At 41.3% G+C, this 144179-nt stretch overlaps 4 protein-coding genes and 1 long non-coding RNA gene across 11 annotated transcripts; 4 read left to right on the top strand and 1 right to left on the bottom strand.

The window, feature by feature from the left end:
- Positions 1–34558: 34558 nt before the first annotated feature.
- LOC311057624 lies at positions 34559–41788 on the bottom strand. Of its 2 annotated transcripts, XR_014601976.1 has the most exons (5): positions 41735–41788; positions 39605–39682; positions 38631–38729; positions 38252–38348; positions 34559–35754 (listed from the first exon to the last, which is right to left on the bottom strand). It is a non-coding gene; the product is annotated as an uncharacterized lncRNA (long non-coding RNA). The 2 variants fall into 2 exon arrangements; XR_014601977.1 differs by lacking the exon at positions 38252–38348.
- Positions 41789–47110: 5322 nt separating this feature from the next.
- On the top strand, positions 47111–48907 carry LOC311062839 (interleukin-8-like). Its single transcript, XM_084082058.1, has 4 exons — positions 47111–47348; positions 47635–47764; positions 48018–48104; positions 48263–48907. Exons 1-4 carry the CDS (start codon positions 47282–47284, stop codon positions 48273–48275), a joined length of 297 nt encoding a protein of 98 aa, XP_083938184.1. The 5' UTR covers positions 47111–47281; the 3' UTR covers positions 48276–48907.
- Positions 48908–53381: 4474 nt separating this feature from the next.
- On the top strand, positions 53382–55235 carry LOC311062850 (interleukin-8-like). The gene is made up of 4 exons (XM_084082069.1): positions 53382–53618; positions 53903–54032; positions 54278–54364; positions 54523–55235. The coding sequence occupies exons 1-4, from the start codon at positions 53552–53554 to the stop codon at positions 54533–54535; spliced, it is 297 nt and encodes a 98-aa protein (XP_083938195.1). The 5' UTR covers positions 53382–53551; the 3' UTR covers positions 54536–55235.
- A 2161-nt stretch (positions 55236–57396) lies between these two features.
- On the top strand, positions 57397–99287 carry camk2d2 (calcium/calmodulin-dependent protein kinase (CaM kinase) II delta 2). 3 transcript variants are annotated; one of them, XM_084074063.1, is made up of 22 exons: positions 57397–57853; positions 60908–61002; positions 74105–74164; positions 76543–76597; positions 77597–77662; positions 78485–78557; positions 80220–80322; positions 80786–80869; positions 81088–81182; positions 81811–81933; positions 82125–82208; positions 83037–83079; positions 85666–85721; positions 87627–87686; positions 89918–89962; positions 91632–91680; positions 92194–92292; positions 93058–93078; positions 93486–93561; positions 95526–95620; positions 97230–97458; positions 97579–99287. In XM_084074063.1, the coding sequence occupies exons 1-22, from the start codon at positions 57792–57794 to the stop codon at positions 97580–97582; spliced, it is 1677 nt and encodes a 558-aa protein (XP_083930189.1). In that variant the 5' UTR covers positions 57397–57791; the 3' UTR covers positions 97583–99287. The 3 variants fall into 3 exon arrangements, with proteins under 3 accessions (XP_083930189.1, XP_083930187.1, XP_083930188.1); XM_084074061.1 differs by lacking the exons at positions 92194–92292; positions 93058–93078; XM_084074062.1 differs by lacking the exons at positions 87627–87686; positions 92194–92292; positions 93058–93078.
- Positions 99288–100685: 1398 nt separating this feature from the next.
- LOC311037119 (uncharacterized protein) lies at positions 100686–114508 on the top strand. Of its 4 annotated transcripts, XM_084046205.1 has the most exons (12): positions 100686–100864; positions 100904–100972; positions 102575–103030; positions 103240–103674; positions 104247–104678; positions 105015–105449; positions 106247–106681; positions 107477–107911; positions 110498–110932; positions 112029–112298; positions 113717–113800; positions 113967–114508. In XM_084046205.1, exons 1-12 carry the CDS (start codon positions 100839–100841, stop codon positions 114100–114102), a joined length of 3648 nt encoding a protein of 1215 aa, XP_083902331.1. In that variant the 5' UTR covers positions 100686–100838; the 3' UTR covers positions 114103–114508. The 4 variants fall into 4 exon arrangements, with proteins under 4 accessions (XP_083902331.1, XP_083902330.1, XP_083902333.1 ...); XM_084046204.1 differs by having other exon boundaries at positions 100686–100972; XM_084046207.1 differs by lacking the exon at positions 110498–110932 and having other exon boundaries at positions 100686–100972.
- Positions 114509–144179: the final 29671 nt, after the last annotated feature.

The following is a 144179-nucleotide window of genomic DNA, read 5'->3' as shown; positions in this document are numbered from 1 at the left end:
CCTGGATAAGGTCCAATTTGTTCTGCAGTTGCCTATTCTCCTTAGACAAAACCTCCTTTTCTCCAGATAGACCCTGTCTCTCCTTCTCCTGTTTTTCCTCCTCAATTAACCAAAGCCCACCTTTGGTTCTCAGTTCTTCCTGGATGAGGTCCAGTTGTTTCTGGAGTTGGGCGTTCTTCTTAGCCGAAACCTCCTTTTCTCCAGTTAGTCCCTGTCTCTCCTCCATCCATTTTGCCTCCTCAGTTAACCAAAGGCTGTCTTTGGTTCTAAGTTCCTCTTTGGTGAGGTTCAGTTGGTTCTGGAGTTGCCCAATCTTCTTAGATAAAATGTCCTTTTCTCCAGATAGACCCTGTCTCTCCTTCCCCCATTTCTCCTCTTCCATTAAACAAAGAGCATCTTTGGTTCTCAATTCTTCCTGGCTGAGTTCCAGTTGGTTCTGGAGTTGCCTATTCTTCTTAGTCAAAGCCTCCTTTTCTCCAGCTAATCCATGTCTCTCCTTCCACCATTTCTCCTCCTCGAACAATGAATGAGCATCTTTGGTTCTCAGTTCTTCCTGGGTGAGGTTCAGTTCATTCTGGATTTGCCCAATCTTCTTAGCCAAAGCTTCCTTTTCTCCACATAGACCCTGTCTCTCCTTTTCCTGTTTCTCTTCCTCCATTAACCAAAGAGTATGTTTGGTTCTCAGGTCCTCCTGGAGGATGTCCAGTTGGTTCTGGAGTTGTGTATTCTTCTTAGCCAAAGCCTCCTTTTCTCTAGCTAGACCCTGTCTCTCCTTCCCCCATTTCTCCTCCTCCAATAAGCAAAGAGCATCTTTTGTTCTCAGTTCTTCCTGGTTGAGGTTCAGTTGGTTCTGGAGTTGCCCAATCTTCTTAGCGAAAACTTCTTTTTCTCCAGCAAGTCCTTGTCTCTCCTTCCCCCATTTATCTTCTTCCATTAACCAAAGGCCACCTGTGGTTCTCAGTTCTTCCTGGATGAGGTCCAGTTGGTTCTGGAGTTGTGTATTCCTCTTAGCCAAAGCCTCCTTTTCTCCAGCTAGTCCCTGTCTTTCCTTCCCCCATTTGGTCTCCTCCATTATCCAAAGAGCATCTTTGGTTGTCAGTTCCTCCTGGATGAGTACTAATTGGTTTTGTAGTTGCCCATTCTTCTTGGCCAAAGCCTCCTTTTCTCTTGCTAGTCCTTGTCTCTCCTTCCCAAATTTCTCCTCCTCCATTAACCAAAGATTATCTTTGGTTCTCAGTTCTTCCTGGGTGAGGTCCAATTGGTTCTGCAGTTGCCCATTCCTCTTAGCGAAAGCCTCCTTTTCACCAGCTAGTTCCTGTCTCTCCTTCCCCCATTTCTTCTCCTCCATTAAGCAAAGAGCGTCTTTGTTTCTCAGTACTTCCTGGGTGAGGTCCAGTTGGTTCTGGAGTTGACCAATCTTCTTTGCCAAAACTTCCTTTTCCCCAGCTAGTCCCTGTCTCTCTTTCCCCCATTTATTCTCCTCCATTAACCACAAACTATCTTTGGTTTTCAGTTCGTTCTGGGTTAAGTCCAGTTGGTTCTGAAGTTGCAGAATCTTCTTAGCCAAAGCTTCCTTTTCTCCGGCTAGTCTCTGTCTCTCCTTCTCCCATTTCTCCTCCTCCATTAACCAAAGAGCATCTTTCGTTCTCAGTTCGTCCTGGGTGAGATCCAGTTCGATCTGGAGTTGGCCATTCTTTTTAGCCCAAGTCTCTTTTTCTCCAGCCAATCCTTGTCTCTCCTTCCGCCATTTCCGTAGTCGTTTATTGTCATTGATCATCTCTGCAAGCTCCTTCTGACACATTTGATCCCTAGTTTTCCACTCGCCTTCCAACAGCTCTATTTCCTTTTTCCAGACATTGTCTTTCTCAGACAAACTCTCTTTAAGGGTGGTGATCTCTTTCTCCTTCTCGTTCAACAGTTTTTGGGTTTGTATGAGTGTCTTGTCCATTGCGTGGAACTCATACTCTCTGAGGGTCTTGTCCATTGCGTTGAACTTGTATTTTTTCATTGTGCTCTCTTCCTTCATGGCTTTAATCATTTGCTCTGCAGACAATAACTTTTCATTCAATGCCTGTCTCTCTTCAACAAGTTTAGTTTTCTCCTCATTCCAGTTCTGAATATTTTCCTTGAGGAACAAGATGCCATTTGACATCTTCAATAGCTGCTCGTCTCTCTCGTTGCCTGGCATGTTGACATCTGCTGTCTCTCATCACCTGAATGCCATGTCACTTCTTTGGCACCACCACTTTCCAACTGAAGTATTTTCAGTTATACAAATAATAAAATTGTATGTGTATCTCAAATATATAAAAACTGTCCAAATACCTATTGTTAATTAACAAATATATCCAAATCTGAGAATGTGATAATAACTGTGGTTCAATGCTGATATTCTGTCTGGAGTGATGTAACACATATGTAGTAAAATGATTCCCCAAATATGGACTTCCTTGCAGCCTATGGTGGTGAAGCTTTGCTTTTAACTCTGAGCAATGGCTTCCAGAGATCTAAACTCTTAAACGTGATGCTCGTTTGAATGATTTCTTGCATACTGTATTTTGGTAATTTTTTTGTATTGTAAAAATAAAGGCTGTGCCTTTTTTTTAAAGGCAGCTTTTTTGAACATAGCCTAAGATGTCAAGAAAATATAAAGAAAACAATTGAATGCTACAAAGTACAGTCATAGGACACCAGATAAACATCAAACCTAGCATCAAAACAAAAGAACAAACTTAGCATAAATAGACCAGCAAACAGCATACATATCTAAACAACATACATGACTATGAATTATCTACTGATTAGAGGTAGGTACGGTATATACCGTGCATTTATTGTGATTAATAACCAGATTCTTCTATTTTGGATTATGATCCAAAATAGAAGCCCATAGAGTACAGAAGTCCTGACGTCACTCGTTCATCCCCTGGGTCGTGTAAGTAATTTATCTATGGAGAATAACATTGGGTCATCTTAGAATTGGCTGATTTCTTTGTTTGTGCTGCATAATGAGACAATGAGCAGAGCCACAGTAGAGCATGTTTTCTTCATTGATCACTTTTAATGGATAGGTGTTAGATGAAGACACGATTATTTGAACGCAATGGATTGTCACCTCAACTGACTCGCCTGTTTAGACCTGTTTAAGAATAAAACAAGTTGACTGCAGTTCCTCTGGGCATTGTTTGACTGTACTGGGAAAATAAAGACGTTGGCATCCTATAATACAATCCGAGATAAGGCGCATGCGCAAGTAATTTGTTTGTCAAAAAAAAAACTGCGCACTGCGCATACGTATGCGTGGACGCACTGTCTCTGTGCCGTTCAGGACCATTTACGAGGGATCATCTTTCACCGTGCGGGAGCACCTTCGTTGCCACATCCGTGAAACGGGCAAGAAACAAGTGCTGCCGTCGTCTATGCAAACTAGCCCCAAAAGCGCGCCCGAATAAGCCCAAAATCACTTATACAAAAGGCAGACCTGGCAATGCAGCGCAGGCTACGCCAATCATGTTTGAGAGATCTACAGACTATGGGGCAGAGACGCTATGTGCCTTGTGCCACACACCGTATCTTAGCAACAACGAAAGCGCGACCTCTCATTGGTCGTGTCATGCTGAGGGCAGTTTCCAGATAGCAGCAGCATCCAAAACTCGCTCAGACACACAGCTCCCTGTCATTCCTATTGTCAAGACTTTTAGGTCACTGCAGCCTGCTACTAATGTAACGAATGTTTATGTCCACTACTGTGATAGCGTTCGTTGTATTTGAATGATTAGTGGCCAGGGGTGCTTAACATGAGCCGTTAGCATGCGGCTAATGCTAACGCACTTTTACCGTAGCATGTAGCTAACGCTAACGTGGTTGTCGTGGCTGACGCAGCTGTGAAATCATGTTGTCAACAATCCCACTTAGTGTGGTGAATGTTACTATTCCTGCTCAGTTAGTCCATTGTAGATGGTGCGCCCACATAAGCCCAAAATCGCTTATACGACAAACAGACCTGCCAACCCTCATCGTACACACACAGCATTAGCTGATAACGTGGCCTGCAACTTGGATTCTGTTGCTGCTGGTTGTTAATGCAGCCTGCTAATAGTGTCTAAAGCATGTATGTGAATGTTTATGTCCATTACTGTGTTGCCGTTAGTTGGGTTCATGTAACCCAACTAACGGCAACACAGTAATGGACATAAACATTCACATACATGCTTTAGGGGTGCAGTACGTTAGTCCGACAGCGCATTCCTCCGACAGCGCAGCGCTCCGACGTTTCAATACTAAACCCGAACCAAACCCGCACCCTAACCCTAACCGCACGCGGATGCCACATAGTCGGAGAAAAGGTCTGTCGGATTAACGCATGCCATGCGGCTAATGCTAACGCTGTTGTCGTGACTGAAACGGGTGCAGTACGTTAGTCCGACAGCGCATTCCTCCGACAGCGCAGCGCTCCGACGTTTCAATACTAAACCCGAACCAAACCCGCACCCTAACCCTAACCGCACGCGGATGCCACATAGTCGGAGAAAAGGTCTGTCGGATTATCGCATGCCTCCCGACTGAAACGGCTGGGTGCATGCTGCCTTTCCGACATGTCGCCTTTCCGACGTTAACGAACCCTATACCTAACCCTCACCCATGTCGGAATGGAAGGAGCACCCCGAAACGGCTATGTTACACATCGTACCAACAACCTGTATGAATGTTAGTCTGGTAAATGTAATCAATGCTACCTAATTAGCCCGTTAAAGAGTTTCATTTTAGTGTATTTTGTGGGTTTTTGGGACACAATGTAACGGCAGCGATGTAAGGCTTTGTGAGCCCTCCAGACAGCTTTAAGTTGCTCAATTCAGTATTCAGGTGTCAACAATGAACGTTAGTATTCTTTTCCATTGAATGGGGTGATTCATAGTAGATCGGGTGGGTGAATGTTGTGTGTGGTGCTGATGTTTGTTGTGTGAAGCTTAATGTCAGAGTGTTTGTGTTGGAGCGCGCTTTGTACTGTCTGTCATATCATCATAAATATGTCAATGAAAATAAATGAATTGGCTTGTTTGTGCTGCATAAGACAATGCCCAGAGCCATGCACAGTAGATCATGTTCTCTTCATTGACCACTTTTAATGGATAGGTGTAGGCCTACTGTTGTTAGATGAAGACACGATTATTTGAACGCAGTGGATCGTCACCTCAACTGACTCGCCTGTTTACACCTGTTTGAAGAATAAAATAAGTTGACCGCAGTTCCTCGGCCATTGTTTGACTGTACTGGGAAAATAAAGACGTTGGCATATTTTAACATTTGCCAATTTTAATTAACTAGAAATTCTAGAGTCACACCTTCGTGCCACTCCCGATGTGACAGATATGGGCATATATGGAGATGTGTGTGTCTGTCAGTCCTTGTCCCTTTTAAGGCCATTATGGAGATCTCTGTATTTGGCAGTAGGCTACTTACAACAACAGGGCTGCTACTGTGAAAGTGGAGTATGTAACTGACCACTTGTGTTAATGTGGACATGGAAGTGCATGTGTTATTATATGAGCCTGCAAGTGGAGTTGCGCATCATATGCTCATACAATAATAAATTAATAAGTACCGTGAGGTTGGAAATCTCACGTTCTAAACGTTCTTCATTGTAAGAGCATAAGTGGTTAATAATGTAAAGTGCAGTTGCTTATCGCGAGGCGTTGTGAGGTTGTAGATCGGCTGTTTTCAAATAAAAATATTTTATTAGGCAACATTTTTTAAAACATCACAATGACATCTGAAAATACTTTGTCAAAAAGTGTTGTGAGCTTGTAGAGCGGCTATTTTGAAATATGAATATGAAGGTTTGCAGGAGTGCTCCGTTTTGAACAAAATACCTCAAATCATGAATTATTATGAGCTTATTATTACATTATGAGCTTTTATTACATTTAGTTTATTACATTATGAACCGTTATTACATTATGAACCGTTATTACATTATGAGCCGTTATTACAGTATTAGTTGCTACATGCCCATATATAGAGATCCCTGATGTCATAGTACTGACGTCATGGACTATGATAATGGGTACAACGAGTACTCCAACAATGGGCACAACAACAACATATGTTCACAACGGGCATCGTTTCTAACAGGACATCTGCTTATTATTCTAATTAGCAGCAAATAATAATAAGACGTAAAAGTAGGCCTAATGGTGGTTTTCATCATCTAACACTGACTCCAACCTTGAAAAATGGATGCAGTGATTATGTGCCTAAAAAGCTTGTCCACCTCTTTTGTTGTTTCACCAACATGGTTGTGGTGATGTGCTGTTGGTTTCATTGATCAAGTTTATATCGCTAGGTCTGTCTCTTCCACACAGCGCAGTGCACCTACAGTATGACATGGGTCAGGGTTAACGCGCATACTCAATGCACACAGACAGAGAGGGAGACACACAGTTATCTGGCGATAAAGAAAGGTTTCTCTTATCTTATTTGCAATTATTTACTGGTTTATAATGATAGGTATTCATGAATGGTTTATTGCATTGACTGGAGTGGATAGTGGAGTCGGATAGCCTGTGCGATAATTTGGTTTTCAAACAGTAGATACACATTGTAAAATGAATAAATAAAATATATAAATTAAAAAAGGAAATAAATACATACTATAACAATTGTGTGTGAAATAGCAATTAGGCCTACAGCTTTTTAACCACTGAAACCCTTTCGTTGACAGGTGTCCCCCAGGGGTCCATCCTTTATTCCCTCTACACCATCTCTTTGCCAAAAATAGCTGATTTACAACGCACAACTTGTACTGAGCTATTTTCAACGATCCGCTATCTTCACAAAATGTTAACCTGTTATCACATGCCCAGAATTGGGACGCTAGGGTTTAAGAGGTTAAAAACTCAACAGCGGAGGCAGCAAAACTATCCCAGGTTTCTGTTAGATTAGGGAAAGTGGAACTCCTTCTTCTTGCCAGGAGTCAAAACTCTGCATGTAGAGGGCATTGAAGCCAGGTCCACCAGAATGGCCTTTTTCATGTGAGTGGCTCTAATCTAACTTGATAAACATGGTCAACATCATTCAAGTTAATGCCAATGGTCTTTTGGCAAAGTTTAATCACCTTTCCCAGCCTATTTCTGTTTACCATGCTGAGGTTGCCAAAGCAACAAATCATTGCAAAAGTTAAAATCGACTAAATAAAAAGTGAATAAAACATTTTCAAAAGTGATGTGTCAACTTTAAAAAAAAAAAAAAAAAAAAACTGTCTCTGATTGGCCTTTTTGCAGTCAGTGTTGGCATCCAAAGTAATTTTGTCATCCAGTATAGTGCCTAAGTACCAACAGTATATTGGTTTACTGTCTCCACATTGATAAGATTTAGTGCCTTGACGGGAGGGTTTCAGAAGAAGTTGATAAGCATTTATTTTGTCTGACATGGAGTTGGAAGTGAGTCATCAGATCATGACACACACACACACACACGCACACGCACGCACGCACGCACGCACGCACGCACGCACGCACGCACGCACGCACGCACGCACGCACACACACACACACACACACACACACACACACACACACACACACACAGATTCCACAGAATTTTGCAAGCCGTTTAGCTGCTCTTTAATGACTTTGGTCATAGAAGCTTCCTCTAATCTAGATTCAAAGGTGCAGGCCATTTCAAGAATGGAAACTGATCTGGAGCCTTCACTGACAACAACAACATCTGCTGTATTAGCAGAGAGATGTGCAAAGATTTCATGATTTTCAGTACAGAGTTGAAAAATGGAAGGTTTGACACAGGAATGTTTGCACATTCTCACTGACGGTGTAAAATGTTTAGATATGTCCTTAGTTATGAGATCAACTATTCTGTCGTGGCGTGCTATGTAAAGCCCTTTACAGGCATAGCAGCCATTCAGAACCAGAGGGAAAGGTTGAGTCTGGTGGGAAGGATCTGTAACCTGGCTTTTACTGTAAAGGTGATAATGTCCTCGTTGAGAGCAGTGAATGGGAAACAGAGTGATCAGCAGAGGGAAGACAAGCAAGTTTTCCCTGAAGTTTGAAAAAGATCCAGCAGGGTCCGTTGAGCACCTGCAGATGTCAACAGGTGAGTGTGTCCACCGTAGGTCACTGTAGCTCTCACAGAGGTGAGGGGGTCAGTTATTATGTCCTCAGAGACCCTCACAGTCTCGGAATCAGACTGGACCCACTCCAGGGACACTCCGGTTTGGACACAGAGGTCGTTCAAGTCCGGCCAGTCTGATGAAACGCCAAAGCCCGGGGAGCGAGTGTCCAGTTTCCCATTGGGTTTCCTTTTGAACCAGGAATTAGGGCTCTGACTCCCTGGATAACGGGACCTTGCGTCTCCTTAGATCAAGGAACAGGGAAGATCTGGCCAGTTCCCTTACATCCCTGTCATCATTATTCAACATGCTCAGTAGATGGGATACAGTATGCGCATGCTGGTATAAGTCCACGACACATTGGGTACACAGCCCTCCCCCCACTGAGGGTGGAAAATGATATCACGGGTGCTGTGTGTGTTCAGGGCAAACCACTTACGTACTAAGCTCACTGTTTTATTGTTCATTTCACTTAGTACGTTCTGCTGGATATAACATTGGAGAAGAAGTGTTGTACTTTAAACAGTGCTACCGGTCTAATGACCTCTAACTTCGTAGTTAAAGGTAGAGCATCTGTCAATAAAGTCTAACCGAGCTGTAAACTCGGACAAGATGATGTTAACTTGTTCCTTCCATTCTCCTGCAATGTTAAATTTATGCCCGAGATAGGTGTATGTCTCATGAAGGGAGAACACACGTATGGGTTTTGTGGCTATTCTGAAATCAGGGCATGTATCTGTTTTTGAGTGGTACCATCGATTTCCACCGCTCCTTCTCTCATGCAGAACAGCACATTTTATGTCCTTTACTTCCAGGCCTGACCACTCTAGAAATAAATCTGTCCTGGTGAGCATGTTTTTAATTACTCTCTCTTCCCTGGAAGCTAACTGGACATCATCTGCGTAGCCCTGTACTGGGTTAGGGGAAATCTCACCGTGGGGGGCGCACAGACATAAACACTTTAACCACTGGTTGATGGCAATTATGAAGTTAACTGCACTCCATGGGCAGCCAGTAATGCCTGTCTTAATGCCTGACGCGCACACACACACACACACACACACACACACACACACACACACACACACACACACACACACACACACACACACACACACACACACACACACACACACACACACACACACACACACACACACACAGTATAATAAATATATATACATATTTATAATAAATGTAGAATTATTAAGAACATGCAAACTTGATCTGATTTTCCCCTACACCAGTCGAATTTTTATCCCCATGACCTTACTTAGCACTCAGAAAACAACATAAAAAACATGCCCAGCCATGTCAATAAGTATGAAACAGTTAGACTTGAAGACACACTAAATCAGGCGGAATGTTTACGCATGCGCATGCACACGCACACGCACACGCACACGCACACGCACACGCACACGCACACGCACACGCACACGCACACACACACACACACACACACACACACACACACACACACAGGTGTGGTGGAGGAAACCATGCAGACTGCGTCTATTCATTCATAGATTAATCAGACTGCCCATGCTTTCATTCAATGATTGTATTGATTTATTTCACTGCACATTGTTGTTAAATGAAATCCTTTTTTGTGAGTGATCAGTTGTAGATGTAGAATTGTTCAATAAAGTGACAGAAATGATGTTGCTGTTCTAATGACTGAGTCCAACGCTGACTCTAAATAAATCTATTTCAGTATGATGGTACCATCTGCGATCATACTACACTAATGGAATATGAAATTAGGGTCATGCCAATGTACAGCATCTTAATCTCTTAAGAAGAGAATAATGGCAGAAAACCATGGATTGATGACTTGTCAAAACATCACAGCATTGTGACCTGTGATGATTTGCTAAGAAATCAACAATGGTTATAGAAGCAGTGCTTCAAACTATTCAGCATGTATAGACAATATTTGCTGAAACTGGCAAAACAATATATGGAGGGGCAGCTAGCACTTGACTGGCTGCATAGTTACATAAGTAATAGACAACTATAAAGAATACATCACATGGATGCACCTGGGATGTATCATCAGTGTTGTAGCCTGGGGTCATAGGGTGTTTCGGGTCTCGCGACATACACCCTCGCCCAGGTGATCCAGCCGGGGTTGATCATAAGTCACTGAGCTTAAACATTACCTGCGGTGTCCAGTCCAAGGACCCAATTTGTTCATGTTATATCTAAATGATATTTTTAAGTTATCACATTTTTGAATTAGTTGTTTTTGCAGACACCACACATATGTTTTCATTTTTGGCCCCTGGTGACCCAAAATACATGGAAGTCAATGGAGTGACATTATAGGAGACGGAAGTCCCCTCAAAATATGGTGCTCCGTGCTCCATAGACTTTAAGAGGTGTTTCACTTCAAAACACTACATGATTACATGAATACATGATTTAAGTCTATGGAGCGTCATTTAGGGAAATTCCGCCTCAAATAACTTGGCACAGGAACCACCACCTTGGTTCTCATATAACTGATTAAATTAATATCAAATATCTAAATATTGGATCAAGCAACTTATATTACTGTCTGAGGTGCACACAAAAGTCAGTGAACCTGAAAATGACCCCAGAAGTGTTTTAAAGTAAAATACCCATTTAAGTGTAGCGTCATATTTTTTAGGGGACCACTGTCTCTTCTTGTCTTCGTGCGTATTGCCTGCAATCATAGAAACTAGAACCAGTTCATCTGTTCAGGTATATTTCACATATGAGGTTTAGGACCGTGGGTTTATAAAGGTAACGTTGCATAGAAGGACACTTACTCGCCCGCCAGACCGTACGTCTGGCTTTGAGGGTGTGAAGCGCGCAACGTTATCGCCACTGGACCTCTCCTCCGTTCCTTGGTTCGTCTGTCTGTCCTCCCCGTCTCTGCTGCTACTGCGCCGTCTGCTGCTGGTGGCTTGGTACGTGCCGCGATCACTGTATTCCCCACCTCTGCTCCGTGGTATGTCTGCTCCTCCTGTGCACAACCGTCCCTTCTGGCTGTCACTTCCACACTGCCCTGTATGCCTGTCTCTCTCCTGTCCAAGTGGCTCGCGCTCACTTTTGAATAAGGTGGGCCACACCCTACTCCGCCCTCATTCGCTCTGCCACCAGCGTGACCTGGGGACATTGGTCGTCCGCTGTCACAAGGCCAATGTCACACAGCCTATAGGGGAGTCCAATGTCAAGTGGCTCGGGGACCGGGGGGAAATACATTGTCAACCATAAAACATGCAGTGCAGAAATATAGTTAAGAGAATGATGTTTTTAAGTGCGTAATACAGGTTTTTCATCATCAATAAAAAATGTTACAATTTGGTTTCACCCCCCTGCTTTGACCCTGTCACATCCCCCCCCACTTTTCCGTTGCCAGTCCCTGCAACTGTCCCTAATCATGTCCATACCTCTGGGGTGGCTGGCCTATATTTGCTCTTCCCGAGCGCCGTGGCTCATCTGGTGCTCTCGGGACGGAGAGAAACCCATAATACTGCGGCGTTGTTGCTTCTACCTGCTCGGGCTGCACTACAGCTGGGGGGTCCTCGTGGGGCGACCTGGGGGCTACACACACTTTCAACGCATTTCTATGTATGGTCTTTTCTCGCCCCCCCTTCTCGGGTCTGACTCGGTACACCAACCCCGTAGCTCCCACCTGTTCCATCACTGCGTAAGGCTCGGGGTCCCACCACGTACTCAATTTCCCCTGGCCATCTCTCTTCCTATTTCGAATCCACACTCTCTCTCCTGGTAATAGGGGTGTAATACCGGCCCTACGGTCATAAACCTGCTTTCTCCTCTTGGCCGTTTCTCCCATCCTCTCCCCTGCGGTCCTATAAGCTGTCGCCATTCTCTGTTGGTGGTCCTGTACCCAGCCACCCACTCCCATGCGCTCTTGCGCTGACTGCACTCCTAACTGGACATCTATAGGGCGCCTCAAATGTCGGCCAAACATTAAGTAGGCGGGGGCATAACCCGTAGCACTATGGATCGTGTTGTTATAAGCATGAACTAACTCGGGTAAGTGCTCATTCCATCTTCCTTGTTTATCAGTGTCTAGTGATCGCAACATGTTCAGTAATGTCTGATTAAATCGTTCCACTCCACCGTTCCCAGCCGGGTGGTACGGAGTGGTGCGACTTTTTGCAATACCATAAGTCTGACATAAATGGTGCATTAACTCGGACTCGAAGTTGGGGCCTCGATCTGAGTGGAACCGGGCCGGACAGCCGAACGGCTGGATAATATGCGTCCATAACGCACGGACAGTGGTGTGCGCAGTCTGGTCTCGGGTGGCAATAGCCCAACTATAACGGGTGAATAAGTCAGTAGCTACCAGAATGTTTTGCCACGCATCAGCAGGCCTACCTAATGTGAGGAAATCAATGGCTATTACTTCTAGTGGATATGAGACTTCAAAGGGTTGTAAGGGGGCCCGAGGCTCTGACCTGTTCCTCTGCAGGCTGCAGGCGACACAACCCTGTTGTAACTGACGCACCGCTCCCTCCATGCCTGGCCAATAGAACCGACGTCGCAGCTGGGCCAAGGTCCTCTCCAACCCAGCATGCGCCGCGGCCGTGTGGATTCCTCTCCATACCTCCTCTCTGCGTGAACCTGGACAAATGATCTGTGAGTATTGTTCTTTGGTATAAGGATCGGTCACCTCCCTATATAACACATGATTTCGTATAATCAGTTTGTTCCACTGGCGTAACAGTTGCCGCGCTCCCCGAGTCCAATTCTTCCTCTCCACCATATTAGGGGCTCTCCCCCGTTCCACGCACCTCTTCACCACCTGCACATCTGGATCCCGATCCTGCGTCTCTCTCCACTCATCCTCCCGGGCTGCTGGCGTCGATTGTACAGCCGCCACATCTACAGGCTGCACTGGGAACCGCGATAGGGCATCAGCGTTGGCGTTGTTTTTGCCCGGTCGATACTTGATGTCGAAAGTAAACGACGCAAGTTGAGCAGCCCACCGTTGTTCCACAGCTCCCAATCTAGCCGTTTGGAGATGCGCAACAGGGTTATTGTCCGTGAATATTGTGAATCGAGCGCCAGTGAGATAATCTTTAAACTTCTCGGTCACGGCCCATTTAAGGGCCAAAAGCTCCAATTTGAACGAGCTATAATTTGCGTCATTCTGCTCGGTCGGGTGGAGACTGCGGCTTGCATAAGCTATTACACGTTCGTGACCGTCTTGGACCTGGGCTAGAACCGCTCCCAACCCACGGCCACTCGCATCAGTGTAAACCACAAAAGGCTGTGTATAATCCGCATACGCTAACACCGGGGCTTGTGTGAGGGCACTCTTTAACGCATCAAACGCCCGCTGGCACTCCGAAGTCCACTCGACTTTACACTGGTGGGATTTTACGTCATTTGGGATTCCTATCAATAAGTTGTTTAAGGGTCGTGCTATAGCAGCAAAAGAGGACACGAAACGCCTATAGTAACCCGCTAGACCTAGAAACGCGCGGACCTCGCGGACCGTTGAGGGTGGTGTCCAGTCCCGCACTGCCACCACTTTCTCCGGATCGGGCCGCACTCCCTCTTTGTCCACGACATGGCCCAGAAATTGCACTTCCCTCCGCAGAAGTTTGCATTTGTCTAACCGCAGCTTCAGTCCATGTCTCCACAGGCGTTGGAAGACGAGCTCGAGGTGCTGTAGATGAGAGGAGAAGTCAGGTGAATATACTGTAATGTCATCAAGATATACCAGCAAGGATTCTGTCACCTGACCACTCAGACACTGCTGCATCAGCCTCTGGAACGTCGCGGGCGCATTACAAAGCCCGAACGGCATGCGTTGAAACTCGAACAGGCCCAGCGGGGTCGTAAAGGCGGTCTTCTCCCGGTCCCGGGGATCCATTCCTACTTGCCAATACCCGCTGGCCAGGTCTAACGTGGAGAACCATTGCGCCTTCGTCAGGCTGGTGAGCGTCTCTTCTATCCTGGGTAGGGGGAAGGCGTCCTTGTGCGTCACGGCGTTAAGTTTCCTGTAGTCGACGCAGAACCTCCAGCTGCCATCTTTCTTCTTGACCAGTACGATAGGTGCCGCCCACGGACTGCAACTCTCCTTGATGACTCCCTTCTCCAGCATCTCATTCAGGAGGGTCTTCATCTCCCGGTACATGGAGGGCGGCAACGGCCGGTGTCGCTCTCGTATGGGTGCCGCGTCTCCGGTCGGTATCTGGTGTTGCACGACGTCCGTCCGTCCGAAATCCTCGTCATGGATGGCGAACACCTTCTTCCACCGACACAACATCTCGTGTAACTCTCTCTTCTGCGCCTCCGGCAGGTCATCACGCTCCGTCAACACTTCCATCTCTTCGGGCAGGGTCTTCAGTGGTCCATCATCTTCCACACTGATTACAGCCACTTCCACCTCTCCGTCGGTCCCCAGGGACAGGCTCAGGTCCCTGCCGCCTCGGACATCCGCTTCTTCCACCGGGTACAGCCTCCCCAGCTTCTGGTGGCGGTCCAGGACCAGACTATATGCGTGTGGGTTGCACACTCGTATGGGAACACGTCCGTGGCGCACCGTGACGAGGGCACGGGCCACTCCCAAATCTTTTCCATCCGGCAAGGCTTCCATCAAGGCCTCGTAGTCCGCTCCATTTGGTCCTCTCCAAGCGCGGCCCCAGATCATCACTTCACTCTGCGCGGGGATTCGAATCTTCCGCCGGCCGACCGGCCACACATAACCGATGGACCCATCTTCGTTCGTCACTGCCTCCACCCTCCTACAGGTGGCGAATGCGTCCTTCCACAGCGTCCTTCCCTGCTGACATGGAAACACAGGCCTCCCAGGCCATTTAAAGAGGGCATGCCATACAGCGTTCACGACATTCATCCCAATAATCAGCGGTTGAGTACAATGTTCATCTTTCACGATTACAACTCCTCTCCCTGGGATCTTCATTCCCTCCAGCTCTAGGTCCAATATGGCATAGCCAGTGTACGGTAAGTCAAGACCATTAGCGGCGCGTAATTTAAAAACAAGGGGCCCATTTCCCAACGTTAGGTGTGAGAATTTTTCCTCAAATAAGCTTTGCTGCATTAATGTGACTTGTGACCCAGTATCCAGTAACCCCCTTAAGTGGACTCCTCCCATAGTGATCCCAATAGTCGGACAGTCCCCAATAAACACTTCATTAGCCCTTGATCTGGCGAGTGCGCGCTGCACCCCTGTCTCCCGGACCTCGGCGACAGGGCGTACTAGTTTAAATGATTGGGGTCAGATTTACAAAAGCGAGCAATGTGCCCAGACTGCCTACAGCTCCTACAGATCGGCCTACCTCCCTCATCCCACTCGTTGCGTTGGTACGGCTCCCGGCGTCGTTCAGATGGAGGCGAACCGCGAGGTCGTGTATCGGTGGTGTTGGGTCGAAGGAGCGGTCTGATCTCTTTCATGAGCTCCTGCGTAAACCCCTGCATTTGCGATTTGACGTCTTCCATAATCTCCTGTTTCAGTTTCTCTCTCCATTCAGATTCCTGTGAGGGTGTTGGGATAGAGACAGGTTTAACAGCATGGCACAAGATTTCAGCAGTCCCTTCTCTTCTATGTTCAGTGTCTAGTAGGAAGGCCTCATTTTTTAGGGCGGCGAAGTCTTCTGTGGGGTTTCGACGGGCATATATTCTTAAGGCTTGACCCAGAGGGCCTTCAGACAGTCCTACAAGTAACTGCTCTCGCAGAATGGCATCGGAGGGAGCGGTGTCTGGGTCGAGCCGCCGCAGCCCGCAGAACAACTCTCTAAGCCTCAAAATATAAGCCTGCACACTTTCGCCTGCGCGTTGCGCACAGCCATAGAACAAGGCACGAGCTTGGGAAGCAGAAACAGATGTTTTATACAACGTGTCTAAACATTTAAAGACTTTGGCCACTGTATTGCGATCTTCCTTGTCAATTACACTAATTTGTCGCTTAGCTTCCTCAGTAAGGGTCTGTACTACAAAAGCAACTTTTTTCTCCTCTGTTAAATCCTGAGTGCCCAATAATCCTTTAATCTGTTCTCTCCATTCCCTGTATTTCTCCTCACCTTCTATGCCCGAAAACTTAGGTAGCCACGGTGCCCCTGGATACACTGGCATCATCATCATTACTTTCTTGATTCAACCAAACAAAACAAAACAAAAAGCAGCAAAACAGCAAAATTTCAATACAGTTTCTCTTAGGGATTTTGTGTTGTTCTCTACCCAGTCCTGCCGCGCTACGCCAAATATGTGACGGTGGCCAGGTTGTCACATGTAACTTGCCACTTCTTTTTAGAATGCTGACACTCTTTACTTTGTCTCAACAATAAATAAATAACAATACACATTAAACTCACAACAATAAAATATCAGTTGCACGGTAAAGTGCGGGGTGCGTAATTACTGTGAGAATAATACTGTTTGTTAGGTACTGCAAGACTACGCCACCTTTTTATTTAAGAGGTAGGGTCCTCTGTAACACTCTTTCTTAGGCTATTCACAGGTTCGAGTTTACCCAGGTAAGTACAATACTTTTAAATGAGAACAACACTTCAACACATATCCCTTGGAGAAAGCTGGACGGAAACAGGTTTGTATAAAAAGGTAATCTATTTTATTAAGCTAATACAGTGGCGTCTATAAGCCATAAAATATTGAAAAGCATAAACAAAATATAACACTAATTCTAAAACCTCAACCTCCTAATGCGCCCACTAACTAACTAAAATACAGGAATACAGACAATCACCAAACACTAAAAACAGACAGGGCTTGTGCAAACTATAGCAAATAAATAATGAATTTAGCGTTAAAGTGCCAACTATTACTGAAGCAGTAAAGTGCCAAGTGCCAATTCAATTGCTATATGTCATATACTCATCACGGTTCAATGCAAAAGGTGGGAATGTCCTTATATGGGGTTTAACTGGAGCGGGGGTTTAGGCCAGGAATCACTGTCTCTTCTTGTCTTCGTGCGTATTGCCTGCAATCATAGAAACTAGAACCAGTTCATCTGTTCAGGTATATTTCACATATGAGGTTTAGGACCGTGGGTTTATAAAGGTAACGTTGCATAGAAGGACACTTACTCGCCCGCCAGACCGTACGTCTGGCTTTGAGGGTGTGAAGCGCGCAACGTTATCGCCACTGGACCTCTCCTCCGTTCCTTGGTTCGTCTGTCTGTCCTCCCCGTCTCTGCTGCTACTGCGCCGTCTGCTGCTGGTGGCTTGGTACGTGCCGCGATCACTGTATTCCCCACCTCTGCTCCGTGGTATGTCTGCTCCTCCTGTGCACAACCGTCCCTTCTGGCTGTCACTTCCACACTGCCCTGTATGCCTGTCTCTCTCCTGTCCAAGTGGCTCGCGCTCACTTTTGAATAAGGTGGGCCACACCCTACTCCGCCCTCATTCGCTCTGCCACCAGCGTGACCTGGGGACATTGGCCGTCCGCTGTCACAAGGCCAATGTCACACAGCCTATAGGGGAGTCCAATGTCAAGTGGCTCGGGGACCGGGGGGAAATACATTGTCAACCATAAAACATGCAGTGCAGAAATATAGTTAAGAGAATGATGTTTTTAAGTGCGTAATACAGGTTTTTCATCATCAATAAAAAATGTTACAATTTGGTTTCACCCCCCTGCTTTGACCCTGTCACATTCGCCTCCTATAACCCGGCCCAGGAACCACTCATCGTCTTGGTTCTCATATCCCTGTGTTCAAGTGTCACAGTCTCAGACTGTGCCTGTCTAGGTGTTGTGTTTCTATGTTGTGTTCTAGTTGTTCTGGTTCTATGTTGTCTTCTCCAGCTGTATCTCATGTGTAATCAGCCCTCATGTGTATATTAGTCTTGTTCCCCAGTCAGTGCTTGTCGGATCATTGTTTGTGTCACAACCCCTGTCTGTATGTTTGACTGTAATAAAATCCCAATCTTGGGTTTTGAACACTACTCTGCCTGGCTGTCTGTATTTGGGTCCTCACCACACCACCAGATCGTGACATCAAGAGCACCAGACCCAGGTGTCAGTACCAGTTCTGTGGCTCTAACTCATTATGGGGTTGAGTTATACAAGGCAGAAATCCCCATGATAGTCCATTTATGGAATGTCACTCCATTGACTTAAATATATTTTTGGTCATCAGCGATCATATGTATAGGCCTACTTTTCCCAGGATTTTTACATGGGATCATCTAAATCTGTATTTTAGAAATCCTAAGGATGGCAAAAATACAGATAAGTAGAAAAGAAAATATGCGTATAGACTTTAGTACTAAATCGTTTTCTGTAATGTTGGCCTCCAACTCGCGTATTTAGGAGTAAGCTTACCACTAATTACATTAAAAATACCTTACACGCATTGTCTGACCCTCAGAACATAGATATATACACTTTATTTGTCAGTTTTGCTTGCTTTGTTATGAAATAAATCAGTAAAATAAATCAGTCCTTACCCGGTGAAGTGCGCAGGGAAAATAATTACTGGTCTACCTTAAGTCAGTCCACCTTAAGGCCAGGCGCTGATTTCATTAACTTGTTTGTTCCGTGTGCGTTCGGAAATACAGCACTGAGCGCACTGGCTAATACAAACTAATAGGCGAGTGTGCTCCGGTGCGCAATTTCCGAACGCAGATTGCGCACCGGAGCACACTCGCCTATTAGTTTGTAAATTAGACACTGCATTCATGATTTGAGGCATTTTGTTCCAAAAATGTGTTTTGCTAAATTAGACCTGCTGGTGGCGCTATAACAGGCCAATGTGAAAAAGGGTGGCATTTCTTCCTTGGCCTAGTGGGAATGTATTTGTGAAATTTCACGGAAATCGCAAGCTGCGTTCATGATTTGAGGCATTTTGTTCAAAACGGACCAATCCTGCAAATTTTGGAAGCAAACCTTAGCCAATGAGGATGGAATATGGAAAATCGGACAGATCCGTGTTGATCACATGACTATAGAGATACTGTGTACCGATTTGCATGACATAAAATCTGGATAAAATCTGTAGGAGTAATGTAAAAAAATGGGTTTTGCACAAATTGGCCTCCAGGTGGCGCTATAACAGGCCCATGTGAAAAATTTGAGGCAGAGGTTCTGAATTGGCATCCAGGGAGTGTGTGTGCACAGTTTAGCAGCGACCGGGCCAACGGTGCCAGAGATTACCAGCTAACACACAGACAGGACACACACACGGACGGACACACACACACACGGACACACACACACGGACGGAGGCAGTGGTGTGTTCTACCGTCATACGCTGTATACGGCGTACACAGTCCAGATTATTTTGGGAAGCGCATCGTATCGTAGCGTATACCCTCCGAAAAAAACTAGAACACAACACTGGACGGAGGGTAAAACATACTCTCTCGCCATGCCTTCGGCCTGGCGGAGACAACAACTACAAGACACCACAGATACTAGTACGCAATACCCAATGAAACGAATACACATACCATCCAATTACTAATTGAACAAAAATGCAAGGACATTTTAGTACAATACATTGGCATGAAAAGCGGTATTAATATCACAAAATTAAAGTCAATACGAGAAAAGAAAAAAGAGAATAATAAACAAATAAATACAAAATAAAAGGGAAGAATGGAACAGAATCTTTTAGAAGTGAAGTGTAATGAAATCAAATGCAAAGTCAAAGATCTGTAAAACACATAAATCAACTATCACCGGGAGGAAGAGGGAAAGGGAAGGGGGGGAAAGAATGGCAAATGGCTATATTGTAACAGTAGAAAACACCTCCTCAAAGTATGACAGAAACGGTTGCCAGACTGTAGTATACTTCTGAGTGGAGCCCCCTATGACAGGCTGATCTGAAAAATGCGGGGCAGAGGTTCTACTGTGAGATTAGCTGGTCGCAGACAGAAGGACGGACGGACGGACTGACGGACGGACAGGAGGCAAAACATACTCTCTCGCCATGCCTTTCGACCTGGCGGAGACAATTACAGATTAGATTCAGATTATATTCTCATCTATTTCTTCATTTCTTCATCCTGTTTGCCACTGAGTGACCAGTCCTGTCGACATCTCCTGTGTCATACGAGGCCCTATCATTACCAATAGACGTCAGTAACCAGTAACCTTTCGTGTGTATGTATTGCAGCAACATCCTGTCCCCAAATGTTTGGGGAGCTTTACACAGTACACACACAGCATTATGCAGTAAAGTGATTTGATTCATTCTTCATTATTGTAAGCTTAGAAGCAAGGTTTATGAGCCCAGCTGTGCTATACTCGTTCCTATTAATTCTTCTCTTCTTTGACCATCATTTAGTAGGCCTAATAGGCAGACATGGAGACCATTGTCACCTGCCCTGGGCTGGGATTTGCCATAAGGGGTCCAAGGTTAAGGGAAGCAGGGTTGAAAGACTGATCTGAAAGCAATGTCTCTCTACACATAATGTGGGATTTCTGAAAAATGGGATTGTTAGAAGCATTTTGGGGTAAACTCGTTTTTAACCTTCTATTTTTCATAACAAAATGGCTGCCAATTTTTAACTATCCTCCTATAATTTGACAAACCTCTGTCTCATGGTGTCATGGTGAGGCCAACCGGTTCTCCTCAGTGGCTGGAGCAATTGATCTGAATTCGCACACAGCCATTGACCATTACCATCTGAACGCAACTGCGAAGCCCGTTTTTCGATGTCACCAAATCTCAGCTGTTTATTAGTTTTTGTGTCAAACAATGTCGCCATGGTTACGGCTGTGGGATGGCCCGCCCCAAGCTATGGGAGGAATGATCCATACGATACGTGTGCGCGGGTGTGTGTGTGTGTGTGTGTGTGTGTGTGTGTGTGTGTATGTGTTGGGGGGGGGGGGGGGGTTTGCGACGTGACGGGACGCGTGCGGTGTGTGAGGGGGGGTCGCCGTAATAATAATAACAACGCTGATCTATTGGCTCGCCACCATTAGACTGGAGCGAGCCAGAGAAGATTAATTCTTCTCTTCTTTGACCATCGTTTGGCAGCCCTGGGTATTAGTCAGGTTCACTATGTAAAACAATATACTTTCGTTCAAAATTTGTGGAGATTAGCAAAACTATACATTTTTTTTATCTTCAGAACATGGGGAATCCAAAAATCTATGTTTGCATTTGCACAGACACCTGCATGTCCGCCATATTGGACGTTCAAAATGGCCGCCATAAAATATATAATTTGTGCTACCTTGGCTTCTAGACGACATAGACAGTTAATTAAATATGCTAATCCTATGTTTTCTGGGCCAAGGAATCCAATAGAGACCTAAAGGATAGTGCACAGGGACTTGCAGCAGCGCCCCCTAGGGGATGGCCATGGAAATGCAGGTTGACTATGTTAGAAAATATATTTTTGTTACAAATTTTTGATTAGCAAAACTGTAACACTTTTGGAATCTTCAGAGCATGGGGAATCCAAAAATCCTTGTTTGCATTTGCACAGATACCTGCATGGCCGCCATATTGCATGTTCAATATGGACCACATAAAATATATAGTCTAATTTGTGCTACGTTGGATTCTAGACAACCAACCTTCATTAAATATGTTTTCCAGGTCAAGGAGTCCAATACAGACCTCAATGTAGTTCTCAGGATTATAGAAAAGCAAGAAAACAAATGTAAATGTAAAACATAGTGTTTATAGTTGTGTAGTATCAACACATCATTGACTTTACAGGTTTACAGGTGTAAAGAAATGGGTGGAAAAACCCTTTGTTTCTGTTGTTTTCAAAGAGAAGAAAAGAAAAGAAGAGGGGGGGGGGTCAGGGAGAGCAAGGAGATCTAACAGTAATAGAACACATGTCATGGATATACAAGTGGCGTAAACCAACAGATACAGTATGTACATGAGGTTAGACATAAGGCGAAAGGGCCTACTCTGTGTGGAGTTTGCATGTTCTCCCGTGTCTCCTAGGGTAGTTAATAGAATACCCTCACAAAAACATGTAGTAATCCTGGTCACTATACTTCCTCCCCCTGGTCAGCCGGGGCGCCTGATGGAGGGGAAGGGAACTGGTTGGAATAACGTGTTCCTTCCACACGCTACGTCCAACCAGGGAAACTCCCCCCTGTCAGGTGACAAGAAGGTCAGTTGGCTCTCATGCTTTGAAGGAGGCATGTGCTTGGCCTTGGCCTCCCTAGGCTGGTGGGGGGAGTGTAGTGCCCAGTTATCACTTAGCTAATTGGCACCGGGTGAAAAAGGGGTTACAGAATCGAGCGATAAAAATTAGGGGAAAAAAAGCCGCAAGGTGGTGACACTTATACACTTATATGATGCTCCCAGTGAGCCGAGATTTTCATTGGAAAAGTCTCCATGATATTCTGGGGAAGTACATATGTTGGCAGCCCTGGTATGATGCTCCCAGTGAGCCGAGATTTTCATTGGAAAAGTCTCCATGATATTCTGGGGAAGTATATATGTTGGCAGCCCTGGTATGATGCTCCCAGTGAGCCGAGATTTTCATTGGAGAAGTCTGCATGGTATTCTGGGGGAAGTAGAATACCATGGAAGTAGACCGCCCATGTCCAGCTGTTGTCCAGCTTTTTCCAAGTCCAGCTGTTTAAACATGTGATGTGTAGGGGAAACACGTTAGACAGTGGATGTGACACTTATATTGACCTAGAAGATGAACAAATTGTACCCATTATTTTCCAATGCTAGTAAAGCAAGCCTGATAAAAATCACAAATTCTCACAGTCCATGTTGGCAGCCTTGGGTATGATGCTCCCAGTGAGCCGAGATTTTCATTGGAGAAGCCTCCATGATATTCTGGGGAAGTAGACCCCCCCCCCCCCCCCCCCCCCCATCAGGATTTTAGCCATCCTGATTGGCTAAAATTGGCTTCCAAAGTTTGCAGGAGTACTCCGTTTTGAACAACATTTTTCATATTCCATGATGATTGGTAAATTTTGTGCATGTTGGGACTAGAAAAAGTGCTCCTCGGAGCACTTTTTCTAGTTTGTTATGTGTTTGTAATACATTATGATATTTGGTAGCTTGTAAGAGCCTACATGTCTCCATTAGGCCTGACAGCTATTGTTTTGATACAGCCTATCTTGTTATGGTTCAGCTTGTCATTGAAGCAGCTATACAGTATAACTATGATCTGAGCCCTGTGCCTCTTGGTAGAACTACGGTACCACCAACCTGAGCATTGTTGTATTTCTCCCCATCATGTGCATTAAAGCATAACCATCACCCCCTAGAATATTGTCTCAACTCCTATTGCCTCATCAATTCCTGAATGATCCAGAATATCACACCACCTTGTTAGTCAATGATAAATGACCAGTCTCTACTACTTTGATACCATAACTAGGAAAGGACTTTGCCATAGGAACTAGGAAAGTATTTGAAAATACTATAATAATATTGCATGTACAGTAATGTTCAGCCACTTAATCTCTTAAATAATGACTAGTAGTTGTCTACAAAGATGTGAATGGAAAATGCCATTCTATCTACACACCTCAACCATGCTGTTATCAGACTTTGACTACCTTGACTTTAAATGGCCTTTTCATGTTATGGAAACGGTGGGCGGTTATCGCAACCCAGCGATAGCATCACTGGATGCAAGTTGGGGTATGGTGGTAACTTTCAATGGGTTAGAATTTCTGAATCGTCATCGGGCCCTCACACCTTTGTGCATGTTGGGACATTCAAAAGCATTCTGTTACCTGGGGAGTAGTTTAAGGGCATAGGCCAGGGAGTATAACTTCCCGTCACCAGTAGGTGGCACTATGATTATGATTCATAATTGGCCTGTAGATGTCTTCATTATTTGTACCAACAATAATAATTATTTGCATTACAATAGGGCCTTTACACTGCCTTCCCTGCCTGTAATTCCCAAAAGCAAATTACAATGGGAAGAGGAAAAGGGTGTAGGCTACCCCTCTCTAGCTCAATGGGAATCATTTATTTAAAACACAAGTAACATGTAACCACTTAAACCCCTTAAACCCTAAGCCCCCTACTACACTGAATAGGTGAAAATAGCCAATCTGCAACTTCACAAGGCATTGTAATGAGCTTGTAGATCTGCTAGTTTCGCCGAATGTTAGCCGCGGAACAGGGATGCTAGGGTTTGAGTGGTTAATTGTGTCAGATATAAACTATTCAGATGAAGATTATATAGGGCTACTACCACTACAACCTGCATATTAAAGGCAATGGACCATGAATTATCAAATGTGGCTTTGTATACGAATCGGCTGCACTTGGACAGCATTTAAAGGTAGTGTGGTGATATGAAGGTCTGACAATATTAATATAAAAATGTGGACTTGCCCTGCTGTAAAAAGAAATATATATATTCTGTTTTGATGTCATTGAAAATGCATTTTACTGTACAGGTGTGATTGATGGGCACAACAACTGACAAACTGTTTCAAGGACTGGATTTAAGATTTTATTTAATGTTCTTGATCTTTATAGAATGGGAAATATCAGCCCTTCAAGATTATGATGGATCCCTGGAACTTAAAACAGACTAAATACATCATTTTAGAAATATTATTCTGCAATGGTATGGTTTCGCGAACAATCTTGCAGAGTTCATAGAAAATGCAAAGAGCTGTGCACAGAAATGGGAATCTCTCATAAAACCATCATGCTTCAAATAAGCAAAAAGAAGTTCAAAATTTGTATTGTCATATCATGTGCACTACAGCTGTGGCAACATTGCAGCCATTGACATGCTTGTGTGACAAAAATACAAATGCAATACAAAGGTCAATTATCATAATAAAACTAAAATATCAAAAACAAAAATGTTGCAAAATAGAATCACACACACACACACACACACACACACACACACACACACACACACACACACACACACACACACACACACACACACACACACACACACACACACACACACACACACACACACACACACACACACACACACACACACACACACAAAACTTGGCAATCAGAAAACAACATGAAAAAGATGCCCTGACATGTCTATTTGTGTGAAACAATTAGACTTGAAGACACACAAAATCTGGTGGAATGTTGAGGTGATATAGAGCACGCACGCACGCACGCACGCACGCACGCACGCATGCACAGGATAGAAACTGTGATGTAAAAATTTGCTTCATGGGCATAATGGAAAAAATGTATATATCAATGATGTCGCTGAAGGTACAGTACAAAAGAATACAGAAAAAGAAATCCATGACATTGCCAGGGAAAACCCCCTGCTGACGAGAGAGTTTGTGTTATTAATAATAGCCCTTCCTTCGTCATGACATGACATAGGCATTGTGTTTACTGTACATATCAGGTTACACTTTAATGTTAGCTTTTTGATCACAAAGAGTGTCACTTCTATTGAGACACACACACACACACACACACACACACACACACACACACACACACACACACACACACACACACACACACACACACACACACACACACACACACACACACACACACACACACACACATACACATACACATACACATACACACACACAGGATAGAAACTGTGATGTGTAAATCAACGATGTCGCTGAAGGTACAGTACAAAAGAATACAGAAAAAGAAATCCATGACATTGCCAGGGAAAAACCCCTGCTGACGAGAGAGTTTGTGTTTCCTTTAATAGCCCTTCCTTCGTCATGACATGTGGTATGCATTGTGTATACTGTACATATCATGTTACACTTAGATTTTTATCTTTTTGATCACAAAAAGTGTCACTTCTATTGGTACACACACACACGTACGCACGCACGTACTGTACATATATATATATGTGTGTGTGTGTGTGTGTGTGTGTGTGTGTGTGTGTGTGTGTGTGTGTGTGTGTGTGTGTGTGTGTGTGTGTGTGTGTGTGTGTGTGTGTGTGTGTGTGTGTGTGTGTGTGCACACGCGCGTGTGTGTGTGTACCAATAGAAGTCACACTTTTTGTGATCAAAAAGATAACCTGTAGGGACAGTGTGATTAATCAACATCACAGTAAATGTGGCAGTGTTAGTTTAACTATCAAAATTCCAGTTAAAATGTTCATTTAAAATGTTCAGGTCCTCTAGTGCTGGCCTACTTGATGTGCCTGAAATGTCTTATAAAAAATATGGTGAAGCAGCATTCTGCTTCTATGGGCTAACAGTGTGGAATAAGCTCCCATTGCTTCTAAGACAGGCACCCTCTGTAGACATTTTTAAAGCACAGCTCAAGACTCATTTTTTCACACTTGCTTTTAGTTGATTTTGTTACTTCTAATTGTCTGTGTTGTTATTTATGCCTGTACTGTTTGCTCGACTCACTGCCTCCTAGTTTTAGCCATGGCTTTTCTGCCACTGTTCTCTGCCATTGTTTTATATTCTTTATTTTTTGATTTTTGCTCTGGTTACCACTGTTCCTTGCTATTACTGTTCTATACTTTTTGTGTGTTTTTGCTCTATTTTTTACTTCTGTGTTTTATACGTTTTGTTTTTCTTGCTCTGTAAAGCACTTTGAGCTGCATTCGTGTCATGAAAGGTGCTATATAAATAAAGTTTATTATTATTATTATTATTATTTGTTTGGAAGGAGATTAAGCTGGTTCTTATTTAATAATCAACAAAGCACAATATTGTACAGTATCAGGCACCTTCTATTAAGGCGTGGGTTTGCTTACTGTGACCTGGAGTAGGGCAGGTACTCAAGTTGATGACTCATTCAGACTCACTCCCTTATTATATACTGTAGGCACACACTCATAAACCGCTCACTAATTTTCTTCCCTGTTCCTTGTTCCATTGTAATTGTTGAATAGCTTTCGCAGTATCAGGTGCCTGTCTGTGGGTGGGAGGGGAAGAACATGTTGGTATTTGTGTTAGCTACTGAATAGGCACAATAGAGCGTCTTATCAGATCAGAATAAATGGCATGAACCTTTTGCGCTTCAAATAAGCTAAGATATCAGGTATCTGATATGGTGTGATTCTGACATGGTCTGCAAGACTGTGCAACAGCAGCAATACAATATACAGCAAGACAAGGATAATAATAAGAATAACAGTGGACTATAATGAAATAAAATAAAACTAGAAAAAGTGCACCTCGGAGCACAGTTCACTTGACTATAGATAATGTGTATCGATTTGCATGATGTTTGGACACAATTTGTAGGGGTAATATAAAAAGAAAAGTGTTGCAAAAATTGGCCTCCCGGTGGTGTGATTATAGGGCAATGTTAAAAGGGTGGCATTTATTCCTCACAGTAGTGCGAATGTACGTGCAAAGGGTCTGTCTACTTCCCCAAAATATCATGGAGACTTCTCCAATGAAAATCTGGGCTCACTGGGAGCATCACCCAGGGCTGCCAACATGGACTGTGAGCCCCCAGACCCCCCCCCCAAGCGGGGGTTCCGGGGGCCCCCACACCAATTTGATGTGATTTCCTGTGTTCTGGTGAATTTTGTGATTTTCATCAGGCTTGCTTTTCTAGCAATGGAAAATAATGGGTACAATTTCATCCATTAATAAGCTGTGAATTTAGTTGAAAACCAAGATGTGAAGATGGTCATATGTTCATCTTCTATGTCAATATAAGTGTCACATGCACTGTCTAACGTGTTTCCCCTACACATCACTTGTTTAAACAGCTGGAAACTACCAGAATTGTCAAACTGCATTAGCTCATATATTTATTTTCAGAAAAAGCCTCAGTTCCAGTTTTTGGTCAACTAGCAGAAAACTTCCTTATTTCACACTCATCCACTCACACTTTCATCATGACCATGATTATATTTCTCACTGCTGTGAGTTTGACTTTGTCTGTCTATGAGCAGCTAATTTCGGGCACAGCTGTACCGATCGGCGTGAGAATTTGCACTCACAGTCCCAGTAGGCCAAAGAAGAACCTCCACCCCAAATTGTTCAAATCAGCCAAATTGTGCTATAACAGGCCACTTCATGTTCACGGATGTTGCGTTCATTATTTTTGGCATTTTGTGCAGAACAGCCACACCCGCAACCTTCGGATGCCAATTGTAGCAAATATGAAAAATCCAATTAGAAATATCTGGGGCAGAGGTTCTGTCTTGGCCTCCAGGGAGTCTGCGTGCAAAGTTTCACGCCGATTGGTCCAGCGGTGCCCAAGATTAGCTGTTAAGGTACCTGACGGCAGCACCCCACGACTGACACAGTCACACAGCCCTGGGTATGCAATCAGGCTTGGTGGAGTTCTGCGCTCCGAAGAGCGCACTTTTCGTAGACCTTCTGGAAAAGTACAACGCAGTGACACATTTCCCCTTTGTCACCTACAGAAGGTACCAATTACCAAGACAAGCTTGAATGCATATGAGGGTAGTGCTTTTCCAGCCCTTGACTTTGGTCTTTCATTTAGCTATTCATCTACCTGTTGTTTATTGGAATTTGTGGGAACCAGTGGCAGAAAAATGTTACTCCACAATTCTTACTGCTACTGTGACAAACGTCATGTTGGGGCAAACATGTTTAATCTTGTTGCAGTTGCATCATTGCCTGAATTTCACGAAAAGCACTCACATTCTAACATCAAACCTATGACCTAGGTACGTAGACCGAAGCAGTAGTCATTAATCATTCCTGTCATCGAACTGCAGTAGATCATCTGGATCACTGATCCACTGGGTCACCTGGAGTTAAGAGTTGCTGAGGCATGAGTTGGAGTTGACGAAATCCCTCTAGCCAGATTTCAAAAGCCAGGCTCTGAGGTGACGACATTGCAGTCGCAATCACGCTTGAATGAACCTGGGATATATAATATTTCACCTGTCTCATTTTTGTGACAGGTGTGTTGGTAGAGTAGGCTACACATAACAATGTTGCAATAAAACTTTTTCTTTGTTGAGCAAATGAGACAGTGTTGGCAGTTTATATAAACTGTGATTTTGCACTTGTACTATCATGTATGTACTGTAACAACAATTGGTTTGATGTCTAAATGCCAAAGCAGCAGTTACAAATGTGTATGGTTTCATTGGAAAGGTTGTATAATTATTCATCATAATTATTTATTACAATCTAACGTCATTCTGGCTAGTGACCACCCAGTCAGTACAGTGCAATAATTAAATGTGATAATAAAGATAAATAAAAGAAATGTGATGCCCATATGCAAATCAACTATACACACATGTTTTTATAACTACAGCCTGAGTTATACTTAGTTGCACATGGTTTTCGTGCACCGAAAAGTGTAAATCAGCTATTTGGTGCACGATACCGGCGCACAACCAAGTACAAATTAGGCATAACCTTTGTATATCTGAATCTCATGCAGCCTTTATTTGCCCTGAAAGAGGGGAGTGATATTTCAGGGCAGTGATATGATATCTTACGATAAATGCACAAAATCTCTGTACGTATGTACACATGTACTTATGTCCGTCCGTCTCTAGTATATATCATAAGCATATATGGGACAGACCGACTTCAAAATCAACGTGCGTATTGGTAAGGACTTGAGGGAGTGCGGTGCCAAGCATTGGGTCGATCGGAATCGGATAGACGGTTGTAAAGAACCACCAATCCAACCAATATATATGGGCATATACTGACGAGTACAGGCAGACAGACAGACAGACAGATACAAAGATCTCCATATTGGCATAAAAGGGACACAGACAGACAGACAGACGGGTACAACAGGTACTCTGACGACAGGTTATCCGGATGGGGCACGCATTCCCAACTTGCATTGTTCCCGACTTGCACCACCGATCTGACCGATATGCCCATATATGGGCATATGGGCATCTACTGATGACACAGACAGATACAGAGATCTCCATATATGGGCGTAAAAGGGACACAGACAGACAGAGACAGAGGCGGACGGACGGACGGCACCAGGGCCCAGGGGAGTTAGAAAATTAGGCTGGTAAGTGACACACCATAACTAGGAACTTTACTGCACGTATGTGATGATGTGGGATGTCAGGTTTGAACTTGTAATGTATTATGCCATCCACACAGTTGACATTGAAATGAACTGAATGACTTTCTTCTCAACCATGCTTGTGCATTCCCCTAACACTTTATATCAAGGTACATTACATTCATCATTATCTAGTTGCTTATTAGCATGCATATTAATTGCATACTGGCTCTTTATTGGTAAGTAAGTAAAACACTTATTAATGTCTTATTCTGCATGACCATGTTCTACAGCTAGCCATCCTACATATAATTAATGGAATGTCAGTCAGTCTGTCTGTCTGAGTGCTTGGTTCTCCTCAGTGGCTGAAGCAATTGCTCTGCACTTGCACATGGCCATTCATCATTAGGAAATGCCCACCGTGAGGAAGCCTGTTTTTCACCTTCAGCCTTTTTCTCCCCCAGGCTATGGATCAGTGTTGCCAAATTTAGCGAGAGGAATAAGCAACCAGGTCTATGAAAACAAGCCCAAAAGAAGCGGCCACATGAGCACTTCAAACCTATATGTCATATGGCATTTCTTCGGTTGACTCAAAAGACACCAAACGAATCTCATAAAAGCATACAATTTGGCACACATGTCCCTTGGGGCCTAGAAGGGGTGCCCAAAATAATCTAAAACAGGAAGTGAGTTATTTGTTATTACTTTATGGTTGAAAACTGAAGATAAAAAAGAGAAGTATGACTAAGTTACAGAAGTGGTAAAACAAATTAAAGAGCCCCAGCATGATAATCTATAGGGCAAGACCACTATACGGTCTGTTTTACAAACCAGTATTGTACTGCACATGGCTTATGAAACGATCTCATATTTCGACACTACTGCTTTTTTCACGTTATGGGAGGAAAGGAAACTGATTACAAAAAGGTAAAATAAAAAAGAAGTGACCAAGTTACAGAAGTGGTACATTTTACCATAAACTTCACGATGAAATATGTGGACCAGTATGTAGTGGAAATTCAACCTGATCTACCCTTCGTGGGTAGCGAGTAGATGCTTCATCCAAGGCCTGTTTTAAGTCACTCACTGTGTAACACCTGGAGATTCGAATGAGATTTATCGGATGCCTCAATCGGAAACGAAAAAACCTTGCATTCGTCAACTTGACCACAGAAAAAATTGTCCCGACGGGCGGAATTTGAGTCAGTGTGGGGGTTTGCAACCTGTGGGGCACACGGTTTGTCCCATAGGCTACACAGCCTGCAAATTCCACACAACCGCCATTCCGTAGGTGCACCTGTGAAAGGTGGCTGTGTGAAATCCCACTTATCTATAGGCCTTAAAAAACTGTACAGGTACCAAATCTGTGAAACCTGTGACTTGGCATTGTTGACCCAGCAATGTGTGCCCAAATCCTGCCAGCCTTTGGTGTGTCTCTTCGTCAAGAGAGATATACAGCATACTCCCCTCGAATAACTTGCCTTGAGCCCAAATCCTGCCAGCCTTTGGTGTGTCTCTTCTCCAAGAGCGATATGCAGCATACACCCCTCGAATAACTTGCCTTGAGAATCAGATGAGAGAGAGAGGCAGCAGCACAATCCAAGGACTAGTAAACATTGAACTTAACGTTTATTTATTGTATAGTTCATTTGCACTTTGTGTGTCTGTACCAAGTAATGAATTAGGATTCCTACAGTAAATGACCTTGCTTGTGTGTGTCAAGATCAAGTCCGAGCAAATGTTGTTAATTCCTCTGATAGGCCGACAGTTTTTTGTCTCCGCCAGGCTGAAAGGCTGAATGGCGAGAGAGTATGTTTTACCCCCTGTCCGTCGGTCCATCTGTCTGCGAGCGGCTAATCTCCGGCACCGTTGGCCCGGTCGCTGCGAAACTGTGCACACACACTCCCTAGGTGCCAATTCAGAATGTTTCACATGGGCCTGTTCAGGCGGGAGGCATGCGTTAATCCGACAGACCTTTTCTCCGACTATGTGGCATCCGCGTGCGGTTAGGGTTAGGGTGCGGGTTTGGTTCCCCCTGTTCAGGCATGCAATGCTCACCAGGAGGCCGATTTGTGCAAAACCTATTTTTGGATATTACTCCTACAGATTTTATCCAAACATCACGCAAATTGGTACACAGTATCTTTATAGTCATGTGATCAAAACAGATCTGCCTGATATTTCATATTCCATCCTGATTTGCTAAGGTTGGCTCAAGTCATAATCATAATCATAATCAGAATCAGGTTTATTGTCACATCACAGGTTTACAAGGTAAAAAAGTGGGTGAAATTCGCTTTTGTACATCGTTCCGATCGCAACGTTAATTTCCATAGAAAGAAGAGGGGGGGGGGGGGGGGAGAAGAAGAAGAGGGGTGGGGGGCAAGTGGGAAGGAGATCAAACAAGATAACAACAGAAGGCCAAACAAGTTATCTACATATTTACAAAGTACCTGAGATAATAAAAACTAAGGTGCCTGAGCATAGCAGCAATGTATGTATACTGTGCATGATATACTTATGGACGTTAAGGTGCTTAGAGAAAAAAAGAGCACAATAAAAAAAAGGCAAAAAGCCAATAATTTGATTCCCGTCTCCTACCGGTTAATGTATCCGGCAGGAGACACAAAGTAGATTATTTGTGTCTCCTACCGGATACACACCCGGTCATCAAATTATTGGCTTAGGAATGCCACAAAAACAAAAATAAATCCATGAATTCAAGGCTTCATTCGGTGTGCAATTGATAGAAAATAAGTCATTTTGTGGGTGAACTCCTCCTTTAAGCCCCTTCCCATGACATTAACTGGACATATTGTAAACAGTATAAACAATGCTTGACTCTCATGACTACATAGGGGCCCTGTGTAAAGGCATATAGCGTTCAGTGACAGGTGCCCCTCCTGAGCCTATAGTCTTCATACTAGCTTCAGTCGCTTGCTCTGAACAGTGAACATGTTGCTCCAGAATCTACCAAAAATGTTATATCTTGCCCTGCAATTGACCTTGTTAGCTGTAGTAGTCTCCTAATTCATACGTGGGTGATTGTGCTTGCTGCATTTTCTTTCTAGATAATAGATAGCTTGCGTGTGTGTTGTGTGCATATGTCTGGTGTGTGCATATGTCTGGTGTGTGTGTGTGTGTGTGTGTGTGTGTGTGTGTGTGTGTGTGTGTGTGTGTGTGTGTGTGTGTGTGTGTGTGTGTGTGTGTGTGAGTGTGTGTGTGTGTGTGTGTGTGTGTGTGTGTGTGTGTGTGTGTGTGTGTGTGTGTTTGTGTGTGTGTGTGTGTGTGTGTGTGTGTGTGTGTGTGTGTGTGTGTGTGTGTGTGTGTGTGTGTGTGTGTGTGCGCGTGCGTGCGTGCGTGCGTGCGGGTGGGTGGGTGGGCAAGCGGGCGGGCGGGCGTGTGTCCACTATGCAGAAACAAGAAGAAAAAAAAAAAACGTGTTGCGAATATGTATTGAAAAACGTATATATTTGTGACAACACTAAAACGGTGCAGACTAGATATATGTATATATGCCATTGACAATATATCACTGTGAGTAGACCCTCACAAATGTTTTCTAAGCCTATGTTTGGTGTTTAAAGTTGTTTAAAACGTATTTAAGACATGTGTATAGGTTGCTTTGGCCAAATCCTTTATTATTAGTCTATTTACTATAAATGTAAAAGCTATATATAAATATAAGACAATCAGCCAAAATGTCTGAATTATCACCTTTTGTAAATTGTGTGTCATTTCTGGTGGCGATTTTTTATTTTCCCTTTTAAAACGCATTTAATGTGTCTGAATCTTTTGGCACCCCTTCTGAAATGCTTGTATCCGCCATGTAACTATTGACTATTTGTTGAGCTTAATTCCCCCTACTAATAATGGATTTATCAAGGGTGAAGAGGCAACAGCTCCAGAATAGGGAACCTATGTGGGTTACAAATGATGTGTCAAACCTCACTAAAACGAGTGAATAGACCCCTTAACAGACGACGTCATACTGGCTGCGTGCAGCCAGTATGCGCGCAACGAAACCCATTATATCACACTGTTAAACAATCCACTGTGAATTCACAGTAAATTACTGGATAATAATTGCCGTACTTTCACAGTAAGTTTCACAGTAATTATCTCACAGTACATTACTGTAATTTCACAGCTGTGAAATCACCGTAATGTACTGTGATTTACCAGTATGTAGTACAGTTATTTACTGTATATATTATTACCATTACTGTGAAAGTAATGTAATTTACTGTGATTTACCAGTACATAGTACAGTTATTTACCGTATATATTATTACCATTACTGTGAAAGTAATGTCATTTACTGTGATTTACCAGTATGTAGTACAGTTATTTACTGTATATATTATTACCATTACTGTGAAAGTAATGTAATTTACCAGTATGTAGTACAGTTATTTACTGTATATATTATTACCATTACTGTGAAAGTAATTTCATTTACTGTAAATGTACATACAGTAAAGTATTGTAAAATTGACTTTAACTGTGATTTTACCATAACATGCTTTGTGGATCTGCTCAATGAAAAAAAAAGAAAACAAGGACTATTAACGTAAACTTTTTATTTAACAATTAGTTAAAGTGCAACATTTGGATGAAAGTACAATATCAAAAAGAGAACCATTTTCACAGATTAATAAGTTTTTCTTTTTTTCACAAGCATCTTTAATCCTGTCACCCACCAAGAGAGGTAGCAATCTAAGAAAGCACCAGTTTTGAACCGCATGCCCACTTAGTCTCTCACTGTCAGGAGAGAGGTCTGCCGGTTTGTCATTGCCATCATATCCTTGATATTTGAATTGGTTCTTACACCGATTTAGTTGCAGGTAATCAAAATGCTTCTCCTTAACTAAATGACCAATGAACAAAGCAAGGTCATAAGTCACAACGCCCTCAAACAAGTCATGGCCTAAGCATGGTGGGAGGCCAGGCTGGCAAACATGTTCATCAGAAACATCTGAACATGACTGACTAGGCTCAGGTTGACCCAAATGCTCTGTGGGAACTAAAACTGAATTATCTAGATCCTCTACACGTCTATCCTTATGTTTCCTGGAAACATGTGAGTCTAAACTGGATGCAACTGTAAAGGTGCAGTCACAACCTCTGAATGGGCATTTGGTTTCCAATCCTTCTTTTAAATGTGACCTCAAATGCTTCATAAGGGATGTTACAGTATCACACTTAAATGAACATGTGAGCCACACACTTTAAGGCTGTGTCAAATGGCTTGCAACACTGCAGAGAAGATCCCAGTCTGTTGTGGTCTCTATACATATGCATTTGCAAAACAGTGACTTTGCGGTACTTCCGTGTACAGTCAGGCACACCACATTGATATTAATAGTTGGGAGTGTTACTGTGCAGCTTTGTGTGCTGAATAAACTGAACAACAGTCTCAGACACATCCTCACACATACTAAATTTGCAGTGAAACATTGTTCAACAAATGGATGAGGAAAAACATGAAATAAACTGGCAGAAATAAACAGGTAGGGCTGTCACAATTACCAAATCAAAAATGGTTTAGAGTTCATTGTATTTTGGTGGGAGAAACAAAGTTGTGGTTTCTCTGCAGCTCTGTCAGTAGGCACAGAGGTGCCGAGGCTCAGCACTGTCTACACATGGAGGAGACATACGTGGTCACTGTTGAGATGCTGGAATTGAGGACGAAGGGAGCGGTGTCGCCGGTGTCAATTCGCCAGTGGAGTCCTCCTAGCAAGCCGTCGGTATGCCAGTGTGCCTACAGTGACAAAGAAGACCATTAGTGAGCATGCCCAAGAGAGCTCAAGCTGACACCAAACTTTCTCCAGGATCTCTAAAACTAGAACCTCAGTCAATTTGTCAATCACAATATTCTCTCCGCCAGGAGAGTTTTGTTTTCACTTTCTAAATATGACACACCGATTGGTCAAGCCTCACGTGACACGTGACAATACGGTGAAATACTGTGATCTGATTGGCTAGTGACGCATAGCGGCCTATAAATACATGGCGTCACTTTGACAGTGTCTGTGCCACTGTCAAAGTGAGGTAAGACAGGAACCATCACGAAATGGCTGAGAAATGGTGGATACTGTAACAATTAGATAGGATACATAATTGGACAGATAGGACAGATAGGACACTTATATAGACAGGAGGGATATGACACTTACACAGACAGGACGGATAGGACACTTATACAGACAGGAGGGATAGGACACTTATACAGACAGGACGGATAGAACACTTACACAGACAGGACGGATAGGACACTTACATAGACAGGACGGATAGGACACTTATACAGACAGGAGGGATAGGACACTTACACAGACAGGACGGAAGAGGACACTTACACAGACAGGACGGATAGGACACTTACATAGACAGGACGGATAGCGGCTAGGTAAGACAGCAACCATCACGAAATGGCTGAGAAATGGTGGATACTGTAACAATTAGATAGGATACATAATTGGACAGATAGGACAGATAGGACACTTATATAGACAGGAGGGATATGACACTTACACAGACAGGACGGATAGGACACTTATACAAACAGGACGGATAGGACACTTATACAGACAGGACGGATAGGACACTTATACAGACAGGACGGATAGAACACTTACACAGACAGAAGGGATAGGGCACTTACATAGACAGGACGGATAGGACACTTATACAGACAGGAGGAAGAGGACACTTACACAGACAGGACGGATAGGACACTTACAAATACATGGCGTCACTTTGAAAGAGTCTGTGCCTCTTTCAAAGTGAGGTAAGACAGGAACCATCACGAAATGGCTGAGAAATACAGACAGGACCGATAGGACACTTATACAGACAGGACGGATAGAACACTTACACAGACAGGACGGATAGGACACTTACATAGACAGGACGGATAGGACACTTATACAGACAGGAGGGATAGGACACTTACACAGACAGGACGGAAGAGGACACTTACACAGACAGGACGGATAGGACACTTACATAGACAGGACGGATAGCGGCTAGGTAAGACAGGAACCATCACGAAATGGCTGAGAAATGGTGGATACTGTAACAATTAGATAGGATACATAATTGGACAGATAGGACAGATAGGACACTTATATAGACAGGAGGGATATGACACTTACACAGACAGGACGGATAGGGCACTTATACAAACAGGACGGATAGGACACTTATACAGACAGGACGGATAGGACACTTATACAGACAGGACGGATAGAACACTTACACAGACAGAAGGGATAGGACACTTACAAAGACAGGACGGATAGGACACTTATACAGACAGGAGGAAGAGGACACTTACACAGACAGGACGGATAGGACACTTACAAATACATGGCGTCACTTTGAAAGAGTCTGTGCCTCTTTCAAAGTGAGGTAAGACAGGAACCATCACGAAATGGCTGAGAAATGGTGGATACTGTAACAATTAGATAGGATACATAATTGGACAGATATGACACTTACATAGACAGGACGGATAGGACACTTATACAGACAGGACGGATAGGACACTTATACAGACAGGACGGATAGGACACTTATACAGACAGGACGGATAGGACACTTATACAGACAGGACGGATAGGACACTTACATAGACAGGACGGATAGGACACTTACATAGACAGGACGGATAGGACACTTATACAGACAGGAGGGATAGGACACTTACACAGACAGGACGGATAGGACACTTACATAGACAGGACGGATAGGACACTTATACAGACAGGAGGGATAGGACACTTACACAGACAGGACGGATAGGACACTTACATAGACAGGATGGATAGGACACTTACATAGACAGGACGGATAGGACACTTACATAGACAGGACGGATAGGACACTTACATAGACAGGACGGATAGGACACTTATACAGACATTGTGTCATGTTAAATGACACAGACAGGACGGATAGGACACTTATACAGACAGGACGGATAGGACAGTTATACAGACGGATAGGACACTTGTGTCATGTTACTATGACACAGTAACATGTTCTATTTGTTGTAGAATTAGAACATAAGAAGTAGAACATTCCCAGAAGTAGAACATTCCCAACATTCCCAACACAAGTCTGCTGGCGGAGAGTTGTGCTCCGAAGACCACTTTTTCTAGTATCTACTTTGTATTATTCTATGCCAAAGTGTATTTAGCCCATTATGTGTTATTGCCAGACCCAAAGGGTATGGCTTACATGAGGCTCTGTACCTGTTTCGTCCATACATGGGCATGCCCCCTTTGTCCTTAGGTCCCAGCCAGAAAAGTCTGGCCCCCTTTCGTCCATACATGGGCATAGCATGGACCTCTGAAAAGGGACAAAACCGGCTTAGCCCTGACGTAGTGCTCTGATCTTATAAAGTCAGAGCACTACTCTATAAGATCTTTCGTCCATATATGGGCCTTCTACATACATGGGGATGTCGGAATTGAAGACCTAAATCCTCTTTTCCTCTGCACACACTCTGCACACACGTCAAGCCTAAAATGATTTATGCTTTTCAGTTATAAAATGGTTTGTAGGTGTGTTACATACTAGGACTTCATTCTGGGTTTGGCAGAACCAGGTCTCCTGGTCTTGTTTACTTACAATGAATGATATTTTTGGTGACCCAAGCAAATCTCCTCCGGTGTCAACTATTGGCAGCGGTTGGAGTCCTCCGAGCAAGCCGTGGGTATGCCAGTGTGCCTACGGTGACAAAGAAGACCGTTAGTGAGCATGAACCTCAGTGGCCTCAGTTACATGCACAAAATGTATTCAGAATGAAGGAATTCATTATGAACAGATATTCATACCCAACTGTTTACATGGAACCTGAATACAAGTATTCATAGTCCTCAATTGTTTACATGACCGAAGCATTCATTCGGAATATAACTTTGGACTATGAGATGGCCAACCCATAACCTGTTATCCCTTAAGAAATGAATAACCGACAAACACTAACAGCTATTATCTGATAAAAGAAAATAAAAATATATTTTGAAGCGCAGTCCCTGCAACCACACGCGACCTCCACCAAAAACAACCCAGAACTAAAAAACACAGCATCATACACCCATACATTGCAATTGGCAATGGCACTGTAATTCGCCGATGGGTTTGTAAATAGTGCATTTTATTATGCGGGGAAAAAACTGGTGCATTTGTATTTTTCTAAATGGGTAAAATAGCGCATTTCTGCACGCATAAAATGTCTCGAAATGGCCATACCTGCTTGGACATGGGCATAAAGCACTATAGTCGACCAAGGGCAGACGTGTAAAATAATACATGTATTCCAAACTCCCAGTAGCATTCGGAATAAAGTGTTATGGTGATCTGTACCGATTCAAACGGTATATACCACCCCTCAGACCGGAATGAAGATTTATTCGGGATTGGGATATTCTATTCCAATTGAGGCGTTTACATTTTTACTCTGATGACTGATGACAGATGAATTTCTGCATGTAAATGGGGTTATGGGGCCAGTCAATTTTTCAATCACATTATATCTACTTTGTATTATTCTATGCCAAAGTTTATTTAGCCCAATATTTTCAATAAGTAAATATACTTACAATGAATGATATGTTTGGCGACCCAAGCAAATCTCCTCCGGGTAAGCCGTGGGTATGCCTACAGTGACAGAGAAAACACTTGTGTGCACACACACACACACACACACACACACACACACACACACACACACACACACACACACACACACACACACACACACACACACACACACACACACACACACACACACACACACACACACACACACACACACACACACACACACACACACACACACTTTGTTATACAATTTTGATGTGGTACCATAGTACAGGGTTGAACAGGTTGATCAAAAAATATAAAACTCTACATTCTCTATTAATGCAAACTCTCCATCATTTAGCTGGGGACCACCTGGAACCCCCTCAATGGTCTAAACTATTCATGAATAATTATTATCTACATCAGCACTTTCCCACTAGAGACACTATATCCTAAAAAACAAACAAACAAAGAAAAGCTGATTTACAAGCTTTAAAAAAGGCATCTTACAAGATCAAAAGCTTTTAAATCTACAATTTCCACTAGTCAAATGTTGTGAAAGTATGAAATAGGGCTTCTTATTTGTTTTGCCATTAGCATATGCAAACAATATAAAGAGTGCACACATTATAGAGACATTTTAACATGATGAATACATGTGTCCCTTGACACAAAATCTTTGAAAACCACTAGTTTAGTTTAGCCCTCCAACACAAACATATTCATTTTTAGTATCAGATGGCCTATTGCAAATACATCAGCTGGTACTGTAATACAGTGGTTCTCAACCATTTCAGGCCTCGACCCCCAAAAATAATGATATTTGAAGTGGGGACCCCCCAATATAATGATATTTGAACTGGGGACCCCTCACCCAGACAAGCACTTGGAATTGTATGAGTTGAAGCATTACATTTAGTCTAACATGGTTCCAGATAAATATTGTGAAAAAAATAGCTGATCTACAAGCTCACAATGAAAGCTTGTAGATCTGCTAAGCTTTCAGATCCCCCATTTTTCACTGTCATCTGCGGACCCCCCGAAAATAATGTGGCGACCCCCTAGGGGTCCCGACCCACAGGTTGAGAACCACTGCAGTAATACTTGGTTTGTGGTCATTTAGAAAACAGTGTCAACATCTTACACTAATATTGCATTAAAAACAAAAAGAGGGAAAAGCTGCATTGCAGGGTGAAATGAGCTGAAATAACATTTAATAACAAGGTGAAATGAGCTGAAATAACATTGCACAATTGTAAATTTAGATCAACATCAAGGTGAGCTCATTATTAATCTTAACTACATAAAATACCAGCGTCAACGAACGTCTAACTTTAATAAAATAAACAAGACCAATGCAGCCCCCTGGACTAAAGCTCTGAAACATGACCGTCATATCATGACAGTCATGGATAAACTTCAACCTGGTGTTTGCATTTTCTCCATTTATCTCTTGTATATTTAAACGTTCAGATTTCAAATATAAAGTGCTTTACCTATGGCCACGGATGTTACAATTATGTTCGGGCCCTCAGAAGTACCCGTATCTTCCGCATTGTTCAATAAAAGGCTTTTTAATCCGATCGGTGGACATTTTCTCTGTATTTTCGCCGTGCTTTCAAGTAAGCGACCCTATCGGTTGGGAGGTGTATTGCACTCCTCTGATACATTATAACTATGAGCAAATGGCCACCGATCGGATTAAAATGATTTTTATTGAACAATACGGAACATACGGGTACTTTTCAGGACCCATACATAACTGTAACATCCGTGGCCATGGGGTTAGCACTTTATATTTGAAATCTTAACGTTTATGTAGATGTGCGGCCCGTACATCTACATAAACGTTAAGATTTCAATGGAGAACGTGCAAACACCAGGTTGAGTTCAAGCTAGCCGACTAACATGACATGAAAGCCCCACCGACGTGTGCCTATGCACGGCAGCAATCTCACACACACACCGGCTTGGTGCGTCGTAACGTTAAAGTTAAGGTGTGTGAGGGAAACGCATTTAAACTTATATACAGAGTCTACAGACATGGACAGCACATCATTTGTTGGAGCAAGACTGAACGACAGCATGCACAAGTTCACAACTAGACTAGTTATCATTAAAGTGGAGGGGGGAAATGACTGACTTACCTCAGAGACACTTCTTCACTCTGCTTCTCCCTTCTTCTCCCCATAGCATTTCCCTCTCAATCCGCAGTTTTGCGCCAAAACCCACAATGCAGAGCGGTTCAAGTACTTAAAGTTATTAGTTGTGATATCACAGAGGATGGTGTGATTTCACAGTAACACTTTGTCGTTAGATTTAGCTTCTTTCCAGACCCCCCCAGTGACTTAGTGAAAAGCTTCTAGCGACAAATCTAGTTACTTTTTCTGGTGATTTGGCGATAATAGGTGTTCCAATTGTGAACTTGCCCCAAATGTTAACTAGGTGCCCGAAGTATTTGTGCAATGTATTAGTCCATATTTTTCATTAAAGAAGTGTTTTAATCCCGTCTGTGGCCAAACGCCATTTTCCCCCCTCGTTTACCTTTTGTTTACATTGAGTGTAATTCCGGCTTTCACCGGATGCGCCCGTTACTACCACCCAATGGGAACTTCCGACAGAATCGGACACAGACGGGATTAAAACACTTCTTAATTGAACAATATTGATTTATACATTGCACAAATACTCCGGACACATAGCTAACATTTGGGCCAAGCGGGTAAGCACCTTATATTTTGCATTTGTACATGTTTGGAGAAATACGGGCTTTACTGGTGACATTTCAGGGCAAACTGAGAGGGTTATATCTACTCTTGTAGATAAAAAAATAAATAATACATTAAATCAATTAAAATCGATAAAATACATCTACAATAGTCTTAATCTAAGGCTAACGGCAAAGATGAATCTGACACATAGTTTCAGTGTGAAAACAGATCAAATAATTGCTGTTTGTGGTTCTATATGGGCTGGTGTAAAGTAACTAAGTACATTTACTCAAGTAGCCTACTGTACTTAAGTACAATTTTGAGGTATTTTTACTTTACTGGAGTATTTCCAATTCTCAGTACGAAATGATGCAACGCTGATATCGCTTTTGTAATGCATTTTATAATATTTAAGGCACCCATAATAATAATAATAATAATAATAATAATAATAATAATAATAATAATAATAATAATAATAATAATAATAATAATAATAATAATAATGTATAGAGCATTAACACACTGTAATAATACTACTACTACTACTAATAATAATAATAATAATGTATAGAGCAGTAACACACTGAAATAATAATAAGGGTAATAATAATAATAATAATAATAATAATAATAATAAGGGTAATAATAATAATCATCATCATCATCATCATAATCATAATCATAATCATAATCATAATCATAATAATGTAATGTATAGAGCAGTAGCACACTGGAATAATAATAATAATAATAATAATAATAATAATAATAATAATAATAATAATAATAATTGTGTCGGCGCCCCCTAGTGGCCAAGTTATTCAAGAAGGCCCGTAACCCTAATTATCAGAACCACATGTCCGTGTGTGAGGAAAGTTATATTGGCGCGTTCGTGCTGAAGAGCTGATAAATAATCCGTTGTCCGATTGTGTCGGCGCCCCCTAGAGGCCCAGTCATTCAAGAAGGCCTGTAACCCTAATTTTCGGAACCACATGTCCGTGTGTGAGGAAAGTTATATTGGCGCGTTCGTGCTGAAGAGCTGATAAATAATCTGTTGTCCGATTGTGTCGGCGCCCCCTAGTGGCCCAGTCATTCAAGAAGGCCTGTAACCCTAATTTTCGGAACCACATGTCCGTGTGTGAGGAAAGTTATATTGGCGCGTTCGTGCTGAAGAGCTGATAAATAATCTGTTGTCCGATTGTGTCGGCGCCCCCTAGTGGCCCAGTAATTCAAGAAGACCTGTAACCCTAATTTTCGGAACCACATGTCTGTGTGTGAGGAAAGTTATATTGGCGTGTTCAGGCTGATCAGCAGTTCAAGAATCCGTTGTCTGATTGTGTCAGCGCCCCCTAGTGGCCAAGTTATTCAAGAAAGCCTGTAACCCTAGCTTTCACAACCACATGTCCGTGTGTGAGGAAACTTATATTGGCGCGTTCGGGCTGATCAGCAGATAAAGAATCCATTGTCCGATTGTGTTTTCGCCCCCTAGTGGCCGAGATAATAGCGAAAAACTGTTCAAAAATAATAAAAACAAAATCGGAGACCACATGACGCATCAGCGCGCCGCTCCGAACGTGCTGGTATAAGTCTCCTTGCACACGGCCTTACCGTTCTCCTTAATTGGCTGGGGTCTAATCTCAATTTATTTCGCGCAATAACACGACATAACTCCTTAACGATAAGTTTTTAGAATCCGTCGTTCGGATATGTTGTACAGCTCGCCGAGACGCACGCGTGGATGTCCCGCTACGACACTTCTAATGTTTGCTTCTTACACTGTCACAAGGTACATAGAGGCGTAGAACCTTCACCCATACTGAGCGAGAAATTCAGAAATTGGAAAAAATGTCGAAAAGGGACAAACAAGATATCCACACGTGCGTCTTGGCAAGCTGAACAACATGTCCCCATGCTCCCACTCTAAGTCCTTATCGTATTCGAGATAATAAGCGAAACCTGATTCTGAATACTGTATTTTATTGTGAAATAATACTGAAAGAGTTGTGAAATCCTTGTACCAATTTAAAGTACAGTAATTTGTTGTTATATCACAGAGGATGGTGTGATTTCACAGTAACATTCTGAATACTGTATTTTATTGTGAAATCATACTGAAAGAGTTGTGAAATCCTTGTACCATTTTTGAGCCAAATCCCACAATGCATAGCGGTTCAAGTAATTAGTTGTGATATCACAGAGGATGGTGTGATTTCACAGTAACATTCTGAATACTGTATTTTATTGTGAAATCATACTGAAAGAGTTGTGAAATCCTTGTACCAATTAAAAGTACAGTAATTTGTTGTTATATCACAGAGGATGGTGTGATTTCACAGTAACTTTCTGAATACAGTATTTTATTGTGAAATAATACTGTAATTTATTGTGAAATCCTGTTATAAATTAACAGTGCAGGTCTCGTTAGGACGCGTCTCACTAGCCAACACACACAAGAGGGGGTTGGGGTGTGCTGAAACCAGTGCACCCCGAAACAGGTTGGGAATTGATTGCGTGAAACAATCACCTGTGCGTCCAGGCTCAATGTTAGTAAACAAATAATAGACCCCTTAACAGACGACGTCATACTGGCTGCGTGCAGCCAGTATGCGCGCAACGAAACCCATTATATCAGGTCTCGTTAGGACGCGTCTCACTAGCCAACACACACAAGAGGGGGTTGGGGTGTGCTGAAACCAGTGCACCCCGAAACAGGTTGGGAATTGATTGCGTGAAACAATCACCTGTGCGTCCAGGCTCAATGTTAGTAAACAAATAATTGGTCTATTGGTCTAGAGCATAAGGACGTGTTGGCTAATACACTTTTTTTAACACACGTGCAAAACACTTTTTTCCCCAAGCATTTCAAAATCTTCACTAATAAATCATATGGTGCTTGCATGCAATCCTCCTTCCTGTGAGTTACATTTTGGATGACACATTCAGTATAGCATGTCAGACATATATCCACAGATTGCATCATACTTATATTCTTAGCCACTTAAGCCCCATATACATTCATGCATTCACCATTGTATGACAATTGGAATGGAAATCTTTGAAAAAAATAGGGACACCAGTGTTTAAATTATTATTATTTTTAATTGAGTGTCATCAGTGAGACATTGTCAGCTGTGCAATTTGCATTCCATAGTTATGTGAGTAACGGTGTCATTCGGTCACTTTGCAGATCATTGTGAAACTGATCAAGCATCTGTTACTGTAAGCGTTCCGCATTCATTGGTAATTGCTCCATTTTATGCTCACTCATGTTTTGTTTTTTCAAGGCAAATTAGGACCTGCGTTAGGTCTATAATAATATGACAAATGCTGATTATGTTAAGTGTCACAGATCTGTCTGAACATCTTAGCATGCACTCACATCCTCCGTGTAAATTCCCACCAGCATAGGGAACCTGTGTGGGTTACAAATTATGTTCCAAACCTCACTAAAATGAGTGATTCTGAGTTCAAATGTTTGTTTTACCGTATTTATTAAGTGTTATTAAGGGAAAATGACCATTCTTATGCAACAAGCACCTTATAAGGCCTCTACTGAGTAAAGCATATTAAGCATAATTAACATAATTCATGCTACAGTAGCTGTAGCATGAATTATGATCTTACTTAGTATCATGTTATTGAGGGAAAACTGGTCATGCAGAAATAAGGCATTAATGCATGCTTTATAATGACTAATAAAGAGCCAATATGCTATGCACGCATCTACTCAGGGACTTCTTCATTATGTGCCCATAGACACATTAGCACATCCTGAACTCTATATATTCATGCATTCACCATCACCACACTACATGACATCATACTGTACCCACCTCATACTAGGGACCGCAATGGAGACAAGCTGTAAGCTTTTTTGCTTTATCCTTTTGATTATGGTGGGTCAGATGTATCTTATTGTGACATATGTTTATTTCATGATCAATAAAGATATCAATCAAATCAATCAATCATGATAATGCACGCATGCTGTAAGCAACAAGTCAATGTGTACCACTTACAAAGTGTTACCTGCATTCTATAAGCCGAAAACAAACATTTTATGATTTAACAGTTGGTCAAGGTCATTCCAATAGCATAAGGACGTGTAATTCACTTTTTTAACACACGTGTAAAACACTTTTTTCCCCAAGCATTTCAAAATCTTCACTAATAAATCATTTTGCTTGCATGCAATCCTCCTTCCTCTGACATTACGTTTTGGATGACACATACAGTATAGCATATGTCAGACATATGTCCACAGATTGCATCATACTGTTATTTTCTTAACCACTTAAGCCCCATATACATTCATGCATTCACCATTGTATGACAATTGGAATGGAAATCTTTGCAAAAAATAGGGACACCAGTGTTGTTTAAATTATTATCATTTTCAATTGAATGTCATCAGTGAGACATTGTCAGCTGTGCAATTTGCATTCCATATGTATGTGAGTAATGGTGTCATTCACTTCCAGATCATTGTGAAACTGATTAAGCAACTGTTACTGCAAGCATTCCACATTCTTTGTTAATTGCTCCATTTTATGCTCACTCATGTTTTGTTTTTTCAAGGCAAATTATGACCTGTGTTAGGTCTATAATAATATGGCAAATGCTGATTATGTTAAGTGTCACAGATCTGTCAAACATCTTAGCATGCACTCACATCCTCTGTGTAAATTCCCGCCAGCCCCAACTTGCGCAACATTAGTATACCCGGGAAACTCATGACTCATACAATGTAGATCCTTAGTAGATAAAGGCTTTAAAAGGAGTGGACTCTGTTCTTCAGCAACAGAGGAAGTCTGCAGTCAAACCAAAACAAGGTGAAAGGAGAAGAGAGTGAGGGAATTGAATGAAAGATAAATACTGCAGCATACAAACCTTCTTCTGTGCTTTGATCAATCAAAGGCTTTACTTTAATCAGTCCGTGTTTTAGTTTTTAATCTGTTTATACATCATATAAATCTGAAGATGACGAGCAGCAAAATCACTGTTAGTGCTATTGTGGTGCTCCTGGCCTTCATATCCATCACTGAAGGTAAGTCATTCCTTTTTGTAATGATGTGTGATTGTAACAATGACCTCTGTGGTGTACTGTACTGTATGCATGTTCACAGTAAACAGTAAAAAGTGTTCATTGAACTCTGAGCATGCTAGAAGGTACCCACATGGTTTTTAATGTGCATGTACTGTGTACTCTTGTTATTTATGCTTTCACATGCATATCTACCTACTTACACATTGACTGCCTTCTTCTGTTGTTCTTTGTCCAGTATCAACAACATCATTGTAATAATATGACATGCTGTTGTCACTCTTAACAGGGATGATCCTGAAACCTGGAGTGGAGCTTCGCTGCCATTGCATTCTCACAGAGAGTAGACCCATCGGCCGTCTAATTGAGAAGTTGGAGATAAGACCTGCCAGTTCTCATTGTGAGGTGACTGAGATCATGTGAGTTCTGCCGGCAAAGCACTCATCCACATCCCATATCATCTACTGACACTGATCCCATTTGGATGCAAAACTGATTTCATGCATAGGAACGTATTTATGAATGAGTTCATAATTATTGCTGTTTTTTGTACAGCTCATAATTATTATTATTATTATTATTATTATTATTATTATTATTATAGCTTTGATTATAATTTAAGAGCAAAGTTCTCATTCTGACTGCACATCTTCTTCATTTTTGGTATTATAGTGCCACTCTGAAGAAAACAGGCCAGGAGGTTTGTCTGGACCCCAATGCGCCCTGGGTCAAGAGAGTCATTGAGAGGTTTATGTCCAAGTAAGTACCAGTCAATAATACCCCCATAGACTGACCTCTGGATTTTTTTGTACAGATGTTGAAATTGTCAATAAACAGGAAAATATGCCCTACACATAAAATTCATATAGTCTGAATCCAAGGTTGACATATATTTTTTGTTTATTTTTTCTCCATAGCAAAAGACGCTGAATGTGAAGTGTGTGGGAACTGATTCAGGAATTTGAGTGGCCATAATCGTCGTGGCTGGTGGTTCGATTCCTGGCTCCTTTTTGTTGAAGAGTCCTTCAGCAAGACACTGAACCCCTAACTGCTGCAGATGAGCAGATTGGTGCCTTGCATGGCTGCAAGTCGATGTGCCGTCGATGTGTGATTGTGTGGGTGACTGTGTGAAAAAGTAAAAAGGTGATAAGTGTGATTCTGGACTGGCCGGAAAAGTACCTATGAAGTATTCATTTTATAATATGACAAAGGTCACCATAATACTCCACTTCATTTGAAGTACTGGTTGTTTTTTGAATTGGGGGAAGCACATGTTTGTGTAAAACATTTGGATACTATTTATGAAGAAATTACTTTGTATATTATTTATACTGTTGTTTTTTTGTTGTTTTTTAGCAATTTGTGCACCATGCATTTAATGTATTTATATTATATTTATATATAAGTTATTGTATGCTATTATGAAAATAATAATACCAGAGTTGTATTGTTTGCACTGACACATAATAGTTAATACAAGTAATTCACATATCAATTAATGTATATGTGTATTGTATATTTCATTTGTATGTCATTGTATGTCTCTTATATAAAAAGGTGAAAGTTAATTACATTGAGATGCAGTGCATTTCTTAGTGTCCATTCTCTCTGTTTTACATTTACTCCGGTGGTTAACTCACTGAGTGCCAGAATTATTTCTGGCCAGTGCGTTTTTTTTTTGTTTTTTTTTCAAAGTAAAAAAAAAGTGCTTAGGAAGCGAGATACAGCCTTTTTCAGTTATAAGTTAAACAAGGAGTGGATGGAGTTGCAAATCTTCAGATAATGATATCTTGGGTTCTGAACATTTTTTTTTCTATTTTTTTCAAAAACACATGAAACACGTGATTGGCACGTTGCACCATAGCGGTGAAACATGTGAATGGCACTCAATGATCTGATAAAAAAACATGCCCTGGCTGTTTTCAGTAGAAGCTCAAAGCTCACAAGGTGGTTGATAGGTTGTTGTTTCAATAGTCAATGTTCATGTTTTCACAATTAAGGAAACCACACTTTAGTGCGGTTATCCCGAAGGCTACTACACAATGGAATTAAAGTTGCTGTAAGTGTTATTTTTTGGTCAAAACAAAACGTTTAAAAAATAAAAAGTTAATCAAAGCCAGACTCTAGAGTCTAGTCTATATTTGGATAGTAGTCATCATTGCTATCTAATGTTTATTCAGTAGCAGGGGTCTCTCCATCTCTCCAGGTCTTAACAGTCAGGATACCGATTTCATCCAATCAGGAGAGAGAGCCCATTTATCAGCTTCAATTTGATAGTGTTTCAGTTCCAATTTTATCTGCTCTATCTGCTTTTACTTAGAGTATTTCTACATTGCACTATTGATACTTTTACTTTTACTTAAGTAAAACATGTGAGTACTTTTTTCACCACTGGGCCTTCATACTTTACATAAACGTGCTGCCGCAAGGAGAGATAAAACAAAAGCAGCAGGTGCAGTGCAATTCACTGGACCAGTTTGTGCAACAAAGATGACATTTGTATCCTGACTTGAAAATTAATTTTATGTAGAGTATGGAGAGACTCCTGTTACTGAACAAACACTCTGAAATGATTAGATACTATCAAGAATATAGAGCTATTTATTTCAACATAAATTATATCACCTTAACTAGCTTATTATCTGACTTCTTGATTCGTTCATAAACCTCATAAGTAACGCATTTCTAAGTGCTGTTTTACTCCCTACATTTGAAAAAGCCTTTATTCGCTTTATGGTAGATAAAAAACAAATATAGGCTAATAAGATATTGCACATCACCAACAGAAATTTCCTCAAATATCATATTAACAAGAGGTAACAAAGAGGATAACTTTATTCTGCACATGCAACAGATGTTTGTTCTCATTGGATGTTTGTACTTACTCTGACTCCGGTATTTGTTGTATAAGCAGCAACCCAAGCCTAGATTGGGATAGAACTTGGGAAGAGAGGGTTCATTTGAGGTCAACCCTTTCCTCTGAAGTGCATTATTGAACCACTTCTGCCATCATAATGTCTTGAGTGAAACAAGTTTTGTTGTGAAGGAGAGCAGATTGTCTTTAAAGGAAAAGACAACATGAAATATGGCTCTTAAGTAGCAAAATCAGGATGGATGGTCACAGACCTGAGCGGTGCAGACTGGAACCAAGACGAGCTGTTCCATGGCTTTGCTCAGAGACACATTACTCCTCTCTCCAGCATACCTGACCTAGCCTGGCGTTGGCCAGACTGATAACGTGGATTCACTCACAAGTTCCTCCTCCACGGTGAGGAGGAACTTGTGAGTGAACGTTATCAGTCTGGCCAACGCCAGGCTATAGGCTTTGCTCAGAGCACAGCCTATACGCACGCAGCAGCCCAAGCATAGATTGGGTTAGAACTTGGGAAGAGAGGGTTCATGTGAGGTAAAGTGTATTCAACCCTCTTTCCTCTGAAGTGCATTATTCAACCATTTCTGTCATCTCTAATGCTGTCTTGAGTGAAACAGGTTTTGTTGTGAAGGCGAGTAGATTGTCTTTAAAGGAAAAGACAACAATCATGGCTCATCCTCATACATGTGTTGGAAATCCTGGCTCATAAACACCAGAACAACACATCCTGGTCCATTTGGGATGCATCCATTTAGCCTTAAAGGTCTGATTAGATACTATCAGAATATTAGAACTATTTATCTCAACAACAATAATATGACCTATAGCCGAGGCCTATAAGCCTACCTCTTAATAGGTGGTGCGTTAAGTAGCTTATTATGTGACTTCTTGATTTGTTCATAAATCTCAAGTAACACATTTCTAGGTGTTGTTTTACTCCCTACATTTGAAAAGCCTTTATTCGCTTTATAGTAGATAAAAAACATATATAGGCCAATAAGATATTGCACACAACAGAAAGGTGGAAACACATAGCCTACATTTCCTCAAATATCGTATAAACAAGAGGTATCAAAGAGGATAACTTTATTCTGCACCTGCAACAGATGTTTGTTCTCATTCGTTAAATGCTCGGTACAATACTGTCACCTAGTGGACTTTTACACCAATAATCAATGTGCCATAGAACTCTTAGGCTACCACTGGTCCTGGATAGTGGACAGACTGGACACACATCAGCAGTGGTGTAAAGTAACTAAGTACTTTTACTCAAGTACTGTACTTAAGTACAGTTTTGAGGTATTTTTGTTTTTACTGGAGTATTTCCAATGTTCAGTACTTTTATTTCTACTCCGCAACATCTCGGAGGCAAATATTGTACTTTTACTCCACTACATTTTTTTAAAAACTTTAGTTACTAGTTACTTTGTAGATTTTGATTATTACTACAAAACATACAGTAACCAGTGACCACTTAAGCCCTATATACATTTTGGCCATTTGAAAATAGCCGATCTATAACCTCAAAATGGTCAGTGCGATGCATTGTGAGCTTGTAGATCTGCTATTTGTTTGAAAACGTGAAAACTTGTGAAATAGGACATTCTGCATAATGAGTACTTTTATTTTTGGTACTTTAAGTACATTTTTATACCAATACTTTTGTACTTTTACTCAAGTAAATTCTGAATACCTTACTTTTACTTGTAACAGAGTATTTCTACATTGCAGTATTGATATGATACTTCTACTAAAGTAAAAAAAAAAGTGTAGTACTTTTTCCACCATTGAGTTACTTTTTAAAAGTAAGTTGGCCGTGCCTGTGGGCCTACCTCTCAGACCATCTGTGCAAGGCATGTTGATTGGGACTTTTTCTTTGACTACAAATGTATTTTGCTTTCTACTTATATTTTTTATAAAAAAAATGTATCCCACGATTTTTGTAACCCTTTTTCACCCAGTGCCAATTATCTAAGTGATCCTGGGCGCTACACTCCCCTCACCAGCCTAGGGAGGCCAGGGCCGAGCTCATGCCTCCTTCAATGCATGAGAGCCAACTGACCTTCTTGTCACCTGACATGGGGGGGGGTTTCCCCGGTAGGACTTAGCGCGTGGAAGGAACACGTTATTCCAACCAGTTCCCTTTCCCCTCCATCAGGCGCCCCGGCTGTCATGGGGGAGGCAGTACAGCGACCAGGATTACTACATGTTTTTGTGAGGGTATTAACTGTCACGGTCTGAGTTCGGACGGAATGTAGGACCCAAGAGCAGGAGAGACAGAGGCATAACGGGTCGGTTTAAGGGGTTTATTAACTCAAAAGGTAGGTATACAAACAGGAACTGAAACCAAGACAATACTACACGTGACATAAGATAATGAACAAGGAAGGACATAGTGCAAACACAGGGCTTAAATAGACGGGGAAATGATAAGACACAGGTGAACTGAACAGACAATCAACACAGTGAGGCTGAGGGACTAAGAGGACACAGGAAGAGAACAACTAATCAACAGGGAGGTGAGACAAGACAGGTATCGGCAACTAAGCAGAACAGGAAACAATACTACCAAATAAAGGAACACAACAACAGCAGGGCAACAACAACAGAGTAACAGAAAAACAAGACTACAGACAGAACAGAACAGAACAAAGGCCTAATAAGTCCAAGACCTTATAAGGGCAGGAAGGTCTAAATAATAAAGTCAGAGTCCTCGGCCCCAGGAGCGGACCGTGACAGGCCTACAGAACAGGCATAAGTGTCCACGACCATATAAGGGCAATGGCGGTCTATAACATCAAAGTCCACGGCCCGAGGAGCGGACCGTGACAATTAACTACCCTGGGAGACACGGGGAGAACATGCAAACTCCACACAGAGCAGGCCCTTTCGCCAACCCCACCTAGGGTATCGGCGCTGATGACGCTTCTTTTATTTTTTTCAAGTAGGCCTACACATGTTTTGTAGCTACTGAAACTGTCTGTTATAGGATCCTCCGTGTAGACAGTAGCTACTGCTGTTATAGGATCCTCCGTGTAAATTCCCACCAGCCCCAACTTGCGCAACATTAGTATTCACGGGAAACTCATGACTCATACATTGTAGAGCCTTAGTAGATAAAGGCTTTAAAAGGAGTGGACTCTGTTCTTCAGCAACAGAGGAAGTCTGCAGTCAAACCAAAACAAGGTGAAAGGAGAAGAGAGTGAGGGAATTGAATGAAAGATAAATACTGCAGCATACAAACCTTCTTCTGTGCTTTTATCAGTCAAAGGCTTTACTTTAATCAGTCCGTGTTTTAGTGTTTAATCTGTTCATACATCATATAAATCTGAAGATGACGAGCAGCAAAATCACTGTTACTGCTATTGTGGTGCTCCTGGCCTTCATATCCATCACTGAAGGTAAGTCATTCCTTTTGGTAACGATGTGTGATTGTAACAATGACCTCTGTGGTGTACTGTACTGTATGCATGTTCACAGTAAAATCCTTAGTGTTCATTGAAATCTGAGCATGCTAGAAGGTACCCACATGGTTTTTAATGTGCATGTACTATGTACTCTTGTTATTTATGCTTTCACATGCATATCTACCTACTTACACATTGACTGCCTTCTTCTGTTGTTCTTTGTCCAGTATCAACAACATCATTGTAATAATATGACATGCTGTTGTCACTCTTAACAGGGATGATCCTGAAACCTGGAGTGGAGCTTCGCTGCCATTGCATTCTCACAGAGAGTAGACCCATCGGCCGTCTAATTGAGAAGTTTGAGATAAGACCTGCCAGTTCTCATTGTGAGGTGGCTGAGATCATGTGAGTTCTGCCGGCAAAGCATTCATCCACATCCCATATCATCTACTGACACTGATCCCATTTGGATGCAAAACTGATTTCATGCTTAGGCACGTATTTATGAATGAGTTCATAATTATTGCTGTTTTTTTGTACTGCTCTTTATTATTATTACAATTATTATTATTATTATTATAGCTTTGATTAGCATTTAAGATCAAAGTTCTCATTCTGACTGCACGTCTTCTTTATTTTTGGTATTATAGTGCCACTCTGAAGAAAACAGGCCAGGAGGTTTGTCTGGACCCCAATGCGCCCTGGGTCAAGAGAGTCATTAAGAGGTTTATGTCCAAGTAAGTACCAGTCAATAATACCCCCATAGACTGACCTCTGGATTTTTTGTTCAGATGTTGAAATTGTCAATAAACAGGAAAATATGCCCTGTAACATAAAATTCATATAGTCTGAATCCGAGGTTGATATATATTTTTTGTTTATTTTTTCTCTATAGAAAAAGACGCTGAATGTGAAGTGTGTGGGAACTGATTGAGGAAGTTGAGTGGCCTTAATCGTCGTGGCTGGTGGTTCGATTCCTGGCTCCTTTTTGTTGAAGAGTCTTTCAGCAAGACACACTGAACCCCTAACTACTCCAGATGAGCAGATTGGTGCCTTGCATGGCTGCAAGTCGATGTGCCGTCGATGTGTGATTGTGTGGGTGACTGTGTGAAAAAGTAAAAGCAGGGCCGGATATTCCATATGGGCACTTTGGGCACGTGCCCAGGGGCATCAGCTTTGTAGTTCCAGTGCCCAGGGAGAGGTGTTAATCCAGCCCTGAGTAAAAGGTGATAAATGTGATTCTGGACTGGCCGGAAAAGTACCTATGAAGTATTAATTTAATAATATGACAAAGGTCATCATAATACTCCACTTCATTTGAAGAACTGGTTGGTTTTTGAATTGGGGGAAGCACATGTGTAAAACATTTGGATACTATTTATGAAGAAATTACTTTATATATTATTTATAATGTTTATTTGGTAAGCAATTTGTGCACCATGCATTTTATTTTTTTGTATTAAGTTATTGTATGCTATTATGAGAATAATAATACCAGAGTTGTATTGTTTGCACTGACACATAATAGTTAATACAAGTATTTCACATATGAATTAATGTATGTGGGTATTGTATATTTTATTTGTATGTCATTGTAAGTCTCTTATATAAAAAGGTGACAGTTAATTACATTGAGATGCATTGTATTTCTTCGTGTCCATCCTTTCTGTTTTTCATTACTTTCATTTATTTAAGACAGTGGTCCTCCAAATCTTAAATTTCCCCCCAATTTGGTATTCATTATGCCATGGACCCATACTCTGAGTGTGTACAAATGGAACCTGGTTGCACACTTCGAGTTACAGAACTGTAACTTTCCAATTCCTAACAATCAGTCATTTAGCTGAGGACCCCATAGAATCCGCTCATGGACCCCTGGGGGTCCCCTGATCCTACTTCGAGAACCAATGTTTTAAGATGACCTGATAAAAAAAACATGCCCTGTTTTCAGTGTACAAGCTCAGAGCTCGCAAGGTGGTTGATAGGTTCTTGTTTCAACAGTTGTTCATGTTTTCACAATTAAGGACACCACACTTTAGTGCGGTTATCCCCAGACTACTACACAATGGAATTAAAGTTGCTGTAAGTGTTATTTTTGAAAATAAAAGAAGAAAAAAAAGGGGAAAAAAGTGAATTAAAGCCAGACTCTAGAGTCTATAGAGTCTATATTCGGATAGTAGTCATTATTGCTATTTAATGTTTGTTCAGTAACAGGGGTCTCCCCATCTCTCCAGGTCTTAACAGTCAGGATACCAATTTCATCCATAAACAAGAGGTATCAAAGAGGATAACTTTACTCTGCACCTGCAACAGTTTGTTCTCATTCGTTAAATGCTCGGTACAATACTGTCACCTACTGGACTTTTACACCAATAATCAATGTGCAACAGAACTCTTTAGGCTACCGCTGGTAGTGGATATACTGGACACACACAGTATCAGCGTGGTGTAAAGTAACATTTTGATACCAATACTTTTATACTTTTACTCAAAAGTAAGTAAAAAATGTGAGTACTTTTTCCACCACTGGGTATTGGATTACTTTTAAAAAGTAAGTTGTCCGTGCCTGTGGCCTACCTCTCAGAGTCACCATCTGGGCAAGCCAAGGCATGTTGCATGGGACTTTTTTTTTTTTTTACTATAAATGTATTTTGCTTTCTTTTATTTGTTCAAGTAGGCCTACACAAAATACCAGACTCCATTAAAGCTACAAATAGTGGCTCGTTTTCATCAAATACTATAGTTTAAATCTCATTGTTAGGCTACCATCCGATTCCTACAGGAAAACACACCTTATGTGTATTGGTTTGTACTGCAACTGTCTGTTATAGGCATATATTAGCTTCTCACTAACCAAGCCCCAATCTGCTAATGACAAATCTATTAAACAGTAGCCTAATCGGTATTAAAATGTTGTTTTAAGCATGGATTTTAGATATATATTTCTTCCCATCATCAGCATCCAGCCCCCAAAGGACAGCAAAAATATAGACTAGTATTTTCTTGTATGTAGTATAGGCCTCATATGTATGCATGCATTATTATTATTACTATTACTATTACTATTACTATTACTATTACTATTACTATTACTATTACTGTTACTATCATCATCATTATCATTATCATTATCATTATCATTATTATTATTATTATTATTATTACCCTTATTAGTTGTCTCCTCCTGATGCAGGCACAGGGGTGGGACTGGGTTCACAGCTAGGTAGTGCACAGTGTTGCCATGTCGGCTTGTTATAAGTGACTTTGTGCTTCTTTTTCTGTAAAGTTGCTTGTAAAAATTGGTTAGTTGCGGGTTGCGTTTTTTTTGGGCTTGTTTCTAAAGTGTACTTGCTTATTTAGGCTTGCTTCCAAGGGAGCATTTGTTAGAATGTTTAAAAAATATTCCAAATATTCCACATTTTATTGCAAGAGTAAAAAATAGCAGATCTACAAGCTCACAAGCACAATGCGTCACATCAGATCGGCTATTTTCAAATACACTCTAATAATAGTAACATAAATATTATTATTATATTATTTTATTTGTATGGTATTTTATAAGCTTTAGCTAAGGTACATTTTCACATTTTTATTTTGTATCATAACGCTATTTTCAAATAGCCGATGCATTATGCATAATAGGTTTAACGTGCTCATGTGGCCTAAAAAGTTGTTTCTTCTGGGCTTGCTTTCCTACTAGACCTGGTTGCTTGTTTCTCTCACACAATCTGGCAACACTGGTAGTGCAGTGTCTGATGATGAGCGCAGAGAGACAACAGTCGCACTTGGGGATCCGATGGACGCGCGTTTAGTTATTATGGAAATGCACACAAAATGCTGCGCTTCAGAGCTGTGACCGTGTGACGAGCCACTGCGTGTGAAGAAGGAAAAAAACACTACACGGAGTCGCGGAAAAACGCTGGAATTCTACAATCATCCACCTTCAAGCTAATTCTAGAGACAGTCGATCTTTGCCGCAGAATCATCTCGCCTGTTCTTTTAAGCTGTGCATGAAAACCCCTCCGTTTTGGCTTGCAGGTTCAGGACAAATCGGGCGGTGTTGACGATTTTAGGACAAATCGGGTGGTGTTGACGATTTTTGCGAGAGCACCTTAAAAAACACCGTCTCCCACCTCCACCACCACCACCACATCACCGATCAGGATGGCGTTAACGATCTGCACGAGATTTACCGACGAATTCCAGCTATTCGAGGAGCTGGGCAAGTAAGCAAGCGCGCATGTTTTCACCATCATCCATCCATCCCTATATGAAATGTCAGCCTGTGGTGCCATTATGTAATAGGTTGCCTTGGCTTAGGATTCCGCGCTGTGGGGTTGTTGTACGTGCGTGGACGCGTGCGCGCACAATGCCCTGCTGATAGTGTTCATAATAGCCTATGAAGCAGCCGGGGAGAATAGATAGCCTATTTGCGCCGTGTTGGTTTGGCCTATCTGTCACTGTGTACAGTCTTTGTTTTAATACTGTGTAGTGTAGGCTACTGAATTAATCGCTCATAGATTAATGCCGAATGAACCCCTCTTGCTATTTCGACGTCAAATCCACTAGCAGGCCTATGTCTAGAATTCATGGGGTGCCATCGTAGTACAGGGGCGACTGTCTTGCTTGCTTCCATATTGTATGTGTGGTAAATTGAAACATGCACCCTGGGTGTGTGAGATGACAGAAATACACACTCGGTAATGCGACAGCAGTCCTCGTAGTCGGCGATGACACATTCCACAGCCAGTCACCGAGCCGCGGTCAATTATCAGGCGCAGGCAGGGGATTCCTAACCCGAGAGGGAGAGTGATAGCTGTGTGTGTGTATGTGTGTGTGTGTGTGTGTGTGTGTGTGTGTGTGTGTGTGTGTGTGTGTGTGTGTGTGTGTGTGTGTGTTGACCGACCTGCAGTCTGCCTAGCTCCCCACGGTCAGACAGAACAGAAAGCCTGTAGGCTCGTTTGACATTCAGTCAGACTCGGAGCAGAATGTGAGCTGCACTATGGACTCCCAGGCAGCCCAGCCTCACTCTCACCTTTCTGTCTGTTAGGAATCTCACTTCTCATAAACCTCTCAGCCCTCTTCAAGACGGCCTTGGCACATGTCATGAGCTGATGTATTGTAAAGGAGGAAAATGCCATTACCCAGGCCTCCTTTTAGAGGCAGTATTTATAGATACGGTATCTTTGTTACACATTTATCATTAATAATGCAGTCATATTGCCCAAGTACATTTTAACACACCTTAGCCATTACCATGTGCAGCAGCTTGTCTTTACTCAGTGATGTATAGCACCCAGGCCACTACTCAAGCAGAGTGTGTTTTTTTTGCCAGTCTGTTTAACTATTGGAGCAGAACACAAGTCTAACCTCCTTTCCCTTATAAATGTTTTTGAGCATGCATTTTGTGTAATTGTTCTTGCTGGAACCTTTTTATGCACAAGACAAATAGCCTATGCTGAAATGTGTGCAATTTAGCAGTGTTAGCATGTGCTGTAGTCAGTGCTGTAGAGAGGCAGAATCTATATGATGACTGTGTAAGGCACACACTCGGACGAATGTTATACAACACGTTATGCTATGATCATTATTACTTCTGCTAAATCCTGTACTGTATAAATTATGTGAGCCATAGCTGGATGCTGCTGCTCAGCCCAGACAAGTGTTAGTTAATATACTATGGACACCTAACACTACATTTATTTAATGGCTTCAGAGCTGTAAATCCTCACTAAAACTATTTAGCGTGAATTTAAACGTTTTTTTTTATTATTCTTTTTACAGCACGGCTATAGGCCAAGCAGTCTTGTTTACTTTGTCTAACTATGTATTTACTGTGTGTGGGTGTGGGTGTGGGTGTGTGTGTGTGTGTGTGTGTGTGTGTGTGTGTGTGTGTGTGTGTGTGTAATGTGTATACTATATGTATGTATGTATGTATGTATGTATGTATGTATGTATGTATGTATGTATGTATGTATGTATGTATGTATGTACGGTACGTATGTACATACGTATCTACTATACAGTATGTACTGTATGTATCTATGTATACTAAAAAGTAGACCAAAGCTCATGCCATTACATGAAGTACCTCACCTGGTGAAACTTTAGAAGAGCATGGACGTAGTTGGGTCATAGTTGAGAATGTACATTAATTAAAACATTAATTCCTTTGGCGAATCTCTTAGTGACATCAACATTGTTCTTGTGAATGTGTTTATAATTTTTTTTATTTCCACTTGGCCAAATGAGTCGTAGACTGTTACAACACTACATGCACACAAGCAGCCAGTCTGTTTAGACTGGCTTCACCACCGAACACCATATTGTGAATCGTGCGGCTTCGTTCTCAAACTGCACTCTAAACTAATATTGAAAGTTGAAGATTGGACCTTTATTACACTCATGAATATATCTTTAATACCATTAAATTTGCTCTACCCTACCCCACAATCTGGTATTTGTTGTTTACGCACGCTGCAGCCCAAGCCTAGATTGGGTTAGAACTTGGGAAGAGAGGGTTCATGTGAGGTAAAGCGTATTCAACCCTCTTTCCTCTGAAGTGCATTATTCAACCACTTCTGTCATCTCTAACGCTGTCTTGAGTGAAACAGGTTTTGTTGTGAAGGAGAGTAGATCTGTCTTTAAAGTATCTTTAAAGTAAAAGACAACATGAAATATGGTGGTTGAGTAGCAAAACCAGGATGGATGGTCACAGACCTGAGTGGTGCAGACTGGAACCAAGACGAGCTGTTCCATGGCTTTGCTCAGATATACAGCACATCACTCCTCGCTCCAGCATAGCTGACCTAGTTTCAGACTATCATGGCTCATCCTCATACATGTGTTGGAAATCCTGGCTCATAAACACCAGAACAACACATTGCATCCATTTGTGATGCATCCATTTAGCCTTAAAGGTCTCACATAAGGATGAGAGGCTTTGCATTTTAGAACCGTGTGTGTGTGTGTGTGTGTGTGTGTGTGTGTGTGTGTGTGTGTGTGTGTGTGTGTGTGTGTGTGTGTGTGTGTGTGTGTGTGTACAGTATATATTCTGTATATACAGAACAGGACTACAGTCTCACATTGTACATCTTTGATTCTGATTGAGAGAGACATAAGAACAATTTTAGTTCCACAATATTTATAATCACTGACCTGTGACATTCAATTCTGTGTGGGATACCGTGTGTGTGTGTGTGTGTGTGTGTGTGTGTGTGTGTGTGTGTGTGTGTGTGTGTGTGTGTGTGTGCGTGCTCGCGTGCGTGCGTGTGATTCAGGGGCGCATTCTCTGTGGTCAAAAGGTGTCTGAGGATCTCATCTGGACAGGAATTTGCTGCCAAAATCATCAACACCAAGAAGCTTTCTGCCAGAGGTAGGTAACACTCAACACACACGCACACACACACACACACACACACACACACACACACACACACACACACACACACACACACACACACACACACACACACACACACACACACACACACACACACACACACATACATACATACATACATACATGAGACAGACAGACAGACGGACGGACGGACGGACGGACGGACGGACGGACGGACGGACGTGTGCACAGGCGTATGTGCAGATGAACATGCAAACCAAAGTGGCATGAGTCATCATTACTGTCCTTGGAACAGGTAGAGAGAGAGAGAAAGACAGGCAGGCAGATGGATGAACAGACAGACAGACAGACAGACAGACAGACAGACAGACAGATGTGTCAGGGACTCATTCAATCTTCATGTCCATATTTATGTGTATATGACAGAGAAGTGAAGTTGTGAAGTGAATGATGTAGGTCATTGTACTGCTCTGGTTGTACTGGACCATAGTGCATGAGCACATGCTTCTTTATACATGGATCTGTTTGGTAGTGTTTGTGCGACTGTGCATGTTTATGTGCGTGTATGAGTTTGAGTGTGTGAGTGTGAGTGTGTGTTTTCTTATTGATTCAGGGCTCTGGCTGGTCTTGTCATCCCAGGGGCAGATCTCTAGCGAAGCCGACCCAGTTCTTTCACATCCGTCACTGTAATTGTAGCTGCTGGCCTCGTTGCTTCGGGCTTGGACACACACACACACACGCGCACGCGCACGCGCGCACGCGCACGCGCACGCGCACGCGCACGCGCACGCGCACGCGCACGCACACACACACACACACACACACACACACACACACACACACACACACACACAGTAGGAAGACACACATGTGCGCTGAAAGACTCACACACTCACGCACAGCAGAAGGAACTGCCACCAGCATATCCTTTAATACTAACCAATGGTGTGTTGTCCCTTCGCTGTCCCTCTCTTTCTCTCTCCAATAGCATGCTCTGTGTCACTACATGCTTGCCCATGATATGCCCTCACTAAATGCCAAACTAAAGTCTATTTTATATACGCCATTGACACGAACGTTGAGAAAATCATCATTATTCTCGACGAGCAATATAACGGCTTTACGTAGATGTATATCAATCTTACTATGCTGCAACATTTGTATCCACTCAGTCAAAATGTATTACGTAATGTAATGTATTACATTGTATTGCACATTGTATTACAAATGTATTACATATTGTTAAAGCTTCAATTTTGTAGAACCTATCGAAGTAGCCCTTTAGCCCTGCTAGCAGCGGGCTCTAAGGATCGTAAAGGTCTCCAATGCATTGATCCCTACTGGCTGTATTGCTACTCTCTGAGTAGATTCATGATCCCTGGAGGATGAACCCCAGCTATTTATGTGATTGTGGGTGACCCCTGGTCTGTCATATTGGGGCAGTGATATGATTTGTTTTCCGTAGGTTTTAGCCTGGCTCCAGCCCCTGAATCGCTAGCTGAGTGTCAGGCTATGTCGGTTTGGTAGCGGCTGTCAGCTGTTTTAGCCACTATATTGAATTTAGATGTCACCAGACATATCAGTAGACGGAGATCTCCAATCATCTGGCTATGTGAGACCACACGCAGGCCAAAATATCAAATTTGAACTAGACTAGAGGTGTAGAAATTAATCAATGCTAAGATGCACCACGCAGATCAGAGATGTGGATGATTCCGCATCGATGAGCCGAGAGGAAGAATTATACTATATAGTTATTATGGTTGTTTATATCTAACCTTCATATTTAACCATCACTAGTACTTATAATCCATTATGATATGACATGATATGTTGTAGCTTGTAGGAGCCAAGATGTCTCCGCTAGGCCTGATAGCTATTGTTTTGGTACAGCCTGTCTTGTTATGGTTCAGCTTGTCCTTGTAACAGCTAGTATAACTTGTTTCAGTATATTGAAAGCCAACAATCTGGGCACATTTCTCAGTCAACTCATCTGTGACCAGGCCTGGAATTTCGTCATTTTAGGGGCAAGGCCGCTTGTTCTTTGGTGTTGTCCATTTTTTGAGGGCACAAAGGCCAAATGCCAGGGCAGGAAGGCCATCAAATAAAAGGTTCGATTGGGGATGGCTGTGGCAGCCTTAGACAAATTTAGAACATCACCTTATTCTCTTCAGATCATTACTTGCATCACAGGAGTCCATTTTCATATTACTTTTTCCTTCTGTAATCTTAGGTTATGCGTGATTTCTCCCATCCTACTATGATTCTACAAAGCTCTGTAGTGGTGGTGTAGTGGTGGTGAGGCCAAAGTTGGTTCTGCCCGGTTCTCCTCAGTGGTTGGAGCAGTTGATCTGAATTTGCACACAGCCATTGACCATTACCATGTGCACGGAACAGCGTAGCCTGTTTTTCGATTTCACCAAATCTCAGCTGTTTATTAGCGTTTTTGTGTAAAAGAACGTTGCCATGGTTATGGCTGCCCAGCTGTGGGATGGCCCCGCGAGCTATGGGACGAACTGCCTCCCGGGTTGCTAGATCATGTGCGCATATCCCCCCACGGGTATGGACTAGTACTATATAAATCCCATAGCCTTTGCACCCAAGAAAGACTCATATGATGGAGAGTTGGGTTGAAGCAATTTTATAGTGATGCCTTTTATAACTGCTGTGTGCATTATTTGCAGAAGGTATATCTGACTTTTTCCCTCTAGACCCTCCGGAGAAACTCCTAGCAGGTCTATTAATGGATGCTGAGGAATTTAAATATAGAATACAGCGTTGAGAGCTTTAAAAATGTCATCCCGGTATTTCTTTCAAGATTTTGTATAACAACGTTTATCAATGTTCTAAGGAGAGTGATAAAAGCACTTTATAAATAAATAGGTTTTAGAGGTCATTAGAACAAAATATAGCCATTAGCATTAATATAGAAAAATACAGAACAGTGAGATGCATCGAGATGCATCGCAAAATCTAATTGAATCATTAATAGGTGAATTGTAATATTATCGAATTGTGAGGCCAAGATTCACACCTCTACTACTTTGCACACAAGTTATCTCATAATCCAATACGCAGTTTGCAGGATGAAAACCTGTTGGTTTTGGGGACTCATGTTTTTTTTATCTAGTGCCATCCCTGGTTTGGTGTAATGAGCAGCACGTCCTCTACAGACACTGCTGGCTTTTAGAGTAGACTCCTAGTCTTGTTATTCTATTTCACTTCTGATCGCCTGCCTCACATTCTGTCCTCCGTACCTGTCCTCAACCCCTGGCTTAGTAGTTCCTCCATCACTCTCTCCTCCATCTTTAAACTGACCTTATGTTCCTTCCCTCCTCTCTGTTCATACACAGTAAAAATCCTCAGAGTTCATTTATTCCCGTTGTACAATCTCAGAGTTAGATTAACACTGAGGATCCTTCTGTGTATGCCTAGCACGCCTGCCTTGTTTCTCCTCACTCTCTATCCGTATTTTGGGTGGCTGTAGCTTAGTGGGTAGAGAGGCCGTCTGGTATTCAGAAGGTCACCGGTTCGCCTCCTTGCCCGCCCAGTAATACGTGTCAAAGTGTCCCTGAGCAACACTCAGGTCAGGGACACTTAACCGCTAACTGCTACCCCCAGAGCGCTCATCATGACCATCTGAGCAGACATCAGCTAGGTGAAGCTGAAACTGAATTTCCCCTGCGGGATTAAGGTCTACAAAAACGAATTGCTCACCTCGCTCTGTCTCTCTCTCTCTCTCTCTCGCTTGTTGCCCCCTACACACACACACACACACACACACACACACACACACACACACACACACACACACACACACACACACACACACACACACACACACACACACACACACACACACACACACACACGCACCACCACCTCACCCCCACTGACCAGAGTGTTTGTAATGGACACCTTGTCGGGGGGGATCAGTGTCTCACCACTTTGCATGCTGGGACAGATTTTCCAAAAATACTGCAAAGGGTTATCTCACCACATACACACTCATGCACACGCACAGGCACGCACGCATGGCCCCTCTCTGTCTCTGTTCTCTCTCCGTGTTTACGTGTGTATAGAGGTTTACATACAGCCATGCTGGCATGTCAGATATGGTTTTAGCCTCTTTCCGTGATAAGCCCTGGAATTGCGACTCTGATTCCCCCCTCTCTGGCAGGATCATAACCCCACCCCCACCCCACCACTCTGTCTGTGTGCACGGTAAAATCCTCAGTGTTCATTTAACTCTGATCTTGTACAAATGGAACCAAATGGTGCAAATGGTTCCATTTGTACATGCTCAGAGTTACAAATGGATCAATTAACTGTGTGTGTGTGTGTGTGTGTGTGTGTGTGAGTGGGAGTGTACAGAAGTGAAAAAAGGTTTAGTGTGGGATTGGTGGCTCGAATGCCCGGCAGCAAGGCTGTGTGTGTGTGTGTGTGTGTGTGTGTGTGTGTGTGTGTGTGTGTGTGTGTGTGTGTGTGTGTGTGTGTGTGTGTGCGTGTGTGTGTGTGCGTGCGTGCGTGCGAGTGCATGAGTCTGAGGTCCTATAGGACGAATTGCTATCCTCCAATCTGTGATCCTGATTATGCAGTATTTCATTAAGAATAGCAGATCAGTCGCTGAACGAGGGTAAAGATGAAGAATGAAAGGGCTAGGAAAAGAGATGCAAAGAGAACGACTGAGAACAGTCAGCACTCCACTAACAAGTCTGTGTGTGTGTGTGTGTGTGTGTGTGTGTGTGTGTGCGCGCACGTGTGCGTGTTTGTGTTTGAGTGTGTGCAGTTTTGCTTGCAGCGGTTAAATATTTTCCCTCTACCCTCATGCATGCGTCAGAATGCTGTCACTATCACTGCTGTTTCTCATTGTCACTTCTGTGCTTACGTTTGTGTGCGCTGTGTTTATGTGCTTACGTGTGTATGTACCCTCTCGTGTATGTGTGTATGTATGTATATGTATGTATTTGTGAACCAATGTATGACCTTGTGTTTGTCCGTGTGTGTGTGTGTGCGTGTATACGTGCACACGCGTGTGTACATGCGCACAGGTGCTGTGAACTTTATATTGGCAGCAGTGGTTCTCATCTTGTCTTAACAGTTAGTGCAGCAATGTTGAATCCATTCCAATAAAGACGTGCCAAAGTTTTTAAAAAGCCCAATGATGTCACCGTGTAAATATCGCAATGCATCTCGGGAATGACGCGGTTGGTAAATGATAGCGTAAGTTGTAAGTGACATTTAAAAGAGGGTGTACAGAACATTTTAAAACCTTTATTAACCACTTTAAACCTGGCATCCCCATTTCATGCATGTCATTATAGGAGAAGATTTTCACATATACATCTTATTTTTTTAGACTTTCCAAAACTGATTTGCAAGCTCACAATTGTATGTAAGCCAAACCGATATACTGGTCATTGATCACAAGGGGAAAAGCCTGGTAAAAAAGAAAAAAGTACAGCATCAACCTGACTTCCTTCTGGTGTACTTCCTGTACTTCTACTTGGACACTTTCAGTAGCAGTTCTTGCCCAGCACCGTCCCCATGTGAATTCAGCCTGCACTCTCTATTTCAACTCGAAACTTTTGAGGTCATGATGTTTTGCCCTTTGAAAAGCCCGACTGTTGCCGTTTTGTCTTTCTTTATCATCACGGTCGCTGACTGCGCTAGTTCATGCTTCTGTAAGTGACCCTATTAGATAGTGGGCAGTTTCTATGGTAACCGGGTGTGCCACGGTTTGTTCTGGCACCTTATCTGCAGGTGTCATGGTAACGGAGATGATGGCTGTTGCTGCAATATGTAAGAGAGACTACCACAATGACACCTGCCTCTGTGAGTGTGGGCGTGCGTGTATAAGTGTGTGCAGTAGTGCATGTGTGTGTGCGTGCCTGAGTGCGTGCGCGTGGGTGTTTGTCCTTTAGTTTGTCTTTCTGTTCATGTCGTTCCTCCTGTAGCTCTCACGTACTAGGCAACAGAAAAGAGAGATTAAGGAGTGATCAAGGAGAAGAGGAGGCATCACATGACATTAAGGGTAGTTCAAGGTTAAAAATAAAACCATGGTCTCTCTCTCTCTCTCTCTCTCTCTCTCTCTCTCTCTCTCTCTCTCTCTCTCTCTCTCTCTCTCTCTCACACACACACACACAAATTCACACTACTGTAAATGTGTATTTTGTTCTAGCTGATGCTCACCTGTCTGGCCATGCAGACTGCCTGAGTATACTAGAAGAGATACATGAGACTTTTTAGACTGCACCTCTGTGTGTGTTTTTCAGTATGTTGGTGAAAAGTACCCCCATTTGCACAAACTAGGGCACTGGACTCTGCAAAGAAAGCTAGGGCATTCTTAATTAGAGAGCTTTCTCTCTCTCCCTCTCTCTCTCTCTCTCTCTCTCTCTCTTTCTCTCTCTCTCTCTCTTTCTCTCTCTCTCTCTCTCTCTCTCTCTCTCTCTCTCTCTCTCTCTCTCTCTCTGTGGTCTGTCGCATGCATGTACTTCTTTAGATCTCCTGTCCTCTCCACCCCATCCGGTCCTTACTGTAACTTCCTCCTCTCATTCTCTGACCTGGCTGTCCGCTGTTCCTTCTGTTTAGTCTTTAGGCCGCACAGCACCAAAGTCTCATGACCATCTTTATCTATTTTTAAACTCTAAAAGAGGTATCGTGTTTAAAGCCATCGGACACAAATCAATAGACATCGCTTCAAATGCCATAGTTCTAAGTGCATTACGTTAGCCAACACTACAGTTATATTTTATACTTTGTGTCTGTGGAAGGGCTGTGCGCACTGTTATTCTTTACGTTTTATGTTTTTTTGTGTTTGTGCGTGTGTCCTTGACCCAGCTGCGATGCGACATTACAAAGTCTAAACCAGTTGTGCTATAAACACGCCCCCTTCTGTGGCCAACGCGGAAGTGCCTTTTTCAAACAACCGCGGACTCTTTTTTTTCGCCGATAAAGTATAGTTTTGGACCATGACGGAGGCGCGCCGACTCAGCAGACCTTGAGGCCGAGGAGACGCGCCCGAGCGCCTCCAGGCGCGAGTGCCCGCGTCGACCGGCCGAAGGTCTGCTAGTCGACTCAGCGCCGTTCGAGTTGTGTACCGATAGGGACAGAATAGTAAATAATGTTTTGCTGAGAGCGTTTGCCCCAACTGTCACTCAAAGTGGCTACTGGCCAATCGCAGCGCGTCCTTGCACAAGCGTATTGGCCAATCATGCACAACTGGTTTAGACTATGGAGTCACGCAGCTGCGATGCCTGTTGGGCAAGATAAAAAATAAATACATCTTCTCATGAAAGGAAAAAGTGTGTGTGTGGAACAGTGTATAGTGTGTATGGTGAATACCTGAACATTGCATTTCTTAACATGCAAACTGTGACTGTGCACATGGCTCATGATTGTATGCATGTTACCATTGGTCTATGGCTTCTTGTCTGTCAGAATGACAGCACACACCCCTCTCTTCCCATCACTATAGCTTAGACCATTTTTATGCAATAGTCTACCGCGCATGGCCGGGTTGTGCTGGATAAGATAACGGAAGACATTATTACAGACTTGGAGCAATATACTCTGGGCCATTTTTATCTCTGACACCAGACACCTTTTGTTTCTTCGCTCAAGAGAGAAAGCAGCGGCATTATCGTCTGTGGCTTCGTAATTCTCCCCCTCTTTTGGGAACCAGCAGACGGTGACACACTGTCTCAGCGTTCTGACAGGAGTTTATAACAGAACCCATGGTTCTGACAGGAATTTGTAACAGAACCCATGGTTCTGACAGGAGTTTGTAACAGAACCCATGGTTCTGACAGGAGTTTATAACAGAACCCATGGTTCTGACAAGATCACAGAACCCATGGTTCTGACAGGAGTTTATAACATAACCCATGGTTCTGACAGGAGTTTATAACAGAACGACCCATGTTTATGACAGGAGTTTATAACAGAACCCATGTTTATGACAGGAGTATATAACAGAACCTATGGTTCTGACAGGAGTTTATAGCAGAACCCATGTTTATCACAGGAGTTTATAACAGAAACCAGGGTTCTGCAGTGGGCAGAAAATAACCTTATGGATGAGTGCTACAGAGGATGTTTTATTCACCCCACCACATCTTTTTAATTAAAACAGTTAATTAAATTGGAGCAGCACAATCTAGGCACCCTTTGTATACGTGTGTGTGTGTGTGTGTGTGTGTGTGTGTGTGTGTGGTGTGTGTGGTGTGTGTGGTGTGTGTGGTGTGTGTGGTGTGTGGTGTGTGTGGTGTGTGTGGTGTGTGTGGTGTGTGTGTGTGTGTGTGTTTTTCATTTTCCAGGGGAGTGAGTACTTGGCCAGCAGAATTTAATGTGGGTTGCCTCCAACGTCCTCTGCTTAGATGTAAATATCTGTTTATTTGTTTTTTCCCCAGGACTAAATATGCATAAATTGACAGCCAACCAAACCTAAAAAACGATCAATGGTTTCCCCAATGGCCTCTGCTCAGAGGTAATTATGTATACTTTAGTGTGTACAGTATAGTGTATACTGTAGATCGTCTTCCTGACAGAAATGTGAAAATATGCCTTCACTTCACTTGTATGATAACTTTAGACTGGTCTGGTGAGTTGTGTGTGAAGATACTGTGCGCCCAAAACGTTTGTACATATTTCCTATTCTTAATATACCTATTGTGTATTTCATCCCTTTCAGTCACACAATTTAGTTCTATTACAATTATTGCTTTCTCTGTATAGAAATTCTTTTGAGCTATTTTCACCACAGACATCTCAAACAACTACTGGAGTTTAGCAGTTGTTTTAGCCATTTTCTTACCCTACTGTTTAAGGAAAAACAGACCACTACTTGGCCAGGATATAATGTAGACCCTGTATACTGTATGTGTACTCATTAACTGAAAAGACAAGTGAATAGACCGGTATATTGACAGACAAGGATGAGAGTCACGCAGATGGAGAGACTGACAGCAGACAGTCTGACAGACATCATTAGACCAGCATATCTCTACATTTGTGGAAGTACTGCTCTCGGCATATGCAAATTTTTACGCAACAAATCTCTCAGCAGGCTGCAGCCTGGCACACAGAAATACACACACACGCGCACGCACGCACGCACGCACGCACGCACACACACACACACACACACACACACACACACACACACACACACACACACACACACACACACACACACACACACACACACACACACACACACACACACACACACACACACACACACACACACACACACACACTGTAGAATTAACAAGAATGTATTGGGAATAAAGTGGAATAAATTGGTTTGCTCAGGCTATATTTAGCATGTCATACTGTATGCGTATGGAAACAAACCTTTTATAGTATAAGCAGACATAATTGTAAACCCTTCTTATTAAAATGACAAACATATGTCACCCATTTAGTTGAGCTGAACTTTGATTTAATGAGATTCATTTAACATTGAAATATACTTCCCTTATACAAAACATTCCCTTATACAAAAAACTCTCTCTCTCTCTCTCTCTCTCTCTCTCTCTCTCTCTCTCTCAGTCTCTCTCTCTCTCTCTCTCAAAGAAAAAAGTCCTCCGGCCTCAATATCCTTTCCATGGACTTCCTCAATGTCAGACTCTGATGCCTCGTCTTAGTTCAGTTGAACTTTAATTAAATGAGTTGACTCATTTAACATGTAACATGTAACAAACTACAAAAATATTCCTATGACTCCCTTTCAAAAAAGAGAATATTCCTCTCGGGCCTCCATATCCTCTCCATGGACTTCCTCAGTGTCCGACTCTTATGCCTCGTCTTCACAATCATCATCTTCACGAATCACCATAGAAGCTTCTTGAGGTTGGCTCTGTGTCAGGCTCAAAGAACCTCAAGTTTGCCCGAATGGCCACCAGTTTTCCAACTCTATCATTGGGCGGCCTGTAGCATGCCTCTGAGTCGACTGATGTCTGTGAGATCTGGAAGATAAAGGAGGCAATAGGAAAAGTGCCTCAGATGCACAAAGTCCCTTCCACCAGGTGGCTGATGAGATACAGTATGTTGGCATGACTGTCATGTTCCATTGCCTTCCGAAAGCCCTTACGTGGTAGAGTACTTTAAATGCCATACACATGGCATACTTTTAACCAAAACATGCCATAAGGCCTAGTATTGCTTTTTCATGTGAATTCCCCTCCAAATACGTTAACTATTTAATTTAGATATGATTTTATTTTTAAAATATGCACATTTCCAGACCCTTTGCAACCCCAGACACAGCCAAGTGTAAAATGAGTCCCATCATGTTATAGAAAAGGACATTTTAAGTCTAATACTCTACTATGCTACTATGGGCGTGAAGCATTTAGTAGACCACCTGACATTTTCATGTGAACCATTCCTGGTCAGGAATGGTTCTCAGTATGCTGGTGGTAAAACAGTGGCACTAAATGTATTTTCTACCCAGAACAAAAGCCATGATGAAATGTCACTTTTTTTGTTTGTATTTCAGCAGAGTTGATAGGGTTCACCCCTCCATGGTTCTGTACAGTTGGCTAGTTGTGTGTGAACTCTCAGTGTTGGTTATTTGCATGCAAGGCTGGTTCCACTGCAGAGAAGAGGAGCGGACTGACATTCTGATTGGTGCAGGAGTTGCTAGACAACAGATGTCCAGCTGGCTAGGAGGTGGACTACCTGTGGAGGAAACAGAGAGTGAGTGAGAGAGAGAGAGAGAGAGAGAGAGAGAGAGAGAGAGAGAGAGAGAGAGAGAGAGAGAGAGAGAGAGAGAGAGAGAGAGAGAGAGAGAGAGAGAGAGAGAGAGAGAGAGAGAGAGAGAGAGAGAGAGAGAGAGAGCCAGAGGGCAAAGGAGGGTACACAGTCAAATCCATTTACTTTAAGTCTGAGGACTTATTAAGCCATGTGAACCCCATTTTGGACACATTCAGTGCCTACAAATGCACACGTTATTTATGAAACGGGTGCACAGACCTGGAGACGCAGTTTACTTGTAATTTTTGTGCACCTTGCATGCCATGATGCCATCGCAAAGTGTGACAGACATCATTAGACCAGCATATCTCTACATTTGTGGAAGTACTGCTCTCGGCATATGCAAATTTTTACGCAACAAATCTCTCAGCAGGCTGCAGCCTGGCACACAGAAATACACACACACGCGCATGCACGCACGCACGCTCACGCTCACACACACACACACACACACACACACACACACACACACACACACACACACACACACACACACACACACACACACACACACACACACACACACACACACACACACACAGTCTCTAGGTAGAACAACTCACCTGCTCTGTAGGCCAGGCTCCTGACTACTGTTCCGCAGTTTAGGCTGAATTGAGTCCACGATTTCCACAGCGTCAACAAGAACGGAGACAGGAGAGGAGGACATGAGAGAAAAATAGGCGTCCTATTTTATTCCGAAAAAAGTAGAACCCTCCGCTCATCTCTCCCTCTCTCACCCCCCCTCCCTCTCTCTGCTCCCCTCTCTCTCTGTCTCGCTGTCTCTCCCTGTCCTGAAGCAAAGCTAAAATGGGTCGCCGAAAGCACTCAGTGAGAAAGACGTTTGTGCTGAAGTCAGTGGACATAATTCCCTTCAACCTGTAAGGGAAGATTCAACACCCACATCATATTTCAATGAGTAATACAGAATCATTCTGGTCCCATAAAGTAAAGAGAAAGACAATTTATGGGCCATACAGAAATGAACCAGGCCTCTCTGTGCTAGCATAGCATTGCTGCTTTTGCGAGCTTCACTGTATAGTGTACAGTACATATCTGTTGTTGAGCATCATTTACCATATCCTGTTGGAATTAACATGTACATTAACATTGAAAAGAAGCTCTTGGACCTGGAATTAGAACAGCTGAGACCAACTGAACAACTGATCTAGGACTAAGACACTCCAGCAACCATCGATCAGAGGCTGTTTGGTGGGATTATGGCAAGGAATTGGGAGATTTGAAAAGATATCAGTAGATTACACTTTACTCTCAATAATGGCCCTGGGATATTGTAGAAGGATGTTGAAGAGTTAGGGATTGAATTCCAGTGCAGTGAGATTTTGCTGCCAGGGCACTGGCATCGATGCATACAGGGAGTGATCTACAGCAGTGGTTCTCAAACTTTTTCATGTCAAGGACCCCCAAATTGACACTTATTAGCCCGCGGACCCCCATTTGAAAAGATAAGCCACGGACCCCCATAAGAGAAGATTTTTTTTACGGCTCAAGCAGTGATTCTCAACCATTTTAATTCCAAGGACCCCCAGTTTGACATGCATTAGGGCTACAGACCCCCATTTAATGGCATTTCTATCACTTGGACCGCAATTTATATTGTAAAATCTATGTCAATTTAACTCTGAGAGTGTACAAATGGAACCAATGGACCCGTTAGGGTCCATTTGGTTCCATTTGTACACTCTCAGAGTTACAGACCCATAAGGGTCCATTTGGTGCCTAATCTATCATTTAGCTGGGGACCCCCTGGAACTCCCTCAAGGACCCCTGGGGGTCCCCGGACCCCACTTTGAGAACCAGTGATCTACAGTACCAAGACAATATTACTGATTTATTCTTGGTTGCGTGCCGTGTCACGGGCCGAAAATAGCAGATCTATAAGCTCACAACGTGTCGCGTATGTCACGTGCAATGTTTTACAAAAAAATGCATGCCTTGTTAAATCAAGACAGCAAGGCCTTGAGGCTCGTGAGGAGCACCTGAGTGAGCCAATAGGCGAACGAGTGCCCGCGACGGACTGCCTGATGGCCTCGTGTGTCTAAGCGAGCAATGTCTGAGTTAGCAAGCCGCGGTGGACGGAATAGGATATCATGTGAACAAATAGGAGTGCTCCCGCCTCTGTTGCTGCACGCGTCTCAGCGGAAGGGGCCGTGGTTTTTGTGCTCAACCCGTTGGAAATTGCTTACATGCAGATAAGCATCTTGCATAACAAATCAATGCAACTCACTTCACATCTTGCATAACAGGCGTTTCTTCAACACACCCTCAAATGGAGATGAAAGCCATTCATAGAGAGGAACATTTTAAACTATCAAAACTCTCTCATCTCTTATAGATCATCAGAAGTTGGAGAGAGAGGCCAGGATTTGCCGTTTATTGAAGCACCCCAACATTGGTAAGCTGCAATTTCACAGTCTTGATATATGCACACATAATCGTATGCACGCACTCTCTCTCTCTCTCTCTCTCTCTCTCTCTCTCACTCTCTCTCTCTCACACACACACACACACACACACACACACACACACACACACACACACACACACACACACACACACACACACACACATTCTTTGCTTCTCAGGTCCCTGAAGATTCTTCGTATGGATATTCATCTTCCAGACACGGTCATGGACTGTGTGTGTGTGTGTGTGTGTGTGTGTGTGTGCGCGCGTGTGTGTGTGTGTGTGTGTGTGTGTGTGTGTGTGTGTGTGTGTGTGTGTGTGTGTGTGTGTGTGTGTGTGTGTGTGTGTGTGTGTGTGTGTGTGTGTGTGTGTGTGTGTGTGCGTGGGTGCAGGTGTGTGTGTGCATGCATGTCTGCGTGTGCATGTGAATGCACTCACATCTAATGATGATGTATCTGTGCGCTCTCCCAGCTGAGTCATCAGGAAGAGAAGAGAGCCTCGGTTCTCTTTCCCCTCTCTCTCTCTCTCTCTCTCTCTCTCTCTCTCTCTCCCCCTATTCTTTTTCTTCTCTAACTTCTTGACCTCTTTATCCTTTTTCCTAGTTATACCGCTGATAGAACTTATTTCTCTGTTCTCTCTTGTTCCCCACTCATCTATTCACACCATTCTTCTCTCTTCTTATCTTTTTTGTCTCCGTTGTTATCTCCCGTCTCTAACCAATAAAAGTCTCAGACCAGTAAAGTAACACTGTGGCCATGATCCCACAAGGTTTCTAAGGTACGATGCTCTGAGAAGGTTTGAGAACTCAGTGATTCCGAGTTAAATTGACACTCGCATTTTACTCTTCGATTTTCACTCCTAATCCTTAATTCTTCCCAGTCCAAAACCTTAATACTATGAGGTGAAATAAGGCAAAGATAAATGGAAGAGTAGCTAGTACTGTATGCTCACAGGTCCAAAGCAGATGCTGGGAAATAAACAAGCAATGAAATGGAAAAGAAACCCACACACTGGACACCATTTACTGAAAAGCAGATAAGGTGTGATCTTTCTCACCCTACCTCACATTAAAAACAAAAAATAAATTAATGTCTAATACAGGCCAACATATTTTTTTGTCCCCTCATGTGAACCAAATAAATATTTTTTTTATACTTGGTGGCATTACATGTTATCAAACATTTCTTGGAATATTTCAGATGCCATGCTGGGTTGGAAGTTGAATACAATTCATGTTCGTAGTCTGGCCTGTTCTACACTTGGGGGTGTGATGGATGTTTAAAAAGAACATTGCTGCTAGTTTCAACTTCCATAGCGATAAGTACAAGCACGCTATTACATTTTATAATGTCACCTCCTCAAGTACTTAGTCGGCCTTGGCTAGAGAGGCCGTCTGGTAATCAGCAGGTCACCGGTTCACCTCCCAGCCTGCCCAGCTTTCGCGTCGAAGTGTCCCTGAGACAATTAACCTCTAACAGCTCCCTTCCGAGTGCCCCTGAGCAGCCATCAGCTTGGTGAGGGTGAAACTGAATTTCCAACAGGGATTAAATGAATAAAGGTCTACCTTCACATCTACTGTACAATCAAGTCATCGGTTGCCATCTTTAAATGTTATTATTATCACCAACGTGATGCACAGTGCACACTATCACTGTTCAACTTGGATACCTCTTCTCTCTGCTGAATAAGAATATACTACAATTGACAGATATACAGTATCAGCTCCCCTGGCTTAAATGCTACTAAATTGCTTGGTGAAGGCATTTCAATAGGTACTGTACACCAAATGAAATGTGTCAAATGTTTCAGATTCAAAGGGTTTAAGTTGTGGTTTAGTGACACTCTGCGACGTGTTAACTGTGTTAACTAATTTGGAAATTCCTGACAGAATTCTTATAATAGAGGTCAGTTACTGTATTCTCACAGGCTTTCTCTGAGCACAACAGCTGCAACACAACCTTGCCATGCGCGTGTACTCTTTAACCTAATTAACCCCAACTTCCCTATTTTGGGCATCGCATAGCTTGTAGATGGGCTATTTTTGCTATTTGTCGTACAGTGAGGCTGTAGGGCTTAAGTGGTTATTGGTTAACAATGACCAACACAGATTGTCATGCTAATGAGGAGACAATTAACTATTATGGACTGCAGCTTGTTTTAAACTCAGACTAATGAAACGTGTTTATCTTGTGCACCGTGCAAACAAAACTTGCTTTTAAGCAGAGGCATAGAGGATGATTGTGATAATGAATATTCCTCCTCTCTATGGCGATGGTTTCCCCTTTCATTTGGGCTTTTACCTCTTGTTCTACGGCAAGTCTCTTCTCTGTGTTTGCATTTTCACCCTTTTGTTGTTCTCTCTCCCAGTACGACTCCATGACAGCATATCAGAAGAGGGCTTCCATTATCTGGTGTTTGATCTGTAAGTCAAGCACGCACACATGCACACACGCACGCACAAATGCATACATACAGTACATATACACACACACACACACACACACACACACCAAATTGTACACTACTGTGTATGTGAGGTTAACAGTTCCAGACTTGGTCTCACGTGTCTCTAACAGACTGACCTATATACACCATCCTGTTGCCTATTGGAGGAGCTGGCTTAGCCCATGGCCTGAGGGCCCGCCTATAGAAGAGCCTCAGGAGAGATTTATGTCCCCACAGACATAACACATTCACACACAGTCACCAAACTATACATATCAAGATTGCACACACTAACATATGTACACATAGTACATACAGTAAATGTACTCCCTCACACGCATGCAGAAATGCACACACAGCACACACACACACACACACACACACACACACACACACACACACACACACACACACACACACACACACACACACACACACACACACACACGCTTATATACATATACTACAGACATGCATTATATACATATAATTTAGAAATAGGTCCCATGCACACTGCACCATCAAAGCACCTAAAAGTGTTGATGATTAATGTACATACTTAGATGTTTCTTACCTTACTACTTCTTATTCTTAATTATTTCTTTCGTTATTGTTGTTATCGATGCCACAAATAATCTTACTCTTGTGTACTTATGTAAGAGATGAAACAAATACATCTTGAATGTTGAAGGGAAGAGGGTTAGGCGTATCGTTACGTCAGGACACACTAAGGATTTTACTGTGTATCTCTTACGGCGGCCATAGTTTAGCGGGTAGAGAGGTCGTCTGGAAATCAGAAGGTCACCGGTTCGCCTACGTGTCCCTGAGCAAGACACTTAACCACCCCTAACTGCTCCCCCCGACCCTCGAGGCGCTCATCCTGATCATCTGAGCAGTCATCAGCTGGGTGAAGCTGAAACTGGATTTTCCCCGTGGGATTAGTAACAATGGTCTCCCCTTCCCTTCTCCTTCTCAGGGTCACAGGAGGAGAGCTGTTTGAAGACATCGTAGCCAGGGAGTACTACAGTGAGGCTGATGCCAGGTACGCACATGCAAACGCACGCACGCACACATGCACGCACACATGCACGCACACACACACGCACACACACACACACACACACACACACACACACACACACACACACACACACACACACACACACACACACACACACACACACACACACACACACACACACACACACACATTGAGCTGAGTATAGCAGCGCTTATACTGTGTGTTATATTGTGCATGTATGCACTTGTGTGTGTGTGTGTGTGTGTTTGCTCGCGTGCGTGTTTATTTCACATATGGTTCTATCAGAGGCGCGAAAGCGCTGTCTCAGCTCTCATATGGTTATTTATAAAGGTGATTAATGATATGTGGTATGAAGTATTAATCATACAAGACATACCTTACAATAACAGCTTTATGTTCATATTACCTCCCTGGGGAGAGAGGCAATGATGCAGAACGAGAGAGAGAGAGGGGTAGAGAGAATGAAAGGAATGGGGAAAGATGGAGGTGGAAAGAAATAAAAAATAGCGTAAAACTGTTGAGAGGTCAAAGGAAGGATGCATTAGAGAAGAGAATAGAGATATCATTTTAGAATGATTAAGAACCATCCTGGCCTTCATGCTGTCTTTTCTTTTTTAGACAGACTGTGTAACTCTTTTTTAAATTGCACTGTTTATAGCTTGTAATGTCAGGGATATATCTCCACATGACCAGAGGTAAACATTCTAGAGACAAGAAAAATATCTGCCATAGGAATATGTACAATGTACAGTAATATAACTCTTCCCCTCCGTTCATTTCCCATTTCCATGAATCCCCTTCTGTCCCCCCCCCCCCCAACAGCCACTGCATACAACAGATTCTGGAGAGCGTGCACCACTGCCATGTTAATGGAATTGTCCACAGGGATCTGAAGGTTTGTATAGCCGCAGCGACAGTCATATCTGGAGCTCGGTGCGTTCAACAGGTGGCAAGCAGCAGGTCACTGTGTATTACATCATACCCCCAAAACCCTCATTCTCATATCTATGAAACTTTACCCTTTTGTTTTTGTCATTGTTTATTTTGATGAAGGAAACAAATGCTTTTGTTTCTCACAGAATACAAAAATCGAACATTTACAGTGTAGTTCATTTTACAGTGTAATAGTATCTAATGGAGGTGGTTTGGCTGTGACCTTGGCTTAGAAACTTGGTGCAAGTCTGGTTTAAAGTCACAGTTTTAAAACCCTTCTCAAGCAAAGAGACACTTAGAGCCTGTTCTACTGTTACAGCAGTTACTGCACTATTGTGTTATTAAATATTTTCGGTTCAATATTCCTTCCTGTCAATGCCAGGAATAAGGCTCCTGTAATATTACCCAGGGGCGTTGCAGAGAGAGAGAGAGAGAGAGAGAGAGAGAGAGAGAGAGAGAGTGAGAGTGTGTGTGTGTGTGTTTGGGGTGGGAGAGTGAAACACTTGACAATGGTAAGCAAGCACATGCCGGCAACTCAGGAAAGACAACCCATTTGCATAATTATGTAAAACTTATGTTAAGATGTGAAACATTTTCCAAGTTCATGAATATTCCATGGCAAACTTCCCAAATGTTATTTTATGTGGAGTAAAAACAGCAAGAGAGACTGAGAGATATCGCTTGTCGCTTCAATCTATTGATTCAAACGCATTCTGAATTGACCATATAGGAAGCATTGTTCACATACTTTATTTTCTCAAACCCTGTTTTTATTATTGGAATTGACGTCTCTGTTGGGATAAAAGATAACTCGGGGATGTGTCTCACACACACATGAGTTGAGGTTTTAATACTACATTACCAGGAGAAATTAAATCCTTTTGGAGAAATATTCTGGTGTCATCTGCTGCCTGTGTGCTGTGCGGCTCTGTGGTTGGAATAAAAAGACTGGATTTTAAAATGCAGTAGGTTGGAGTGTCTAAATGTTAGGAAATGTATTATTCATTAGGACACACTGTCTCACTGGCCTTAGGTTAGCAGAGACCTTTCTGGCTTATGCACCGGTATCTTTTCCTCTCTGTGTGCTGGGGGCTTGCATGCGTTTAGGAATGTGCTAAACTGTCTGTCAGTGTGAAGTGTCTGTTTGTTTTTACAGAAATATGTGTGTGTGGCTGAGTCACTTGTTTTGACACTCACATCTCCTGTTACACCTCACCACCCTCTTTAGCCTTCCCCCTGCAGTGTGCACTAGGTTCTCACTCACACATTCAAACACATGGATTGGCGTAAGCGTGGAACAGACCACCACGGCTGGCATCAATCCATGTATTCGGAATTCGTGAGTAGGTTGGAGCCAGGTGCACAGCTCCAGTGTGGAAGTGCTCAGCTAGAGATTTGTTCTACAGCCCTCGGTCCTGTGAGCATTACCGTCTGTCTGCCATTTGTCTGACAGAAAGGGAGTTGCCCCGGCTACTGATTTAAGAGCAGTTTAGTATATTTACCCCTAATGGTTTGGATTAGGATTTGGTGAGTCTAATCTGATCCTAGATCTGTGTCTGTGGGCAACCTATTCCCAGAGCGTATGTCCTCTCGCCTCTAACCTGTTTGACTCCGCCCCCCTCAGCCTGAGAACCTTCTATTGGCCAGTAAGCTGAAGGGGGCGGCGGTCAAGTTGGCTGACTTTGGGCTGGCTATCGAGGTGCAGGGGGACCAGCAGGCATGGTTCGGTGAGTATTCGACCTGGAACGCATCTGTGTCACTTTAGATTTCTTTGGCTATTCAAAAATAGCAGATCTACAAGCTCATAGCGCGGAGTGCCGCACTATGAGCTTGTAGATCTGCTATTTTTGAAAAATCTTGAAAACATTTTTTTTTTTTTTTTTTTTTTTAAACTGTTAGGATTTCGAAAACATTTTTAAGAATCGCCTAAGGTCTTAATGAGTTAGATCAATAAACCAATCAACCAGCCAATCAATCAATCAATCAATCTATCTATCTATCTATCTATCTATCTATCTATCTATCTATCTATCTATCTATCTATCTATCTATCTATCTATCTATCTATCTATCTATCTATCTATCTATCTATCAATCAAACAAGCAAGTCAGTCAACTGAACTAGTCATTGAACTGCCCATTCCCTCCCGCCACCATTCCATATTTTCTGCATCCATCTCTCTCCTCCAGGTTTTGCTGGCACTCCGGGCTACCTGTCTCCAGAAGTTCTGAGGAAAGACCCGTATGGGAAACCTGTGGACATGTGGGCCTGTGGTAAATAACCTTTTCTCACCTCTCATGTCCTTCGAGCTTAAGCCTGACAACACTGCTGCCTTTTGTGGGCTGGTTGGGTCTTCTCCACCTTGGGTTTCACCGTATTTGAACATGCATCGTGTGTGATTGTGTTTCTGTCTGTGGTGGACGTACATTGGCCATATTTGTATGGGTCCATCCTGTCGGGATGCTTGACGTTACCTGTAACTTCCTGCCAGGGGTGATCCTTTACATCCTGTTGGTGGGATACCCTCCCTTCTGGGACGAGGACCAACATCGCCTCTACCAGCAAATCAAGGCTGGGGCCTACGATGTAAGAGCACACACACACACGCACGTGCACACGCACACGCACACGCACACACACACACACACACACACACACACACACACACACACACACACACACACACACACACACACACACACACACACACACACATACCAAAGGATTCACTCTTGTCAAATTAAACACCACTTTGTACTTCAGGCTAAGAGCCCCAGACTTGGTCTTACGTGTGTCTATCATACTGACCTATATACACCATCCTGTTGCCTATTGGAGGAGCTGGCTTAGCCCATGTTCTGAGGGCCCGCCTATACAAGACCCTCAGGACAGATATGTGTCCCCACAGACACACACAGAGACACACACGCACCCACACACACACGCACACACACACACACACACACACACACACACACACACACACACACACACACACACACACACACACACACACACACACACACACACACACACACACACACACACACACACACACACACACACGCGCGCACACTAAAGGATTCGCTCTTGTCAGTGTCTCTCTTGTCATCCTTTCCTCCCTATGCTATGTTTCTTTTCATATTTACTGACAGGTGTCACTGATACGTGACAATGTATTATTGACTATATGTATAATATGTGTTCCTGACAGTTTCCGTCCCCAGAGTGGGACACCGTCACTCCTGAGGCCAAAGATCTGATCAACAAGATGCTGACCATCAATCCTAGCAAACGCATTACTTCCACAGAGGCACTCAAACACCCCTGGATCTCTGTATGTGGCTTATGCACACACACACACACACACACACACACACACACACACACACACACACACACACACACACACATATACACACACACACTGTTCTTCTACTCTCTTTTGGTTTTGATTTTTTCTTTACTCTCTTTATTTTTCTTTATTTATTTGTTTTTACTTTACTCCCTCTCTCTTTTCTTTTGCAGCAACGGTCCACTGTAGCCTCAATGATGCACAGGCAGGAGACTGTAGAGTGCCTGAAGAAGTTCAACGCCAGAAGAAAACTCAAGGTGAGACTACTGTCAGTGTGTCCTTTGAATTCACCTTCACTCTAGCTAAGTAACCCATTTCTTCATCATCATCCTCAACATCTCTCTCTATTGCTCTCTCTCTCTCTCTCTCTCTCTCTCTCTCTCTCTCTCTCTCTCTCTCTCTCTCGCTCTCTCTCTCTCTCTCTCTCTGTTTCTCCATTCTCTCTCTGCGTTAGCTCTCCCTCTAGACTTCAAGGTTATTCTCTAAAACAGTGGTTCTCAACCTTTTCTGGACCAGGTTCCACTTGAAAATATCCAAAGCGTTCGCTTTGGATATTTTCACATCTGACCAGTGACCACTTAGTGTTAATTCCTCAGATGTGTGGGCTGTGTGCATTTTCAGAGCATGTTTATTTTAATGATCAATCGATCGAGTGTGTTAGATCAATATACTATACATTTCTTTGTATCACAAGGATTTGTAACACTTGGATTTAAAGAAAACATATCATGAAGGTTTTTTTTTTTTACATAAATGATTTGACATTATAATTATCATGTAAATCGTAGTGTTTTGGCAATTATTTGGGGGCCCACTTGCAATATCCTCACGGGCCACCAGTGGGCCCTGGCCCACAGGTTGAGAACCACTGCTCTAGACTTCAAGGTTATTCTCTAAAACGTGACCGCCAAGTTCCTTCTGTTTCCCTCTTTCTTGCTTTGAACTACATTAAATGGCTGATCTTTCTCTTATTTCTGCCTAGCATTTTACTGTTACTTAACACCTCTGTTTCTTTCTGCCCTTCATTCCTTCCTTCCTCCCGCCCTTCCTTCTTTCCTTCTCTATCCTTTCTTTTGTCACTCCAGGGAGTCATTTTGACCACTCTGTTGGTCACGCGAAACTTTTCAGGTATGTCTATAACTGCCTTAGGCATTGATTCCTAAAGGCATCTTAGCACTGATGTCATCTTTTTTCTATTGACTTAAGGGTGTTGTTTTTCAGCCTAGACCTTATTAAAACATTGATTCCCATAATTTATAATACATACATACAGTGTGTAAAGTAACTAAGTACATTTACTTAAGTACTGTACTTAGTACAATTTTGAGGTATTTATACTTTACTTGAGTATTTCCAATTTCCAATACTTTTACTTCTACTCCACTACATCTCAGAGGCAAGTGTTGTACTTTTACTCCACTACAATTATTTGAAAATTTTAGTTACGAGTTACTTTTCAGATATAAATTATGATATTATAAAATATACATTAACCACTTCAGCCCTATTTTATACATAGGCGATTTGAAAATAGCCGATCTACAAGCTCACAACGTGTCACATCGCGACGCGTTGTGAGCTTGTAGATCTGCTAATTTCAAATATTTTAGTACTTTTACTATTGGTACTTCAGTATATAAGTATATTTTGATGCCAATGCTTTTGCACTTTTACTTAAGTAATTTTTTTATTCTGGACTTTTACTTTTAACAGAGTATTTCTATATTGCATTATTGGTACTTTTACTTAAGTAAAGAATTTGAGTACTTTTTCCACCACTGCATACATACGTACATGCATTAAACTATACTGATAGTTTTTAAAATGGAGAGAAATACCATGCTCCTGCATATTCATACTGGCTTAAACACAGTCTGATCGGGCAATTGTTTAGGCCAGGTGTTCTCAAACATTTTCATGCCGTTTATAATTTAGGCCCAAGACCCACAAACATTTTGTGCAGTGAAGTAAGAGCCGAGAGAACAGATTTGCGTGACAACAAAATAAAGTAAATAAATCTATTAAGTTTCCGACCATTTATGAAAACATGTCAAACAATACTGTGAGTTGCCTGTTTTCAAAAAGTAGCATGGTTTTGACAGTAATTGCCCCATCGATTATTTTGTCACTGTTATACCAAGCACTTGATAAATAGGGCCTAACGTAAACAAGACTGGACATAATAATGGCATGTGGATCACAGACTGCATGAGGCCAGTCTATGATGTCAGTCATCTATGACATATCTATGACATGTGACTTATTATTTGGGCAAGGTCTCAGCCCGATCAGGCCGCCATTGAATTAAAGATGTAACACATTTCAAAAGGTATAACACATGGGAAAAAGAAAATGCAGAGAGGTACTTACTTGTCCTACTGGCAGTGTGCACAATAAATGTGGTCAAACACATGCATGCACACACAGACCCATTTCTAGACGTCTCACCTCCTACAGAGGTAAAAAGGGTGAAACAAAAATAATCTTGATATTAACATTGTAGGCAAATTCATTCCTTTCCCTTTCTCTCCCTTGCTCACACTTTCTCTACTTTTTGCATGTATACATATCCCCTTTAGAATATTTGCTTTTACTTTAACTTTTCATGAGCTCTAGTCATCTGTTGGGGTTACTTCAAGTATATTTATTTTTACTTATATAAAGCATTTTATTCATCATTTTGTTTCCTTTTTTTTCAATATTCTTTCCTTTTGTTTGGAATGTGGTAACCATTTGAGGTAAGATTTCTTGAATGACAGAGATGAGGGTGGGATTGTACCCAGCCGGATGTCTGGCGGTACTTTCCCTCTAATAGATGATGATGCATGCATGCCAACTTAGTTGTTTTGTACTCAGAAAAGTGTGTGTTAGGTTTACAACATAGGATGTTAATGCTTGCAATAAAGGATACCTACATTTTGAATGAAATGCATGCTAATGCAATGTATGCACTGTTCAGTGGAATGATTTAAATACAGAATGACTCAGTAAAAGAGAGAGAGAGAGAGAGGCAGAAGGGGGGCCCATGTGGAGGGGAGGGGTAAGTGACAGCGGGCAGAGAACAGGAAGGCATAGAGAGAAGTGCGTGCTAGTAGGTGCATGTCTACAGGTATGTGTGCAGATGTGCTGCACAGGTCCGTAAACGGAAGAAATAATCACACAGTGAGAGTTTGTTGGCTGAATAAGCCTGCAGCTGTTGCATTAGAATGTATTTGCACCTCAAACACCCTTGTCATCACTTACTGAATACACACAGAACCAACCACCTGTAGCAACTCGGATTATGATGCGGAGTAGGGGTGTGCCGATAATTTCATGATACGATACGATACGATATTGGGCTCACAACATCGATACGATACGATATATGGCACTTTCTTTATTATGAAAATATCTGGGGGGGGAAAAAAAGCAAATGCAAACAAATACTTTTGTTGTTTTTGCATTATTATTATTGCAAAACAATATTTTTTCCCCCAAAACGATACATATCGTCACGAAAACGTATCGCGATATATCGCGGGACGATATATCGACACACCCCTAATGCGGAGCCCTGAATGTCCTGCACAGAGAGATTGTTGCATTTGCATTGTGTCTTGATGTAGGAAGACAAGGCTTGTATGCTGATTGCATGGTAGAGTGTCCCTAGGTTTACATGTATCTAATGTGAACTCTGACGACGACATATCTGTTCTTTATTACCATCTACAGCAGCCAAGAGTTTGCTCAACAAGAACAAGACTGCAGACTTGGTGTCTCAAGTCAAGGTGAGTTGAGTTTAACAGAGGTGAAAACCTTCTCTGTCTTTTGCACAAATTGGATGCAACGTTCAGTGTCTGATGAGCCTCGTTGAATGGGCATCGTGCAGCCATGACATCATCATTCAGGGACAGTCATTCCTAGCAGTGGGAAATAGGCCCTTTTCCCCATATAGACATATTATACGTAGACGCTGCACTGGCCGCTGGATTGTACATCAACGTTGCCGCCATATGGGCTGGGGCAACATGCCATAACTCCACTGCAAGTAAAGAAATATAACTGAGTTGTATATAAGTCACCTGAGACTAAAACATTCTTCTATTTTGTATTTTGATTTAACCAAGTATCCTATATCAGTGGTTTTCAACCTTTTTCATGCCAAGGACCCCTAAATTGATATACATTTGGCCGTGGACCCCCTTCTAAAAATGTTTTGTGCCAAGGACCCCCAGAAGCAAAGATTTGAATTAAAAATGTGCTTTAAAAATATATATAGTCAAAGATTTGCACATAGTTTCAAGATTTTTCAAAAATAGCAGATCTACATCTGCTATATCTGCTATTTTAAGTGGTTAAAATGATTGTGACGCTATGTTAACTAATTTTTTTTCATAACTAATTGTGGAGAGATGTCCTGCTTCAGTAGACATACATGGAGCATACGTGCATTAGGATGCATGGCTTGCCCCTGCCAATACGGCAGCCGCATTCACCCAATATACTGCAACGGCCAATGCGGTATCTATGTTTGTACAGTATTATGTTTTTCACAGCAGCCAAATTGACATAATTAGTTGTGAAATGTTACTTCCTTCACCGGTGGTACTGATGATACTAAATAAGGTTCATTCGGGTCAAACAGAGTAGGGTGCTGCTCTGTTGCATATTTGCTCACTCTTTGCCCTCTTAACTCTTTGCCTGACGTTTCCTCGTCGTTTTTTTAAATTTTGGGGTGTTGCATTAGTCGACTATTAGTCGACTATAGACAGGGACAGGCCTAATGTCAATATGGCTGCCGTGAAAAAAGTCTATGGTCATCATGTTAGCTATAGTTTTAGAATCAGACTCCACACTAACTGTGTTAGTGTCTTTATAGAATAATAAATCCTCTTTTGATGATGTTTTTTTTTAAATGATGTGTTTCTTCATCTCTATCTTTCCTATGATGTACATGCCTCTCGTTTCCTGTTGGCACTTAAATCCTCAATGAACACCCATGTATTACTGAAACCAGCACTGTAGGAGTGGCTCTGTGTGTCCATGAATGTGTCCATGAATGTGTGTTTGTCTGAGTTTTTGTGTGTGCACATATCTGCACATGTACAATATGTAGACTTTGTTGTGCAAACAATTGTGTGCTAGACTGTGTGTCTGTATATGATATCTACAGTGAGAGTGAGAGAGATGAGAGTTAATTTCATATTAGACTTCTATGTACACTCTGTGAATTAATATCACATATGCACATCTGTTCCTTGGCGATAGAGGTACAATGACTTTGATTTCTTTGAGCTGTGTGTGACCAGTTAAACATCATTCAAATGTATAAGTCGTTGAAGAGAAGGAAAAATAAGGTAGCATTAAGGGATTCAAGTGAATTAAGGTAGCCTTTTATATAATTGCACGAGTTACTGCCTCAGAATTGTACTCAGTGTTCCAATAATTGCCCCTATTTTCTAACCTCTTCCACGACCTTCGGCAGATTTCATAAGGGACTTGTTAAGAACAGTAGGATCCACACAGCTCACACCTTTAAAACAGAGTCATTGAGGGCACATGAAAAGGAATTTTATTTGGAAAGATACTTAGCTGGGGCTGCATGAGATGTGAGTGCGTGTGCGTGAATGATATGTACTGTATGTTTGTGGGTGTGTGTTTGCGTCATGTTCCCTCTACACTGCCCCCTGCAGGTCAACAACAAAGCCAACACAGTGACCAGTCCTAAAGACACAGGCCCTGCCCCTGCACTGGTATACATACACAACCTCACCACCCCCCCCCCCCCCCCCCCCATCTGCACCAGTGGTTCTCAAACGTTTTCATGTCAGTGACCCCCAAATTCATTTGGGGGTCTTGTATACAAGATTTGTGCTGTTAAAATATTCTAAAAGTTCTAAATGTTTAAAAGAAAAATTCAGGACTTTTTGAAAATCACAACAATACATTTAACACTATATGCTCTATGTGTATAGTGTTAAAGTGGTTTAACAGATTTTGATGCTATATTAACTCATATTTCTGGGGACCCCCTGGAACGCTGTCAAGGACCCCTGGCCCCTGACCCCACTTTGAGAACCATTGATCCATACAATCCCTGCAGCTCACTCCCCCATTCCCCACCAAGGACGAGGTACAGGTTCACCCTACCCGCTCAGCAAGGGCGTGTCTTACAGCGTCTCAGTCTTAGAACCTGATCAAATTAGAATCACAATTTTGAATTGGCTGCTTGAGAAGATGCGCACAGATTTTAAATATGTGAGCCACTTGTATGTGATGATGATGAGTGCCACAGACTCTCATCTATGTAACTCACGGTTAGGTTATCCCTGAATGAATTATGATAGTGCGTACAGGCTTTTTGCCACGGTGCAGCATGGCCCAGCTCCAGCCTACTTGCTACAGCTGAGCATAAGACATAATGTTTACATAGACATCTGAACATCTTGGGTTTAAAATCCTCTTAACAGACCTTGTATTGAACTGTACTTCCCTGTGCTTGTCTTTGCAAACTGTTAATAAAGTATTCAATCAATCAATCAATCAATCAATCAATCAATCAATCGATCAATCAATCAAAACAGTTACTTAGGGGCAGCCTCTACCTCGAACCCACCAGCATCCCATCTCGTTTTCTACAGAACGGTTCCCCCTTCCTTCCTCAACTCATTCCTTTGCTGTGTGTGCTTATCTCAGATTGCAGTGTCAGTCTGACCTGCACATCACCTTTTTACACATTTACATTGTAGTTCATGACAAATAGTTTCTCTGCCTTTGTGTTGTTAAGGCTTTGTGGATGTGCATGGCAGGAGTGTAACAATGGCTCCTTATAGACTTGTTATGTCAGTGTGCATGACTGTCAGTTGAATTACGCCTGGTGTTTGCTGACTTGCCTGCAAAGTCACGTGACTTTTGATCTGCATGATGTCAAAGGCTTTCTGTGCTCTCATTTGTTTCCATGTTGATTACGCATGAACACGCACGCACGCAAGCACGCGCGCACACGCACACGCGCACACACACACACACACACACACACACACACACACACACACACACACACACACACACACACACACACACACACACACACACACACACACACACACACTGAGGCAGATGTTATAATCTAGTGTAATCTTGGTGAGTGATTAGAAGTTTAAGCTGTCATCAGAATCGATTCCACTTAAGCTCTGTCCACACACAGAGACACAGACATCTGAGGAAGAAGACTGATCAGTGGAAACAGAGACTGTAAGACATTCTGTCAGCATCACATAGGATGAAAAGCAAACTCATAAGGGAAGAAAGAGAGAAAGAATGAAATAATTAAGAGCTTTGTTATTTTCTCCAGGAATTACTTTACTCTCAGACTCCATGATGAATATCACACACACACACGCATGCATTGACTGCACAACCACGCACACGCACAGTATATTTTACAGTACAGTACAGTACACTACTCATATATGTACAGTCAGTGGTGTGTTCTACCGTGTTACACTATATACGTAGTGTGACCTGCAGAAACAGTTTGTAGCCAAGCGTAGCCATCCAAAAAATATCCGAGAAAGTGTATCTGATACACAGGAGGAGGGGCTGTGGGCAGCACAGATTTAAACTTCAGTTCAAATAGCCTTTTTCATGTGATAATGTGCCGTCTGAGGTGAAGGCTTATGTGTGGCTATTGTCTTGAGGTGATAATGACCGCTGGCCGTTAGAGTTTTGAAGTAATTCACACATTAACTACCTAACAATAGAGCGGGTATTTCATTCGGCAACCACGCACGCGCGTACATACGTGCGCATGTGCCGATACATATGTGCGCATGTGCGGGGGAATAATTAAGTATGCCCTCCGAAGAAAACCTAGAACACACCACTGTGTACAGTATATACTCACTGTTTATTCTTAGATTTTCTGCAGTTCGTAAGTCGTGTCTTTACACACTTTGTGTTCCATCTGTACTTCTTTCTCTAGGAACCACAGACTACTGTGATCCATAATCCAATAGATGGGAACAAGGTATTACAATAATAATAATACACACAGTTTTCTATTTCAAATGTGTTCATTTCAGGCTGCATATAGCAGTGCATCTATATTTAATTTGCTTTAATAATGTACATAATGTATCATAGTGTTTTGAAAAAACTGTTTATACCATACTTAGCATTTAATTTAATTGTCACATTTGTCCTACCCTCTTCTTCGGGCAAGCCCCCCTGAATTTATTATTATATATTATTTGTTCTTTGTTGCATGCCATGAAATGTTAAAATCAGTTTTTAGGAATTGGAAAGTCAGAGTAATGGATTATGCCACATGAAACATGAACATGAAAATGTGAAAAAAGAGTACAAAAATAATGGTGGAACCATTTTAGTAGATAAAAAACAGCCCAATCATATTTAAGAACAGAAAGAAAGAATGTTGAGCTATAATATCCTTTAAAGTATAATATAATATAAAGTAATGTATAATTGTCTCCGCCAGGCCGAAAGGCATGGCGAGAGAGTATGTTTTGCACCCTGTCTGTCCGTCCATCCGTGTGTCTGTGTGTCTGTCCGTCCGTGTGTCCGTCTGTCTGTGAACAGCTAATCTCTGGCACCGTTGGCTTGATCGCAGCGAAACTATGCACACACACTCCCTGGATGCCAATTTAGAATCTCTGCCCCAAATTTTTCACATGGGCCTGTTATAGCTTTTTTTGACAGTACTCCTTTTTTGTCCAAACATCACGCAAATCGGTACACAGTATCTCTATGGTCATTATACGATTTTTCATATTCCATCCTGATTGGCTAAGAATGGCTTCCAAAGTTTGCAGGAGTGCTCCGTTTTGAACAAAATGCCTCAAATCATGGACACAGTGTGCAATTTCCGTGAAATTGTGCATGTACATTCCCACCAGGCAGAGGAAGAAATGCCACTTTAAAATGTTCAAATCAGCCTCATGGTGGCGTTGTAACAAGCCGATTCGTGTTGTTACCTGTACTGCACCAATCTGTTTAAAACTTTGTATGTGCACTCCTAGAGACCAAGGAAAAACTTTTGCCCTGCATTTTCACATCTGCCTTTTATAGCGCCACCAGGAGTCCGACTTATGTAAAACACATGTTTGGATATTACTCACTCACCGCAAATCATGAACGCAGCGGCCAATTGCGGTGAAACTTTGCACGCACATTCGCACTACATTGAGGAAGAAATGCCACCCTTTCCACATTGCCCTGTTATAGCGCCACCAGCAGGTCTAATTTAGCAAAACAAAATGCCTCAATTCATGAATGCAGTGTCCGATTGCCATCAAAGGCCTAAGAAGAAATGGCACTCTTTTCACATTGGCCTATTATAGCGCCACCAGGAGGCCACGATAGCCTACCTGACCTGGCGGAGACCTGTGCTCCGAGGAGCACTTTTTCGCTCTTTTTTTTTTACTAATCCTAAATGTTTGTAATAATACTATTTTACAGTATAATACAGTATTTCAACATTGCACATATTGTATCAGTATAAAACACAGCTTTATACATTATTTATACAGTATTTTGTTACATTTTTATTCTTCATGTTGTACCTTTAATTCAGTGTCCAAACATACTGTACTACATAATGTGAATTCAGTTCTGTCATCACTATACATGCACATGCACACATGCATATAACATCCTTCAATGTCTTCATCCTTCAGGAGTCCGTTGAAAGTGCTAATACCACCATAGAGGATGAAGATGTAAAAGGTAGGCTCCTTGTCTGCACTCGGTTTCAGCTTTTGTCACTCACTTATAGTTCTCACTCAGGCTGCAAGTATGTTCATAAAAATCTGAACGCATTCACCTTTTCTGAAAGGCATGAATATCTCTTAACTAACCTAAAGCATCTCTTAATTATTTATTTTGAGTAACTGTAAAATTAACTACTGCTGCCAATTTACCTCGCAAAATATAATCCACTGCGTTCGCCCCTTCCTCTGACTTTTACCCTTTGACACTAGAATCAGTTATACCGATACTGATAACACAGATTGATTTCGCCTGACACCGGTTTTTGTTTTTGAGTATGACACAACCTCTCATTCTTGTTTCTCTTTCTAAAACACTTTTCTCCCCCCCCCCCTTTTTCATTGGGAATATCCTTTTAATTCATGATCCGTTGCCTACCTTTTCCACTCACATAAACGCACTTGCACAATTCCTTATACTTCACCCACCCGCACTCTCCTGACACTCATCCACCTACACAACTTCCTTCAGCCTTTCGTCTGGGTAGCTTAGTGAGCAGTATTTTGAGCTCGAAAGGCCGTTCCTCACAGATGTCTGAGCCCCTGGAGAGTCCCACGTCCTCAGTCCAGAGTAAGTCCATCCTGAGTGGGACAGAGACCCTGCCTTGACCCCACCCCCCGCACCCTGTTCTCAGTCACTCGTGAGACTGATGTTCTCCTGTCAAACTGTCCTTTAAGCCCTGTGTCATTGGTGTGATGCTATCACGTGATCTTCCCAGTTTTTTTTGTCCTTCCGTGACCCTATACATGACTCTAGAAGCCACACGAGACACCTAGAATATCTTTAAATGTGTCTCCTTTTAATATTAGCCTCTGCGGTCTCTGTGACATTGTAAGAGGCACTTGAAAAATAATTCCAATTCCAAGTGACTGAAACACCATGTTTTTTGCACATTAGAGAATAGTATTCCCGATGCACTGAATACCATCATATTCCTTCCCTGTGGGTTTAATTAACTCAAACCTCTGTTTTTGACCTCTCAAGTTCTGCTGTCCCTGGTCCTCACTCTGGGTTCTTTCTACAGTATAATTTGGTTTGAAGACAAGATATAGATGACTTCCTCAGTCTTCTATTAGCATTCTGTTCTGAATAACCTCAGCACTGATTCATACAGTCTAGATTAGAACACATCCCCACCGACACTTTACTCATGTGTAACATATCATAAGCATGCAACAGCAGATACTAACATAAATGTTAGACTACATTTGAAGGCCCTAATTTACTCTTGACTATAATTATACGTTTTTTTCTGGTTGTAATGGAGGTAATGATTAATTACTTCATGTCTTTTTTCTGGACAAATGATAAGTCATTTCTTTCGCTATCCCCCAGCCTGCACCAATAACAATAAAGGTAACTGTCAACATCTCTTAGTTAAAACCGCATCTGTAGCAAGCAACTGCATCTGAGCATTGGTTTGTTTTTGGTTTTTAGGTGCTCTGTTGGGTGAAATAACAAGCATCATCCTACTTTCCTTGCCTGGTATGGCTATTAGTCATGGGAGGCACAGATTTCTATTTTTGTGTTATTTACGATTAAAACTCAAGACATTAATAACAAAAATATGTGCCCTCCATTTCTAATAACATTGCTATACTGCTACTTTGTAGAATAGCTCCCGTCTGAAACTGGCTCCAAATCAATTTACTTTAACATGCACTCAGACTTACATTTGCCTGAAAAACAGTAGCCTAATATTTGGTCATTCTGACCACAATGTGTGATATCTAATTTATGATGTCTGTGATTGTCTGTTATAGCTCGTAAACAGGAAATTATCAAAGTCACAGAGCAGCTGATTGAGTCGATCAACAATGGAGACTTTGAGTCATATGCGTGAGTACTTCTACCTTCCTGTCTGCGCATAAGCAGAGCTTCATTGGGTGCCAGGCACCCATGACCAATAATCTAGACAAACCTGTAGAATACAGTTTGTTCAGGGGCGGTGGGTAATGGAGGTTAGAGGAGGCTAGGCCTCCCCAAATATACTGCTGGCTAGGGTGCATATTTTAGATTATAGATATAGATATGTCTGGATTATGGCATGTCGTTGTTGCTGCAGCAACCACAATAATATGTGTCACGCGGGGCTCACGCTATCAGTGTGTCTGGTGTAGCTGGTATGATTGACATTGGAGCTTTCCAAACACATAGTACGGCTGTGGTAAATTCCACGCTCTTTCTACCCTGAATAACCTGCTACCTACATGTGGGAGGTAACGCTAAGTGATAATCCGACCCACGCTCACTTCATTTGGGAGAAAAAGAAAGCATTCAGTGTGGTTTTGTGTGTACCAGGCGTGCGGGGCCGGTGGCCATGCACCACGTTATTAAAAATATCACTGACGGAACAAATCGATAGACAGACACAAAGAAGAACGAGAACTTTAGCTGCTTTTCATGGTGCTGTCCTCTCCAGGGCGATGCAATTGCCCCCTACAGGGTGGCGCTATTGAGTTTTTCTCTGTGTGCAGCTTCATCCAATATCAGTCCACTTCCTCCCTAGTAGGCTACTGCATAGACATATAAAGGTAGACGCCTCCTCTGGCTCTGAAGCGTCTGTATGGCGGGCGCGCTTCCGCTTCCTTGCAGGGCAGCTGGAAATTTCCGCGTGCGTCACAGAAGGGGGGCGTTCAGTAGGCCAATCAGAGGCAGGTGGGGGCGGGACAACTAGATTCTGACAAGTCCTGGAAAAGACGCACTGTGATTGGCCAGTAGTCAACACGCTGTGATTGGCCAGTGCCTGTACCCCCCGGAAATATGGCGGCACCATACGAAACGGGTCGCTCCAACGAACTGCAGAGGCCAATGAGGTATCTAGGTTTCTATATCTATGGGCTACTGCAGGTGTAATGCAATCAGAAGTGTTGCCAGATTTTGCAAGAGAAACAAGCGGCCTGGTCTATGAAAACAAGCCCAAAAGAAGCGACTAGGCCACGTTTTACCAGCTATTTGAAAATAGCAGATTTACAAGACAAGCTCACAACGTGTCATGTAGATCTGCTATTTCCAAAAATATTGGGGGAAAAATAAGTGAAATATTTTTTATTATATTTGTTAACTCAAATCTTGTATGGGTGTCCCTGGCACAAAATATTTTCAGATGGGGGTCTGCGGACAAATACATATTAATCTGGGGTCCTTGACATGAAATAAAAGTGTGAACCACTGGTTTAAAAACAAATAAGCAACTACACTTTAAAAACAAGCCCAAAATTGCTTAATATAAGTAGACATGGCAACACTGGTAAACAGGAAACCTGTTGATATGGGTCTGTCGTGGCCAGGAATAAGGTGAACAGAACTTCCTATGCGCATGCAGCTGACAGATAATCATTCATACATTCAAGTGGTCTGATTAATAGATGTGTTTGCTTTTGAAATGGAAGCCTTGTGTTGTTAAAATATTATTAGCGCAGGCAGTGAGCAAACAAAGACGTATTATGTCGTAGCTATGAGCAAGAAGCATCTCTCACAACTTGCACTCCTATTTATTGAAAGATAAGTAACTAGAAATATTTGTACGGACAAAGTTAGGCCGACTAAGAAATGTTATTTGCACTTTCCTATTGCATAATAGTAAATCCTTTACACTGTAATATTACTATGCTTGTATTTATAATTGTACCTAGAAACTATATCATTGTTTGGTATATGATTTCAGTATTTTGCACCCATATGCTGGAAAGGCAAGCTCCAACCATGACTCTATGATCATGCTTACAGTTCGAACCCGTCTGTCTGAAATATTCAAATATATCGATATATATTGATTTCTGTCTTTATTGTTGTTCTTAAAGGAAGATCTGTGATCCTGGGTTGACTTCCTTTGAGCCAGAGGCCCTGGGTAACCTGGTGGAAGGTCATGACTTCCACCGCTTCTACTTTGAGAATGGTGAGTTATTTTGTGACCACAAACTTAACTTATAGGTTGACTTAACTTTTTCTTTTAAATCGTTGTATATATTATTTCAGTCATCTTCTTGACACTCATTACATGCATTGAGTACAAATGATTTAACCACATAAAGTCCCCCACGGGGCTATACCTAGTCCCCTCCTTTTTTGCCTCTACTCCAAATCTTTTTGGTGTTATAGCAGATCTACAAGCAATGCGACACATTAATTCTTGCAAGCTTAACCACTTGAACCTTAAACAGTCACATAACCACAGTTAAACAGTAAAAATAGCATATACAAGCTCTCAATGCCTTAAGGTTAATTTAATGGGTATGGTGCACATTTTCCAGCATGTGTGTGTTTTTACATGTGTGCACGTACATAGGGGGACTGTGCAAGTTGTATATTAGTGGAAACTCTTTTGCTTATAAATGTCTCATAGTGTTGGTATGCTGTACATTATACAGGTTGTTTACTGATAAACTCCAAGGGTATGGCTCTGATCGTGTGGAGTGAAAGCAAGTGAAATTAACGATGACTGCTATAAATGGCAGAATGTCCTCTGTCTGGCTAAGAATAGCACAGATAAACCAGATATGTCCCAGAAACCTGAATCAGTTGGCAAGCCTACTGTTGTCCAGTATCCAACACCAAGATATAGATTAACTAGGTAATACCACTACAGTATATCACACATCACTCATTTGAGTTTTAGAGCTCTGTTTTCCAAACAGTGGGTCGGGACCCATGTTTGGGTCGCGGACCAATTTTTATGGGTCGCAAGTAAATATCCCCTTTTTTCGTTTCCTACATAAAAAAATATATAGGCCTATATATATATATATATAGGCCTATAAATATATATATATATATATATATATATATATATATATATATATATATATATATGTCACGCTAGACGTTCGGGCCGCGTCTGGCGTGATGTCAGATTACGTCACACTGGCTACATACATACATACTGACAACCGACATGGCGCAGGATTCAAATTGTATATATATATATATATATATATATATATATATATATATATATATATATATATATATATATATATATATATATATATATATATATATATTTTTTTTTTTTTTTATCAAAAGATTTCAGAAGTAGTGAAAATAGCAGATCCACAAGCTCGCAACGTGGTGCGAAGCGACGCATTGTGAGCTTGTAGATCTGCTATTTTCACTTGTTTGGGTTCTGGGTAAATTTCTCTTTTGGGTCTTGAGCTTAACATTTTGGGAACCACTGTTTTAGAGTATTGAAAAACTATGTAATCATATTTTTCATATATTATATAAATATTTAACCACACTTTGTCAGCCCAATTGAGGCTATTGTATCATTGATTATCTTGATTATACTATATTGCCTACATCCATGTTTTATGTAAGACAGATAAATAGATGGCAAATGACAGATTTTAAATATTTTCAATGGGAGCTACTGTACTTGTGCAGATTTTTCTGTCCTCAATTTCACACAGTATGTCTGGATCCAGCACCTGTCTGATTTGGTTTTGTCTTTCCTGATTACACTAACCAACATCTCCTCGAACCTCCCCTCTTTGTTCTCCCTCCAGCCCTGTCTAAAGGGAACAAGCCTGTGCACACCATCTTGCTGAACCCTCATGTGCATTTGATTGGGGAGAATGCAGCATGTATTGCTTACATCAGGTTGACCCAGTACATGGACGGCAGTGGCATGCCTCGTACCATGCAGTCCGAGGAGACCCGGGTCTGGCACCGCCGTGATGGCAAGTGGCAGAACATACACTTCCATCGTTCTGGCTCGCCCAGCGTCCCCTCCCAGTAAGAGACACACAAAGCAGAAAATTTAGATTAGATTATTCACTACATAAATGATGTATATACATTTTCACTGTATGACACTGCAGTATGTTTGCATTTATATGTTTCCGTTCTTTGCAGTTAATGGAATATGAAGATTCTATTGAAAACTCCCATCAACAGATATCTTAAGAAGAGCAGTCAACTAGCCAACCCCTGACTGTTCTCTGACCCCAACCTCAGACCCTTCTGCAAGGACATGACATCACACAGGACAAAAGTATTAATACATTCTACTGTTATGACATTTTATTAATGGACATCATTCGAACCACCACTGGGTGGCAGCACTCCATATTTGGACATTATCAAAAGAGCATATTGATGACATTTCTTTTTCTTTTTCTTCTGTTTTTTAAAGCTGTTTTGGTATGCATTTTAAATATAGAGATGTTTAAAATCTACTACTGTAACCTCTCCTGAAAATTAGTTCTGTATTTTTATGTGTATTTATGTGTGTGCAATATGAAACATTTGAAAGATCAGAATGTTAAAATTGAGCTTGCTTTAGTTCTGGTGATGTATATATACATTGTGATTGTTGATAAAAAAAAAAGCCAATACAAACATTGAAATTGCTATTCTTGCTACAGTATCAGAGGAATTAAGAGTTTACGTAAATTCAGTTTATGAGCTACATTTATGTTTGTTATGAGATAAGTCATATTGTTTGAATCGTCAGATTTCAACACAATACTAATTTAATTGTAAAGAAAAGCAGATCAGCTTACATTTTGAGATATGTTTGCCTTTATATCATTGAAATAAGAAATAAGAGAATGTAGCATATATGTAATATATGAAAAATCAAGACTATTGTGTAGTGCATGGGGGGATTATTGTGAGTAAGACCATATGAAACTATAATACCTTATGTTTGATTTGTGAATCACTGACTTGTTTGTTGCATTTGTTAATGTTGTGCATCGGTCTCGTCTCCAATGTTTCCAGTGTCCTCCAGTATCATGGAACTGTCTTAAGAACAATAACAGAATTATGGTAAATATTCAGTATAAATATAAAGACTTCATATCTAAGAAGAGGACAAATCAGCTCCTGGTTGTCAAAGCACCCCTTTACATTTTGTAAAAAGACAATGAGAAGAAAAAAGGTTCATTTTCATAATGTTTGTATTTGTATCTTATGGCTGTATGTAGGATTTCTGTTGTCATTTTATTCTTCTCATTATTAATGTTTCTTTTTTTTGTGCCAGTAATACAGAGAAGAAATGCAGCAAAGGCATGTGCAGAAGGTTAGCCTGTACCTTCATTCATGATTTATACTTTGTCGTATGACTGCGCAGTGCACCAAAAATAAACAATCTGCTATTTTTGGCGCCCAACACTTTTGTACGACAGAATATAAATTAAGCATTAGGTGTCTGTCTGGTGGTTTGGCCAACAGGTCTGGAACCTGCCTTTGGTAGAAAACCTTTGCAATCAGACCAGAAGTAATGGAAAGTGAAGAGGACAGGAGAGTGGATAAGTGAGGTGATTGAAACAGAGTAATAATGATGTGTGGAGATGTCTTCCTGGAGGATCAGTGTTATACAAGTCTGTGATCTTCTCTCCACTACAGAACAATGCCAGTGTTTCCTTCATCGTTGCTGTTCTCCTTTCATTTGGTTTCCCTCTTCATTTATAGGGGACACTATGATAAACAAATGTTTTTTGTTTTTTTGACAAAACGTATGATGTCAATGCAATGCACCACTTGTTACATGGTGTGTATAAATTGTTGCCAGCACGGCAATAGATGGGTAAACATGTTTAAGAAATAAATCAATCGTTCTAAAAGGTGTGATAAGATATGTTTATGATCTGTTAATAATATGTTACGCTAGGCGATTTGTAAACCTAACAGTAAAAGTTATGATTGGTTGTGTTATTGTTCAGCTATTACATGCTAAGTAGTGAAGCATCTAAAATAGTGAAATAGAACAAATATTTAAATAAAATGGTAGGAAACATAATGAGTAAAATATATATATTTAAACAAATATCATTTGTAACAAATAAAACAACAGTGAGAACTTCATCAAAGTATAAATGGAATGATGATTTAAAAATCAGTGATTCCAGGGGAAAATGGACATGGTGTGTAGAAGTCAGTCAGCTTTGGAATAGCCTATGAACAATGCCATCGGTTGTTGATGAGGCAAATCTGTATCAGCGAAGAGAGTTCACTGAGGAGGAGGTCAATAAAATAGAGACAGAGATTGAAGACTTCGATAATTAGCTTACTGGCATAATGATTTTATTCTATAAACATTTTGTTTTTTTCTTTAAACAAAATATTCCTAAATATTGCTGAATACTCATGCCAGAAATATAGGGAAGAGAAGCCCATATTAACTCAAAAGAGTAGACAGATAATGGAATGGAACCTATATGGTGTCGTGGAACAATAGGAGATGGGGTACAGTGTACAGTCACAATGCACACAGATAGTAGCAAGTAGTGGAATATTTGACCACTTAAACCCTAGCATCCATATTGGGGAAAGCTTTAGCTGAAAATAGCAGATCGACAAGCTCACTTGTTAGCTTGTCAACACACACGCACGCACGCACGCACGCACACGCACACGCACGCACGCACGCACGCACGCACGCACGCACGCACGCACGCACGCACGCACGCACACACACACACACACACACACACACACACACACACACACACACACACACACACACACACACACACACACACACACACTCCGGTGCAATAGGTGGCGGTATGCAGCTAAAAGCAATAGTTGGTTCTAATCTGGCTCTAGGATTGCCATGTCCGCTTATTATAAGCGACTTTAGGGGTTTAGGCTTGTTTTTCTGTAAACGTTGCTTGTAAATAATGCTAGTTTTTGGGATTGTTTCTAAAGTGTAGTTGCTTATTTGGGCTTGCTTCACAATGCTGTTTAAAGCAGTGGTTCTTAAACTGAAATGCTATACACACTCCACAGACCCCCCCATCTGAAAATATGTTGTGCCAGGAACCCCCGGCCCGTACCAGATTTGCGTTGTTAAAATGTTTTTTAAAAAATGTTCCAAAATTACCCCTCTTTTTTTCTCCCAATGTAATTTTTTTCCTTGCCGTAGCCTAGTCACTTCTTTTGGGTTTGTGGTTGGTTGCTTATTTCTCTCACAGAATCTGGCAACACTGAATGGCGCGGCGTTGTGATATATTTCAATCGTTCCGTGGGCTGAGCAGTAAAATATGTCCCGAAACGAAGTGTGTGCTTGCTATTTACCGTAGAAGAGTGCTATTTACTTGTAGTTTGCTGCTGAATCCCAGAGCATTCTATTGGAGAGTTACATGTAACTCTGAACTCTCGTTAATATGGCTCTGCTGAGACAACAACAAACGTACCGAATTAATATGGCTCTGCGGAGACGAAAACGAAGTTACCGACTTATTATGGCTCTGCTGAGACCACAACAACGGTACCGACGTCTGGGGCGCTTCGCAAAGCGGTAAAGGCTACATTAATTTGTTTCTACAAACACAGACCGGCGGCAATACATCCTAAATCGCCTGAAATTAATTAAGTTTAAGGGAATGATTTGCCACTAGCTTAGCACTAGCTCCAATCGGAACCTCTCCCTCCACTTTATAGCTCTCGGAGGCGTGACTCCATAGGCTAAACCAGTTGTGCATGATTGGCCAATACGCTTGTGCAAGGACGCGCTGTGATTGGCCAGTAGCCACTTTGAGTGACAGTTGGGGCAAACGCTCTCACCAAAACATTATATACTATTCTGTCCCTATCGGTACACAACTCGAACGGCGCTGAGTCGACTAGCAGACCATTGGCCGGTCGACGCGGGCACTCGCGCCTGGAGGCGCTCGGGCGCGTCTCCTCGGCCTCAAGGTCTGCTGAGTCGGCGCGCCTCCGTCATGGTCCAAAACTATACTTTATCGGCGAAAAAAGAGTCCGCGGTTGTTTGAAAAGGGCACTTCCGCGTTGACCACAGAAGGGGGCGTGTTTATAGCACAACTGGTTTAGACTTTGTAATGTCGCCTCTCGGAGCTACATAGCGCAGGGAGAGGTTCTAAATGGGGCTAGATTAGCACTATCCCAAACTTAGTGGGTAGTCTTGTTGTTGTGTGTTACCTTAACGATAGCACAATAGTTTCAGTGTTCTATGTGGTGCTAGCCTATATTTTGTCATCCTGGGTAGCCCGTAGCCCCGTTTGAACCTCACTCCACGACGATAGCGCGTGTAAATTTAAGCAAAACCGACGGGGTTTGAAACATCGTCTACATCGCTTATTTAGTCAGCCTGTGCATGTTTTCCCGAATTGGGAGCAGTACTGGCACCTGCCGTGGGGGTTCTTCCGTGTTGAATGGGAAAACATGGCACAGGCTGACTAAATAAGCGATTTAAACGTTTTTTCAACCCCGTCGGTTAAATTTTACTTTCCGGCGAAATTGCAAACATCTGTAGGTGATCTTCACTGCATTTATTTTGGACGGACTCTACCTCTGCCGGGACCCGTGACAGCGGGACCTCATCTCGGAGCTATCGTGGAGAGTGAGGTTCCAAACGGGGCTAGTTAGCGGGAGGTTACAAGTTGCAGGGGGATATGATATCCCAATTGTCTTGCAAATCCTTAGTTCTTGAGGTGTGTCTACAACAGCAGTGCTATACATCTCCTAGAACGATAGTTTAACCAGTAACCTGTAAGCTGATTGTATGACATTCTGTATAGTAGTGTGTATATCTGTCTGTCTCTTATATGTCATCATGATTTGTGTGCATGGGGATCTCATCTTAAACAAGCTCGGTGCATAAATGAGTCTCCCAGTTTAGTAGACCTTGTATTGTGAATTTGTACTTCCATGTACTGATGTTCTCATGTCTTACTAAATAAAGTACATCAATCAATCAATCAATCAATCAATAAATAACAAGCACTACACAATGGGAGAATCCATTTTTACAATGCCTCTGTTTTACATTGACACGTTTGATCCCGTGCTTAAAATTGAATGGATACAGTGTATATTGTTTGTTTCTGATTTATGATGCAGATAAATGATGTAATTTTGGTTTTCATTTGAACTGCTGCAGATCCACTAAACAACGGCCAAGAATGTTAGAAGAAGCCAAGGAGCTGGGGAGGCGCTTCTGCTGTGCAGTAGAACAGGAACTAGATGAAAGGGAAGAATATTGGTATCTAGAAGAAGACGAAAGAAAGTGTATGGCGGAATTGTTCTATGAGGAGTGTAGTTACAAAACATCTCGTCTTATTGATGGAGAGGATAATTTGTATAAATGTGAGCTACTACTGGATCTATACTCCTATTTGAAAGAGGAGCTTCCCTCAGCTCTTCCAGAATTAGAATCAGTTTTCCAGTCTGTTCATGGAGTCTGGACCATATTCCTCTCAGATAGAAAGACTTCCCACCTCCTAGAGGTGCTGAAACTGCAAGACGAGAAGAAAGCAGTAGAGCTGTTGGATGTCCCAGTTAAAGAGAGCGAAGTGAGGATCTTTGTTCAGTGCCTGCCCTACATCTCACAGCTCAGGTAAAGTAAATGTATTTTCTTTCAATATAACATTTTGTATATAAAAGTTCAACTGTATTGTGAAACGTGATCTCCGTATGATACCAATGTGTGTAAACATTTTCAGATTGTTTAATTCTCCACTGACTGATGGATACAGTATCCATCTTTCTTTTGTTCTGTTTATAAAGCAGAGTTTATTATGATTTTTTTTATTTGAACTGTTACAGGTTCTCTAAGCGACAGCCAGGAATGTTGGAACAACCCAAGTTCCTGCGGATGCTCATCTGTGCAGCAGCGGAACGGGAAGAAGAAACTGGAGAGAAGATTCTGGAATTGTTGTCATCTGTGTGTAATTACAAAACATTCCTCCGTATGCACAAGGACGATAATTACTACAAATCTGAGCTACTCCTGGATCTGTACTCAAAGTTGAAGGACTATGAGACGCAAACGGGCAGAAGTGTTCTCCCAGCACTACAACCACTCTATCAGTCAGTTCCTGCAGCCTGGTCCATATACCTCTCAGACAGAAAGACCTCCATCCTCCTAGAGGTGCTGAAACTTCAACAGGAGAAGAAGCCACTAAAGCTGTTGGACGTCACAGATGAAGAGAGTGAAGTGAGGATCTTTGTTCAGTGCCTGCCCTACATCTCAAAGCTCAGGTACAGTATATGTTTTCTTTCAGTATTTGTCTACATCTCTTGTAAAAGTTGCTTACCTTTTTCTAAAGATAATGGGGTATAATTAAAGCACTTGCATTTATTATGAACGAGGTTCAAGGGTCTGAAAATTCCCAATACATTTCTGAAACGATTCTGAAAAGATTAGTAGGTACGTTCACCTCAGGAATTTTGGAAATATGGACAATTTTAATATAAAATCATACCTTTAAAAAAAGACTTATGAAAGGTTTTAGGTTAAGTATATGCCCATTTAAAAGGTACATTTTGCTGATATTAAACCTATTTTCTGTGCCACATTATACAGTGTTATTGTTCTCGCATAAGAACAACGGAATTCAAGTTGAACATAGGCAGAGTTTGCCTTCAATTGAATTGTAGACATGCACAGCATTCAGCAGTGCACTCTTCCATCACATGTATATTGTACAGATAATTATCTAGCATCCCATTAAACAGGAATTCAGTAAAATGGCATCTACATGAACAGTATATTCTGATGATGCAGATTGCAGAGCTGGTTTTAATTTTGGTCTTAATTTGAATTTTTGCAGTTTCTCTAATCAACGGCCAGGAATGTTGGAACAACCCAAGTTCCTGCAAAAGCTCATCTGTGAAGCAGCAGAACGGGAAGAAGAAACGGGAGAGAAGATTCTGGAATTGTTGTCTTCTGTGTTTAATTACAAAACATTCCTCCGTATGGACAGGGACGATAATTTCATCAAATCTGAGCTACTACTGGATCTGTATTCACAGTTGAAGGACTATGAGACTCGAACAGGCAGAGGTGTTCTTCCAGCGGTGCAACCACTCTATCAGTCAGTTCCTGTATGGTCCATATGGCTCTCAGATAGAAAGACCTCCATCCTCCTAGAGGTGCTGAAACTTCAACAGGACAAGAAACCAGTACAGCTGATGGACGTCACAGATGAAGAGAGTGAAGTGAGGATCTTTGTGCAGTGCCTGCCCTACATCTCAAAGCTCAGGTACAGTAAATATGTTTTCTTTCAATAATTGTCTTCATATAAAAGTTCAGCTGTATTGTGAAATATGATATCTGCTCATTTATGTTGTTAAGCATGATGAATCACTGGTTAGTTTAACATCACAGTGTTGTTCTTTTCCTATGACAATGTTTACCCTTGCAGTAGTCTGCAAAGTACAGAGAAAAAACATTAGCATACATATTTAGTCGGAACATTTTCACATTGTTTGATTTTCCATTGACTCTTGCCTAAAATCTGATGGATAAAGTATCCATCATTCTTTGCTTTGTTTATAAAGCAGAGTTTATTATGTAACTTTCATTTGAACTGTTAAAGGTTCCCTAAGCATTGGCCAGGAATGTTGAAACAACCCAAGTTCCTGCAAAAGCTCATCTGTGAAGCAGCGGAACGGGAAGAAGAAACAGGAGAGAAGATTCTGGAATTGTTGTCTTCTGTGTGTAATTACAAAACATTCCTCCTTATGCACAAGGACGATAATTTCATCAAATCTGAGCTACTTCTGGATCTGTACTCTGATATGAAGGACTATGAGACTCAAACGGGCAGAAGTGTTCTTCCAGCACTAAAACCACTCTACCAGTCAGTTCCTGCAGCCTGGTCCATATGGCTCTCAGCGAGAAAGACCTCCATCCTCCTAGAGGTGCTGAAACTTCAGCAGGAGAAGAAACCAGTAGAGCTTTTGGATGTCACAGATGAAGAGGGTGAAGTGAGGATCTTCCTTCAGTGCCTGCCCTACATCTCAAAGCTCAGGTACAGTAAATGTGTTTTTTTCAGTATTTTTCTACGTCTTATAAAAGCTCAGTTGTATACCTTTTTCTAAAGATAACGAGGTATGATTAATGCACTTGCATTAATAATGAATAAGGTTTGCAAAGGGTCTGAAAATACCCAATAGTTTTCAGAAAGATTTATGAAAAGATTGGTAGGGAATTTCCCCTAATATAAAAAAAAGTGTAATTTTTTTTAAATAGTGAACTTATTTGGGGGGGTTCGCATTAGTCTTAAAGGACAACTAACTTCACCCATTTTTGTTCAACCTATCTTCATATAATAAGTCCTCAGTCACTAATGCTCATGATAATATGGCACCATTTTTGTCTACTCAGTCTGTGTCTCAGAGGATGGGGAATCCAAGCTAATAGAAACTGCAGGCTTTCTATTCCTGGAAAGTTAGCATGCTATAATGGAAGCCATTGTTCTCGTTAATAATAAAATAAAATAAAAAAACCTGCCTAACGATTTAGTCTCTGGTAGGCAGGTTTCTGAAATGTTCACAGCCCTCCTATGAGACAAAGACGGAGTACCATTTGATCAGGAGCTTTAGTGAGGACCAATTATATGAAAATGGGTGAAGTCATCCTTTAAGACATATTTTGGGTTAAATGTATGCACATTTAAAAGGGAAACGTTGCTGATCTTCAACCATTTTTTTTGTCACAGTGTTATTGTTTTCACATGAGAACAAAGGAATTCAGGTTGAAAATCGGCATGATTTTCTGATGATGCAGAGCTGGTTTTAATTTTGTGTTTAATTTGAACTGTTGCAGTTTCTCTAATCAACGCCCGGGAATGGCAGAACAACCCAAGTTCCTGCAGAAGCTCATCTGTGAAGCAGCAGCACAGGAAGAAGAAACGGGAGAGAAGATTCTGGAATTGTTCTCTTCTGTGTTTAATTATGAAACATTCCTTCTTATGGACAGGGACTGTCTTTTCTATAAATGTGAGCTAATGCTGGATCTATACTCTGATATGAAGGACTATGAGACTCAAACGGGCAGAAGTGTTCTCCCAGCACTAAAACCACTCTATCAGTCAGTTCCTGCAGCCTGGTCCATATGGCTCTCAGCGAGAAAGACCTCCATCCTCCTAGAGGTGCTGAAACTTCAGCAGGAGAAGAAACCAGTAGAGCTTTTGGATGTCACAGATGAAGAGGGGGAAGTGAGGATCTTCCTTCAGTGCCTGCCCTACATCTCAAAGCTCAGGTACAGTAAATGTGTTTTCTTTCAGTATTTTTCTACGTCTTATAAAAGCTCAGTTGTATACCTTTTTCTAAAGATAACGAGGTATGATTAATGCACTTGCATTAATAATAATAAGGTTTGCAAAGGGTCTGAAAATACCCAATAGTTTTCAGAAAGATTTCTGAAAAGATTGGTAGGGAATTTCCCCTAATATAAAAAAAAGTGTAATTTTTTAAAAATAGTGAACTTATTTGGGGGGTTCGCATTAGTCTTAAAGGACAACTAACTTCACCCATTTTTGTTCAACCCATCTTCATATAATAAGTCCTCAGTCACTAATGCTCATGATAATATGGCACCATTTTTGTCTACTCAGTCTGTGTCTCAGAGGATGGGGAATCCAAGCTAATAGAAACGGCAGGCTTTCTATTCCTGGAAAGTTAGCATGCTATAATGGAAGCCATTGTTCTCGTTAATAATAGAATAAAATAAAAAAACCTGCCTAACGATTTAGTCTCTGGTAGGCAGGTTTCTGAAATGTTCACAGCCCTCCTATGAGACAAAGACGGAGTACCATTTGATCAGGAGCTTTAGTGAGGACCAATTATATGAAAATGGGTGAAGTCATCCTTTAAGACATATTTTGGGTTAAATGTATGCACATTTAAAAGGGAAACGTTGCTGATCTTCAACCATTTTTTTGTCACAGTGTTATTGTTTTCACATGAGAACAAAGAAATTCAGGTTGAAAATCGGCATGATTTTCTGATGATGCAGAGCTGGTTTTAATTTTGTGTTTAATTTGAACTGTTGCAGTTTCTCTCATCAACGCCCGGGAATGGCAGAACAACCCAAGTTCCTGCGGAAGCTCATCTGTGAAGCAGCAGCACAGGAAGAAGAAACGGGAGAGAAGATTCTGGAATTGTTCTCTTCTGTGTTTAATTATGAAACATTCCTTCTTATGGACAGGGAGTCTCATTTCTATAAATGTGAGCTAATGCTGGATCTATACTCTGATATGAAGGACTATGAGACTCAAACGAGCAGAAGTGTTCTTCCAGTACTAAAACCACTCTATCAGTCAGTTCCTGCAGTCTGGTCCATATACCTCTCAGATGTAAAGACCTCCATCCTCCTAGAGGTGCTGAAACTTCAGAAGGAGAAGAAACCAGTAGAGCTTTTGGATGTCACAGATGAAGAGGGTGAAGTGAGGATCTTCCTTCAGTGCCTGCCCTACATCTCACAGCTCAGGTACAGTAAATGTGTTTTCTTTTAGTATTTTCTTTTAAATACAAAAGCTCAGCCGTATACCTTTTTCTAAAGATAATGAGGTATGATTAATGCACTTGCATTAATCATGAACTAGGTTTGCAACTAGGTTTGCAAAGGATCTGAAAAGTCCTAGTGCATTTCTGAAAAGTTCGGTAGAGAAGTTCATCTCAATAATGTTTTAAATGTGAACACTTTAAATATAAGATCATATCTTCAATAGTGAACTTACTGGGGGGGGGGGGGGGGGGTGGAGATTCACATAAAAAAACAATAATATGGCATGTTTTTGCTTAAATGTATGTCCATTTAAAGGGAAACTGATAATTCAACCTAATTTATCGTCGCATTATATTAATCTCTATGCAATGCATTCAGCAAAGCACTCTTCCATCACATGTATTGTACAACTGATTTCATAGGATCCCATTATATTAGCACTGGGTGGACTTTTTGGTTTCTGCAAAACACCCGCCTAGCGCTTGGGGCCAGACCGGTCTGCAGAAGATGCATGATAATGTGAATTCACGTGACCGGGATGGTTTCCAGGCTGCCATCCTACTATCCTACTATAATTCTAGTAACCTCTGTGCGTGCGTTTGTAGTGGTGGTGGTGAAGCTACCCGGTTCTCCTCACTGGCTGGACCAATTGCTCTGATTTTGCACACAGCCATTGACCATTACCATTTGAACACAACTGTGAAGCCCGTTTTTCCATTTCATCAAATCTCAGCTTCTTATTAGCGTTTTTGTGTCAACACCAACATTGGCCCTAAAGCGCTTACAATCGGCGGACATGGCAACACCGACGCCGACGCTACACCATAGACCCTGCCCACTCTCTGCTGCGGAAAGTAAACACTCCAGATTTGTTTCCCCACACACGATGCACATTAGCTCCATAAAGAACGGTTCTATGTCGTTCTCTTCCAGGATCGGGCGAACGTCCGCCAAGGCTCCGCTGTTTACCCTTTTGTATACATCGTATCCCAAAACTAATGGTAGATTCTAAACCGCACGGATGTTTAAGGTTTGGTCGGCTGCATAATATTTTAGGTCGCCAGCGAAAGTACCCGTTTAAATCGCTTATTTAGTCAGCCTGTGGCCATGTTTCCCATTGGAGCCAAACCGGGAGACACCCGGATCTAAAAGTGAGCGTGTGTGCGTCAAAAACTCTGCTGTGTTTCGTGTGTGTGTATGTGTGTGTGTGTGTGTGTGTGTGTGTGTGTGTGTGTGTGTGTGTGTGTGTGTGTGTGTGTGTGTGTTTGCGACGACGGGGGGCACGGGGGGGAGTAGCATCGTGCCTCCGTGTTGTGTGTGTGTGTGTGTGTGGCTGGGGGCTGGGGGGGGGAGATGATCGCCCGTGTGTGTTCGCGACAGGCCACGGGCCGCATGGATGTACCGTGGTGTGTGTGTGTGTGTGTGTGTACGCCATTCTCCGTGCTGTGTGTGTGGGTGGGGGGGAGATGAATCTGATCGCACCACAATTGCAACTTGCGTCCGCGGCCGTGTATGCGTGGACACGCACGTGCGCATGCACGTTAGGGAGCCACGTGTCACAATGTACTTTATTTGTACTTCATACACACACACGCGACGCCCGTGTGTGTGTTCGCGACGGGAGGATGTACCGTGGTGTGTGTGTGTGTGTGTGTCTGTGTCTGTGTTTGTGCGCGCTCCCGACGGGGGACGGCTCCGCCTGTTATATGCGCGGGTGTTTGTGTTCTGTGCCTCCACGACGGGATGTGCGTGTGTGTGTACACACGAATACACCATTGGTTCTCAAAGTGGGGTCCAGAGTTCCAGGGGGTCCCCAGCTAAATGATAGATTAGGCACCAAATGGACCCTTATGGGTCTGTCACTCTGAGAGTGTACAAATGGAACCAAATGGACTCTAAGGGGTCCATTTGGTTCCATTTGTACACTCTCAGAGTTAAATAAACATAGACTTTACTATATAAATTGGGGTCCAAGACATAGAAATGCCATTACATGGGGGTCCATAGCCCTAATGCATGTCAAACTGGGGGTCCTTGAAATTAAAATGGTTAAGATTCACTGCTACAGCCGTAAAAAAAGACGTCTCTTATGGGGGTCCCTGGCATATCTATCAAATGGGGGTCCGCGGGCTAACAAGTGTCAATTTGGGGGTCCTTGACATAAAAACGTTGGAGAACCACTGCACTACACAGTACACACTCACTTTCGATCCCTGATCAACTGTCTGTTCTCATTCTCCGTGCTGATATATATATATATATATATATACGCCCGTGGGGAGGGGTGACGCAACGCGACCCACGGGGGGGAGGAGGACGGGAAGCCACGACGGGGAGGAGGGGGGGAAGCCATGACGGGGAAGCCACGACGGGATGCGCGCGGGGGAGAAACCGCGCGACAGGACGTGCATTAACCCCAACTTTGCAACTACTTTCACCTGCGCCTTTCACCGGGTATGGTCTAGTTATATAGGAATTCATTTAAATTGAAATCCTCTCTATGAACAGTGCTTTCTGATGATGCACAGATAATTATGTAATTTGGGTTTTTAATTTTAACTGTTCCAGTTTTACTGATGAATGGCCGGGAATGGCAGAACAAGCCACGTTCCTAGGGAAGCTCATCTGTAAAGCAGCCGAACAGGAAGAAGAAACGGGAGAAAAGATTCTAGAATTGCTCTCTTCTGTGTGTAATAACGAAACATTCCTCCTTATGCACAAGGACGATAATGGCTATAAATCTAAGCTACTGCTGGACCTGTACTTGTATATGAAGGACTATGAGACTCAAACAGGCAGAAGCGTTCTTCCAGCACTGCAACCACTCTACCAGGCAGTTCCTGCAGTCTGGTCCATATACCTCTCAGATGGAATGACCTCCCTCCTCCTAGAGGTGCTGAAATTACAACAAGAGAAGAAACCAGTAGAGCTGTTGGACTTCTCAAATGAAGAGAGTGAAGTGAGGACCTTCTTTCAGTGCCTGCCCTACACCTCACAGCTCAGGTACAGTAGAAGTGTTTTCTGTCAGTGAATATTTTCTACATATAGGTATAGATGACCCCCAGTTTGATATCCATTAGGCCACGGACCTAAAGGCAGAGAATACACACTTGACTCCCTTTTGTGACTTTTATTAAGGCATCCAATCAAGTTATGTTTTGAGCCCAATGCTCTTTTACAGACTGAATAAGATGGGCAGAGACACCATCTTAACCACGATTAAACATCACTATTGATTGACCGTAGAAGCTAAGTATAAGCATGTTAAAACAAACCCAAAAACAAACATGTTTCTACTCTGGTCCAAAAGAAATGAGAAACTGAAAATACTATTTTGTGATACAGTTGAAGAGCCTTGCAGACAGAGGTCCTGCAGCCTACATGGATGATTAAAGCTTTTATTTTCTTTCAAAGAAAATAATTGTATTTGCTATTTTGCGTGTGTTCTTTGGTATGTGTGTTTTGAAAGGCAGCAACTAGAAACCAAGACATTTTGTAAGGAAGATGTAATAAAACCTTTAATTTACACATTTATACATCCATAGTGTTGTGGAACTATAGTGTGTTGCCCTGTTAGGGCAACCACACTAATAAATGTATGCGTAATTTCAATTCTCCAATTGCTTTGGTTCTCAAAATGGGATCCAGGGATCCATAGGGATCTTTGATTGGGTTCCAGGGGGTCCCCACCTAAATATTGATTTTTAGGAATCAATGGACTATTACAGATCTGTAACTCAGACTGTACAAATAGAACCAAATGTGACCTTGCGGGTGCATTTGGTTACATTTTCATACTTTCAGAGTTAAAATACCACTATACAGTGTAGATTCTGTCCCAGAGATGAGTCACATCAAATGGTTGATCCGTGGCCTCCGTGGCTTTAAGTTTTTCATAGACGCTGAGATGTCCACATGGACGTTTAAAAAGATATAATTGTATTTGTTTAAAAATCAATTTGTATGTATGATTTCACTGAGGTCTGGACACACCGTTCTCATTAGGCGCTGACCACATAACCTGCACTGATCTATTTATAATAATAAAACCTGTTAATAGTTACATCCCTTAGCTCATTGTTCTGCATTTCTTCTCCAGATCCAGCAAATCCGTTCTTCTCCGGCTCCTAACGATGGTCTCTGGGGGCAGTGAGACGGACAGAGTGATGCGAGCAGGGTCCCTGGGTAGAGCCCTGGGTGGAGAGCTGGATCTCAGTAAGACCAGACTAAACCTGAAGGCCTGTAAACGATTGGCCCTGGTTCTGAAACACTGTGAGGGACTGACAGAACTGAACCTCAGTCACTGTCAACTCACTGACCAGCAACTAGGGATTCTGATCCCCCACCTGCACAAAGCACAAGTCCTGGAGTGAGTAGTCTTGTAGAATGGACTTGTGTGTGTGTGTGTGTGTGTGTGTGTGTGTGTGGTAGGGGTGTGCCGATATATCGTCCCGCGATATATCGCGATACGTTTTCGTGGCGATATGTATCGTTTTGGAAAAATATCGTTTTTTACAATCATAATAATCAGGCATGCAAACAGCCCGAGGTGAAAAGGTTGACAACATGTTGTTGTTTTTTCGGGTCAGGTGTCACACTATTGCCAGGGGTGCACATAACTGGTGCGCAGGTGCGCATGCGCACCCAAAATTAAAAATGAGCACCACATCAGACGACGCGAGCTGTTTAGAGGCACTCGTCACCGATGATGAACGCACCGCGATGGTGCAAAATATGCCGTGAACGTCTCAATCTGGCGGATAAAAGCAGCGCAGCACAGGGCACCAACCTTGGGGGCTTCACCAAACGATGTGAGAGAAAAAAAAACGGCGAAAATCGGCGGAATTTGCAAGCAGAGCGTCCTCTTTTTTTTTTTCCTCGCGCACCCCCCCCGTTGACAAAACGCGACGGGACCATTTATTTGTTGCGCACCAAGTCACATCCCCAGGTGCTCTTCTGAGTACTAGACCTAAAAAGTTATGTGCACCCCTGACTATTGCCCTATTTGGATTCAAAACGGCTATTGTAGCTGAAAAGCTACAAGTTTGCATGTCTGAATAATGCTAATCTCTCAAGAACAGATTCCGACCTGCGGTGGAATCTGTCGGAGCGGTTCGTCCTAACCAGTGCGCATTGGATACAAGTGGGCGTGCCTTCAGATCAGGAAGTGGGCCGCGCTTTACCCAATCAAATGTAGTGGGCGGGATTCACGTGTCCATCCACCATGATCCACCCTCCCCCCCTCGAAACTAGCCGAAACTAATTTAACAATAGCGTCCTCGGAGCGGACAAAACCACGGAAAGATATTCACATTTTAAATTACTCTTTCATCATAGAAACAAGTGGGCTTATAACATCCATGTTCTCTGGGAGAAGTGGTGTTAGTGTTCCGTGTAGAAATATTGTTAGTGGGAATGAAAACATGGTCGCACCAACCGGAAGTGATGCGCTATAGGCAGACATGAAACCGGTGTTTCCCTGCGCTCTAGTCTAACATTATACTCCTGCCAGACTCCACAGAATATCAGAAAAGCAGAGGTCGCTGTTTTTCATTTTCTGTGGGGTCTGGCTACGCGAGACTAGAATAATGCAAAAACAGAATTATTTGTTTGCATTTCCTTTTGTTTCTCCCCCATATATTTTCATAATAAAAAAAAGTGCGTATCGTATCGTATCGTTTGGTGAAATTAGTGTATCGGCACACCCCTAGTGTGTGGATGTGCCCGTGTAGACATTTTAGGAACTAATCTATTCTTTTGTCCTTTCTCTTCCTTGTGGTGTTGTAGTCTAAGTCACAATAAACTCACAGACGCTGTAACTGACAGATTACTCCAGCTGCTCTCCACCAATACCTGCATTAAAACTGCACGGTGAGTGTGATAATGTAGAATACTTGTGTTTGAATGTGTGCATTATTAACACCTGATAACTTACAGTATCAGGTGTGTAGAGAAACCAACCATCAGCCTTGTTTACTCCACACATCATATTGTACATGATAAAAGTATCATTTTCCATCCTTTGATTTCTTTTCAGACTCTTGAACAATTGCTTCATGGACACAGCCCCCTTCATGAAAGACAAGCGCTTTGAAATAAACAAGAATGTGGACAATGGGAAAAAGAGGCGAAAAGAGCAAAAACACAAAAAAAACAAAAGAATGAAAAGATAAATAACTATGTTGGCACTCTGAACTATAGTTCATACACCCGCTACACACCACTTTACTGAAGATTCACAGTTACATTTTATTTTGTACATGCCATGGATATCCTAATCTACGGCAGGTCACACAGCTGTATCTAAAATCATTAGTTACAAATGCCGGTTCTAGAGTCTTATCAGGAGGCTGTCGTACATTTAAAGCTGCATTGTGCGATCTTTTTGGACAATAGACCTGAAAATACTATACAATTTTCCTTTGAAACGTCATGTCCACATGCTATTCATCCACAGTGTTCTTCTTTGCCTTCTTTCCTAAAGCATGTTGACAAAAGCCGAACAGACTCTTAAGCTCCTAAGGCTTCACACTCTGATATCTGAAACACCTTTTACATTTGCATTTCTGAATGACAATTCCCTAAAATAAACACAAATCTTACAGATGAATGCATTGTTTTTTTATGCTCCACTTTTATCATATTTGGTGAACTGAATGAATTCTACTAGAAGCAGTTTCTCTTTGGTGTATTTCTGAATGAAAAATATTCCAGATGACTGCATTGTTTTATGCTCTTATATTTTCTTGTGAACATATTTAAAATTTGGATTCATACCAGTCATTGTCACTCCATAAGTATTGATGCATGCACAAAAGAAAAGCAGATGTAATTTCTGAGTTGCAAAATAGGCATATAAGCTACATCTTTGAAATTCTTCTGGAGGTACATAGTAGATTTGATATGTAGCCTAGGTAATGGATGACAGTTGATGAATGCCTTAATGACTTTTCAGGTTTTAATTTATGTACTAGAAAACAAACCGCTGCCCTTCAGTTTGCAAGTTCGATCTGCAGCACAGTACCAGCTGAAGACCGTAATTAATCATCCCAGGCAGCTGTGAGTCATGATAATTCTTGGCCATCATGTCTCATTCTGACAGCAACAGTCCTACCAAGAATAGCGCTGAGTAGATGAGGAGGAGGTAGAGCAAGGGTCTGGGAACCAGAAGCTTCCCATTTTGATCCGTGGCTCCATCTGTCATTACGTCGAAGGGGAGGCATGCGTTAATCCGACAGACCTTTTCTCCGACTATGTGGCATCCGCGTGCGGTTAGGGTGTGGGTTTGGTTCGGGTTTAGTATTGGAAACGTCGGAGCGCTGCGCTGTCGGAGGAATGCGCTGTGTCGAAGTGTCCTTGAGCAAGATACCTTACCACATGAATCTTAGCATCCCAATTCGATTGTACATCAGCTAGTTTTGGCAAAACAAAACAGTGTTGAGGGCAAAAAGGAAGGGGCCTATTATAGACCCTTTGGGGACTCCAGTCAACTGTGAACTGAACCCCTTAATGCTCCCTACAAGCAGGCCAAAGGTCAAGGTCACTGTAACCTCACATTCGTGCCATTCTTATGAATATTGTCGCAGGCAGAAACCTTGTGTATCAATTTTTCAACTTTTTTGTCGTAAATTAATGTCCTACTTCATGCAAATGTGCTGCCCAAAAGTAGTGAAAATAGCAGTTCTACAAGATCACAACGACGCACTGTGAGCTTGTAGAACGGCTATTTTCACTATTTAATTTTTTTTTTTTTAAATGATAATGAATAGTTGAACGGTTTTGGACCTACAATGTTTCCACCAGACAGTGATGATATAGCACAAGAATTCCTGGAGGGAATTTCATTACACTTGTCATAAAAGTTCTGTTTGGACTTCCGGGAAGATGGCGGAGAGAGGAGCAGCTTAGTTAGTTAGCTCTCTAAAGTCGGTTAAAATAACACGGCAGAAACATAACCAAAATGAGGAAAAAATGAATAAAAAGTGAATACTACTTAAAGAAGATGACGTAGAAACATTTTAAGAACCACAAAAGAGGATTAAAGGATCGGACTCATCGACGACGACGGAGGGGAAAGAAGGGGAGAAGACGCGGAGGAAAAAAACATGGACGAGGAAATCAAGGAAACACTGCGGGTGGGACTCGATATGACGGCAGAATTAAAATCTTTCAAACAAGAAATGCAGCGAGAATTAACTTTGCTTAAAGAAGAAATAAAGAAAGAAATGAAGGAAGAAATTACTAACTTTCGCATGGAGGTAGACCGCCAGGCGCAAAGGCACGACGGAGAAATAGCGACGCTGAAGGCGGATATACACGAGTCCCAAACACGCATTTCAGAGGTAGAAGAATGGAGAACAGGAGCGGACGGAGCCTTGATGGTAATGGTGGACCATGTGGACATTTTACAAGCTAAATTACTGGAGCTCGAGACAAGGGCCAGACGCAACAACGTGAGGGTCTTTAATTTGAAAGAGGAGACTGAAGGTGAATCGGTAATGAAGTATATGGATCAATTATTTCATTCCGAGCTGATTCTACCCGAAGGAACCCAACTTCAATTACAGAGGGGACATAGAGCTCTCACACAGAAGCCGAATGACCCGTCTGCTTCTCCCAGGTCCATTGTGCTGAACTTCCTACAATTTGAGATGAAAGAAATGATATTGAGAAAGGCCTGGGAGGCGAACATCCAAGTGGAAGGCAAGCGTCTGGGATTCGACCATGACTACCCCCCCGAAATCGTCCGTATGAGAAGAGATTACCTCCCAGCAAAAAAAGTGCTAAAAGATAAAGGAATCCGTTTCAATAGGGTGCAGTACGTTAGTCCGACAGCGCATTCCTCCGACAGCGCAGCGCTCCGACGTTTCCAATACTAAACCCGAACCAAACCCGCACCCTAACCCTAACCGCACGCGGATGCCACATAGTCGGAGAAAAGGTCTGTCGGATTAACGCATGCCTCCCGTTTCAATACACCTTTCACAAAGATGAAGATCCACTGGCCGGAGGGGACGAGGACCTACAACAGCGCGGAGGAAGTCACCCAGGTCTTGAGGGAGAGGGGCTTCATGGAGAGTGAGCCGACCGGGGATTCAAGCGCAGATTCGCCGATGGAGGAGGAGGGACGCGCCGAGCCGACAGCGGAGGAGGCGAGTCGAGCGGACACGGCGGCAGCAGAGGCGGAGAGGAGTCCGGGAGCGAGTCATGGATCCGCGGAGTGGAAGAGAGTGGAACGGACGAGAGGTGCAAAGAATCGAGCTACGGAAAGGTTGAAAAGTTTTAAAAGAAATTAAGGAATGTTTTTTTTTGCTGGAAACAAGAGGTAAACACTGAGTTGAAGTGACTGTGGGGGATGGGGGAAAGAAAAGGAAAAATGGCGAGGGAAGATAAAATAATTAAGGGGGGAAAATGATAAAAATTTGACGTAATATTAATACAATATATAGAATATTAACCCACCCTTACAGTAAGATTGGCTGGTTAATGGGCAAATACAACTCAATGTGGGGACTTTGTTACAATTGTGGTTTTGATGAAAACGGAATGGTTTTTGTTCTGTATTTTGTTTTGATGGGATAATGCATACCGACTAAGAGGTTTCTTATTAAGAGGAGGATGGCTAGGCACTGGGGAAGCCCAAGGGTTGGGTCTAGTACTAGTATGCCTAGGGAGGGGCCCCCGTTCAAGACGGGGCTTACCCTGTTATGAGGGTTTAGGGGTCACGGAGGTTTTACCCCGTGTTTGGAAGTTGTGTTATGTGTTTTTCGTTTTTTATCTTATATGTATGGAGCTGACAACTGGATGTAAACATAATGGAATGAATATACAAGGGTTACATGTATCAAGAAGAGATATGAGGTATTATGATGACTGATGTGGTTGGGATATTGTCACTGAATGTGAATGGTCTAGAGGAGATGGGACTGATAGACATATGGAGATACCTTCACCCTTTAGTAATTGATTTTACCCACTACTCTGCAGCCCATAAAGTACATTCAAGATTAGATCAGTTCTTTATAAACACAGATGAAAGTCATAGAGTTACGGAATGCGAGATTGGAGGGGCGGATGTGTCAGACCATGCAGTGTCTTTGAAAATGAGACTGAATAACAGGAGACGTCAAACAATCTGGAGACTTAATTTGGGAATGTTAAACAATGAGAAAATAAGGGAGGAGATTAAAGTTGAGTTACTAAGATATATAGAAGAAAATGATAATGGAGAGGTGGATCCTACAGTAGTCCTTGATTGCATGAAATCAGTACTTCGTGGAAAATTGATAGTGCAATCAGTAATAGTTAAAAAGGCGAAATTAGAAATCTACAGGAAAAACAATGATAAATTGAGGGAACTAGAACAGGAATATCAGAAAACAAAGAAGGAGGCGGTGTACAAACTAATACAAGAATTGAAAACAAAAATAAAAGAGACACAACTTGACGAGATTGAAAGAAATAACAGGTTCCTTAAACAGAACTATTATCAAGCAGGATCAAGGGCCACCAAACTATTGGCTAAGCGAATACGCAAACAACAGGTATTGAGTAACATATGCCAAATTAGAGACCCTCGGACAGATGAACTGACATGTGTTCCTGAACAAATAGAGAGAATATTCAGAAACTACTATGAGGATTTATATGCACAACCCAAGGAAGGAGAGGAAGGGGAAATGAGAGCATATTTGGAACAGCTGGACCTGCCTTCAATTGGGAAAATACAAAATGATAAATTAACAGCAAGCATAACAATGGAGGAGGTAATGGAGGCAATCAGCTCATTTAAGAATAACAAAGCACCCGGGAGTGACGGTTTTCCTGCAGAATTCTACAAAATGTATAGGGAAGAGCTTGCACCTCTTTTATTAGCTTCTTTTAACTGGACATTGGAAAAACACAAAATCCCAACATCATGGTCAGAGGCAATAATTACAGTTCTACCAAAAGAGGGGAGAGATAAGGAACAATGTAGCAGCTATAGACCGATATCCATTTTAAATGTAGATTATAAAATGTATACAAAAAATGTGTCCAAAAGATTGGCTGATCTCATGACAGACCTGATCGATGAAGATCAGACTGGGTTTATTAGGGGTCGCCAGACCCATGACAGTATCAGAAGAGCTATACACATTGTAGATGAGGTACAAAGGACAAAAACAAGTACACTAATAGTTAGCATTGATGCTGCTCAAGCGTATGATCGGGTCTCTTGGGGGTTCTTATATGCGGTGCTGACAAGATTTGGGTTTAGCAAAGAGGCGGTACAAAGCATGAGATCACTATACCAACAGCCCTCAGCGAGAATCAAAATTAATGGAAGTTTATCTGAAAAAATATATCTACAGCGCTCAGCACGCCAAGAATGTTGCCTCTCTCCGGCGCTGTTCCATTTTTTCATAGAACCCCTGGCACAGGCCATTAGACAAGATGTGGGTATCCATGGAGTTGAGGTCCAGGGCAGAGAGCATCGTATAGGGCTTTTTGCCGATGATATAATCACATTTCTCGGACAACCTAATGATTCACTCCCCGTGCTAGCTAATATATTAGAAACATTTGGGCAACTATCCGGTTACAAGGTTAACATAGCTAAAACTCAGATTCTAGCACTAAATTATACCCCAAATGCACTCATAAAGGAATCCTTTGATTTTAATTGGAAGCAAAAAAGTATTAAGTATCTGGGTGTTAACATTACTAAAAGTATGTCCACATTGTATAAGGCCAACTACACCGGAATAGATCAGAAAATCCGTAAAGATATAGAAAGATGGACCACTTTGCCACTGGACCTTAACTCTAGAATAGAATCAGTGAAAATAAATGTCCTGGCTAGGCTACTATATCTGTTCCAGGCCCTGCCAGTAGAGGTCCCCCAAAGCCAATTTACACAATGGGATAGATTGATCTCTAGATTTATATGGGGAGGAGGGAAACCCAGAGTTAAACCTGTCCTACTGTAGTTGGATTTGAACCGGTAACCTTCTGGTTGCAAGTCCTGTATCTAAACCATTGCACCACAGAGGTTCTGAATTGTTCTGTTAACTTAGCCTATCAAATTTTGTACCCTTTTCCCTTTAAATATCCATTGCCGTTGACAATGCATTGGGCGCTTAAAGTCAAATATTTCAAAAACTACAAATCATTTCAAAGTAAAACATCTCAAGGATGCATGTCCACAGTAAGGTGGAATTTTTGAACTGTGAATGGAGTTTCTAGGTGAAAGTGTTTTTTTGAGGTCCCAAAACCTTCCATCCACCTCCATTATAAATCTCTGAACTTTTAAAGGAGTACAATTCTAAAACTATGCAACATTTCAAAGATTCCTTTTCAGGCAAACATGTCCACAGTAAGATGAACATTTTAAAGTATGAATGAGGTTACTAGGAGTAAGTATGTAGTTGTAAGCCTGCCTTTAAATGTCCATTGCCGCATTAACAATGCATGGGGCGCTTAAAGTTAAATATCTCCAAAACTACAAATGATTTCAAAGAAAAAATCTCAAGCATGCATGTCGGTCAGGGGATCTTAGTATAATCTGAGCTTCAAATTGGAAGTGAATATTTGAAAAATTGAGCAATATCTAATTTGGGGTCTGAAAGGAAAATCAGTAAAATAATTGTTTAAAAGGTGAATTGGAATTAAATGTGAGATTATACTAAGATCCCCTGACCGTGTGGGGGTATCTTAGTATAATCTGAGATTAAATTCAAATTCACTTCTGAAAAGTCTATTTTACTGATTTTAATTTCAGAACCTAAATAAAACATTGCTTCATTTTTCCAATTTTCTAGCCCACAACAAAATCAGGAAAATGCTCATTTTTTTCTGATATTCTGCTTAGTATTTTGGCGTCTTTTGATTTGGGACTGACACTGAGAAAAGTTAAAAATAGTTTTTCCCCCCATTTTTTCATCCCAGAATAAAAATCAAAGAATGTCTTCATTTTTCCAATTTTCTAGCCCACCAAAAAATCAGGAAAATGCTCAATTTTTCTGATATTCTGATTAGTATTTTGGCATCTTTTGATTTGGGACTGACACTGAAAAAAATCTCTTAAAAACGACTTTTGGCTCACTGATGAACTCCCTTAGCCATGATGTCAGTCCTGATGAACTCCATTAGGACTATGATGTTGGTCCTGGACGTTTCGGTTATCTCCATATATGGAGTTCCAGGAGGGGTTCTCTGATGTCAGAGCTAGGTATCTCCATGTATAGCCGTCTAGGAGACATTCTATGATGTGTTGGAGATTTCAGCTATTTAAACAACAGACAAATTGTGCAATGAAATAATTTGTTGTGCGTCTGTCCGTTGTATTGGTGAAATAAGTGCAGACAAGACTGTTAAACCAGTGGTGTGTTGTAGTGCTGTTGTATTGGGTCACATTAAGAACCTTTCACTCCCATAGAGGTCTAATATAATGCTCACTCCGCTATACAGCTCCGATATGAGGTCCCATGCCGAGGTCTCCCAGATGAGGTCCCATGCCGAGGTCTCCCATTGAACGGCCGCGAAGGGTCCGCTGTTTACCCTTTTCGCCACATCGTATCCAAAAACGAATGGTAGATTTAATTTATTTGATTGTACTGTAAGTTATATGAAAAATAAAAATCTTGCTACAACCACTTACAAGGGTTGAAAGGCTGGACTTTTTACTGTCTCTCTGTGTGTATGTATGCGTGCGTGTGCGTGCGTGCGTGTGTGTGCGCGTGTGCGCGTGTGCGCGTGTGTGTGTACGCGTGTGCAAGTGCGTGAGTGTATATATTGATGCTAAATTGTCTAAATCATGGTTCTCAAAGTGGTGTCCAGGGACCCCCAGGGGTCCTTGAGGGGGTTCCAGGGGGTCCCCATCTAAATGAGTTATTTCAGCATCAAGATCAACTTGATTACTTTTATCCTAAATATGTTGTGGCCGGGATTTGAACATCGGTCTCCCACGTGGGAAGCCAACATCTTAACCGCTAGACTAAAGAGTACTTTGTATACTCTGGGGGGAATAGGCTCTATGGACAGCAGCCATATTGTGAATACATTCACATTCACAGTCACCAAAGATACTAAGGCTCTGTTCCATTTAGCACAGTGGTTCTCAGATGTTTCAATTTCCACGACCCCCATAACTCTGAGAGTGTACAAATGGAACCAAATGGACCCTTACGGGTCCATTTGGTTCCATTTGTACACTCTCAGAGTTACACACTCGTAAGGGGCCATTTGGAAACCCCTTAGGGAACCATGAGGGTCCCTGGACCCACATCTTAGAGCCACTTGGTGCAGCAGGCCATATATGTTAGTGCACGGTGGATTTGTAGTGTAGCAGAGTGTTTCCAGTGAGCCAACATGCACAATATCAACACCCTGACCTCTGTTTGAGCAGAATGGAACAGAGCCTTCATTAGTATCATTGGCAACACCTGTGAATGTCTTCACAATATGGCTGCTGTGCATAGAGCCTATATCAGAGTTTTATAGAAACAATAAAACTGGCACATCCACTGGACGGCAGGTGCAGGACCAACAGTGGATATAGCGGCACACTGAAAAATGTAAAAGAAGCTCCCAGTCAAGGCTTTAAAAAACCTTGACTGGGAGCTTTTTTAATGTGCAGACTTTATTATTTCTTATAGATATCGGACTTTTATCTCATCAGGCTGTGAGCCACTCTGCTACATATACATGATGCAACATGTTGTGAGCTTGTAGATCTGCTATTTACAAAAAGAATCTCGGAAGAAATTGGAAAAAAATTGCAATATATATATATATTCTTTAACATTTTAACAACACAAATCCTTGAATGGGGGGTCCCTGGCATTAAAACATTTCAGATGGGGGTCCCTGGCATTAAAACATTTCAGATGGGGGTCCGTGGCCAAATACATTTTATTGTGGGAGTCCTTGACATGAATTTATTTTGAGAGCCACTCGTCTAAATGTCCAAGATATTATCATCATCATCATCATCATCATCGGCATAGTCAGATAATAGTTTGGGCAGTGGTGTAAAGTAACTAAGTACATTTACTCAAGTACTGTACTTAAGTACACTTTTGAGGATGTTTTACTTTGCTGGAGTATTTCCCATTTTCAGTACTTTTACTTCTACTCCACTACATCTCAGAGGCAAATATTGTACTTTTACTCCACTACAATTATTTGAAAACTTTAGTTACTAGTTACTTTGCAGATATAAATATATTCCATTATAAAACACATTAACCACATCAGCCCTATTTTATACATAGGCTATTTTCAAACATTTTAGTACTTTTACTTTTGGTACTTTATGTACATTTTGATGCCAACACTTTTGTACTTTTACTCAAGTAACATTTTGAACACAGGCCTTTTACTTGTAAGAGTATTTTTATATTGCGGTATTGCTACTTTTAAGTGAAATATCTGAGTACTTCTTCCACCACTGTCAGAGAATAGTTTGGCTAATATTTCATACATGTGAATCTAAATGTACTTTTTCTTCCTACATTGACCATCTTAATGGAGATAAGATGCTGGTTTCCTTTTCCAGCAGCACTTGGCAAAACTGCTGTTCAGACGCCATCTAGTGTCCATCATCAGACACTACATGTGTCTGACTATGGCTGCTATAAACCAGTGGTTCTCACACTTTTTCATGTCAAGGACCCCCAAATTAATGTATTTGGCCACGGACCCCCATCTGAAATGATGTTGTGCCAGGGACCCCCAGGGACCTCCAGACAAGAAGATTTATGTTAAGAAGTTAAACATTATCAAACGTTTCTCACACATTTTTGAGATTTTTCAAAACATTTCTAAAATATCAGTGGTGCTGTGAGCTGGATAAAGTGGTTAAAATGATTGTGATGCTGATGCTGTATTAAATCATTTTGCTGGGGACCCCCTGAGACCTCCCCAAGGACCCCTGGGGGTCCTCGGACCCCACTTTGAGAAACAAAAGCTATAGATAAAACAAATTCATATTGATGTGTGGTTTTAAATAGACATTTTTTTCAAATATGTAAATTGTCTCATTAAATATGCACAATTTAAACTACAAGAAGAATCACATATCAGCTGAATGTCCAACATGTTTTATTATTATTTTTACTCATGCAAATTGAGAATAGATGGACTTTACTTGTAACAGAGTAGCTATGTTTATATTATCACTACTTATATTATCATTTACTATAACAAGTTTATCATTTGTTCATAATAATTTAAGTTAATATAAAAGTTTGAATATAAGCTACTTCTTCCACCACTCGCCTACTTTCCACTATCACAGGAAGAGTGTGTGTGTGTGTGTGTGTGTGTGTGTGTGTGTGTGTGTGTGTGTGTGTGTGTGTGTGTGTGTGTGTGTGTGTGTGTGTGCGCGCGTGCGTGCGTGCGTGCAAATACTCAAGTAAAGCACAAACACCTCAAAATTGTACTTAAGTACAGCACTTGAGTAAATGTACTAAGTTACTTTACACCACTGCATCCTCCACACAGGAGTAGATGATTAGTGTTGATTACTTGAAAGCAGTCTGGGGGTCAATTCACTCTGAAGGGTGAAGATCCGGTTGGAAAACGGAAACGGAAATAATGCGTCCATGTACGCGTTCAACACACCAGATCCAGTAGGCGGGGCTCTAGACCCGATGTGAATACGGGTTTAAATTGGACTCAGGCGCACCCCGGCTGGTTCCAGCAGTTTGGTTTCTAGTGTGCCACGCTGCTCTGTAAAAGGTAAATGTTTGATTTATATCAACATGACACGTTTTTATCCACCGATATTTAACACCATTATTAGTTAAGCATTCGAGGTGTTCTAGGACTGTGAATTATTATGACACCAAACTGGACATAAATATGAAATATTGTGTTTTACAACCGAAGGAGAAAATGCATCAAAGTAGTCATTTTATGTCGACCTGACTTTTACCTCATAGATATGCAAATAAGTCAACATTGATAAAATACATCTATTATAAGTCTTGATCCAAGCTACTGCATCAAACAAACATTTGTTCCAAATGATCACAACTAAATTGTCACCCAAAGTTTAAACCGTAAACCACTGTGTGGGGGTTTGTAGATCTAACCCCGCCATACATACATTACATTCATGTGGGTTTATTATCTATTTAGGCCTTGGCTCAAGACGGTGCAGGGATTTTATTTATGGTAATTGAGCTGATGTTTGTTGGTAGTTTTAAACTGCTCGTAAATCCCCATAAATGAACCCAATCCAACACATAAAGCGTTTAAACCCAAAGCCACGTATGTTACCCGTCCATATGGGTCAGGTTTGTTCCGTAATATTACTTAACGTTGAATAAATACGTGTTTTAATCACGCGTGTGTTTGAACCGGTTTGAACGCCGTGCTATTTCCACATTCACTTGGAGTGTAATACCTGCTGCAACAGAGCCACTTTCACAAATAGTGTGGTGTTGTGTTTTAAGGCTCGTGCGTCTACATGTCTGTATACATTGTAAATATAAAGTGATTATCTTAAAGCCACAGATCCGCACACACGGGTTGTTGATGTTCTCTTGATATTCAGTATAGTTCAATGAAGAAATGTTTTAATCCCGTCTGTGGATGAACATCATTGTATTTCCTGGATTACATGGGGTGTAATACCGGCGTTTACCTGCTGCATCAGCGCCACTTACACCCATTGAATGATATGTACTAGCCCTGACTGAAACATGACTGCGTTATGTGAACCATGGCTAGATAATATATGTACATACATAGCTCCAATCGGAACCTCTCCCTCCGCTGTATAGCTCCGAGATGAGGTTCCACGTTTGTGGGTGCCGTTTGAGCAGGACATTTTCAAAAATTGTCCACTTTACATGTTTCTTACCCCTTTTTGCACATCGTATCTAAAAAGTAAAGGTTTTCTAAAATGCTCTCAGATGTTTTAACTTCTAGCGTGCAATAAAATCTATCCAACGAGTTGAAAAGGGCGTTTAAATAGCTTCTCTCCTAAATGTTTTTAAGACATACCCGGAAGTTGCGCCCGCAGAGGCATCATTGCTGATTCCCCTACTGGTCAAACGTTTAATTGCACCTTCTAATGCATAATATTATGGAACCGGCTGAGGATAGAAGCTATTTAAACGCTTTTTTTCAACTCGTTGGATATATTTTATTGCGCGCTAGAAGTTAAAACATCTGAGAGCATTTCAGAAAACCTTTACTTTTTGGATACGATGTGCAGAAAGGGGTAAGAAACTTGTAAAGTGGAAAATATTCGAAAATGTCCTGCTCAAACGGCACCGGTCCACGTAGGACCTCACCTCGGAGCTATAGCGGAGGGAGAGGTTCTAAATGGGGCTAATATATACACTATTCTGACAGACCAGATTGCAACATTTATTTATTGAATGATACGGAATATTACTGAACACACAGGGTCCGTATGGTGGGATAACATCTGTAGCTTTGGGATAAACACTTTGTATATAGATAGAGTAATATACATTTATCAATTTGTTTGAGACTTTAACATGGAACTAACTACACACACTATTTTTTGGAGTGTTCAAGAATGTAATAGATAGGATCATAATTAGCCCTGGTCCAGAGTGTTAGTGAGTTCTCTCTAACGCTCTGCCAGGCGCTCGGCTCTGCTTATAGACGAGGAATTCCACTTCCCTGCGAGGGCTCCAACTGTAGTAAAACATAAACAAAACCACTTCACTACTCACCAACACAAAGACCGTTTTGTGTTGTTGAAAGTCTATTCTCGGAGGTGGGAAGCCTCTCAGCACCCCACCTTCTCTGTAAAATACACTTTTTGTCCAGAAAAGAACATATTTCACCGGAAGGCAAAATCTGGTCAATAGAAAAAAATCCATTGACCAGATCTGTAGAGGGCGCAGTGGAGCAACCAAAAACATTTTTTTTCTTCCGGTGAGATACTTTCTTTTCTGGCCAAAAAGTGTATTATACAGAGAAGGTGCGGTGCTGAGAAGCTTCCCACCTCCGAGAACAGACTTTCAACAACACAAAACAACCTTTGTTTAGGTGTGTAGCGAAATGGTTTTGTTTATTTTCACTACTGTTGGAGCCCTCGCAGGGCAGTGGAATTCCTTGTCTATAAGCAGAGCAGAGCGCCTGGCAGAGCGTTAGAGAGAACTCACTGACGCATTGGACCAGGGCTAGATCATAACAAAACCTTATTTGTACAGCACCTTTCACATTTCATACTTTTCATAAAATATCTAGAACAAAACAAATGTAAAAGCCTATTAGGAGAGATAACAGTGCTACATTGTAACAGGAGATTAAAAACTCTATTTACTCTTTAGATTAATCTAAAATAAATATCGATAACAATAATGATGAGTCTTGATCCAAGGCTAAGATGAAACTATAATATTGTCTCCATCGGGAGGAAACCTCATTATGTCCAAAACCTTTTCAGGATTCAAAAATGGCAAAAGTAGCAGATCTACAAGCTCAAAACGTGTCGCTTTGCGCCACGTTTCAAGCTTGTAGATCTTCTACTGTTGATGCTTTATGTGACGCTGTAGTATAGATCAAGTAGGACGAGAGATTTCTGCCCGACAGTTTCGAACACTAGCCTAAAAAACTTAAAGGTAGGGTAAGTGATTTACATTGGTTAAAATAAGTGTTAAATAGCTCTATATTGTGATAGTACTCATTGCTATAGAGTGTTTGTTCAGTAAAAGGAGTCTTCATGTCTCTCCAGCTCTTTATTAAACAGAACATGCATTTTCAGTGCCCTCTCCTGATTGGCTTAAATGTTGTCACCTACCTGAACATGTACTGTTTATTAAAGAGCTGGAGAGACCCCTGTGACCAAACAAACGCTCTGTAGCAATGATTACTATCAGAATATAATACTTTAACCTTTTAACAAACAAAAAAACTAAAAATACCAAAAATATACCTTACCCTACCTTTAAGGAGTATATAATGTATTTTGTTTGGTTCTTCTTTTTTTTTTACAATCTTAATATTCTACAATATATTAAATGTAATATTGGTGTATATCTGTGTCTTGCAGGTTAATCATGTGGTGACCTTCTGCAGAGTGGACTAAATCTACTTCATACAGTTAGTTAAAAACGCTGAGTCATGGCTTCTAGCTATGACTCAGCGTTTGACTCGCTGTATGAGTTCTTCAGTGAAGGTCCTGGATGGATGGAGTCATCAGGAGATAGCTGGTAATAGAGTGTCTGTAACTCAGGACAAGGGGCAGGAAGATGGAACTTACACACCGCAACGAGCCCTGAGAGCTGAAACGTATAACGGTGCCAACGAACGTTCTCCGTTGGAGATACAAGGCGTACGGTGCTCGGGACGTGGTGCCATACAACCTACGCGGCTCTATTAATACCAGCTATCTTCAACCGAGCGGCGGGAGACCCCACACGGTACGTACCTGGATCACACCTGGCCAGCAGTGGTGGAAAATAACTAGGTGCATTTACTTGAGTACTGTATAAAGTACAATTTCAAGGGATTTGTACTTTACTTGAGTATTTCCAAATTTTAATAATTTAACTTTTACTCCCACTACATCTCGGATCCAAATATTGTACTTCACTACATTTATTTGAAAACTTTTTACATTTACTAGATACTTTGTAGATTTTGATTATAATTACAAAAAAATGTATTAACCACTTCAGCCCTATATACATTTCGGCCATTTGAAAATAGCCGATCTACAAGCTCACAATGCGTTGCGACGCATTGTGAGCTTGTGGATCTGCTATTTTCAAAAGATTTTAATATATTTTGAAAACTTGTGAAAGGTGATATTCTACTTAATGAGTACTTTTTATTTTTGGTACTTTAAGTACATTTTGATACCAGTACCTTTGTACTTTTACTCAAGTGAATTTTGAATTCCGGACTTTTACTTGTAACAGAGTATTTCTACATGGCAGTAGTGATACTTTTACTTAAGTAAAAACAAATCAGTATTTTTTCCACCACTGCTGGCCATTATAAACCAGGGCTGTGTCACCATTACAAAATGGAAGTTGACGATTCATTGTCACATAAATGATTGCGATCAAAGATTTAACTGTGTTAGTCGTTGAGCATTGGAACATTATGAATACAAATGTAATTTATTTTTGGCTTTTAGGGCTTCGTAAATAAAAGTTGCACAAGGCAGATATGACAAATAATATACATTATTTAATTACAAAAAAATACATTCATAGTGGGATTAGCAGAGTGGAAATAGCCAATCTACAAGCTCCAAACGTGTCGCATCACATTTTGAGCTGTTAGTTCTGCTATTTCCACAAAATGTTTGAAAATATTTGAACATTTTTAACATGGTAATGACTATGACGATTATACAAAACATAATTGCAAATTCAAATAATTGCAATTAGGCTATTATGTAATAATTGTGACAGGTCTAGTATAAACCCTAGGGTTTAAACTCATGGTAACTGATGACTGGTATCAGACCACACTTTGAGAGCCACTGGTCTTGCGGCTCAGAGCTGAACCAAGACGCCTGTGGTTTTATTTTCAAGCCGAATCCCAACCCTCAACATTCTGCCTCCACCAGTGTTAGGGCGCGCTCCCACCGCACTTTTATTTTACCTCTGGGGCAGAATCTGCCAATGCTTTGTCAATGCAAATGCGTGGATTCTTGGAAAAAATCCGCAAGACCAGGAATCCACGCATTTGCATTGACAAAGCATTGGCAGATTCTGCCCCAGAGGTAAAATAAAAGTGCGGTGGGAGCGCGACCTTATGGAGAAATTGGTGACCTGACAAAAGATGTGTCCATCTTGTGGACTTCACATGTCAAACATCCAAAGTCAATCGCTGTTAGTTTATGAACGGAGTTGCTCTGTTCATAAACAAACAAACGGTTGTTATTTACATTTGGACATGGTGATGTTTTTGTGAAGTCCACGAGATGGTCGCATGTTTTCTGAAGGTCACCAATTTCACCGTAACACAACACCTTGCTGGAGGTAGGAGGCACAAACTGGAGTTTTGGAATCAGCAGCCATATTGGAAATAAGTTGGGCCTCTTCCTCACTTCCCTTCACAGGTGTTACCAATGATGCTAATGAAGGCTCTGTTCCAAACGGACCCTTACGGGTGTGTAACTCTTTGAGTGTACAGATGGAAACAAATCACAGGTCCATTTGGTTCCATTTGTACACTCAGAGTTATGGGTGTCCTTTGAGAACCACTGTGCTACACTAAATAGAACAGTGCCTTCATTAGTATCATTGGTAACACATGTGAAGGAAGTAAGGAAGAGGCCCAATCCTTGGCCAAATGCATATTTATTTGGGGTATGAAAATTTGATATGAAACTTTTGAGAGCCACCGTCTTTAGTTGTTTCTGGAACTTGATGAAATGATAAGCATTGTAGACTTTACTTGAACATGGTGTTTGATACAGGAATAGACGGCACCTCTTTGCTAAATTGGCAATGTTTCTCCCAAAATGTAAAACAAATGAAGCAAAATATTCTTAAAGCAGGGGCCTTCAACAGGGGGTCCGGGACCCAGAGTTACTACAGGGGGTCCACCAAATCGTTTTTACATTAACCACTTGAACCCTAGCATCCCTTTGCTGAGGAGAACTTAAGCCAAAAATAGCAGATCTACAAGCTCACAACGCCTCGCGCTGCAAGGCATAGTGAGCTTGTAGATCGGCTATTTTTAGCAAAGAGTTATAGGTGTAGAGGGAAAAAAGAGCAGCAAAAGTTTATCTCAAACACAATTTTATACAATATAGAGGGGGTCCCTGCTTCATCTCTCTCTCAGCTAGGGGGTCCTTGGCCTGAAAACATTGATGACCCCTGTCTTAAAGGGATAGTTTAAAACGCTTAGTCACCCCATGGAGACTTGAATAAATATGTTTTTGTTTTTGTCTGATTCCTAAACCAATAATTTGATGACCGGCTGCGGTTCTGGTAGGAGACACAAAGAGTCTCCTTTGTGTCTCCTACCGGAAGCGCTGCCTACCGGTCCATAATTCAAGGCTCCATGGGGTGACTAATCGATAGAAAAGAAGGACGTTTTTGGGTGACCTATCCCTTTTTAAGTAATGTAAAGTATACATGATGTGAACATGTACGGGTGAGTACATCATTATCAGACCTAAAACGTATTGTTTTATGCCCACAGTGGCTGTAGGCCAGTCAAGCATCTTCAAATCATGTACTTAAAGGAGTAGTTCACCCCAAAAATTACTTATTTTCTATAAATTGCACACCCCATGAAGCCTTGAATTCATGATTTTGTTTTAGTTTGTCTCATTACTAAGCCAATAATTTGATGGCCGGGTGTATTTCCGGTACCGGATACATTAGCCGCTAGGAGACGGGAATCTAATTATTGGCATAGGAATGCGACAAAAACAAATCCATGAATTCAAGGCTTCATGGCGTGTGCAATTGATAGAAAATAAGTCATTTTGTGGGTGAACTACTCCTTTAAGTTACTTAATTACTTACTTTGAGGAATAGAAATGGCCAATTACACATTGGGGTGCCCACTCTTCTAGTTACAAAATGTTGATTTATTTTCAAACATGTTCAATGTTCATGTACAATACAATTAAATCCTTAATCACAATTATTTGTGACAATTACTCAAGTAAAATGCCATAATGGTGACACAGCCCTGTCAGTGACCAGCTTATGGCTCTACAGACCATCTTGGCTTCCAAAATGTCAACCTGTAAGGCCTGCTCAACTCAACGTTTTTGTTTTCCTTTTTGTGTCTTTACAGAACACGAAGATGACAAGAAGAAGACGTCCGTAAGTGAAGATGGCAGGAAGGTAGGAACCTTTTGATTGCAGCTGCTGCTTGTTAAGGGGGCTACATGCTACCATATACCATGTATGTGGTCATTTGCGTCGTCTATCGTTTCACGTCATTTGCATCGCGTCATTTGTGGGTAAAGCTTCATCACGTCGGTCCACATCACATAGGACCATGTGCCTTTCTGTGATGTGGATTTATGTGATTTTATTTATTGTTTCACGTAATTTGCGCCCAAAGCTTTGATCACATCGGTCCACATCACATACGACCATATGTGGTCGTAACTTCTCCTCTTTTTCTCTATTCTTTGCTTTAATAAAGCAATAACAAGATTATTTGTTTATATTTACTTTTGTGTCTGAGTTGTTTGATCGATTTTTTATTTTTGTCTATCTTTCTTTTCACAAACACATTTCTTTCTTCTTGCCTGTCTATTGCACTAGTTCTTCACTAGTGGTTTGTGTGTACAAATGTATGTGATGTGGAGCTATGTGATTTATGTCTTGTATCATTATGGTAGCATGTAGCCCCATTAACACTGTGTTAACAGTCATCTATGCTGTAGGTCTGTGCAAACTAAAAGAGAAAGCAAATGATGTGCGTAGTGTCATTTGCTTCTTAGTGTTTTTCAATTTCATTTGCTGTTGTCTGAGTCGTGGCTGCTGTTCAAGGTAAGTGATAGTAGTGACACGGTCTATCATTGGTTGTCGGGCAGAAACCTTCTATCTATCTATCTATCTATCTATCTATCTATCTAATTTATTTTTTTGTCGTAAATACATTTCTTTACTTGGTCATACCGTGTGACGGTGTCACACACTAAAGCAGTACAAACAGCCGATCTACAAGCTCACAACGCAAAAGATCATGATAATTACATTGGATCCATTGGCACACAGGTTATTTTGTGTCTATTTTAAAAAGTAACAATTTTGGACATACAAGGTTTCTGCCTGACCTCCATACTTTAACTTCCCCTCTTTTCTCTTCATTATTTGCTTGAATAAAGTTATAACTTTTTTTCCTTCTAGTGTGTCTTTGAGTTTTTTACAAATGGAACCAAATGGACCCGTCACTGGTCCATTTGGTTCTATTTGTAGTACTGACAGTATACGTATCCAGGCTGTTTATGTAATGACAGGGTACAGTATATGTAGGCTTACGCTAAGCTGTATAATATAGTGACAGGGTACAGTATATGTATACTAGGTTGTATAATATAGTATATGTGGCTCTTGGTCACATAGCAAACTCACATAGTTAAACCTATTTGTGCTTTATCTATTTTTGATAAAGTTAAAAATATAGCTTTTTTTTGCCCTGTCATAGTATCAACTAAGCATTTTTTTTAGCTTTAACTGTAAAATTTGCACTATCAGCGCCACTTGCGTTGCGTCATTTAACGGGTGGCGGGCCAGCGGTTTGCGTCGTTTGCGTTCAATGCCCGTCATTCGTGAAGAATATGTAAGGGACTGGACCAGTTTTTTTTATTGGGTCACAGCCAGCGTTTGTGTGATTTATGTCTCGTAGCATTTCGCGTCATTTGCGTTTTGATTTGATTTGTGTCGCGTCTCAGGATTTCACGTCATATCCGTGCAGGTAAGTCTTCATCACGTCAGCCCACATCACATAAGTCCATGGTGTAGTGTAGTGTAGTATGTGATGTGGATTGATGTGATGTATGTGTTGTCATTTCACAACACATGCGGGTAAAAATTACATTTGATTTCACGTCGCTTCCGTCATATGCAGGTAAGTCTTCATCACGTCAGCCCACATCACATATGACCGTACACGGGGGCCGTATGTGATGTGCATTGATGTGATGTATGTCTTGTGTTGTGTCATTTCACAACATATGCGGGTAAAACATCATCACGTTAGTCCACGTCACATATGAACATATGTGGAGGTATGTGATGCATGTCGTCCTTTACGTCGTGTGTCGTTTCGCGTAATTTTATTACCGTTGTACCGTTTCAGGCTATTTGCGAGTAAAGCTTCATCACGTCAATCCACATCACATAATAATAATAATAATAATAATAATAATAATAATAATAATAATAATAATAATAACATCACATTACTGGTCGTAGGGTTAAGGTTATATGTGATGTGGATTTATGTGATTTTGTGATTATTTCACGACATTTGCGGATAGCTCGTCATTCACATCGGTCGGCATTTTTTTCTTTTAGGCGAGGTACACGCCGTTGTTTACAGTAGGTCAGAACAGGGAGAGATGTAGGGCCATCATTCATATCATATGCATTTAATGACTTTGGTTATTCCTGTTGCTTGTGTTGTATGTTGTGTATTAATGTCATTCATAGTGTTGTATATTGTGTACTAATGTCATTCATAGTGTTGTGTACTAATGTCATTCATGCATTGCTGTTGCTGTATTGCTGACAAATATTGGCACAATTGATTTTGCGTTGCGTCATTTGCGGTAAAGCTTAATCACGCCAATCCACATCGCATATGACCAGTATGTGATGTGAAGGTGTTTGACGGATGTCGGCATGTGCATCACGTATAGTTACTCGTTATTTGTGCCGTCATTTGCGAGTAAAGCTTCATCACGTCAATCCACATCACATAATAATAATAATAATAATAATATAATAATATAATATAAACGATACATACAACCATATGACCAGTATGTGATGTGGACTTCGTTTCACGTTGTTTGCGTACAATGCTCGTCATTTGGCAGGAGAATAATGAAGAAAATGGACTGATGCTGGACTGAGACTGATGCAGAGAACATGAAACAAAGAATGCTGCTGCCATTGCGTCATATGCGCCTCGTATGATTTATGTCAATCGTTCACAAATGATGTAAATTATACGAGTCTCTCTATCTATCTCTGTCTCTTTATCCCTCATCTCTCTATCTCTATCCCTCATCTCTCTATCTCTCCCCCTGCTAAGTATGTTGGTGAATGTAATGCACATTACAAAGTGCTTTGGTTAAAGGTACTATAGATAAATGCACCATTTAAATTGTAAACTTTGAATTGAACTCATAGGCATCAGCTAGCAGCCACTGTGACACTGTGTAAGAGGCAGTTCAGTCACTGTAGACTGTATTACTCCTGGAAAATAAAATAAACCTTAGTCATAACTGTGTGATTGCATTCTAAACATTACAGTCATAACTGATGTCATTCAAAATTTGTAAGCTCTATATTTAACAGCTACCAGGCATTGTGCCACTGCAGAGGTTCCCAAACCTTTTAGCCCAGGACCCAAACTAGTGAAGATAGTAGATTTGCAAGCTCACAACGAGCATGTAAATCTATTTTCACAACCTCTTTTTTTTGTTTTGTTTCTAATTTATTGCTTAGATTTGTTGTTTTCACGAAATAGCACATGTTCTATTTTGCTTGCTTCTTATATGTGCTTTTAATTCATTTTAATTTTACTATTTGACCCCAGAAAAAATAGTCACTGTTTGAATCTGGATCTGAAATTATCAATAAACAAGCAATGGCAAAAACACACTGGAATGTAAACATTTCAGTGTAAAGATTTTCATAACGTTTTAGCTCGAGACCCAAAAGAGAAATGTGATGTCTCCCTGGGACCTAGTGAGAATAGCAGATCTGCTGCAAGCTCGGCTTGGAGATCTGCTATTTTCATTACTCTTATTTTAATATTTTAAATGGAATTTCTTTGATTTTTGTTTTTAAATGTATCGGGTTCTTTTGAAACATAAGAACGTTTTACTACTCTAAATATGTTATTTTATTCATGTAAAACAAATGTAGGATACTAAAAGGAAAGAGGAATATTTACTGACTGATCTCAAAAACAAATGAAAACTGGCAGAAATAAAGACTCACTCCATAAAAACCTTAAGGAAAACTCCTTAGACAGAGACTAAGAACATATATTTTTATTTTATTTTTTCTATGTTCATCAAGTGCTCCAAGTGCTCAAAGTGAAAAGTGCAGCAACACACATTTAGGTCGTAGGACCATCGTCAGTGCAATTAAAGCTTCATCACGTCAGTCCACATCACATAATGACCGTAATGTAGTGTAGTGTAGTATGTGATGTGGATTTCTGTGTTGTCATTTGTGGGTAAAGCTTCATTATTCATGGCGGTCAATAGGCGAGGCACTGACGATGGTCCTTTGACCCAAACGTTTGCTGCTGCACTTTTCACTTTTAGCACTTGGAGCTCTTTATGAGCATGAACAAATAAAACACTAATATATTTTTTTAGTCTCGGTCCAAGGTGTTTTTCTTAAGGTTTTTGTGGAGTGAGTCTTTTCTTCAACCGGTTTTCCTTTTGTATAAAGATGTTAACATGGCTTCACATTTATGGTCTGTAATGATTAAATTATTACAAATTTCTAAATGTTTTTGTTTGGAAGAGTCAAGATTGTATTTCACACTTGTAAGTTCTGTGGATATTTTTGCTTTGTTTTTTTGATAAAAATATGATGTATTGTTTACCTGATGATTAAATGCATTATCAGGTTGTCATTTAAAAAAAAAAGTAAAACAAAAAATCCACAGAGCTTTAAAAAGTGTTGAATAAAATAGTTTTTCCTTTAAAAACAATCTTAATTGTGAACTACATTTTGCTCATGTACAGAGCGTTAATCGATAGGGTTATGTTTTGATGTTGTAGATCTTTGATTTGATTGAATACTTTATTAACAGGTTTGGGGGGGGGTATTTACTCATGACCCAAGAAAATGTGTCCACGACCCACCATTGAGTCCCGACCCATAACTTGGGAAACAGCGGACCAGGGTCCATTTGTTGCCTTAAATGTATGAGGTTCTTTTGAAATATGAGAACTTTTTATTTCTGTAAGTGTTTTATTTAAAAAAAATGTAGGAAACTAAAAGGAAAAAGAGAAAGATTGATAGACAGAGATTAAGAAAATCTATTTTTGTTTTATTTGTTTCATGATCATAAAGTGATCCAAGTGCTCAAAGTGAAAAGTGCAGCAACACACATTTAGGTCATAAGACCATCGTCAGTGCTATATCATCAGATCTAATCATTTGCGGTTAAAGCTTCATTACGTCAGTCCACATCACATAATGACCTTAGTGTATGTCTGGTGTAGTGTAGTGTAGTATGTGATGTGGATTTATGTCTCGTATCATTTTGCGTAATTTGATTTGCGTCTCGTCTTATCATTTCACGTCACTTATAAGTCATTTGCAGGTAAGTCTTCATCACGTCAGTCCACATCACATATGACCATAGGCGCTGTATGTGATGTGGATTTATGTGTTGTCATTTGCGGGTAAAGCTTCATTATTCACAGCGGTCAGTAGGCGATGCACTGATAATGGTCCTTTGACCCAAACGTTTGCTGCTGCACTTTTCACTTTTAGCACTTGGAGCTCTTTATGAGCATTAAAAAATTAAAACACTAATATATTTACTTAGTATCTGTCTAAGGAGTTTTCCATAAGGTTTTTGTGGAGTGAGTCTTTTCTTCAATCGGTTTTTATTTTTTTAAAAGATGTTAACATAGCTACCCATTTATGGTCTGTAAATTATTACATTATTACAATTTTTAAAAATATAAAATTGGTTGGAGGAGTCAAGATTTTATTTCACACTTGTAAGTTTTGTGGACATTTTTGTTTTTTGATAACTAATATGATCTATGTCGTTTACCCGATTAAAAGCATTATCAGGTTTTTATTAAAACAATGTCCACAGAGCTTTAAAAAAGTGTTAAATAAAATGAAGTTCCTCTAAACGTGTCAATCTTAATTGTGAAACTTAATTACATGTTGCTCATGTACTTAATCCATAGGGTTAGGTTTTCATCTGCCGTAGTTGTAGATCTTTAATTAAATGTTCATTTCTGCTGTAGTTGTAGATCTTTGAAATGTGTAAATCAGTGGTTCTCAACCTTATTCTGGATCTGACCACTTAACATGGCAGCCGTGTTAAGTGGACAGATGGGTGGGCCTTTTCAGAGCATGCTTTAAAGACCAATCAATCCATTGGTACTAACTTAGTATACATTATTTATTTAGCATAACTTTTTTATATTAAATCTTAATGTTTATGCCAAATATTTAGGAGGAGAACCACTGGTTTAAATTTCAACTAAATGTAAGTTGTATGTTAAACAAATGATTCCCCTACTTTATGGAATTGCTTTTCTTTTTTTAATTTACTTTATGAAATTAGTTTGAGCTTGTAGATCTTCACTCTTGTAGATTTTCATTTTCTTTTCTTCATGGAATTTCTTATTTAGCATTTTCTTAAATTACATTATTTTTAATGTTTTTCTTCATTTTGTGACATTGATCTTGTAGATCGGCTATTTTCACTTTTTATAATGTTTTTTGGACATCAACAATATTCCAATATGTCATATCTAATCCATTCAGAACAAACCAATGTCATTTTCAAATGTATTTAATACATTACAATGTTCAATGAACCGTAATCCACAGGCCAATAACCTGCTGGAAGCTTTGATTGAATACTTAATTAACAGGTTGGGGGGGGGGGTTATTTACTTATGACCCAAGAAAATGTGTCCACGACCCATTATTGAGTCCCGACCCATAACTTGGGAAACAGTGGACAAGGGTCCATTTTGTTCCATGTTTCCTTAAATATATGAGGTTCCTTTGAAAAATAACGTTTTATTTCTGTACATTTCTTTCTTTTTTTTTATTGTAGGAAACTAAAAGGAAAAAGAGGAATATTTACTGACTGTAGCTGGTCTCAAAAACAAAGCAAAACTGGCAGAAAAAAAGACTACCTCCACAAACTCCTTAGACGGAGACGAAGAAAAGCTATTTTTATTTTATTCGTTTCATGATCATAAAGTGCTCCAAGGGATCAAAGTGAAAAGTGCAGCAGCAAACATTTAGGTCATAGGACCATCGTCAGTGCTATATCATCAGATCCAATCATTTGCGGTTAAAGCTTCATTACGTCAGTCCACATCACATATGACCATAGTGTATGTCTGGTGTAGTGTAGTGTAGTGTAGTATGTGATGTGGATTTATGTCTAGTTTCATTTTGCGTAATTTGATTTGCGTCTCGTCTTATCATTTCACGTCACTTCAGTCATGTGCAGGTAAGTCTTCATCACGTCAGTCCACATCACATATGACCATAGGCGCTGTATGTGATGTGGATTTATGTGTTGTCATTTGCGGGTAAAGCTTCATTATTCACGGCGGTCAGTAGGCGAGGCACTGACGATGGTCCTTTGACCCAAAAGTTTGCTGCTGCACTTTTCACTTAGCTCTTGGAGCACTTTATGAGCATGAACAAATAAAATGCAAATATATTTTCCTAGTCTCTGTCTAAGGAGTTTTCCTTAAGGTTTGTGTGGAGTGAAAACATGGCTACCTATTTATGGCCTGTTCATGAATTTTCCATGGCCAGTCATTTGGGATCAATAAAAGTAGGAAAAAAAGCTGTTATTCTAGTCCGGACTTGTCCTTTAACATGGCAGCCTTGTTAAGTGGATAAACTAAATTGGTAAATGGATGAACTGTGACGGGATAGATGAGGGAGGTCAGAAAAGAGTTTTTTTTTGTGCAAATATTAATTTGAATATCTGTTAGTTTATTGTATCTTATCTGTATTTTGTTTTTTTTCTCCTTTTTTATTGTTGTAATGTTAATTATTTACATGTACTTTGGGTTATTGTTTTCCTGTTTTCTTCTTCGTTGTCATGACTTAATAGGCTTGTCAAAATTACATAATAGCATTAGTCTTTGATGGATAATATCATTGGAAATTATGTAATATTTGCACAAAAAATATTTCAGTTGTAATGTATGTTTTGTTTTAACTTCCATTTACTGTATTTGAATGTGATGTTTTTTTTATTGTATTTATTTCTTTATTGCTTTCTTCTTTTTTTTTATAAAGGCGCTATATCACTAAACATTACCGTATCTGATCTCAATAGGCTCATAATAATAATAATAAGGCTGTACAGCTGTGCTGCTTCAGGAATTCTGTGACCAACAGCGTAGCTCATCATTGTTGAATGTGAAGAGACTCATCTTCAGACTCCACCTCATCCTGTAGCACTTAGATGCATTTTGAGCTTGTAGATCTGCTATTTTCAAATGGCCAAAGTTTAAATAGGGTTAATGTTTGTATGTTTTGTAGTAATAATCAAAATCTACAAAGTAACTAAAGGTTTCAAATAATTGTAGTGGAGTAAAAGTACAATATTTGCCTCTGAGGTGTGGTGGAGTATAAGTAAAAGTACTGAACATTGGAAATACTCCAGTAAAGTAAAAAATACCTCAGATGCTGGGTTCATTTGTTGACCCGGCATCCTATAGTTTCTATGTACAGATTAATTTATTGTACCGTGTAGACTGATGCTAGGTTCTTGGTTTACCTGTGATCCTAGTTTACTGAGACACTACACTGTCTCTGTTTTCTATGTATGTGTTTACCTTGTTTATTGTGAGTCACTCTGGACAAAGAGTATAGATGAATATCTACATTGAAAATTGATGTGACTTTACTGTTGAAATGTAAATGAGTGAATGTTACCATGTGATTTGTAAATAACAACATAAAAACAAAGGCTCTGGTGTGGTTCTCCTGGTTTACCGGGACGGGGTTCAATTCCCTGCAGTGCCCTACTCATAGTGTTGTATTTACCATTTTATATGGTCTGTTTTATTTATGTTCATAGTGTTGTATTTACCCTTTATGGTTTTATGTTTTATTCTTTATGTTCATTGTGTTGTATTTGCCCTTACATGGTTTGTTTAATTCTTTGTTCATAGTGTTGTATTTCCCCTTATGTGGTTTATTTTATCTTTATGTTCATAATGTTGTATTTACCCTTACATGGTTTGTTTTATTCTTTATGTTCATTGTGTAGGGTTGGGATCCTTCATTATCATTATAATTGTTGATGACCAAATGGACCATTACAGGTCTAACTCTTTAGTGTACAAATGGAACCAAATGGTGGTCATTGAAATGTAAAAGTTTGAGGACCACAGGTATTGTAATGGTTTATCAGACGTGAAGTCCACACACCAGCTCTGACAGTGTGATGGATACAGTTCCAAACGCAGCTACAAGCTCTTAGCCTGTCTCAAAGTGGGGTCCGGGGACCCCCAGGGGTCCTTGGGGGGATTTCAGATTTGCTGATGTCCAGAAGTGCTTGTCTGTCATAACTCCTTAGACACCCGACGGTGTAGGAAAAAAAGAAAAGGCTTACAAATACTAAAAAGGAAAAACGCTGCCACGCTGAGGAGTGTGTACGGAAGCAGCCTTCCCCCTCCATTGGCGCTCCCATATAATGATGTCACATGTGTACTTTTTATAGAATGTCATATCAGAAGAGCCTTCCAGTCAGAGCTCCTATGTCTTAAAGGACCCATGTCCGTCCCGATAGAGCGAGCTCTGAAAGCACAGAGATGACCGAAAGGAGCCTTGCCTTTAGGTATATTAGGTCTATAAGGTATATGTTGCATTCTGACTTTGACTCTTGCCTTGAAGACTACTGTGTCCGCCGGGATATGACTGGAGAGCTGGGAGACTCCTGTTACTGAAAAACACAAGTTGAAAATAACTTTATACTTAACTTTTTATTCTGGGTGGAAACATTCGCCAAAAATAGCAGATCTACAAGGCTAGAAGCTTGTATATCTTCATTTGTTGTTTCTGGTATATTATTGTTGTTGAAGTAATTGTAATATTAGTCTGTAGTAAATTATGAAGAACAGCCACAACAGAAACCTGTGGTCTGCAGTACTTTGTAGTGACTTTTTTTGGTCCCTAAAACATTGATCGAGCTCTGGACTTAGTACATTTATTTTTTCACCATTGTGTCACTACCGAAACGAAAGTTTGTCACTACCGAAATGAAAGTTAAATCCGAAAAAATCACTAAGTGTGGAGGCCAAAATCGTCCCCCCAAAAACCTGTTAAGAGTACGTTTCAGGCAATTTAGAGTTGATTGGTAGTACTTTGTAGTGACTTTTTTTGGTCCCTAACATTCATCGAGCTCTGGACTTAGTACATTTATTTTTTCACCATTGTGTCACTACCGAAACGAAAGTTTGTCACTACCGAAATGAAAGTTAAATCCGAAAAAATCACTAAGTGTGGAGGCCAAAATCGTCCCCCCAAAAACCTGTTAGGAGTACGTTTCAGGCAATTTAGAGTTGATTGGTAGTGACCTTTTTTTTGGTCCCTAACATTCATCGAGCTCTGGACTTAGTAATTTTTCGAAACGAAGTTAAATCCGAAAAAATCACTAAGTGTGGAGGCCAAAATTGTTCCCCCAAAAACCTGTTAGGAGTACGTTTCAGGCAATTTAAAGTTGATTGGTAGTGACTTTTTTTTTGGTCCCTAACATTCATCGAGCTCTGGACTTAGTACGTTTTTTGCCGTTTCGGTAGTGACACAATGGTGTCACTACCGAAACGAAAAAAAAAAAGTTCCCCCAAAAACCTGTTAGGAGTACGTTTCAGGCAATTTAAAGTTGATTGGTAGTGACTTTTTTTTGGGTCTCTAACATTCATCGAGCTCTGGACTTAGTACATTTTTCAGGCAATTTAAAGTTGATTGTGTCACTACCGAAACGAAAAAAAACGTACTAAGTCCAGAGCTCGATGAATGTTAGGGACCAAAAAAAAAGTCACTACCAATCAACTTTAAATTGCCTGAAACGTACTCCTAACAGGTTTTTGGGGGAACAATTTTTTTTTCGTTTCGGTAGTGTCACTACCGAAACGGAAAAAAAATTACTAAGTCCAGAGCTCGATGAATGTTAGGGACCAAAAAAAAAGTCACTACCAATCAACTTTAAATTGCCTGAAACGTACTCCTAACAGGTTTTTGGGGGAACAATTTTGTTTTCGTTTCGGTAGTGACACCATTGTGTCACTACCGAAACGGAAAAAAACTTACTAAGTCCAGAGCTCGATGAATGTTAGGGACCCAAAAAAAAGTCACTACCAATCAACTTTAAATTGCCTGAAACGTACTCCTAACAGGTTTTTGGGGGAACAATTGGTAGCACTTTACAATAATGACCCGTTATAAAGCATTTATAAACGTTTATAAGTAGTTCGTAGACTATTAACAAATCATTAACAACCTGTTTGTTGACATTCGTAAATGATTACTAAAACCTTTATAACTACAGTTACAAATCATTTGTAAAGTATTAGTAAGTAGTGAACTATTCATGAATAAGCCATTTATATACATCTGTAAAAGATTATTAAATCATTTGTAACGACCCATTCTAAAGCATTTATAAACGTTTATAAGCAGTTTGTAGATTATTAACAAATCATTAACAACCTGTTTATTGACATTCGTAAATGATTACTAAAACCTTTATAACTACGGTTACAAATCATCTATAAAGGTATTAGTAACTATTCATGAATAAGCCATGTATAATACATCTGCAAATGATTATTAAATCATTTGTAACTGATGTTACATAATATATACAAGCTATTGGTAGCTTGTTCATGTTTAACATATGCTTTGTTAAACATTCCTAAAGTATCTATAAATCTTTAGTACATGTTATTATGTGCCCTATAGTAAAGTGAAGACAGTTCATCATTTACAACTGTCTGTTAATGTGTTTGTTCATGTTTAACATGCTTTGTAAAACATTCCTAAAATATCTATAAATCCTATATGTTATTATGTGCCCTACAGTAAAGTGAAGACAGTTCATCATTTATGACTGTCTGTTAATGTGGACTTTCTCCTTACCTGTTGCAAACTACCTGGCTTTCATGAATGCAGACACCAAACAATTACTAGAATTATCATTTATGTTAAGCAAATGATGCGTAAGACATTCGTAAAGAGTATGTAAACCATTTGTGGTGTTAGGGACCAAAAAAGTCACTACAAAGTACTACCAATCAACTCTAAATTGCCTGAAACGTACTCCTAACAGGTTTTTGGGGGGACGATTTTGGCCTCCACACTTAGTGATTATTTCGGATTTAACTTTCGTTTCGGTGGTGACCAACTTTCGTTTCGGTAGTTTGATTACAAAATGTAAGTTGTGTAAAAAATAATCTGACTATACCAAGTTGTTATTTGTTTGTTTAAGTCAGGCTATACTCTACTCAGAGTCATAAGTTTACAAAATGTACTAAAGTACAGTGAACGTCTGTGCGGTTTGTCTTCATCACTGAAAATAACGTACATGTAAACTGATGTCATGTGCAGTTGGGGTGAAGAAACACAACCATTTCACTCCTAATAATACCTATTTGATTTGACATCCTGACTTGCTGCTGTAGCTGAGGCTTGAACCTGTTACCTGCGGCTCACTAGTCAGTGACTCTATCCATTCACCTACAGCTGTTTCCTTGGAATCTGTGGTTCTGAAACGTTTTGTTGTCAACCCCCCAAATTGACATGTATTTGGGCAGTGGACCCCAATGTGAAAAGATGTAGTGTCAGGGCCCCCCATG

Source organism: Gymnoscopelus microlampas, assembly GCF_963454915.1.
Source record: "Gymnoscopelus microlampas genome assembly, chromosome: 2".
NCBI lineage: Eukaryota > Metazoa > Chordata > Actinopteri > Myctophiformes > Myctophidae > Gymnoscopelus > Gymnoscopelus microlampas.
The sequence above is the reverse complement of the archived record's forward strand: the minus strand, read 5'-3'. Positions and strand labels throughout refer to the sequence as shown.

What these genes read in the sequence shown, in the direction of transcription:
- LOC311062839 (XM_084082058.1), top strand. Translation starts at nt 47,282, where the DNA reads ATGACGAGCAGCAAAATCACTGTTAGTGCTATTGTGGTGCTCCTGGCC. An exon ending in CTTCATATCCATCACTGAAG is followed by an intron (nt 47,349 to 47,634) that starts GTAAGTCATTCC and finishes CACTCTTAACAG; the next exon opens with GGATGATCCTGAAACCTGGA. An exon ending in TGTGAGGTGACTGAGATCAT is followed by an intron (nt 47,765 to 48,017) that starts GTGAGTTCTGCC and finishes TTGGTATTATAG; the next exon opens with TGCCACTCTGAAGAAAACAG.
- LOC311062850 (XM_084082069.1), top strand. Translation starts at nt 53,552, where the DNA reads ATGACGAGCAGCAAAATCACTGTTACTGCTATTGTGGTGCTCCTGGCC. An exon ending in CTTCATATCCATCACTGAAG is followed by an intron (nt 53,619 to 53,902) that starts GTAAGTCATTCC and finishes CACTCTTAACAG; the next exon opens with GGATGATCCTGAAACCTGGA. An exon ending in TGTGAGGTGGCTGAGATCAT is followed by an intron (nt 54,033 to 54,277) that starts GTGAGTTCTGCC and finishes TTGGTATTATAG; the next exon opens with TGCCACTCTGAAGAAAACAG.
- camk2d2 (XM_084074063.1), top strand. Translation starts at nt 57,792, where the DNA reads ATGGCGTTAACGATCTGCACGAGATTTACCGACGAATTCCAGCTATTC. An exon ending in ACTTGGTGTCTCAAGTCAAG is followed by an intron (nt 85,722 to 87,626) that starts GTGAGTTGAGTT and finishes TGCCCCCTGCAG; the next exon opens with GTCAACAACAAAGCCAACAC. An exon ending in AGAGGATGAAGATGTAAAAG is followed by an intron (nt 91,681 to 92,193) that starts GTAGGCTCCTTG and finishes AACTTCCTTCAG; the next exon opens with CCTTTCGTCTGGGTAGCTTA.
- LOC311037119 (XM_084046204.1), top strand. Translation starts at nt 100,839, where the DNA reads ATGGCTCTGCTGAGACAACAACAAACGTACCGAATTAATATGGCTCTG. An exon ending in CCCTACATCTCAAAGCTCAG is followed by an intron (nt 106,682 to 107,476) that starts GTACAGTAAATG and finishes GAACTGTTGCAG; the next exon opens with TTTCTCTCATCAACGCCCGG. An exon ending in CCCTACATCTCACAGCTCAG is followed by an intron (nt 107,912 to 110,497) that starts GTACAGTAAATG and finishes TAACTGTTCCAG; the next exon opens with TTTTACTGATGAATGGCCGG.